Raw genomic sequence first — 144,179 nt, forward strand, 5'->3', positions numbered from 1 at the left:
ACACAGACCGGAGAGGAGCTGCCAGCTGCCGACAGAAGGACAAATTCATCCAGGAAACTTACTTGGAATCAAGTGATGGAGAACATGAAAGAGAGGGAGAGAAAGACAGGTGAACCACTACAATAAGAGGCAATCGGAGAGACAGGCGCAACGACGAAGAGGTGAGAGACAGTGTGGGCACAGAAGAGCGAGGAGTGACAATTCAGCAGAAGTTTATAAAGTAGGGCAGAGAAAAGGGAGTGGATAATTTAAGAAAGAAAGGAGAAAAAAGGGAATATCTGCAAAGTTTTTCCAAAAATAAGAGATATAAATTGTATAATGTGAAGAAGAAAGAAACACAGAAACACAGCAAGACTGAATGCAATGACTGAGAAGGACGAAAGGCCAAGATAGAGAAGAGTGGTCAAAAACAGGGATTGGTAAGAATAAAAAAATAGAATTAATAGAAGGAACAAAAGAATAAACTATATACCCTATTTTCAAAAAAGCAGAGATAGAATCAAATTATAGAAAGCAGATAGTAAGGATTTCTGTTCCAGAAGGAAAGCAGAACAGAAAATCAACTGGAGGACGTTAATACATTCTTCAGAGACCAGGGGGAGACTGTAGGACAAGATCCAAAATCTGCCACGTCACCGGTCCTTCTCAGGCTGAAGAACTTCACAGCGAAAGCGGGAATTGGTAACATATTTTCTAGGACTGAAGGAGCAAAGAAAGGCCAGCGACAAAACAATGGCCTCTTCATATTCCTGGATCCATCCCAGCCTGCTTATCCTTCCCCTCATCATCGCCTGTGCAGGTGAGTTTATGGGGGAAACGTATTATCACTAATTATCACTAATTGTTCCATAGCAATTGCCTCATATTTAATACTTGGAACCAGGAATATTTTTATACATATGGCCCAATATCGTAAACGGGGAGCATCACCCTATCATACTACATTCTACATTAAGAATAATTTATACAATTATGATTGCTATATTGGCCTAATTTTTCACGACGCATCTAATTTTCACTTTGCAGACCACCACGTACAGTTAAGTGCTATTCCCCAGTGTGCGGAACATAAAAAAATCCCCAAATACATCAATTACTTTATCAAGTTTATGCATCCCCCAAACCGCACAGATGATAGGTATTGGTCACAACATTTAAAAATCAGATGGGTCCAGGAAAAACTGTGGCATGTGACATGTTTACAACCACTTTTGATATTGATTATATATATATATATATATATATATATATATATATATATATATATATCGTTATATACGCTTCTCCTTAATTACTGGTTCTTAGTTTGCATAATGACACATTGAGGGTCTGAGACAATAGGGACAATGCAGAAGAGCAGCATTACCTTATTAAAAATATGATGATTAGATTTACATTTTAAAAAGAACATACATATAAAACTTTACATAACACCTACAAGATTTCATTGTAAAATTGTATAAATAAATATTGGGGTGTTTACAGACAAAGCAAAATATGGCACATATGTAAAAAGTAATCGAAATCTTTAATACAGGCATTATTCATTTCAAAGTACTGCGTTTGAAAATAGTCTTACATTAAAAAGGGTGACAATTATACTTTATACTAATCCCAACATCAGATCAATAATATTTGGTGCGTTATTAGAATAATAATTGAATTCACCTTGCCTTGATGATGTTGCGGTCCTTCACAACATATTGCTAAAAATTGCTATTAAATCATGATTACATGACCAACGTCTTTACCAGCTTTACGAGTTGTATAAATTAGCTTAGCGGCATATGATTGATAATATAAAGCGTTTTCACTAATAGGTATGAGCCTTAACATGATCTCTTTGGATTTCTCAATGTAGTTGTGGGTGTGCTCTGGGATAAAGGGCAGAACGACAATGGGAATAATAAATAGAAAAGAAAAAAAGGGAAAGGAAAAGAAAGACAGAGAAATGGAGGAAGAAAACAGTAACTATATCATGATTTTAGTTCTGCAGTAAGTTGCAAAGCAGTTTGTAGAACAATTTACTGATCAATAATATGTCAATTGTGGCTTCTATTAAATTCATTCTTTGAGGGTGATTAGATATCTAGCCCAAGAATTTATACATAAAACTATTAAATCCTTTTTACATTGCCCTTACTTGGTCCAGTATAAATCCATTTTAAATTTGTCTTAGAGTTGGGGGAAAACCCCTCTGAACTCTAGATTCTGCTTACACCAAATAAGTGTTTTTATCTTATATGGGTGCTTGAGCTAAAAATGCATCCATCTTTTTTTTTTGGGGGGGGGGTATTGACCGAATCTGCCAAAGCAACTCAATTTGGCTGTGGATTCCACATCTAAATGCCCTTCCTTTAGTTACATTTACTAAATTTGTGAAACAGTGACCCCAATATAGAGTTCAGAATAAAGGGTATTTATAGCACTCTTACTCCTGCTTTATTATATGTAATAATTATTAAATAATAAATAAGATATAATGTAAGATCAGATGAAAATCAGATAACAAGACGAAGCCAACCTGACTTTTAGCAGGCAGAAAAAAAAAAAAATATATATATATATGTCTTATTTTTTTATATATATATATTTGTTTTTCTATTGAACTAGACTAGTGAGTGCACAAAAATAATGCATTTTATTATCTTTAATCTTGCAGCCATTGGGGCCAGTAGTCCCAATTCCACCAAGCCAGCCCTCCTTCGCCTTTCAGACTACCTCATGGAAGAATACAAGAAGGGTGTGAGACCTGTTCTGGACTGGAGACGCACCACCACTGTATATATTGATGTCATAGTCTATGCCATTTTGGGAGTGGTAAGTTCTAAGTACGTTCGCAAGAAATAGAAAAAATTTCCACCCACAGGGGGTAACTTTAAAAAACATCCAACTGTAGTCAATGGAGTATAAAAGTACATGGCTATTCTAGAGAATGTACTAAGAGAACACTTTTCCGGCAGGGTCATGTCTTTTCAAGCTGAAATAAAACAGTTTCCCCTGACAGCCTTGGAATAGATCCCCGGACAGTGAACATGTGTTAACCCAGTGTAAACTATCGCTATTGATCATTAAATGAGTAGCTCGAGCTTTAAAGGTACTCCTCCATTTAATGAAATACCGAGGCCAGCCACCATTGACTAATGTGCGAGCTTCTACATTTCATGGATACTGGTGGGAACAACAAGAAGAGCTACACAAATAGGGAATGTCTTTTTGATTTATCAGAATGTTTTAATACATATGACTACCATAATTGTACTCTCCTCTAGCCAGTGCACTCATACCTTATGTTTAATGGTTATTTGGCCTGGCGGAATACTGTAAAATCTTAGGGTTACAATGAATAGCTGCTTACGTTTAATTAATCCAACCTGGTCAATTGGAATAGAGAATCATAGCTGAAATATGGAGTTCTAGGTTCTAAAACAGCATGAAGAATTGTCCTACACCAAAGTTCATGAGAGTTATAACATCCACACTTTCACAAATATGCCCTGGATAGACCCCTATTAGCTATAGTTGAGCTCCCCATTAAAGCTGGCAAACGATTTGCATTGACGGGAAGAATTGTCCACAACTGGACCAAATGAAGAAAAAATAACCTATGAACTGTTTTTGTGTCCAATAAATGTATTAAACTTCTTTTTTTTTTTGCAATTTCTTTCCTAGGATGAGAAAAATCAAGTGCTGACAACATACATCTGGTATAGACAGGTAATGTTCACAAAATATAAGATCTGCTTGATTATTTTATTTCTGTTTTCTTTAGAGGAATATAAGTGCATTATTATGTTATTTAAATATTTTTTTTATTATTATTTGTACATTATTAACACAGTTTAAGTGATATAGTTGTTATTAGAAGCATTAGCTATGAGATCCGAAACAAATAATTCTTTGTAACGTATGTCTAGGAATCTTCTTTCATAGTTTGGGATCTCTGCAGCTGAGTGTCAAATCAGATGATCAAACCTAATCTAATAGAATCGGCAAGATCACTATATAATAAAGGCTAAATTCCCAAGTGCATAACTTATTTCATTTATTCTTCCGTAGAGCTTACATTACTTGGATCAGCTACCTATACAGTTTAGAAGCCGTGTAATACTGACCATTTCTCCTGATAAATATCTTTATAACTTTTTTTAATGTAATTTTTACAGTTATTATTTAATGCTGCCCCTTTTCAATATGCTTTATACATTATCTACTCCATTGCTCGTCTAATATACATCTTTAATTGTTAGTGCCCATTCTTTATTAAAATAAAAACCATAAGAGAAACACGTCTGCTTCATATACTTAAGGAAAGCTTAAATTAAGTCAACACTGTCCATTAGAAACCCAATTTTGCAAAACTAACTCAAAGGATAATACTTTTCATCATAATAACCAGCACATGACTTAATTAGAAGTCTCGCTAATTTATTTCAGCACAAAAAGAAAATGATGATAAAATGACGTTTTTTGTTACTCAATTTGTGGGCTTTTGGGAAATAGTAACTTGCTAAAGGCTTTTATTTCATGTCATACCCCCCAATGATGTGATTTTTATTCTAGTTAGTGCATCCATCCAAGTGCAGAACGTAAGGGACGCTGCAGCCATCATATACACTTAAATTCATTAGATACATGTACAACTGAACACTGAGAACAGTTCAAACACTTATTTAAGAGCCGTGTAATTCATGGAAAAGCAGTAAATGAGTGAGAATAAGACAAAATAGGGGACAAAATATATGGGACATTAGAAATATAAATTGGATTCTGAGTGGTTTCCTTGGTTTCCGTGGTTTCCAAAAACAGATTGTCATGGCGTAAAACGCTTGCTTGCTGTAAATGGGACAATAATGAGAAGAAAAAACAAAAAAAAAATATTTTAATTCGGAGCTCCTTAACTGCAATTTTTGTACTGAACGCGCAGAGAAAAAGAACGTTCTGCTATATGAGGATATATTGCAAACTGACACCTCCACGTCTCGTGCTTTCACGTGTGTTTGTGCAATGGTGTGTTTGGGTTCTTCACATCACAATGGTGTTGTAACTTACTGAGACTACTTAAATGCATGGAGCCCCTACATGTGTTTGTCTTCCATGTAGTTCTGGGTGGACGAGTTTCTTACCTGGGATCCAACAAAGTTTGAAAACATTACTCAGATCTCCATCCCTACAGAAAAGGTCTGGATCCCGGACATAATGATCAATGAATTGTAAGTAGTGGCAAATGCTCATGCCTATGATCCATCACTGTGTTTCCTCGTAATGTCATTATATTGGTGGCCAGGGCCTTCTTAAGGCTGTGGGGTTTTTTTTGTAAATAAAATAACTGACTTTTCTGGATTTGTAAATACAAGGAAGTAGAACACTGTGATTCACTCTTATCCAACAAACATTCTGAGCCGGAAGTATGGTTATATGTGCAAGCACCATGACTTCAAGGAAACAAGCATCTCAGCTTCAAAATCTCTCCAGTAGAACACACTATTATTTTGTTCAACACCATTTTAAGTGCTTGAAGCTGGACAACTCTGTTGGGGGCAAGCTTAGAGGTGGGATGGGGACATGGTTAGTGGAGGAGCTGGGGCAGGACCATTCTCACACTTTATATGTCCAAGCCAACTCACAATATAGAAAAGCAAGACGCCAGGATATGATGTTGTATTGTGGTGCTCTGCTTTAATACATCGCAAGGTGACCATCTGGGAGCTGTGATTGAGGTCTGTTCTAAAGTCTTCACAAGTGTGTGGGACACTACCCTAAATCCTGTGCAAAACAAGACACACAACTGCAGTAAATGTTGAGAAATAGATCAATGTCAACAGTTAATAAAATTAGAATTGATTTTAAATTTACAAGTAACTCTGGCAGAGATGTCATTATCTCTTTCATCCTGCTAAGAAAAATGCATTTAAATATTACCTAACTACAATGTGCAACTTTGGTAGCAAATTCTATGTATCTATGCAGATATTTTGCATAACACTGACTATAACACTGATGATTCTTTAATTATAATAATAACAAACAATTTCCAACCAGGGGCATGATTAGAAACCCTGGGACCCCCAACTTCACCAAGCAACATGCCCCACAGTGCCACCTTTGCCCTCAGCTTGTGAGTGCCACTTTTGCTAGTCTGTGCCACCATTATCCTCAAAGAGTATGTCTGTGCCATCATGCACCAATCAGCTTGTTTGTGCCATCATTGCCCCCAAACAGCTTGTCTATGCCTTCTTTGCCCCTTGGAACATATATTCTGGCACACGCACATAAACATACATACAAATGTACACATGCTAACACACATACACATGTTTACACATACACTTACTCATACACGTACACACTTATTCTAACACACACATTCCCACTCACACCACGGATATATAAACATTCATGCTCACACACAAACACTTACCACACACTCCATGCCACAACACTTACACATACATGCTCACACACAAACACATACACATCTATGCTCACACACATCTACTCAAGCACTCAAACAGTTACACATTAATGCGTAGACATACAAACACTTGCTTTCACATACAGATTCATTTTAACACTCACTTATACATAGACAATCATGCTCACATACACTTATAAATAGACATTGACACATAGACACCGTGCGAGCAGCCTCGGTCCCCTTTAGGGTTACGTGATGTAACATGACCCCACTGCAAACTCTGTGTTAAAAAGCATTTAAATGAATAGTCAGTATCAGGGTTGGTAAGATGCATCTTTTTTAGGATGTGTGGCAGCATATTATACTCTGTGCAATGTTCACTGGTGCTATGTTTCCTCCAATAGTGTTGATGTTGGAAAGTCCCCAGATATTCCATATGTCTACGTCAATTATGAAGGTAGAATACAGAACTATAAGCCTATCCAAGTGGTGACCGCTTGCAGCCTTAACATATACAACTTTCCATTTGACCTTCAGAACTGTTCGCTAACATTCACCAGCTGGCTTCACACAAGTAAGTTTAGCATTCATTATTTAGGATCTGTGGATTTAGGAAATGTTTGGATCTAACATTTACCCTTTGCAAAGATCCTGCTGCACTATATAAATAAAGGGCATATGAATAACGCCACCTGTGATCTATGGGAAGATTTACTCAACTATGAAACGTTTAATAGAGTTTTTACTATAGTAAATCTGTAAACATCGCACTGAAAAGATTGTATTAATGGCTAGTAATAAAACATATCTGCTGACCTATTCATATATTCTATAATATATTCAATGGTATTGTTAGATTTACAACAAATGTATTACTGTAACAAGAGATGTAAAAAAAAATAAACAATGATATCTTCATTACTACGATTATACAATAAGGATAATCCTATAAGTAAGTCCTATAGTACATGGTATGTTTCTCTGCTTTCTAGTTCAGGATATTAATGTGTCACTATGGAGAACACCGGAGGAGGTGAAAGAAGACAAGAGTCTCTTTATGAACAAGGGCGAGTGGGAGCTGCTCTATGTATTGTCCCAATATCGAGAGTTTGTGGAGCATGAAGATAGCTTTGCAGAAATGAAATTCCATGTAAGAAAAATACGGTTGGAAGAGATACATGGATTATGTTCCCATGATTGTGTTGTATTGTGTGAATTGTCACATGATGTTGTTTATTGTTGGTGTCCATCATATTAAAAGAGGACCCAAGCCCTATTTTTATGTTAAATGGCATAATGGCAGGGCTGGTCTTAGTACCAGGCAGCAGGGTCTTTATCCGGAGTGCCCACAACTGGATTCAGCAAAGCCAACCAGAGGATAATGTAAATGAGACAAAAGTCTCATTATCTAACTCCAAATAAAAACCCACCTTCTCCACTATACATGCAGTAAAACGCATTGGAGTTGTCACGACACAGCGTACAGACGAGACTCCGTAGTCAGGTAGGACTGCAGGGAAGGTCCAGAGAGCCGAGATCAGGATACCGGAGAGCAGGATAAACGAGGAGCAAGCCGAGGTCAGGATACCGGAGAGCAGGATAAACGAGGAGCAAGCCGAGGTGAGGATACCAGAGATCAGGATAGTCAAAAACAAGCCGAGGTCAAATACAGGAATCAAGCAGGAAAACGCTATCTGGGTGCTAGCACAGGGCATAGACGACCATCAGAAGGCAAAGTCTCAGAGTTCTGAAGTCTCTTAAATAGGCACAGGAAGTTTAGGCACTAATTGGATGTTTCCCGCCAAATTTTCAAAGTGCCGTTACGTCACTTCCTGCGGCCATCTTGTGGTTGGCGATTCCGTAATCTTCCCATATAGGTTGGGGTAGTACCAGCCGGCGCCACTAGGTGGCGTGAAGAAGAACGAGTCAGGACTCCAGAGAAGGACGCGTCTCCCGGCTCCAGCTGCTGGGAGGATCTTGTGCAGGTAGGTGGTCTCCCTCTTCCTCGCGGCGGCTGCGGCTGCTGTGTAGACGAGGGAGGTCTTCCCCTTCTGCGCGGTGGCTGTGGCTGGGGCTGCCGTGCGGAAGCAGGGGGTCTCCCTCTTCCTCACGGCAGTTGCGGCTGGAGCTGCCGTGCAGAGGCGGGGGGTCTCCCCCTTCTTCGCGGCGCTTGCTGCTGCTGGTCCGAAGCGGGGGGTCTCCCCTCTCTTCGCGGTAGCAGCGACCGCCGGACCGGAGCGGGGGGTCTCCCCCTACCTCGCGGCTGCTGACACGCGGCTGGGGCCGTAACAGGAGTCCATGCAAAATGGTGATATGGAAGTTTTCATCTTACTTAATCCACTATGTTTGCAACTTTAACCTTCATGTAGGAAAAACGTCTTTGGGTTGGGGCTTTCTGATGCACAGTTATTGTGGTGAGATGATTTGCTTGCTTTTTATTTGAAGGCCAACAACAGCAAATCATGGACTAGAAGGGATATCTATAAATCGAAAAATATCATTATCTTGTTTATCTCCATGGTGCATGAATGGGGGCTAGAAGGTCATCTAATTGTAGGCCTGGCTGACAGGTATACCCATCTCATGTTATTCAAACAACAAGTAAAAGCACAAAGATTTCTGGCTGCAGGAATATTGGAAGAACTGAATTGTATAATTTAATAAAATGAAAGCAGGCACTTTTTTCAAATTCAATAATAAGTATGCATTTTCTAATCGGTTTTACCTCTGGTTTATCACATTTTATCTCATGCTATTGTAGGTAGTGATTAAAAGAAGACCCCTCTTCTATGCTGTGAATTTGCTTCTGCCCAGTATGTTTCTCATGGTCATGGATATTATAGGATTCTACCTTCCTCCAGATAGTGGCGAAAGGGTCTCTTTCAAGATCACGCTCCTTCTGGGATACTCTGTATTTCTCATCATTGTATCGGATACACTGCCTGCTACAGCCATCGGAACGCCGCTGATTGGTTAGTAGAAGTATCTATTACCCTTCTATTCTTTACATATAACATCCAAACAAGTCACCAAATAGATGACTTCTCCGTAACACATTCTTTACTTTAACTCTATTAATCAACTTGATTTTTTGTTCTTGATATTTAGTTTGACATCAGGGACTATTTAACCACACTAGAGCTATTGGTAATTTGGAAATTTGGGTCCCAAAGAGGGACAAGTTCGTACTAAAAAGAGATGCTTGGGAAGTATGCTCACTAAAAGAGATAAAGTGGGCTTGTAACATAGATATTGGCCTTTTTTAACCGGTAAACACCAATATTTACATTAAGTATACTGAAATGACACATAAGCTAAATAAACAGTAAACCAAATTAATGAACATTTTAATATACTCGTTTTTAAATTTTTTCTCGTTTCTCTTTTTTTCTTCCTTATAGTTCTGTGTTAACATGTGACCGTTGTTGACTTTATTTTAACTACCTTTCTACAGACGACAGTATTTCATTTCACCAAAATATATATCACTGCAGAACAATCAATGATTAAAATGTTGATCTAGATTTTATTGAGATGTTGTTGCGCAATACAAAATGAATGTTAAGCATAATGTATCAATGTCTTTGTGGCAATAAATGTATAATAAAGAAAGGAACAAAGGAGACCGTATTAAAGCGGGGAGAAAAATATCTGCAGGATCAGTTTCAGATCTTGTTTAGAAAGGGCATGGAATTGGAATAAGACATAAAATACATTAATATTTTTCCTTAGTTATTTGATTAACCCTTGCTTTAACAGTTCTGATGATCATGCTTATCCTAAAGAATATTAGAAAGTTGTTTTTTTATATACATACATTTACATAGCAGCTACTACAAGTATACGTCTTTTAGTGTTGTTTGGTTATAGTGATGAAATGGAAGAGTTAATGGATGGGGTCTTAGTTTAGTTAAAAATAAATCTGATCTTATTAGAACTATAAAGTCTAACGGGCACAGCAGAAAGGTATAGGTGACATAGAACTTATGGCTAGGACTTTGGTTACAAAAATGTTGTACCCTAGTGGTTTCCAGCTTAGTCCAAAGGGCCAACCAACTGTCCAGGGTTTATGAATGTTCCTATTTCAAGAGAATGTGGTAATCACTAAATCCTACCCTGTTAGTGTGACTTAAAGGTTGGGAACCATTGCTCTATACAACCCTCTGTCAAGGCGATAACTAAAAGTTATTTGGTTAGGTAATTTACGCGTTTTCTTCTTTCTTAGGTGTGTACTTTGTGGTTTGCATGGCGCTCTTGGTGATTAGTCTTACAGAAACTATACTCATAGTACGTTTAGTACATAAGCAGGACCTTCAGCCCCATGTTCCAAATTGGTTGAAGAGGCTGGTCTTGGAGAAAATAACAGTTATACTCTGCATCAGGGACAAGAAGTTTGGGACAGCTCGTACCGACAGCTTGGATATATCCCGGCAGACAGAAAACAGTAGTATTGGTGAGATTTACGGGTTGTTTCCTGCTCAGAAAATCATAGTCCATAACATGATGTTCTTTTAAAGTTTACCCTAGTACTAAAGCTTTTCTGTCCTGTAGAGAGACTGGCCCGGTACAATTCTGAGAACTCCAAGGACTATGAAAAGTCAGTTGGCGTCATTCTGCCCAGCCGAGAGAGTTCAGTGATCGTGGACAGCATTCTCCATGAAATTGCATCCATCCGACACTACCTGGAAAAACGAGATGAGTATAGAGATATAGCCAAGGAGTGGCTGCAGATCGGATATGTTCTCGATGTCCTCCTCTTCAGAGTGTATCTTTTGGCAGTTTTGGCCTATACGGTTACCATGGCAACGCTGTGGTCCTACTGGCAGCAGGCCTAAAGCTTAGAGGACCAGATGATAAGCTTCAGAAATAAATCCACTCAGTTACTTTCTAATTAAAACTAATTTGCTGCAAATTAGGTAAAAAAACCTGCTGCATTTATATTTGTACACTTTCTACAAAGATCCAGTATTTAGGGGTTAAAACAATGAGCCCAAAAGATTGTATATGTGCTCTGTAGATGTTTTATTTAGTAATGGCGATTTGCTTAGAGAAACACACCACACATTATTGTTTTTATGGACAAACCTAGCTTATCTTGTAGGAGAAAGCATAGATAGACCTTCCTGGAAATATATATACGGTATTAATTCTCAGCGTTAAATGAAAGAGAATAGTTCTTCAATATTAAAGGTTGCCCAAAAAAAGGCACTTAAGCAAAAATAATTCAAAAGTAGTGCATGACGTAGTGATGGAGAAAAAAATATAGCTAGAATATTTTTTTTACCATACATTTAAAGTTAAGGTGTTAGGTCTTAAATGTATATGATAAACTGGTTTAAAATCTGGGCTATATTCCTTGTAGAAAAATAATTCATAAAGTGTATTGTAGCTCACTAACGGTTAGTCTATATACCTCCTATATACCTTGATGACTCCTCAGAAAGGCAAAAGATCTCTAGGACATTGTGTATTATTGCTGAAATGTAAGGTGTGGGCTATAGACAAAGTAGATTCCATTTAATTAGGTTACTAGTGCACATGTTCATGATCATCAGGTATAACCAGTTTCTAAAATCACCAGAGATAATCATTAAAATTATACTGTCCACCAATATTTTAATTATGAGAAATTTGTAAAAAAATAAATAATTAAAAGACAACTTTATTAAAACTGCTATCCATTATTTATCTATCCATTATATTCTACTACTAATATAGAAGAAAATATGATACTTTCTATAACTTACATACCAAGTATTACTTCTTGAACATCTGATTTAACAAAGACAAGCTCTTTAAGGGGCAGAGGTGGCACAGGCAGGCTATTAACCCCTTCAGTCCCCTATGGACATACCAGTACATCCAAAAAACACATCCCAAGAATCCCCTATGGACATACCGGTACGTCCTGCCCTTCTTGCAGTGGCAGGGACACTCCTCCCTGACAGCTGAAGCCGGCATCGCCGGCTTTCTGCTGTCTGATCTGATGTAACAGCTTACGGCATGAAAGCCGGAAAGCTGTTACATTTTAAACTGCATTCCCTTCCGAGTTGTGTCACTGCTGACGTCACCTGGAAGTTCATCAGAGGACAGGATATCCCCTGCACAAAAACATTTATTGGGGTGCCATCTTTATCATTGCACAAGTGTTAAATTTAAACTCAACTATGTGCAGTTATGTTATGGACATTTTGTGTCACATAAATATTTTTTTATGTTAATAAAGACCCTACACAGTTGTAGGAATGAGAAATTACATAATTCATTATGAAGAGATGTCCTTAGTGCCAGCATCAGAGGATCGACATGTACACCAAGAAGCCTCAATTACATCCTTGATTTCAGAAGGCAATTAGTATTACCATCTCAGTATAATGCATCTCAGTATTAAATTTAACTCTATAATATTGGCATGTAATTTATATCAAGTCCTCTGCTGATCTCTCTACAGGATGTCAACTACTTTTGTACAATGTGTATTTTATGTTTTGTTGTTTGTGTTGTTCTCTTGTAACATGTATCGGTGTCCAAACATCCTCAATAAAACAATGCTTACAGAAAGAAGAGCCTCATTGGTTGATTTATTGCATATTACTTCTGCTGAGTTATCATGGGCATAAATAAACACATTAATCATGTTGAGTGCACAATATTGTAAATATTTAACTCATTGTTACCAATTAAATCAATAAAAGGGGGGAAATGGTGGTGAAAATATTTAGGCAAATATGATATTATGTAGAAAATGATGATCGCTGACACCATTCAGTTAAATACAATGAAAATCTAGAAGAATATACCTACTTTCAAACTTAAAAAGTACCTATATGAACATCGGTTTTAAGCTACGTTCAGTTTGTCCTACATCCTACAGCAGATCCGAGCCTTCCTTAAATCATGTGTTTTATAGAGATTATCATAAAAATGCAACTTCAGCTGATTGTATTCATATCAAACCCAAAGATTATACTTTTTCTTTGATTCAAATAGAAATCAAAACTTGATCAGAAATAATACTTTTCAGGATTGACTCGCATGACACAATTATTTAAAAGTCTAGTTGTAGTTCATCTGCAAGTCATTCTGGGAAGGCATTCAACTGCTATATCATAAATAAAACAGCTGAAAGGAGAAAGTAATTTGGATCTTTGATTCCAATGCCAATAAATAAAGATATGACTTTCTATTTCAAAGCTTAAAATTGCACATTCGTTTACCGTAAAAATGAACCACATTTACCTCAATAACAACACTTAACTCATTTGTCCCTACAGGGGCAATCTTAATTGTGTACAAGTATTTTCAAATAGGTTGTGGATTTACAGGAAAAACTTGTGGGAATAAAAACCAGCCCCGGAAATAATTGAATGCCAGCACTATATTTGACGGTGCCATTATTCTGCTTGGGGCACATATGTGGGGTGCCAGCCCCAATATATTTTTGGTTCAGCATAGAGATAAACAATGCATATTTAAAGTGTATTTGAAGAACACATTCATCTTGTTCCTGTAATATCACTGTGATCCATGAGATCACGTAATGGGTTGGGATGAACTGGGAGAGCCCCGGTTAAACCAAACAATGCAGAATACACTGTTCTAAGTATGAAATTAACCATTTGTTTATTTAATAATTTACTGAAAACAAAGTCCTTTAAGATACAGAAATCACTTTCTCATTGCATAATTAACAGGCAAGTAAACATGTAGCTCTCCTAAAATAATGTACAGCTAAAAATGAGGGCGGTTCGGAGAAATGTATGAACTGCATGGATGATCAGCGAGAGTCAGTGTATGTATGTATGTATGTATGTATGTGTAAGTGTATGGTGTTAGAATGGGTGTGTATGTATGTATGTACGAATGTATGTATAGATGTGAAAGGTGTCGGGGGGGGCTGTGTATGTTTTTATGTGTAAGGGTAGAGCTGCACCGACCATCATCATACCCACCCACATCATAATTCATTCTCACCTCCCACTACAATTAGTATTCCCCGACCATCATCATTCCTCCCCACCATCATTTATATCTGCTACCATTATCACCCCCTATGTCACACACACTTACACACACATGCTAACACACACTTATGGTAAGGTTATGGGCATTAATTACTAAAGGCTGAGTATCCTTTATCTGAAATTCTTGGGACCAGAAGTATTTTGTATAAGGAATAATTTCAGAAAACAAATCTGTATTTTTACTTGTGTCCACTCCATTGCTCAGACTTCTCCCCGCGGAAACAGAGCACTTCCAGAAGGTTGTTGAGGCTTCCCTGGACCACATCTGGTCCTGAAAAAGGGAGCAGAAGTGCTTTGGGGAAGCCTCAACAAGGGACTTTCCACGCAACCACCCCGTAAGTCCAACTCCTCAGTGTGAGGTCATGTTTCCAGAATCTGGACCGTTGCAAACATATCTATACAAACACCCATCAAAAGCTATTGGAGGAGGAAAACACAATATTAGCCTGAATATAAAGAAAGTAAAATAAAACACTTTAAAATCCAGAAAAGGCAGGCTCTGGGAGATTACATCATAATTACAACCTCCATATAGTATGTGCTTTAGTACAAATATCCATTTCTCTTCTGTTTATGATTATCTTTATGGAAGATCATCTGGTTGTATTCCAGCCCCATACACTTAAACCTCCCAAGAGACCCTGTTTCAGGTAATGCTACGTTCCTTTGTTTAGAATTATATAAATCACTGTTCATTAGCTCGTAATCATATTGTCACTCCGCAAGTTTCACAATTAATGTTTCATCAGCAAAATGCAGCCTAAAATCCAAACAGCAAATATATTAATATATTTGTCTCCCGACACAGCTCAGCATTTACATTCACTTAGGGGCGCTTGCACAGTGTGTGGGGGGGGGAATGAAAAACACTCAGACTCTTCTCTCTCTAAATGATCTCTAAAAGAAGAAAAACAAGACACAATGGCAAAGTACCCTCACAGCCCCCCCCCAAAAAAAAATAATAATTCCAGAACACTTACAGAAATGTATTGCACATAAGATAAAATGTGCAAAAACCGCAGTAGAAAGTAGAAGGTTCTTGAAAGCGAAAGTATTACCAGGAATCCGTCTAAGGTGTTTCTCATAAAGTGCTTCAATAAAGTGCTTCTCAGGAAAGTGCCATGTGCCAGAGTCCAATGGTATAGGTACATTCCCATATGATGAAGCTAAATGAATAAATACATAAAACATAAATACAAAAACAAGTAAAGGACAAGACTTATAGCGACGTGGTACACTATGTTTAGTATGTAGGTCCCTAATATTGCCCAAATTCTCCAATATTCTTTCTTTCAGTACCCTTGTGGTCCTACCCACAGTGTGTCCTGTTTTTTCTGCTTTTAGACCGTGAAAGTAAAGATTTGAATTAAGAGCCTGATTTCATTTATCTTCTTTTGAGTACCTATAATATACAGATTTACATTCAAAAGTTACACATACAGTCTATACTGTTGTGTTTTCTATCCCCCCCTTAGTGGATCTATATTGTGTTGGACAGTTGGAGAGTGTCTTTTCTTGTGTTGCAGCTGCCTATGGTTGGGAAGTATCTTTTTCATATTGTTATCACTGGGTGATCACTCGTGCTTATCAATTAGGAATACATTCTTCATTTATTGATAAAAATAAATCCTACTGATTCAAATGACACTTTTGTTTAGAATGAGTCTGTCTATATTATTTGTATAATACCAGGCCCTCGGCTTGACTTGAGGGATGCGCTGCTCTTAGATGGCACCACGTGCTGCCAGGCAGGGTAGATGCTCCAAAAACAAAACATTTGATTTTGATTATTGATTATTACGTGCAGTGTTACATAATGACTAAAACCAGCTTGGGTAGGAGTTTACCTGTAAATTATAAATGAATTTTTTTCTTTCAAGGAGCACAGCATTGTAGATTGCTTTCAAGGATGTAAGAAATATGAGTCATTGCAATATCTCCAAGGTCCTCCTTAATTTCTTCCATTTGGACCACTTATGAAAGAGGAAGTGTTAAAAGCTTAAGAAACTAATTGTAAGTGAAACAAGCTATTAGCATCAGCCATGGCAATGGTAATGGACGAGGATGAGAGAGAGAGCCTCTAAATTCTGATATAACAGAACAAGAAGCGAAACATTAAAAGGCACAGCAAAGTTACAGAGAGAGAGGAAAAAAAAGTCTGCTGGAATAACGAGGAGAGGAAACGAGGTTAACACAATTACCGAAGATGATAATGCAACAAAAAGCAGAATGGGAAGATATTTCGGAAATCAATCCATACTATAATTGACGCAAAGAAAGATTAAGTGACTTGACCAAATCTTCGAAAAAAGAAAAAAAATTGTGACTGTTGACTACCCAAGCAGCTTTGTGCTTCTGTGTAATATCCTAATCAAAACTGTTCAACACTGCAACCGGAACACAGTGGTTGTGAAGATCTGGGATGTGATAAGAATTTATCAAGCCTTTAAAAAGAAGAGTTTCAAAAAGTTAGAGAACTGGACTTAGATTAAAAAAGAAGGAGAAAAAGCTGGAATAATGAAGTCAGCACCAATCTGGGCCCTTCCGAGTTTATTGATTCTTGCCGTTCTCGTAAGATGTCCAGGTGAGTATATTTGTAAAAATATATTGATTTAATGCTGCATGATTGAACACGGTTACTCCAGAAAAACAAGAGTCTGTATTTTGAAGCACAACTGACTACTTTAGACAATAAGTCAATTTTCTGCCTTGGGGGGGGTAACATTGTGAAATATTTTCTCTCTAACTTTAATCTACATGATATGTCGTTACGAAATATGATATATTAACATTGTGTCTCATTAAGGAATATATCATATAATACTGAATGCCTAGTTTGTTTACAGATCCAAAAGACTAGTATTTGGCATCTATGAAATAATGTGTTATGTTTCAAAGTAAATGAATATATTTTATCGATAGGAATCCAAGCTTTTTTAGGTTAGCATGGACATAAGTATAATTAAATAATAGTGCAACATATCTACATTTAAGAATACAAACTTCCACCTTCCATATTATTTTATGTTATATATGCTATTCACCCATAAGTATCTTCAATATTTTGATTCTATCTACTTGAGTTTAACATCAGTTTTCAGACAAATCATGATTTGTTCACATGCATCCATGAATCCCTTTATCAACAAAATAGAGGGGGTAGTTGTGACAGAGACTGAGTAGCTCCGCCATAGAAATCCTCCTTGCCGTGAATGCTCAGTTAACCCTCTGTAATCCTTCCCAAGCATTAGTCAAGACTTAGTGTAGGGGTAAAATCGAACTCACTTTTTTGGAAACAACACAGATCTTTATATATCAAATAAGGAGTATAAATCTTGTCAATATCCAGACAGCCCGACGCCTCCATACAGTTCCCATAGCCCTCAATGCCCGTCCGGCAAAGAGTCCTTCTTTGAGGTTTTCCCAAGGGAGCGGCGGTGATCCTGGGGTATCAATGAAGTGCTCAGCGCTGGAAAGCTCCCCAAGAATAGTTTGCAGGATAGTGGGGCTCGAGCTCCAGTTCCCGGTTCTGAAGATTAAAACTAGGTTTCCCCCTTGAGCTCCCGCTCAGGAACCACCTCCCACTGTGCCCTACCACAAGCACAATATAATCAGCGACGTGGTAGGGTAATGGATGTCCACAGTGCCTTCATTCCAAAGTTCGGCGGGCATTGCCGGACTTCCTAGCCACCGCACAGTTCCATGGATGCTCGGCTAGGTCCCAGACAGGCGCCAGGCAAATGACTTCTGAATGAATGAGTTCTGTAACCACAAGGGTTAAACATAGTCTGGGAACCCCTACCACTGAGAAAAGTTAGCGATTGTACTCCTAGGCTTGAAACTGTAAAAAAATTGGAACGAAATATAATATTAACCCCTTAACGACAAAGCCCATACGTATACAGGCTCAAAATGCATTGTTTTCAATGGGTTTAGGGACCACCCATTGTCCTTAAGGGGTAAATAACAAAATAACAGAGCAGATGGGACTGTCACAATAGTCAACCCATTTTGTCTTGTATGTCTCACAAATTCCAGCAGTGTGCTAAGCCACATGGGGAAATGAGTGAATGACTTTGTTTTTATGAGTGAACCTGGAGTATATGTGTGTTTGTTTTACTGATCTCTGAGAAGAATAACATGGCTGCCCTTTAATGTATAGTAAAACAAACTGTATTTCAATATGGAATTAAATGCAAATAAAACGTATCATGGAGTAGAAACAATTATCTCTTTACTGTACTTTACTTTGCAGCCAAGGAGACCAGCAATGTTTCATCCTCTGGAACAGCCGTCCAACGCCTTGCAGAACAGCTCATGGATGGTTATAACAAAGCAGTGAGACCTGTTCGTGACTGGAGACAGGCCACCACCGTGTACATTGACATCGTCATATACGCCATCATTGGGGTGGTAAGCCAAACATGATCAGGCTTTCTGTTCTTCTTTCTGTACTTTCTGTGCATTAATCCGAGATGAAGCTCTCCAAGGCGATTGCATGTACACTTTCTACCTTAGGCCGCTATATTCCCCTGATAGGCGGCAGGTAAAAGTAGTACAGGTAAACTGTATTTACCTATAGCTTCATTATTAAACTATTAAATATTAATGGTAATTGTCATTTTACACTAAAAAGTGCTTCACTTTCTGCCATATTTGCCTGAAAACCAATAAAAAGTCCCCCGAAATCATTAAAACGTACACTCGTATTTAGTAATCTAGCACAAATTATTAGTTTGTTCTTCAATTATGCATCTTAAAAATACTTGGTGTTAAATAACAAAACATAAGCACATTACACATTTGTCTAGTATATCGGCACCAGCCGATGGGCATGATGTAGCTCCGATGACTCTGGCACACATTATCTTGTCAGCATTAGCAACAGACACTGTTAATACAAATGCTGAATAAAAACATGTAACAATTTCTGTTGGATAACATAAGATAAAGCACATACTCGACCATTACTTTTCTTTTGTCTGGTTACTGACGCCCTTTGGTGGTAGCTGATATGTACAGATAGGGTTTGTAAGTGTGGGCTGATGAATAGGAGAAATCCGGAAATCCACCCAGCACTTCCATTCTGTTTTGCCGCAAAATTCCATTTCTGCTCCATAAGTTTGCTGTTTCAAGGTCATTCCAAGGTGATGAAGAAGCTGGTGGACCTGAGCTTTACCTTCCTCCTTCTCAATGTATTTAAGGCAAGAAGGGATGGCCTAAGCGTAAAAGCCAGGTCTAGCCACACATGGGGCAGGACTACTCCCTAATACAGAGGAAACGGGGCAGGAATAAGGGAGCCAAAAGCAAACTCCCCTCACCCAGAAATCAAAGGCAGCCCCAAGACCCCCCGCTGTAGTCTTATAGGGGTAACTTAAGTAGATACATTTCATTAATCATCAACTACGTGCCCTTGTAATATAACCTTAATTTGTTAATTTTCCATTATTTCACACTTTGCTCCATATGACAAACCGGAAGCTTTCTTCTACAATTACAGGTTTGTAATAAGCGTATTCTAATGAACTAATTACCATAATTTTGATATGTTATCCATGTAAATACAGCAAAACAAAAATTAACAGTTTACTCTGTATGACTCCCAGTCTGTATGCCCTGCTGTGCTGGCGTGTGTCCCAGTTTTCAGACTGGTATTATAACCCCATACTGAGTGCACACCGCCTCCTGCGAGCCCACACAGCCTCCTGCGAGCCCACACAGCCTCCTGCGAGCCCACACCGCCTCCTGCGAGCCCACACCGCCTCCTGCGAGCCCACACCGCCTCCTGCGAGCCCACACAGTCTCCTGCAAGCCCACACTACTTGGTGTCTTATCCTACCCCCTAACATAGCAATGGGCAATATACTAAATGGTACTGGACACATCCTCGTCACTGTCTAATATGGCTTCATTAATCACGTGCTGGGCTAGATTACATCCCAGATTCAGTTAGTGTGACTTCTAAAGCAAACTAACCCAGGAAAACGGGCACGACTCTTTGAAGTCTGCATTAACAATGCGAGTAGGGTATACTACGCCGGTTACAAGCTCTCATTTTTGGCTGATAGTTGGCTTTCAATGCTGTTCTCATTGAGAGAATTAAAGGACGATTGCAAGAAAGGGTCTGGCTATGCCTTTGAAGGATGTTAGAGCCGCAGAATATAAACCTGAATAACTTGAACATGGAAGATTAAATTAAATTAGCCCAATTGCTAGGTAGTTTCAGTGTTATAGGATAACACAATAGTTAAACCTATGTATCAGTTCCCCTTTAAATGTATTTCTAAACAGCACCACGAACTATATTATTAGCATGTGCAAAGCTGTGTTAATTGTGACATATTTGGTGGTAGCTATTAAGTACTTAAGGGGCTTAATTGAATTCCTACACATTCAACTGATAAGAATAAGGTTATTGTGCATAACCATGTCAAATTGTACCATGCGCACAGGTTCTCATCTGCTTTCTTTGTTGTCGAAGTTTTTTTTATGCAGATTTAATCCGTTTCATTTTAGTCTTTAAGGTGATTCTTTTACATATACTGTTAGATTCTCTTTGGTGATGTAATAATACAAACCTACGGTTAACCCTCTAATTAGGCATAATGCCATTAATATAACAGTTTGCTATATAATAACATATAATTTCATGGGTTTTTAGTGCCAAACAACAATTTTATTAAAAAATCAATATTGAAATATGTAGTTATGGGGATAACAATTTCTGAGAGTGCTACTGTGATAACATTCATTCCTTACATGTTGGCAGTTTTTACTCTGCAGTTTTTGCTGCAAAATATTAGTGGCTGGTCCCTTTAATAATTTTATATTTTGTGTTATTTTGTGTCCTCTTTTAGATTGTAAAAATAGTATTTAGTAAGTGCGCTACATATATAGCCTATCCATTATAATGTATTTAATATATATCATGATATACGGTATTTGACACATTTTCTTTTAATGGTAACAACCAAGACCATGTGTGTCACAGGTGTTTTTCCTCAAGACATGACATCATAGCCCTGTGTTTCACATGATGGTCCTACAGCCAGATTATGACATTTTCCACTTTCAGTACAGGGAACGTCAGATCTTGCCAAATAATGTCCAACCAAGGACATCCCATAAAATAAAATAAAATAAAACGTGACAACAAAGCATCTATCGGTCCAGGCTTTCATGAGTCCCTTTAAATTCAAGAAAATTCACATTTAATGTTTACTGAATTGTTTTAGTATAATCCCTTTTTTTTCACAGGATGAAAAGAATCAAATGCTGACAACCTATATCTGGTATAACCAGGTAAATAACGTAAAATAGTTAGTATTCATCTTGCTATGTGATAGTATGGGTTTTCATTTTGTATGGAAAAATGACAAGCTTAAGAGATCACAATTTAAGGTTACTTGAATATAAATATATAAATATTTAACTTTAATATTTACTCATTTAATCATTACTAAACATTTAAATATAAAAATGATCTACAGTTAAACATGTCAGATCTCTAATTAACCTCCGCCATACCCCTGATCCACAGGGTTTGTACTGTTTATGGGTTTGATTTATCTAAAATGCTACTAATCCATATTCTTAGATGTTCCTAAATTGTGGCTTAATTTATCTCTCGCTGGCTACAAATATTTAATGTCCAGTTACATGAGTATAGCCTAAGGGAACTGTATGTAATACAAATACATCATACAGAAGAGCTTAGCAAACTGATGAGCACTCGGTTTCAGTTGAGATGTCTTCCCTGTCTCCTCCTCAGTCCTGGGTGGATGAATTCCTCACCTGGAATCCCATGGAGTTTGAGAATGTGACTCGAATTTCCTTTTCCACACAAAATATCTGGACGCCAGACATATGTGTTGTCGAGTTGTAAGTATTATAAACAAAGCTTATTGCGCCACTGGATTCAACGTAGCAAAACGTATACATAACACGACTGATACAGACATAAAGGTACAGCAAGCAGAGAATTATGCAGCCGGTACAAGGAAGCATAAGAAGGGCAACCAACTGGGGCAGTATTTTAGTTGCTATGGTGACTGCACCACTTAACTTTATTAGCAGAAATTATTTTTCAGTACATTGCAGTTAAAAGGTTATTTGCCACTTCTTTTCTTCTATTTTTTTGCATATTTGGCACTTTTCAGATCATTAAACATGTACACACAACTCCCATCCAAGTAATCTTAAAATTTTATCCTATAGAAAACCATCTGTGTGTTTTCTCAGTTTTCTTTAAACTAAAATGCCCATCATGCTTTGCTTGTCAAGCCTCATAGGTGTAGTAACCGCTCAAGAGCCATAGTCCGTGATGACCCCCCCCCCCGTAGGAAATCATTTGGGGTATTCTGCTTTAGAGACAGAGCGTAAACTACTGTCCATGGTGCTGAAACTGTCATACATCCCCATTTATACACTCACCATTCCCCTGTACAGACGCCATTGTTAGATAATTAGGCAAATTCATTCCAATCCATTTCTTAAGCCAGAGTAATACACCGGCAAACGTCTAGGACTAGAACACCAAGAGAAATCATTTCAAAAGCAATTCACACATTAGCGAAGTTGATTGAACAAACACATGTTTTTATTTTAATGCAACTTTAGTGTTAACGTGCATATCCCCATCGCGAGTTCTCATTTTTATATTGTTTAATACGCTGCATGTCAATGTTTTCATGTAAAATTCATTAGATTAAGTATATTGTTTCTCCAAAAGTCCCCGATACCAAAAATGAATATAAGGGGTGTATAATTTCACCAATTATACACTAAAAAAACAAGACGGCAGTATTTACTGATAGATAGTGGACACCAAATGTTGTAGACTTGGAGGAGGATTGTCACAGATGTCTATAACAACCAGTATGGTGAAGCCATTTAAGGAAGGGTAAAAAAAATCCAGTTTCAGAAAAAAACAACGTATTGAAACAATGCAAAAATTTTCTACAAATTAGCAGCTTGGATTACTAGATTTTTGGTATTAAACAGTTGAATGCACAACTCATATAATAAATGTAATATTGTATAGTATCGGATTGTCTTCTTCTCCTAGTGTGGCTGTCGAAAAGTCTTTGGATATCCCCTACGTATACATCAACAACGAAGGCAAAGTGTTCAACAACAAACCAATCCAAATTGTGACAGCTTGCAACCTCAACATCTATTACTTCCCCTTCGATATCCAGAACTGCAGCCTCACCTTCACCAGCTGGATTCATTCAAGTACGTTCTTCTCCCGTTACCTAGAACCACAGAAACAGGGCCTGACACATGTAAATAGAATGTATTCAAGAAGTAGATACACGGTGAACACTATGAAGTAACAGAAGTTAGGTACCGGCAGTAAAATGTTAGAAGACATAGATGTATTACCCAGCAAAATGTGTAGAAGGAATTGTTATGGGTGGAATTGACTTATAACTAAGTGTCAGAACATTGAGAAAACTTCAGTACTGGCATAGGAGACCGGGTTCTGTAAATCAGAAATAAAATCAGTAATAAAATTACCTTGAATTTCTAGAGTGATAGAATAGAGAGAAGGATCTTTTCTTTCAAGAAGGAATTAATCAGTATTTATCTGCTCCTACTAATCATATATTGTATATATTGTATGCAATAAACATGAGAACTTTCATATGGAATCAGAAATAAGGCACAACCACCAACCCCTATGCGTTACACTTGAAAAGCTATAATCCTTTGTATATCGCTCAGCCAGTGCTTTTAACTTAATAGTGAGAACTCTAGGGGTTTCTAATTGCAGCGACTACATCATTGTTGTCTAGACTGTGGACAGGATGTCTCCAAAAACTGACAACTCAAGAAAAATCCTTTATGAAAAGTGTGGAGAAACCTTAAGAATTTAAGAATTCATTTTCATTCATCCCCTTCTGCGGTATCCACCTGTGCCGGGTGTTCTCCAACTACAAATCAATAAATAGGGAAGATGGAAAAATGCATATTAACATGAATCCATGACAGCTTACTTTGTGTCTATACACATATAGGATATACTGTATATCTATTGTTAATGCTCACCTTTTTGGATTTTGTTTCATCTGCTGGGTTTAGACTGAACCGGTCATATACATTATATAAGTAAATGTAAGGTTCTTTGTTTGTCTCGAATTGGTTGTGTCCGTAGTTATTTGGGGGAATTTACCCCTCTGAATAAGTTCAAACGCTACTTATGGGCATCTATATTTCCAAAATGATTTACAAAATGATTAATAACTCTTACCCTTCTCTGCAGGTAGAACGTCAGGCATGCGCATTCAAAGCCCTTTGTCACGGTTTTAAGCTGTGTCTAACACAGCAAGGTTATGCCAATTAAGTGGATTCTATTTTGTTTGCTGTGACCATAAAAATGCTAATATCAGGTCATTACATATAACAGCTGTCGCCAGGTTTATTTGGAATATACTTCCACCTGTACAATAAATCACCACTGAAGTATCCATATATAGGGTAGATATTACATATGGATCCTGCGTGTGCAAATTTAGAATACATGGCACTTGTTACTACTTGTACTAAATATGACTTATTTTTCAGCTGTGCTTGTAGTGCAGTCTATGACCCCTCTACATGGTATTATGATGTTCTTGTTATTTTGGGGAGTGATGACATTGCTTGTAATAGTGCTTTGAGACTCATGAACTGTACATTCCCTAAGTAATGCGATATCATTTTGTGTAAAAGTTGAGTGCATGTTTTCACTCATTCACATGGTATTATAATGATTTAAGACGAGAGTGACATATATCTATTTTTTTTGTTTTCTAGTTCAGGATATCAATGTTTCCCTATGGAGAACTCCAGATGAGATAAAGACAGATGATCATATTTTCAGGAATTATGGAGAGTGGGACCTTATTTATGTGTTACCGCGTTACAGCATTTTCTACGAACAAGAAACAAACTTTGGAGAGATCACATTCAATGTGAGTTACGCTTTGCTAAAAAGTCTTGTCTAGAGCCAAACAAGCAATGGGTCTCACCGGGGGCTGCGTTAAGGCTGACATGGACTATGTCTGGTTCCTTACAGAAAGCCTCCTACTTGCAAATGATAAGCCAAGCAATACTTACATTGACCTAACAAACATATAGTCTACATCGCACCACACAGGGGCGTACCTAGAGTATTTCGCACCTGGGGCAGATCCTGTATGTGACCCCCCCCACACACACACACACACACACTTTAAAACTGCATAGCTTCTATCGTTAGGCAAACATTGACATTAACTGTCATTATATACTAAGGCAGACATTGACTGGGGTACAGCATAACTGTTTTTATATACCGAGGCAAACATTGACGGTGGTACAGCATAACTGTTATTGTTCTATACTGAGGCAAACAGCTACAGCTCCTTTACTTCCTCCTCTTGGGTCTTGCTCTTGGCTCTTCTTCTTCTTCTATCTCCTTCCAGACCTCCCACTTCCTTGTATTTAAACATACTTTAGCTTTATTTTAGCAACTGTTTGATAGTGGTGGATTCTGTGCCATATGCAAGAATGTCTTACTTTTTATCAAACTATTGGTCTTCAAATGATTATTGTTCTAGTTTCTGAGTTGAATGCTAACTGCACTATATCTATTCTGTTGCAGATAGTTATGAAAAGGAGACCCCTCTTCTATGTAGTGAATTTGCTGCTGCCCAGCATGTTTCTTGTGATTATGGATATAATTGGATACTATCTCCCACCAGAGTGCGGAGAAAGGATCTCTTTTAAGATCACACTTCTCCTGGGGTACTCAGTTTTTCTCATCATTGTGTCAGATACTTTGCCTGCTACAGCCATTGGAACGCCATTAGTAGGTATGACTGGGTATGCCTTTTCCTTTATCTATGACAGGGTTGCTCAAACTGCGGCCCTCCAGCTGCTGCAGGACTACATCTCCCATACTCCTCAGCCAGCCCCTTAGAAGGAGCATTATTGGAGATGTAGTCCTGCAGCAGCTGGAGGGCCGCAGTTTGAGCATCCCTGATCTATGACATGTCCACAACAATCAAATCATAATTTGTCCTGGTGGGAAACCAAGTCAAGCGACCCATTAACATGGAAGATCAGAAAAGATTTAGGATTCAACAATCACATTGTCTAGTCATGTCCAACATCAATTCATCAAAAAGGGGCCATGTAAAAACCCCTGCACAAGAAGATGTCTGGCAGTGATGTTCAAACTAGAGCTTGGAAATCTTTAAGCCCCCACACCTGAGATTTCATATCGAGGACAGATCATTGGCAAATGCTTGCCATGGGATTGGAATTCCATGATATACCGGGTAGAGGGGACATTATTAATTAATTATTAAGTGGGCTCTGCCCAGGATTAGCAATACCCCTTACAGAAAAATCCCCCCTTAGTTTAGTCTAAGGACTAGAAGAAAAGGTGTTTTTTTCCCCTCTTCAACATTGATATAGTTCCCAAAGTTTCTACGAAAATAAGCTTTTTTTATTTATTTTGTTTATATATTCATTGTACTTTGCAATACCAAACAGCGTTAAATTATAAAACAGAGTACTCGAGAATTATTTATGTATGTACACAGTAAAAATGAATCAAGCTAGCAAGATATGAATGTCTTTGTGATAATAAAATATGAAAAAATAATAAAGATAGCTGAAATATATGACCAGAACAATAATTCTTGGCTCAAACAAACAGAACTTTACAAAGGTATCCACCATACTCATAGCTCACAGAGGCATTTTTTTGAAAGGCAGCAATGAAAACAATATTTTACTTGATTGCGGAAAACCAAGTTAATTCAAAGATTCTTAGATTGTCTCCTTATTAATACTGAGGTGATGGATAAACCTCACCTAGTGCCCACTCCCTAAACCCACTTGTACCTCCCACCATGTAATCCCACCTTTGCAATCTGCATTCTGCTTGATCCGGGGCTCAGGGATGTGATGTACCTGGGAACTGGGTAGGTCTCCTGGAGTTCTCTCTCTGCTGAGAGTAGCTTTGTGTGGGGGCTGAGCTAGTCTTGAATTAGCTGTGGGCTCCTCAGACAGAACTCAGAGCTCTCAGGTATGATGTCCCATATTCCGCAACATGAAGTAATGCACAGACACCAAAAGACAGACCCGAGAGGTCTGCTATTGACCTTCACCTCTATTTCAGCCTTCTCTTGAGGAACCCAAAAGAGACCGTTGCCTATGGTATGCCTGGGCCTGCTGCAGCTGTCTCTTTTGCTCTGTGTTAAAGACAGATCTCCCCAATACTTTGGGTATAGTTATTAAACTACAATCTTTTGGAACAAGAACGCCTACATTCACAAGCAGTGACGTCATTAGATAATTGTGTAGAAATATCTAATCTAGTTCTGTTCAGGTGAACACTGCAGTTTGGTTGCTTCCTGACATGAAAAAACAAGTGGTTCTACCTTCATCACCCAATGTCACTTATCCGTTACCATGGAAAAGGACCCAATGCAGTCTCCACTGGACATGAATTAGTTTACTGCTACTTGAAAATCAAAAAAAGATTTTCCTTTTAATTAGATACCTTTGAAGAAACAAGTGTATGTATTTTGCAGTAATTATTTGGTAATCTCTGCTCCTTTGTCTAACTTAATACTTCTTCATTCTTCTTAGGTGTATATTTCATAGTATGCATGGCATTACTTTTGATCAGCTTGACGGAGAGTATCTTCATAGTGCGAATAGTCCATAAACAGCATCTCCAGCCTCGGGTTCCTGAGTGGGTGAAGAAACTGGTCCTGGAGAGGATGCCATGGTTACTGTGTATCAAGGAACCAAAGATGATCGGTGCATCATACTCCAGCAGATCGGATATATCCTGGAACATGGAGAACAGTGATGCTGGTGAGGGCTGACTCTATGTATAATGGCTTTATATTTTATGAAAATGATACAGTTGAGTCTAATGTTTAAGTACTTGAAGAACTCGTCAGTGAAGCATCAGTTTCAATTTAACAATTACCCCCAAACAGCTTAAATTATGCCTTTGCATATAACAAGCCATACAACTGTTCACTAATCTGATTTAAAAAATACTTGTGATGCTATATCACCTTACTCTAAAACGGAGTACAGAAAATGCCATCTTTATCCTGAGACAGTTGGACAATGCAGCAGGAGATGGGAGCAGACCCTCAAAGACTAACATCCGAACTTAGTGCTAGCTATGGTCTCAGGAGAGGAACAAAGTCACCTAATACGAATCTCAATGCAGAAGGTGGAGTGAAGGGGCAAGCCAGGTGAAAATCCAGATCTGCTAATTAAGAAAGCAGGAGACAAGGTTTTAAAAAAAAAAAACAAGCCGGGTGTAGAAAAGTCACTGGAACTGTGCAGAAATCATACACCAACAAAGGGCAAAGTGAAAGTGACGTCTTGGCGTTAATATAAGCAGCCCAGCTGGAGAACAAGGCTACCCAAGGTGCTGAAAGGTTAGCACCTTGCAAGCAAGTCTATGCAAGCAGACAATTGTTCAACTTTGTTTTCTCCTTTATAATCCCCTAACATTCACACAAAATGTAGTTAGACAAAGAATATATAACTATATAACATGTATACCACCAACATTTGGTGTGTCAATGGTCAGTCCCACGACCTGCAATTTTTTGACCAAAGGACCCATTTGAATAATTGTGATAATCTATCATTGGCAATGATGTAGATTTTACATGAAGTGTACATTAGAATGTGCAAGAATAGCTTAAATCAACCCATTATTATGGAAGAGGCTTAACTGGGTAATCAAAAGCACGATTATGGAGAGTTGGTCTAGAGAACAGAAAAACTCATTTATGAAAGTAGGTGCTTGGTTGAGGTCAATCAGCTTATTTAGTGGTAAATACAATGGAAATGTATGGCTCACGTGCTTATGTTTCTCCTCTATTGTTTTGACCAAAGGACCCAAATGGTGTCACGCCCACGAGCGATCACAAGCGATCACATTTTGCGCATTGCTGTGTAGGGCCAGATGCAGCCTACTGTACAGCCAGAGAAGAACGTCTGTTAGTGCTATGGCACCCCACTTCCTCACAGGATCCATCGGTGCCTGATGCTGGTGTTGTAGGTAGTCATTCACAAACTCCTGCAAGACGAAAGGAGCATTTCAAAGTCCAGAGGGCATGACTGTATACTCGTAGTGTCCGCATTGTGCCTTGAATGCTATCTACTATTCATCACCCTTCTGGATACATATAAGGTTGTATGCCCCTTGCAAACCTAAGCTGGTTAAGATACAGGATGCTCGCAGGATCCATTGGGAGTAGGTGGCGTGTGGGGGGGCTGATGCTGGCGGACGCTGTTCCCACTGGCGAGGAGCAGACTGACAGAGAGAATGTCGCAGGACACTCCTACTAAGTCCTTACAGTCCGCAATAAGCATCTTCTGCCACTGTAGCATTCGGCAAGATCTACAGTCTATCATAGTCCTGTGATGCTCATCCATGTCCCACAGTAACCCTATCAGGCTACAAAGTTCCTAACAACCCCTCTGACAAACGGTTTATCATGCAAAATAACATTTTGTTCTTAAAATTATAGCTGTTACCTAAACAACTCAACGCAGGTTTGTTATTGTAGATCCTTCTTGCAGCTATACAAGAATACATTTGGACAGAATACTCCATACGCACAGAATAACTCAACCGGAAGTATTCCTATTACCAATTCCCACAGTCTAACTTAGTATTACCTCTTACTTTCAAGTATTACCTCTTACTTACATCCCTTATAGCCAATTTAAAATAGGGAGATCAAAGTATTTGCTTATCCAATGGTACCCTTGTTTAATCTAGACGGACCAAAGATTAACGTTTAAACACAGTTAATATTATTTTGCATTAAAAGAGAACATTCATGGCACTGAAGCGCTTACTATATATACCAGCTGATAACAACCCTCTTTGTGTCAATGCACAGTACAGAATCCTAAATAAACAGCAAAAGGCAAATATTACATATTTTCTGCCATGCGCAAGCCTTAGCCGCATTAGGGTTTAAACAAAGACACGCAAATAGCTGATGGCAGCCTCTATAGGCAAAAGGAGATAATGTGGGTTTTAATTTATGAACAAGCTGCAGGGCTATATTTAATCACAAATGGTTTTTGGCAATTGAGAGGCGATGTGTGATTGGCTCAAATTCAGATTTCGGTAAGACCCAATCAGAGGTTTTAAGATAATTTTGTATTCTCTTCATTTTTCCAATGGTAGTCACCACCGATAAATGCAGGCCATATCTCTCATTCACACCGGCGTAGGTTTCAGGAAATAGCAGTTTAAGAAAAGGTTCGTACGGAATAACAATAGATGGGGTTTTCTTGTATGTATCACCATGAACACCCAATTCTGTTTTTGACAGCTATACTTTATACATTATAAGTGCATTACAATACACATAGTGCATAGTGCAGTATATAGTGTATGTTATATTGTATATAGTGTAATGCAATGGCAGTCTTGTTCACTCTATAAAGTACTTTCACGGTGTTGACATCATGTAAGGGGAGATGGATCCTTTACTCAAGAAAAGGAAATAGATGACATCATGGATTGATTGAGTTCGCCCGGACAAAAATGATGTATGCCCAAGTCTTCTACAGTATAGAGTGAAATGAAAGTGTTAAACACTAAGTTTAGTCTATGTAAGCGGACAATCATTCAGATATGTTTTCTTCTTTATAATCCCCTAACATTGACACAAAATGTAGTTAGACAAGGAATATATAACTATATAACATGTATACCACCAACATTTGGTGTGTCAATGGTCATTCCCATGACCTACAATTTTGTCACCAAAGGACCCATTTGAATAATTGTGATAATCTATCATTGCCAAAGATGTAGACTTTACATGAAGTGTACATTAGAATGTGCAAGAATAGCTTAAATCAACCCATTATTATGGAAGAGGCTTAACTGGGTAATCAAAAGCACGATTATGGAGAGTTGGTCTAGAGAAAAACTCATTTATGAGAATGTAGATGCTTGGTTGAGGTCAATCAGTTTATTTAGTGGTAAATACAATGGAAATGTATGGCTGAACTCATGTGCTTATGTTTCTCCTCTATTCTGCAGAAAAAATGTCTAAACACAGCATTGAAAATACAGAGGAGAACGAGATGCCGGGGGGAGAGATTCTAACGAAGGATGAAGTCCTTGGAATTTTAGATGGAATCCAGAAGGAGGTTGCTTCTATTCGAAACTACTTAGAGAAAAGCGATGAACATGAGATTACCAAGGAGTGGCTACAGGTTGGATACATACTGGACATGCTCCTCTTCCGGATTTACCTTGTAGCCCTGCTGGCATACATTTGTTCCATGGTAGTAATGTGGTCAAACTGGCAGCTGGCGTGAGATCGATGGATGGCTGTTGCATGATTTGAATACATTTTTCCAAATTATAGTTTTTATTTTGTGTATAATTTATAAGGTTTGCAATGCATCTGGCACATAAATAACCTGACTAGACCATGAAGAAAGGACACATGTCTGGCCACCATACACCATGTTTGCTTGGGCATACAATGTATTTCTCAGCTCAACAGCGGGATAAACAAATTGCTTGTTTCAACTACACACCTGCACCTTTTTTTGTTTCTGCTTGCCTATGAATCAATAAATAAATGAATGAATGAATGATAAAAAATAAAAAATCTGAGTTTCTCTCCATTTACTGCAATGGGGAATGGTAGTTCATTCCTATGTTTCAGACAAATCCATATAGGGCACTGCTCCTTAACAGCCCGTATGTTTCTGGTCCATAATAACGAGATCCAATCAAGGGTGAACAACATTATCGATTACTTCATCAGCAAAACCATCCATCTTCCTGCACCTATTTACCCGGAAAAAGAAGGAGACCAAAAAGGAGCAGTTGTCCTCCTGATCTCCAACTCCAGGTGAGGGACCACTTCCTTCAACACAAGCCCGCATACCCAAAAATAATCAACACTTTATTACGAAACTTTAGCCTACAATTTTATTTGGAGAAGAAAACGGAACGGAATGTTTAGAACCGATGAAACAAGGAAGTTAATTATATATTTATCTTCCATGTTTATACCAATTTAACAAAGCACTACAATGCCTGTAACTAACATATAGGTTCAGTAATTCCAAGCTGTTTTGCTTATTTTTAAAAAATCTGTACATGTTTGACCTGTTGTAGTAATAATTACAGCAGGTGAAACACTAAGATCTAATGTTTCGTAGTTAAGAGTTTTATCAGCATATAAAATGGCCTATTATACTCAGGATAGATGAATATGTACGCTACAGTGAGCACTTGCGCTAAACCATATTAATAGCTACATTAATTTTAGAACCTAAGATGCGTGTGATTATGAGAAGCACCAGACTTCTGAAATAAAAGGAAAAAGTCATTTGCTAACTGTTGATGTCATGCTCCTCAAAATAAAGTTAGGATAACGTGATGCTGGTATTTAAATAACGATCCATCACATAGCCTCTGGAGAAGGAGCGGCGGCATATTTACCTCCGGGGCTGTCCTAGGCTTAACAAGCTGCCCACTCTTCTCCGCCATCTTTATTGCTGGGCATCGGGATATGATGTTACATCCTGGCGTGCTCCTTTTTAAGGATGCACGGCGCAGAAGGAAACTATGGAGGGCTGTGTCAACTCATAACAGTCCTCCACGGTGTTATTGAGCTGGTTTGGGAGATCCATGGTCTCCCTTTTAACTAGCCCATTAAGTGCAATCAGACTCCCTATTATGTGGCAGACGGGCTACTGACCTAGGCCTAGTCAGTCTAGTCCAGAACACATCACCGGGAAGGTCTCTGGTCATCTAGTCTTGGGCCCTCAGGCTTGTGCAGATAGGATTGCCACTTCCTCACTGGTGCCCATGCACAGTATAATGAAGCCCATGCTGAGGAGCACACATGGGCTGAAGGTAATGAGGAGGTTCAAATGCCACCCAAGTTGCCCCTAAAATGACTGTGCTGTCCAGAACAAGAAGCATGTTACCAACTTCTAATTTGGTCTTTTGGGAATTTAACAAAATGTAACAAGTGTAAAAACACCTTCTGTGATATTGTGCCTCAATAGCTTAAAAAAGTATCCATTTTCCACAGTATTCATTTGTTTTCAGTGAAAACCTGAAAAAATATTATTTTAAAATAATTTTATAATTTCAAATAGACTTCTAATTTTAAAATTATTTATTTTACATAGCACCTTATCAGCCATGATTAAAATCTGACTCTATGCTTTTATAAGCATTTTACTGAAAACAAGTTCTTGATGGAATAACAAATTGTACCTTTATATTCTTTAATAGCAACCAGATTAAGTTTTAATTAGTGTTTTATTAAAAAAAAAAAAAAAACATATGCCCCGCTCTATTCTGACACAGAAAGGGTTCGTGTTTCTAAGCAGGTATGGAGAGGCGACGTTTAACATCTGTTCCACACTTTATGTGCCGATCGTCCCTAAGTAACCATCTATTGATGAGGTGTCCAGACCAGGAGTTAGTAAGACAGTAAATCAGCTCATTGATCCCTGTTAAATCAATTGAGTTACAGAGCTGATCAGCACAATGGGCAATTAACAACCTCTCCAATCGGTTCCGTTCATGTAACATCAAACGCCTGACTGGATAAAGCCAATATTCAGATTGATCGGCGCCGTCCTGTTCTGGAGTCGCTATATTAACGTATATAAAACATGTAACTAGGTGACATTTACCATTAGGTCTATCCACAGCAAGCGGGATTAATATCTACAGCTTTTCAATGCATGTTATTAGCTTGCTTTATTTACTGAGTAATTAGCAAAATAAAAATTATTTTGTCTTTCACCTGTGTAGTCTGTATTGAAACAGTAAAGGACGGTGGCTCTCAAGCCAGTCCTTGAATATGAGGATTTACTTAGCAGCTTGTGGAAGAGGCATGGCACTCCATTCAGAGACGCCATTCCATTTTCTGCAGTAAAAATTGTCACATACTGGCAGAGGAACCCATGACTGGCGCTGAATAATCCATAGTGGCGCACCAAAGAACAAGGAGAAGACAGGTCAGATGTAGAGCAGAAGGTCAATGGCCAGACTGCAAGCAAATAGAACCTAAAGACGGCTGAAAATCAGCACAAGCAACTCAGACGTGCAACAAGACAATCAAACAACTCGTAAGGGGGAGCTGGACCTTTAAATATTTGAAATTCATATACAAGTGCAACCTCACGTGACCCGCAGCATCACCTGAACGTATCTGTTCCTTAAAGAAGGCACCAGTCGCCGACCGTAGCATGATGGAGTGGTGTCTGGTTCTGAGAACACGCTACACGGCAGAGCCTTGGTGCTGTGTGACAAGAGGAGAGTTTATTTTATTGGATGTTCTTGCATCGACACCATGGCGATGCTTTATGAAAGTCCAAACCCAGTTGATTCCAGTGAAATCAGGAAGTTAAAATGATCAACCCCATCACCAAAATCCTCAACACAACGCAGAAATCTGAAACAAAATCACAGGGAATCGGAGAGACCATCCGATCATTCACTTCTCTTCCAGTATCCATCTTGGGTTTAATATTTTAGTAGGTACAGTATAAATTGTTACTAAAATAGGAAAAAATGGTGATTCTCCTACAACTGTCATTTCATAAATTAATCTACATGTATTTTATAATCTTACCCCGAGACTCTATCCTCCATGATCTCCAGTTGCAAATTATTACACTTACATTCCTACGTTTGAGGCGTGTAACTCTAAAATATATATATATATATATATAAAAGTTTAGTTCTCAATCTCAGGTATAAAAGTTAAGTGTTCTTCTAACACAGTCCTAAGCCTCAGTGGAGCTTCCTTCTTGAATGTTCTTTCTTTCTCCTTAAAACCATCAAAGAAAAAAAGGTAGAAAAATTAGGATGTAGGATGTAGATAAGATCTAGTTGACCCATCTAGTCTGCCTGCATTTTTTTTTCTTGCTTTTTTCCTTGAAGCAATATGAAGCAGACTTCCAACAGAAGTAATAGAGGCTACTACCATTAAAACATGCATGAGATGGGTATAAAGCTATCCTGACTCTAAGACAAGACCAAGGAGTGATTAATATCCTCACATCAGCAAGAAATGGGCAGACTAGATGGGAGGAATGGTTCTTACCTGCCATAAACCCCAAAACATTCTATTTCATTAATTATTTTAAAAATGAAGCCTATTTCATGAGTTTGTGTTTTGGGTTATTTTCTTGTTATCTGTATTAAGTTTGAAACATTAGTAATTATTAGATGTTTTTCAGGTTACAGTTTTTTATATGCACAATTTGTGGCAAAATAGTTCCCACTTGACTTTGTAAGCACAGTATTATATGTTGATATTGATTTTATACCTATACATGTGCTATAGGTGTTGTGCTGGATTAAAGCATATACAGAGGTTTTGGAGAAAATGTCTCAAAACAGTTGGTGTGTATTAAAAATAATATTGTAAAAGCATTTGTTTTAAATATATACATTATATATATATATATATATATTGTTTATAGATGGATTTATGTAATTTCCAGTTAAAAACTATATACCCAGTTACTCACCTCTCAAAAGTTTAGGCGTTCTGTATGTCTATAAGTGTCGCTTTAGATGGGGTTTTATATCTATTGATTCTATTGATAGACATGTATATAATTGACTATAGAAGAGTATATATTATTTACACAGTTTAATTTTTAAGCACATTTTCTATTGTTTCTATCAATCTCTCTGACTCCTAGACTTCTGTAGAATACTGACAGATTCACATCCGCCAAGCATTTAAACGCCCTTCCAACTAGAATTATGTCAAAACTTGCTTCCTAGAGAGAAGTATCGTTCTTTAACCATTTTAAATTTTAAGAGTTATGCTAAATAGAGCATTTACATTTTCAAAAGCAATAAAGCAAAGCAAAAAGGACTCATTTAGATGCTTCCCCGGCCAGAACCATGATTTAGAAAGAAGTGCAGTATCAGTGTTGGCCACTAGGTGTCAGGAGCACACTCCCTTTTCCCTGCAATTAAAGCTTCCCTTGGGAGGTTCAGCTCTACCAATAAAATCTTCTCCTCGCATATCACATCTCCCAGAAATCAATATGCCCAACAGGTCCTTCAACAAGTATCTGTCTGGGAGGGAGGGATGTAATGCAAGCGACGCTCCTACTGACAGCAGCCAGGACTCAATCCCCATCTGATATACATTTTCCTCTAACACACAGACATCTCTCAGGCACAAACCTCTCACCTCCGCCTAATACACAGACACAAAGCGCTCACCTCTGCCTAATACACAGACGCATACCCCTCACCTCCGCCTAATACACAGACGCATACCCCTCACCTCCACCTAATACACAGACGCATAGCCCTCACCTCCGCCTAATACACAGACGCATAGCGCTTACCTCCGCCTAATACACAGACGCATGAAATTCTGCGTCAGGTCTAAGATGTGTCACTTCCGTTGCTCTGTTCTCGTCTCCTGTAGATGCAGGCATTGCGGGTGCCATATCCCGGTACAGGCGAAGGGAACGGCAATGCTGGAATGCAAAAGAAATTGGCACAGCCACTAAACGCTCATCAGCTCTGCGATGGAACAAACGTGTCGGCAGGGCCCCAACGTATACATATTATGTGCCCGGTAGCCATCCTAGGCCTATGACAACCACAACCAAAAACATTAAAGCAGCAAATGACACGATCTGATGCACTGGATCTTTTTCCTTATATCACCAAACACAAATACCTCCCAAGTGTCGCACTTCGGTACACAAATCCCAATTCCTCCAAGCTCAGAATGCTTGCTGTGTACAAATGTATTGTGTTCTCACAAGTAAATTGTGTAACTAAGATTTATTATTCACCTAAAAGTCGTAATTACATAAATATCAATCGGCCCCAGACTTATATAAACCCCTGCACCCACACATGCCCCTTAAAACAGTGTCCCTTCTTGGCCATTTGATCCTTTAGGGTATACAACACAATCTGTGCTCCTGTATTTTGTGTCAGGGAGATAGCGTTGGTTGTAGTTTATTCTTTACATTTGTCTTATTAAAGCTAAGAATATAATAAAGGAGCAGCAGCCCAGACTTCCCCTTCAGTATCGCCCGCCGTTACCCTTTTCGTGATGGATTCATGAAAGATTTGATCTATACAGTCACTCAGTCACCATTATTCAGCAGCTCGTCATGTTTATTTTCAGGGGCTGTGGGTGAAATAAGAACCACACAGTATGATAGCAGAAGCCACTTAACTCACACGTGCCACTTTAACTGTCTCCCCCTTTGCCAACTCATGCCAGGCAGGCTACACAAGCTGAATGAACGCCAGACCTACAATTAGACAGCTTTGAGAAGAACCCAATCTGCTGACGTGGACCATCCCAAAGCAAGGATGATTCCGAATCAGACCGTAATCTGGAGGAAGCTTAATTACACTGCGCTCATCACAGTTTAATTAGTGCCACTTAATATGAAGCGTTAAACTATGTTTTAATATAACGCCATGCTCTGTGGGAGGGAACCACTGGGGTGAAAAAGGAGTGCTATGCGTATTTTTATCCATACAAAGTTGTAGTTCTTCATCCTTGTGACATGGGGTGTTCTGTTGGCAAAGCAGGAGGACTAAAATGTAGCCCTTGGGTTAAAAGGTGGGGCAAAGTGATATTTACCAAAAAATGTTCACCACGTAAACCAATGTTATTGAAGATATCTCCAATTTTATGCTTTCAATGGTTTTACATTCTGACTGATAAATGTGGCTCGTGATGCAGAATCTACTATATGGTTGGGTCTTCCTTGAAGGTGCAGGGTCAATAATGGGTCAATGGGTCATTCGGGCTAGAAAATCGAGGGCTGTCTGTGCTGTAGAAGGACAGACTGTCATTGCAGTCTGTCCACGCTTAGTTTAATGTGGTTCTTCTGATTCTGATTGTGCCAACTTCTGCCGCCACCCCTCCCCAGCTTTTGTTAACCCCTCAACACAATTTGGCGACCTAAAATATTGCGGATAAGAGCGTTCATCTCAAACACTTAAAGGAGACATGCATACTAAATGAGCCTAATAGTTCCAAGCAGCCAATAATCCAATGGCTGATCCAATAATAAAATGGTCCAATCATGGAAGTAGAGATCACTGTCAGCAAAACTAACTCCTCATGAACCCCCTGAACCAATGAATAACCATCAGCAACATAAGAATAGCGGAGATAACATGATGGGGGGGAAATAATTACTGACAACAGGAAGTTGTAATACCTCTTCCCACTGTATACATATAATGTTAATATATTGCTTATAGAAAATGTAGTATTTGAAAAAAAACGGCGTTTGAGTTTAAAAAGTTACATTTAGGACTATATTTATACCCGAGATACACTGTATTCACCACAAAACACATACATCATGGGCAGATTTATTTTGTTTGTCCTTAGTCTGTATACTGCCTCTATAAAGTGCTACAGCCGCGATATCATAAATTGGGACTCGTAGCTAAGATCAGAAACACCAGTGAGGGTCGTCTGACGTATCCGGTCCATCCATTTTCATGTAAGATCTCAAAAATTGCTTAGTCTATGGCCTGGTCCATATAATCAGGATATCTATCAAAATTCCCTCGCTGTATAGACGTCTGCTGGAAGGCCAACCCATGCAGCCGTCTCTCGGTGAGATATTATTTGCACTACATCTAAGCCACGAACGTTAAAAGCCCAATGTACTGGTGTTTCACCATCAGTGAGAACATTTTAACTAATTCAGACCATATTTATCAAAGAAAACCAGGAGCTCTGCGCTAAACATCAGAGCTAACGAGCAAGAACATCCCATCGTCTGCTACGGTGATTGTTTGAAATGTAACACAAGCGAAAAGGGAAAGGGATCTCCGTCACTGCTTACCACAAAGCCAGTTTTGCTTATCCGGCAAGCAATCAACTTCATGAATAGTGCAGAAAGGCAAAAGGATGATGAGAATTTCAGTCTATAGGCCTTGGCACGTTTGGCATTGCCTGATCTTCACAGGGGTTAAAAGTCTCTTTTTTTTACATTACACAGTGAGTGTAAGGAAAACGAGCGCAAGGGAGGCCCTCCGATTAATGTAGTCAGTAAATAAATAACGGAAGCCTTAAACTTAGTGTACTGCAATCAAGCGGAACTACAGGATAATTAACACAGCGGGGGTTCAAAGTGCTCCATACTCAGGTTTAAATGAACAAGTTCACTCCGAATGGAAGAGCCGCTTCCTCAGATTCCCTGGGGGGAGGGATGACAAGATTAAGAAATTAAAACATTCCCGGGCTCTCTCGTTCTTATATATATGAGAGCACATTGTCATAGATCAGTTGAACCACTTTAGCGATCATAAAGAAAAAAAGGAGATTGTGAGATCATTGGAATAGCAGGCACTCTAGTATTATATGTATAGCAGTGCCAGACTGGGGATTAACATCTGCCCGGGCACTTTAGCCAGCAGGCGTTTACCCAATTGGCGTCAATATCAGAAATAGACTGGGGATAAGCATGAGCCCCGGCAGCCGCATTGCCTCAATATTACATTAGTTCCAACAGTCCAGTTTTTTGTGAGACAGTACTGACTTTCAGGCACTGTCCCAGTAAACACCACCATTGTCCTCTTCTGGGGATAATGAGGATTATGGTCCAGTTGCGGAGATCCTGTGATTCCCCTTGTCCGCCTCTGTAAGCCGTAACACTGAGTTCTGTGTTTGTGCAGCACAGACCTCAATCACATCTCTTACGTGGCCACCCAGCAGTGCATTTCACCTGAGCGCAGCATGGTGGCTGGACAGATAAGGTAGGTGTGTCTGGTCCTCCCCTACCACCATCAGTCCAAGAAAGTGAAGGCATAGCTGCAGTAAAACACGATGATAAAACCAAATACATAAAAAAAACATTATTTCTAAAACAGAAAACTCAGGTCTGTTTTGGGGCGACTTGACTTCATATGTTGGTTGTTGCTAGAATTCTACATTGAGCAGTAACATCTAAAAAGGCTAGCCCAGGAATAACAACCCAATAGCAAACCAATCTCCAAGCCCCCAATAGTTGGTGAACCCATGTGCGAAGCCACCGTCTAATCCCACCAACCTACATCTCCCCATCTGGGGCATCTCCCACATATGTTGGCCAAGCCTTAAATCAAGCCATGCCAGAAGGGGATGCCCAGTGCACCCTCTCATTCATCCCTTGGCCTCTAGCTAGGTGAATTATGCCTTTTTTTTTTTTAAACACAAGCAAACTTTTCCTGTGATAAGAAAAAAAATCCTCAGATTAATCCCTGGATGACACTCTCTGTTTAACACGGAACCAAAACTCTTCTAACTGAAACAGATGCCATCTTGCGGTCTTTTTTTTAGGATAGAGCATACAACAGATCCATTCATGGTGGAAATGTTTCATAAGGAACTGCCTGACTCTTACTCAAGGCACCTCTTGTGACCACATGGGGAACTCCTGTCATTGAGAACCCCAAAATATATGTTAATTTATAGCAGCGAAGGAGGCTGTTCCCGCACAATCTATATGCTGTTAAGAAACATATTTAACATTTTACTAGCCTTTCAACTTTAAATTTGTCTACCTGGTTTCCTCACGACTCCATGTCTACCCTCTAAACTTATTGTCACATCGCCATGAGATTCCAGGTGGGCCATTTCCCACGACTTCAGCTCTTTTCCATTAGAGTTTTCTTTGCTAAAATTGTATTTTCTCTTCTCCTGTCTGAAAGAAATGGACACAAAATCCCCGCGTTAGTAAACAATACTGATTTTTCATCAGCATGGATACAAAAGAATGTAGAAACCAGTGTATCAAAAGATATTAAAGGCTTTTAAAGCAGTATTGTGGAGCAGTCACATGCTTTGCGTGCCAGATTTCTGCAGGGTGCAATGGATTTTTGGAGCAAGGAAGCCAAAGTTAAATAAATAAAGACGTACCCAGATGTTTCAACTACATACAATTAAAGGCTTTGGAAAAAAAATCCTGAAACGTATTTCCAAAATTATGGTGGTGGTAATTTTACATCCCACTGGTTACCAGGACTTTGCTCAAGTACTAGTTGAGCCTGAGGTCTGAAGAACCTCATACGGCTGGCTGTAGGGTTGTCACCTTTCAGCTAAACCTTTAAAGACAAAGGATACATGACAACATGATTAGAGATCCCCTCAGGGGTAGACTCCAGGGATTTCTTGTAACTATAGGAAATGCTCTGATGATGTCATGATGACATCACAGGGGTGCCTAGAATGCTAAGGGTCAGGATGTCATTTTTTTTGTGGAGGCGGGCTAATTGTAGTTTTACTATAGTTAGATTTATCTAACATTATGACCACTGGTAGGTGAAGTGAATAACACTGATAATCTTGTCATCATGGTCCCTGTCGGTGGCAACAAATAAACATTTCGTCCTCAAAGTTGGTGTGTGCAGGAAAAATTGTGATGGCTAGATGACTGGGTCAGAGCATCTCCAAAACTGCAGCTCTTGTCTTCGGTGGTCAGTACCTATCAAAAGTGGCCTAGAGAAAGAAAAGCGGTGGACCGGCGACAGGGTCATGAGCAGCCAAGGCTCATTGATGTACGTGGGGGACGAAATCAACAGACGAGCTGTAGATCAAATTGGTTAATGCTGGTTCTGATAGAAAGGAGTCAGAACACACAGTGCATCGCAGTTTGTTGTGTATGGGGCTGAGTAGCCGCAGACCAGTCAGGGCGCCCATGCTGACCCCTGTCCACTGCCCAAAGCGCTTACAATGGGCACATGAGCATAAGAACTGGACCACGGAGCAATGGAAGAAGGTGGCCTGGTCTGATGAATCACATTTTCTTTTACATCACGTGGATGGCTGGGTGAGAGTCGCTTACCTGGAGAACACACGGCACCAGAATGCATCCACACCTTCAGAGACCTAGCGGAGTCCATGCCTCGACGGGTCAGGGCTGTTTTGGCAGTAAAAGGGGGACCTACACAATATTCATGTATTAAAAATATATAAAACTGTTACATGTTAAAAATAACACAAACTACATTAAAATCTGCCCCTTCTTCTTAGTTAAAAAAAACCCAGCTAAAATGAAGCGGGTGTGACAGTGCTCTAAGTGGTAAACGTAACATTTATGCAGTCTAAGTTCTACGAGATAATTATCCACTTCAATCTAAGTGGATCATTTTAAAAACACTCTGGTCACTGGATGGATGAAGTAGATTTGAAACAGTGATTTTTGTTTTTTTCTATAGGCTAGCGACAGATTTGTGGAAGACCCTGAGACTTCCCTTTTTCCATTAAAAAGTGACTTTTGGAATTATTCATATTAAAATTTAAAAAAAAGAAAAGCTATCAGATAAGACTTCCTTCCCTGCAATATTGTAAACGTCAAGGGCATACAAACTTTTCACAGTAGTTTGTGAATTAATGGGGCACCACCCATAAATCTAATGCTTTGCGGCTGCCTGATTCAAATGGTTTGGACACACGACATTTGCTGCAATGTCAATTTTCAAAAGCAGATTTATATAAATGCCAGTGAAATGAATAAATATTGCTGCTTCAAACAAAACAGGAAAAAGTTTCCCAGAGTGTTGTTATTGTGTAACCTTTGGGGTAACCAAGAAAAAAAAAAAATCAAAATCAAACTTCATGCCGTGCCCAACCCCCTCGTCATCCCATGCTTTCTAAATACAGCATAATGGAGGCCACAAAAGCTTTGTTTTGCTTTGAAAACGTCTCTGTGAGGCGACCCCTTCCCATCCAGAAGATTATATCTGGGTCAGAGAGCAAGCACAGATACAAGCCCCTGGACTCCATAACAAAAGCCTTTCAAACATTACCAGGTCATCCCCCCAACTATGACCTTCCTAGACCTCCAAACTCTTTTTTGCTTTCATGCTCATCCCAGTGGCAGTATCTATCCCACTTTTTTGGTGAAAGACTCTGATCTCAGGAGCGTTCACCCTACCTGATAATGCTTATGAGTTCCGATCTAGAAGGAACGATTCTAAAGACCCTCATCTTCCATTGACGCTTGTTGGGATGAACGCTCGTCTCTGCTACAGGGCTGTCAGTGCATGTTCTTGATGAATAATAAACAATGTTCATGTTTCAAACCTATTTCTATTTTTAATCTTTCTAAATACAGTAATGTCTATATTTAACGCTTGCGCTTTTTAATATTAGTATTAATATACTATATTTCTTCTCAATTATGGGCTTATTACTCCTAATTTGGAGCATTTTTAATTAGACTTGGGCGCCAGCCAGCACTTTATGTTCGTCTTCCTGCAAGTACACTTCGTTGGTTGATGGCAGACAAGCCCCCTGCTGGTGACCAATAGAGTCGCTCGTACAGACTTTTAAAACCCTGGTGCTGCAACTTGGCTGCTCCAAGAGTTAAAGGTCCGTACGAATAACCAATAGAGTGGCTCGTACGGACCTTTAACTCTTGGAGCGGGGAGACCATGGATAGATATGACTATATTTGATTAAAAAAACATCTCTCAATTATAACCATGAATGGATATCAAATCTACATTGCTTATTGGGCTATTCATTCTTTATTCATTCTGTTGACATTAATTGTAGTCTTTATGGACAATTTAGAAAATATTGAAATATTTCCTTCAGATGTCTTTTAAGCAAGCTCTTAACAATTCTTGAGTTAAATTCTGAGCTGGACTTTAAAGCGTCTCATTTCATGGTTTAGTAATTCTCCTTCAATAGAAGACCAATATTTTATCTCGTGCAGGACAGTAGCGTTAGTTAAAAATGGTGCTCCATCCACCTTCTGCTAAACCAAACGTCGCCAGCACCCCATCTGCTGGAGCCATTCTGGGTCTTATATTTCATGCTTGAGACACGCATTTAGCATCTCCCCAAGGTATTGTCTGGATGTGACTGCGCTTTGGGATATGGCACATTAAAAAAGGAGCCGGCAATAGTGCAGAAATAGATGGATGAGCGTAAACACCATCCTTTTGTTTTTATGTACAGATTTATAGGAACAATGTCTGCTGCAACTGAAATGAAAAAATAATTGGAGACGTTTTACTGTGAGATTTTAGACAGAAAATAATGTTCTATCCTTACTTTGGATATGATGTGGTAAATAGCCTGGCCTTAAAATATAAATAATAATTGATGAAATAAACATGAGGAATTAAGCTCAACAACACTTGCATATACACAAGTGCAACGCCATTATCGTTGGCATTCTTTATGTTCTCTTTTGAGAAAGGCAGCACGTTTTCTAGCTTGGTTCGGGAATTAACATGTATTATATAGTATAAGGACCCTGCTCCGGGCTATGCTTTTGACCTAAGGACAACTAATTTCTATGTAGACAACTAGGTGTGGACATCCTCAGGGAAGTGTATTTAAACCAGCAGCCTTTTGTGTGCGGGTCCTGCACCCTGCAGACTCACTACAGGAGGACTTCTGGTATCCAGTATTCTCATGGAAGGGCTTCCTGTTGGACTACAGCCACATAGAGTCCTCACCCGTGAGTTATCTGCCATTATCTACATCAGCTCTCATTCCTAGTCCTATATACAGGGGCAATGTATGTATAAACTTGTCTTAACTATACATTCACATTAGGTATAAGTGAAACATGAGTGACAGGAACATGTGTTGTAATCACAAGACAAGACTGAAAAAGACTCTATAACTAAGCCCCTGACCAAAAAAGTACATACTACATCCAACTACAGAATAGTTTCAGAAAAATTAAATCCGCCTTTTGGGGCAGCCCAGTCACAGCCCAGACCTTAACCCGTTACAGATGCTGTGGAATGACCTCAGCAGAGCCGTTCACACCAGACATCCCAGGGATATGGCTGAGCTTAAACAGCTCTGTAAGGAAGAACGTTCTAAAATTCCTCCTGAATGTTGTGCAGGTCTGTTCCGCAGCTACCAGAAGCGCTTGTTTGAGGTTATTGCTGGCAAAGGAGGTTCGACCAGTTATGAAATCCAAGGGTTCACTTACTTTTTCTGCCAGCACTGTGAATGTTTAATGGGTGTGTTTAATAAAGACAGTAACGGTTATCATTCTTTGTGTGTTATTAGCTTAAGCACGTTGTGTTTTCCTACACTTTGTAGACCAGATTACATTTTATGAAGTTAACGCAGAAAACCAGGTCACTCCAAAGGGTTCACTTACGTTTTCTTGCCGCTGTAAGACCACTGCCCCTTCACGTTATCTTGAAAGCACATTTTTGTAGATCTGTCCAGAATGTTGTATGACATTCACACAGCTGTTACTGTTGATATATTCAAAACACCCTGCCAGTGGATCTCCATGGGGGTGACCAAGACATGGTGTCATGACCTGAGGTAGCAGGCTTACTTCTTATGCATTGTGGCCCACGGATCATTAAATGGCCACAGTAATGACCTTTTCATTTAGATTATCCAAATCGGTCAGCTCCTAGAAGCCAAGCCAGGGATGTCATCAGTTGACATTCGAGCAGTTAAATGGTGGTTAGTCTTTCTTGGCAGCCATTCCAGATAATTCCTGCATGCATCATTTATGTCTTCCAGGTTGGATCTTTAAATTGTTAGAACATTTAGGTTGGGATTTTTCCTGCCATGGCCATTAGACGTGACATTATTGGCAATTGACACCGACCAGGCAGTGTTCTGGATTAATACACTTGCCCAACCTTCAGATACTCTGCTTGTATTCTAGTTACTAAGTTCCTGGTTAATCAGCTCCTGCCCAAGGAAAATAGCCTTATAGCCTGCTATACATGGTGGCAATTCTTTTGGATCAATATAAAAGTGGAAGTTCCGTGAAGGAACATAGACTTCCCTTTGTCAGGTGTAAAGCTTAATATGCTCTATTCCAGGTTTACCAGATACTGGATCAGGTATACCCAGCTTCTAAGTGGAAAGCATGTTCCCATCCCATGTCAAAACAGTTTATTTTCTACTTGCCGAATAATTGTGGCTTTTTAATGCTATTTATGTCTCCTTGTACTTTTATACCTATAAGTTAGTGTTTGAGAAAACATTCTAGTTCTATTTATTATTCATTGCTCAATTCCTTTTGTGTTTATGAGCATATTCGCCCAGTCAAATCACTTTTCACTGTATGTTTCTAGTGCTCTACCTTGTTTTCATTATTTTGTCTATAATATATATTTGTGCTTGCTAGATCAGAGAACCCATCACTTTTTCCCCATAAGGATTGTAATTATACTGTAATTATGTATGTGTTGCTTATTTGTAATTGTTGCCTGATCAAAAATAAGTTTTCATTTTTAAAATGGGTTAGAGGTTTAATGAAGCACTATTTGTTGGAATTAATCTCTTTAAAGTGGGTCTTTCCTTAAAATATAACATTTTTCAGTCTAAACTATATAAAAACAATGTACAATCATAAAATGAAAATGAAGCTTATAGAAAACAATTTGTGTGTGTAAGGAAAACTACCATACATATATAGTATGTAACATACTGCACCCATTCATACAATCATTTAGTCCAAAAAGCTAACACGTAAAGGAAAGATATTTTATTTTAAGGAGGAATTAGGGACTATGTACTGCTACAAGTACCTTAAAAAAACTGAAAAAAGCATTAAGATATGCAGGTAAACTTGTTCACTTTAGCTGCTAAGACTTGCCATTTCACACATGGCTATTGGTCAGGGCTGGAGTTTTAATAAATATATACATATAAAAAAAATAAAACAGATCAGACTAGACACTCAAACTCATACATTCAAACATACGCATCACACTGAATTAAACACACAAACATGTTGCTTCTTTAAGACACAAATTAAAAAAAGTACAATCAAAGTGACAATGGAATTAACTTTATTCTAACTGCAGATTTAAGGTATACAACCGAACATTGCTATTTTTTGTTTTTTTATGAGACTTATAAATAAAAATACAAAAAATGTTCACTACAAAAAAATTTATTTTACCGTTAGTAGGATGTAAAAAATATTTTCTTTGCTATACAAGGCACAAACTTCACTTAGTGACAATGTAGAGAGAAAAAAAATCCTGCAGCATTTTATTCAAATTTTTTTTCTCCACCAAAAGGAAAAAAAAAAAATAACAAATCAAAAACAACAACAAGAAATAGTAAGAATGAGAAACACGGTAGTTACGAGGAAATGCTTTTCTACACAGAATGGAGAGAGAAAGTGGCACAGAGAGGGAGAGAGAGAGAGTTATAAGTGTAGCTAGGCCCTCTTGAGATTACTGCATCTGTTCCAGGACAGAAAAAAAGGGAAGCTCTATTGCAAATAGATCGGTTAATAAAAGCAAAAATATATTATTTAAAGCAGTGGCTCATCAGAGGACATATTTGATGCACAATAGAGTTTTCTCCCCAAAAGCAGGGCTCAATTACGTTTAAGTTACTTTAAAAACTATTTCTAATCATTGAATTTGCTTAGTTAGGTCTATAGGTAAAGTTAAGCATTTTGGATTTGTTATTGGAGTCAATAAAATAGTAATCGTGTTAAAACCTTATGTTTTATCTCATGTTTGAATATGGTTGTACTGCATGGATATACAGGCATATACGCAGGTCCACCTCTGTCCAGACATTTCTTTTTGTTAAGAGTAGATGCTTTCTTAAAATCAAGCATGATCCGATACAAGGTTACATTTTCAAAATGTGTGGAATCCAGGACTTTGCCTGTTAAATGAGCTTTATGTCCCTGGGAAAAAAGCCACTGCTTTAGATAAAAACAGGAGGTAAATATATAAGGAACATAGAAAGAACAAAAATGAAAAGAAAATAAAGTCATTTAGGCAATGTAACCAGTGGGCACCCTTTAAACACAGGTAGAGGGTGCTGAGGTAGACTTAACATGTAACCCCTTTCTTGCCGCAGGGTTTGGCAAAACACTGCCAGCCCACCGGCAAAGAAGAAGTTAACAACCATTCATAAAACTATAATCCTATTTTATTACGTTTACCATTATTATTAAAGGTCTTCATTTTTTTTATTTTGCCTTTTGTTTTGACATTTGTGACTGGCACTTGTGCTGTTACGACATGTAGCGTAAAAGAAACCTTGGGAGAACAAAAAGAAAGACAAAAAAAGGAATCTGGGTAAAGGAGCAAGATTGGTAAAATATACAGCAAAGTAGTTTGCTAGGTCCCTTCGGGCAGTTGGTCCATAATGCTACAATATTTGTACACTTACAAAATCGACAGAATATTATGCTGTTTAACCAGGTCTCTTACAGAGTACATGCATAACACTACATGAGAAATACAACAAGGACGATGGAACAGACTGACTGCTTTGGATTGTGCCCAAGGATGGCTCTACCGGTAAGGAGATTCGAGTCAACGAGAAGACTTCACTGGTTGAGTGCTTGGCCAACTAGGAAAGTTCCTAGAGGTATGCTGGTGTGGAACTGGTATGGGAGCTGCGAGGGTGGTGGAAATGGTTTGGAAGGACAGTTCTAGCTACAACATAGGGTGCAGCAATTTGGAATGGAATTGACAGATCCACCATTCCCTACAAGGAGACCAAACGACTGCCGCGGAGGACCACCCCAGGGAAGTTACTAAATCTGGTGATCGGTTTTATCTCCAAGCTTCAATTTAATGGGACGCTTTAAAAATGACTTAACAATTCCAAGGCCATAAATTGGTCATTGCCATTGAATGAATGCCAAATATGGTTCTTCTTTATGGATGTCCAGTTTCTGCTCTGCCTTTCAAATGGTTCAAGGGCAACAGACTAATTTAGCCAAGATTTAGAGCCACTGATGCAAAAAGGAATTTTATCGATTATATTTTTTTTTTGCCATCCAAACGGTGTCAGCAAATTTCTTAAGCTTCTCTCCAAATCCAGGCCAAGAAAATTAAAAGTTAAACTTTACATGCTAACACTGCATTCAAAATTAGTTTAATTAAGCCAAAGATCTAAAGGGATTCATTTTAAACTCCATATAAAGTGTATCCGACTTTCAATAAAGTTGCAACGCAATATTTCCCAGGTGCGATTGACACCTTTAACTCGTTGATTTCATATAGTCAAACTATCGTCTAGCGTCAGTGTGCCCTGAATACATTTAAAGGGACGGACACAGATTATTCAATACTTTTGTGGGCGAGTGCTAATTTTTTCATGTACTTACAGCACATTTATTCAATGCCCAGAGAAGATGCATCTGGAACATCTGGGTTTTATCGTAGCATGAAATGAAGTAGGGTAAGCACTAAAAATATTTTCTATAGCTACACAGCTTTTTTAGAAAGCTACATTGTTAAAAGGTGTAACAAATAAAACAAATAAAAGGTTAAAGAGCAAAATTTCGAGCTCGGATTGAAAATAAATATATTGTTTCTTCATGTTCCAGACCTCCTATATGCTACCTATTATGAGTATGTTAATGTATACATGTCCCCGGCATACTGTTGACTTTCCTGCCATGTGGTGTGGCCAGATGATGGAATATTGTAGGATCCAAGCCCCTCATCCAACCCGATTTTGGTGACTCCAGCTGGCATAGCCATCCCTGACCCTATATCCAAAGCATGCTGCTCTATTACAATCTGAACAAGTGTGAGAAACTGCAGCTGTATTTTATACATACTTTTGTAGCCGGACAGTTTTCCTGTATTTATTTATTTTTTTTTAATGGTTTTTACATTTTTTTTTTTTAATAAAAAGTCAGGCACAGAGAATCAAGAAGCCTTTTCACCCAACGATGTGGAACAGGCATGGCACAGGGGTATGACGGTTTAAATTAGGTTGGTGGCTAAGAGGGGTTTGTGTTAGAGTGCTATAGGTTTTAGCATAGAAAAATAACATGAGCTTTTATTCTTACTTACACCTTAAAAAGTCTATAGAGCTATCCGTACTTTTTACAATTTGCTCACATAATCAAAGGCCATTGTAGAATACAATGGAAAACCGAATAAAAAGAAAATATCAAAATTTCTATGGATAAAAAAAAAAATTAAACAATTGCTTAGATTTTTCAGGGCTACACCAAGCCATATTCAACGTCCTTACCCTTATGCCAGCCATTAAGCACAATACTGTATGATTTTTGTTACAAATTCACACGCAGGTTACGAGATTACCTTTCGTGTATATACACACACACACACACAGAGTCCTGTTCACATTACAAAAAAAATATATATATAGGCCAAACTGACAAAAAGACTAACAAATATTACAAAAATATCACAACTTTGTGAATATCCCCACCGCCCCCCATACCCTCCAATAGTTGATGATTTCTTATTAAACTTGAGAGAGAAGAGAAAATTCAGAGATGACCCCTTAAGGAGAGGGGTGGGCTGTTTTAAAGAAAAAATTCTTTCATTTCATGTGTTCTCGTTCATCACACATTTTTCTTTTTTGTTAAGATGGGCTTAATGCACAAGTCTGAATGGGCAAATCCCTTGGGACAAATATCTGTATTTTCAAAGAGAATTAATACTTCATCGCTTTCACATTATGAATCAAAACAAAAATCAAGGAAAAAAAAAACAAAACAAAAAAACAACCAAAACATATATATTCAGAGTTTCAAGTTTAAACCAAATATCCTTCACTCGTCCTCCGTATCCCGTCAGAGCAACAAAAAACAAAAATAGGAAAAAACCCACTAATTTTGGGAACCAATTTTATCCACATATATTTCTCAGTATCTTGTTTCTGGGGATAAAGTTGGCAACTACACAAACAGCATCTTAACCCTTTCTTTCCAACATTCTATGACCCTTAGTCATATTATAGTTTAGGTTAAGATGTTTTGTCATCCCGATCAAGGCTACCTACGAATACTTATCTCCTAAACCTCTTATATTTCAATATAAACGCAGCTTAGTTACAGAAAAGAAACAATGTAGCAAGTAAAATATGAGATGAAAATATCATTAAGCGTAACACAAAATTAACACATAACCGTGTTTTTTCAAAAAATTAAACCGAACTTAAAAAAAAACAAAAAACAAAAAAAAACAACCATTTGCATCCAAAAGGCCCTGCAAAATATCGTCGGTCCCTACGGCAGCAAATAGATTAAGAGGTAGCTTTCATGAACAAAAACAGCCCATGCATAACGCAAAAGGCCATGTCAACTCAAAACTGAATACCATGTTTGGTACAAAAAAAATATATATATACATACAAAATATAATATGTAGACACATAATGTCTAACCAAGCCCATTTTCTATTTGGCACATTCTTTCTCCAACAATGTGTCTCAAATGAAGAAAAAAAAAAAATCGGGCATCTTATTAGGCAGCGGCATACATGCTAATGAGGTTGCTCAAAAAAAAAAACAAGAAACAAAAAATTCAAGTACAAATTTGCTAAACACAACGTCAACAGAAATCATGAAAAATGTATACAAAGAAGCAGCCCCCCTATTGTGTTCTTGGACTTTGGGAAAATGTACTTTCACCATATGAGAATGCTGGGATTACTTATTATTATTATAGAGATGTAAGCAAACTAACCAAACACATCCGTGCACAAGACAGACTGAAGTTCGCCAGTGTGATCCGTGCATTAAGTTTGGCAAAATGTAAAGACCGAGACATCGTCACATACCATTATATCAGTGCTGCCATAGCCTTTAAGCAAAACTGTCATCAGCCCTAAGTTTGCCAAACCGACGGCCCCCTTAACTGGCGCATTTCGGCTTTACAATTGGAAGTGGATGCATTTTTTCAAAAATACTTTTGCAAAGTGCTCAGAGTCAAATTCTTCGTCGTCACATCGGCAGGAGCGGCTGGCTTTCCATCATGCGTCCGTAACGTCGGGCTGCAGAATCAACCAGCGTTATCTATGGAACTCAAATGTTCACCTTGAATTTTGAGGGACTCGAAAAACCTAAAATCGCAATCGTGAGGCTTCAGCCATATTCAGTGCTACAAGATCCGACTTATTGCCAGTACTGTTGTTAACAATCAAGTTCACTGGTCATCTGCTGAAATGAACGGCGTCTGAACTCGAAACCTGTAAATTTCACTACACCTCTCAATTTTTCCTTGAGACATTGTAACAAATTTGAGAAATTCAAGGATATTATTAATATGCATCAGGACCAACATCAATCCTTTAATGGATACTCATTCCTAATGTATTTTCCCAACATCCAATTTCATAACTGTTATTTACAAACCCTTTTGGAAAGATAAGTCTTGCCACATCACTTTTTTTCCCCTCTTTGTAATAAATGGACATCAGAATGGTCCCTAGCTTCTAACAATCTGGAAAACCATTAACATCGTAGGATGTAAATAAATGAATTTGGCAAAAGATGTAGCTATTATTTTCCTGACAGTGATTTTAGTGATAAAATGACATGTTTAAGAAGCAAGTGGTCCTATAGCCTGTCTTGAGGTCTCATTTGAAGACCAACAAAAAGGCTAGAAACTCTTCAAAACCCATGCTCCACTGGCCACCATTATGTCAGATATTTCCATACTATTGACCGAACACAGTGGATGTGTTTGATTTTTTGCTTGTCAGTGGGTCTTTAGACTCTCTGTATTGCTTGCCCTTGCAAAACATAACCTTTGACTTAACCCCCTCCGCTATTTTGGTTTATCCAAAGAGAAACCATTACACATAACACAAGTATAGGTAGGTCTTCTCAATTCTCCAATCAGCAGGGATGTCTTCTGGCTTGTGACTTTTCATGTGCTTCTGCATGGCAGATAGGCTGGGGCAGTACTCCAGGCAGATGGTACATTGATACGGGGAGGCCCCATTGTGGGTCCGGAGATGCTTAATCATGGCAGAATAATCTCGGGAGCGCTGATGGCAAAGCTTGCACTCAAAAGGCTTTTCACCTGAAAAACACAAGTATCACAATGTAAAAGGCCACTGAAGAAAAACGGGGCTGTTCTTGGAAGTCACCAAGTTTTTATAACCATTGTGTCACAATATTAGTGTAATACATACATACATACATTATATATTTAGTGGCCATGGATGTCCAGTCATATGAGATGAGAAATGTATGTAACCACGCTTAATAATGCTGAGTCAATGTTAAGTATGTTGATACTCAACATCTGGCTCTGGAAAGTTTTGGAGATCTGCGATCTAATAACAGAGCAAGATGACCAGGTTTATGTAAAATCCATGGACATTTTTAATGTAAGAACTCAATGAACCTAGATATGGCTGCCAACCTTTGCTAGTCTAAGCTGAATGGATACATTGGTGACGCAGAATCGTTTGTAAGCTCAGTCACCCCTGAACTAGAAGTTATAGAAATAGGTAATAAAATATTCTTCACTGAGAATCTGCTGGATATGTGAAGTAACCTTTGGGATGTACTGGTCAAGATTAATACAATAATATGTAAGGAATAGGTAAAATATTATGCCTAACATAAGACAATTCCAAGGACCGTTAAAGTCTGAAGTTGCACAATATAAAGAATAATAGGTAGGTTGGATGGGTGTAATAGTTATTTGATGATGCTAAATCCTATGATTTTATCTTGATTTGTCTTTTACATATTATATTTCTATGTCTATGCAAATTCAGCTCACATACTCTAAGAATAAATAGTAAAAACAATAGTGAAAAAATATAAATAAAAGTAGTGATTCTAATCTAAATTATGTTGGCAAAGGCAAATAACTTTAATTTGCAAGGAGGCACAGAAGCTTTCCATAGAAAATCTGGTTACAAGCAGATGACCGGCATCATCCATCATGATTATGTGCTAATTTTTTCTTAAACAAAGGTTCTTGGAAGACTTTATTATAATTACCTGTGTGAACTCTATAATGCGTTTCCAGCTGGTGTTTGAGACTGAATTTTTTCCCACAGCCGTTACACTCATAGGGCTTCTCTCCTGTATGGATGCGCTTATGGCCCTTCAGTGTACTCTCGTCCCGGAAACAGCTGCCACAGAACTCACACTCGTACGGGTGGTCACCTGTAAGAAGCGTATCCAGACAGACATAAGTAAAGTACAGCCATAGTTGTCCAAGAGACAATTTCAGTGGAACTCGATACCTTTTACTGTGCCAACATAGAAAAAGATGTAAAATTATTGACAAGGGTTTTGGGGGGTGTATATACACACATATACTTTGGGGGGCTCAGATGTCCCTCTGTTTTCCATCTGAATAGGAAAGGCCTCTGCGGACTTAAAAACGTTGGCAATGATAATTTAGAGGCATCAACTTCCAATGAAGCCAACGTGCACTAAATGTCAGTCTAAACCATTGTGATGTTTATAACAATTCACAGTGTATTACGCAGTGATGCATTAATTCAACTTTGATTGAAAACTTTTCTTAAATTTGAGCTAGAAGTTTGGACTGAGTTAGGCAATCTTAAAATAAAAAAAAATAAATAAAAAAAAAAGTGTGCTTTTCAATGTAAATTTCTATAGAAAAACAAAACAAATAAAAAATTCCTACATTTAATACACTATCAAAAAAAATTGGTCAATACTTATGCTAGAAATCGAGTAACTATGTGCCACTCGGCAATTAGATCCACCTACAAGCAACAGCACAATGTCCAATTATCCATGGCAAAGTAAACGACATTAGACGGTTTAACTGCTAAATTATCATCCGCACAAGTTAAGGAGAGCACACAAAGTTCCGTGGCCGGTAATTTAAGAAGAGAAAATAAACATCCATTATACCCAATTTAAAGCATCCGTGGAATAGCTGTACACCAGTGAGAAAAAAATAGCGTGAGAAAAAGAATTATTTCTTACTATTATTTTTTTTTTATTTTTTTTTTTTTTTTAATACACAAAAGTTTTTACTGTCACACAAAATATAAACATGTCATCTGTTCATTTGCTGCCACGGAAAACCATTTATTACTTTACATAAAAATGTGCAGCTACATCAGCTAAAAAAAAAAAATTCTAATAATTCTCTGGATCAACCGTGGGATAGTTTGTATATTTTCCCTTTTCTAAAGAGCAAAAAAATTAACAACCCCCCCCCCCCAAAAAAAAAAACACCTGGCACAGGAACAAATACATTTGTATACAAACATGTCTAACCTGCATTTAGGTAAATATATATGCACACGCACACGTATGATATATCTTACACACCCAATTTAAGTGGCATAGTCAGCCAAGTCTGAAGACAGAAAATATAATAAAGAGAGTGACGGGCCCGTGGCTCCTTATTTATGTCAGAAGGCAGCGCAAGGACAATAAAACCAGATTGATCACCGCAGCCCTAGCTCATGAATATTTAAAATATTACTGATTCCACTTGTCACTGTAATTGCAATTTTCTGCGGGCTGCAGATCGGAGGCTCTTACGTTTACGGCCGGGGAACGGGGCCGCCTGTATTTTTTCCTCGGCCGGCCTGCCAAGCGTGTAATGTTCTCTCCGCTTCATACATTTTCCCCGACTCCTGGAGACTTTAAGTCATCCGCAATGACCTACGTTTTTTCATTATCCTGATGTCAGGCCGCGACTGTGCCTCTGCATAAATTGTCCTTCTGGTTGCATGTGTGCACGGCCTGCTTGTATTCTTTTATTAGGCTCTTTATTTCCAGCTTCTAACTATAAACATTTTATTTAAAAAAAATGCTCGAGACACCAAAGATAGGCCGGGGAAGGCTGAAATTATCTACCCAACTTTTTCAAAAACATGCAAGGTTAAGGTTAACAAATTTAGCTAATTTATCCTCTGCCCCTTAAACGAAACGGTTAATGAAAGATTTATCCGCAAATGTGTGCCTCACGAGCTGCGCCATTAACTCTTTGTTACTATACTTTAAATAAAACCGAAGCAAAGTTATGGCGGTGATCAAAGTATACGAATATATTTGGTTCACTCATACATGGCAAGGTTTTGTTCACCGACTCTAAGGGGAGCAATTTGGTTAGCCCCTAAATGGAACATATATGAAAAATCTGGCTGGGAATAAAATTGGTGTAGTCCAGTATAAAAAGTGCCATCTGGGGATTCCTGCCAGGGCACATCAGACTCAACCAGTCAAACCTTTAATTTTATCGCTAAGATTTATATAAAAACTGGCTTTGATAATTATTTGCTTAATACACATAAAGAATTATTGTACAGAATGGTAGGAGACGATAAGAGCAATCACCCTTACAAGCTCATTCACAAAGTCCACAACATATACATAAACACACACACACACACACACACACACACAGACGATCACAAATGTGGACTGATGAGCTGCTGTGGGGAGAATGATAATCAGAATGCCAATCTTATTTTCTTTGGTACATTAAAGGGTAAAATGACACATAGTTTAACTAGGAAATAATAGATGGAAAGAGGAGGTTACTCACACTAAGGATCCATCTAATCCAAAAGCTAATGCTATAGGCAACAAATGTAGGAAGTAGAAAGTGATTCTACCTGCCATTTTTTGTGTGTGAAATGAACTAAAGATTTTCTAGGGAATAGCAGCCTTTTTACCAGTGGGTTTTATGAATCATGATCTGTAATGAAGCCGGTGCCGATACAGTTCACGGTTACCAAAGTGATCTGGCATTTTTTAGGATACAAACGCAAACTGAACGCGACCCCATAGTGGAATCCGAGTCCTGTATCAATCTGCCTCCCTGTCTGGTCTCGGCTGCACTGCTGAGCGAGTGGTACGTGAAGAGTCCCTCTAAATCAATGCCAGGAGGCCGACTGTGGCTTTGCTATCAAACACAGCTGCTGATGTTAAGCACACAGACTGGGCACGCATGCTGAAGACACCTCCTGCATTATTAATGCGAGCACGCGCCGTTCTGCAGCACAAGACAAGGAGGGGACAGCGGTGCCATCAATTGTCTATCTATTACACCTTCTTAGGATCATCACACAATGTGTCAGGTACTGGTCAGTGAGATAGTAAGCACTACTGTCTGTGGATAACTTCTAGCTCTGTTAGGTCTCCGTTTTATGCATGTATTTTTTATTAAAACAAAAATTATAGTATTACAGCTTTTCTTAAAAAAAAAAAAAAAAAAAAAAAAAAAAAGCCCCGGTGGATAAGACTTTGAATACATTTTATCTACAGTAGGAACTACTGTGTGTGATTTAACAGAAAGAAGTGAAAATGACTTACAGAAGTTCTAAAATGAAAACATATGCCTCTCGTCAGTTAAGATAGGATGGGCTCTGGGTCATGGGGATTTAACTATAGTAGGAACTTTAAGCTCAGTGACTTTTCATATTAGACAACCCATCTTAAGTATATACACTCCTTCCCACATTTAAATTGTCTCTTTAAAATCCCCACCTGCCTTCGGCAGTCTACACGCTGTGCTCGAGCTAAATCTCCAAGTATTCTAATCTAATAAGAGACAGCTTGATCATGGTGAGAGGTGTAGGCAAAGAAAAGCTGGGGAGTCCAGAGTCCCATCCTCTACACATAGATCACCTCATCTACTTTTGTAAATCTGCTAGCTCAGACAGAAGGCCCCAAAACAGACGTAATTCTGTCCAATGGATGTGAAGCTCCTCCGAGTTACATAACCCCTTTCACATTGGGCTATAGGAATTTACAGCCATCTTTAAAGTTGATGGGGCCCTTGACAGGACTATCTGCTTGTGTCCCCACAGTTAACAACAAGCCTTGGGTTTGGGTTTCCTGCTCTTAACCACCTTAGTACCCCTCGATCATATCATACCTTCTTTTTCTCCTCTCTATCTAAACCTTTGCTTCCCCTACTAACTGCTTTGATAAATACGAGAGTCCATTTGGGTGGACCTCCAAAATGGTTGAGTCTTGGGCAGCTGCTACCTTTTTGCCCAACATTAAACACAACTCTGCCTGCATTGATGATCTCTGTCGCACCCTTTCGATATAAGCTTCCAAAGAGAACTTGCAACATAAAAATTATCTACAAATGTTCTAAACTGCATATTTTAGTTGCACATAATATACCACAGTATGCAACTAGATCAAATATTTTAAAGCAACTTTTTTTTTAATGTTTGCAAAGAAATGACAATAATCATAAGAACATGTTATAAAAACTTAGGGTAAGCTTGCTTTGAGGCACATTCTAGAATTAGCTTAGAACGTTATAGCCCCTGTCCGTGGTACTGAAATAGCTTGGTGTTTACCTGTATGTGAGCGAAGGTGGCGTTTGAGCGCTGTGTGGCTGGGAAAGGTCCTGTTGCACTCGCTGCAGATGTAGCTCCTCACACCTGCGTGGACCTCCATGTGTTGTTGGAGAGCGGTCTGCGTCTGGAAGCGCTTCCCACACAGAAGGCAGAACACAGCCATATCAGAGCCTGTAAAAAAGCATACGAAAATGAAGTAAATTCCACTGCGAAGCAGAAATCTTGTCTGAAAACAAATATTTTATTTATTTTGAGAAACTTTGTACAACCTTGGAATACGGTTAAGAAGTCCAAGTGCTGGTGATGACATTTGCCTTACCAACCAAAAATCCTTTTAAAAAATAAACACAATTCAGTGATTCGGGGAAAGTATTCTAAAGGTGCTAAAGGTAGTTACATTTATAACTTTTGTGCAGCTAATATAAATTAGTAGTATTTATCTACCATTTCTCGCCGCTTTCTTTTTTTTTCTGACTTACCCCTATTTACTCCAAAACACATTACAAAAACATTGATTTTTTTGGCTTGAAGCATTTTAAATCCGAATAAAGAATATGCCTTCATTAAATTAGATGAAAGGAGAATAAAGCATGAAATTCAGTATGTACCTAAGCATAAAAGAATTTATTATGGAAAAACACAATACATGTCATTAAAATCTGTTAAATAGCCAAGGCAGTCAAGGTATTAACACTACATAAATAGCATTTTGAATTCTCAGACGATCCCAGGGAAAATAAAGCAATTATTAAACCAAACACATTTTCAGAGAAATGGCTAAAGTTGAAGTGTTGTGTTTCAGATAGGAAGAAATAAATACTCAGGCCCAGGCCTATACATAATCACTACGAAGGTTCAATGTCTCGAGCTCTATCGGGTACAAAGCAAAGATCAGGGAAAGAAAACAAGAAACGTGGAAAATATAAAATGAACCACGGAGCTTTTGTTTGAAAAAGGTGGCGAGCGCTAGTGTTAGTCGAGAAATAGTCGAGAAATAGTCGAGAATCGAGCAAAAGAAAAAATAAATAAACTTGAGGTGTCAAGACATAAACGAGACATACAGTATATGCTTAACTCTTACATGCTTGTGTTTTGGCCAATAAGGACATTGGTCAATAATAAAAATATGGCAATTTCTGAGATATCACATATCTTTATTTCTGTATTATATATTTCTAAAGGCCTATGGCATCGGCGCCGACTGAGACCTTCCGTGCCAAATATCTACATCTCATTTCAAACATGCAGGCGCTGTCACATAATTCACATATTCTGAGATAACAATAGCCAAAAAAATATGTTAAACAGCTTATGGACCAGGTCATAGTTGCAATAAAGGTCCGTCTAATTTCAGGACCAGTGGTCTGACTCAGAAATTACAGACGATTAAAAGGCATCCACACTTAGAAAAACAATGACAAAGTTCCCAAGTAGAACAATGTCTTGTAGCTTCTTGCGTTTCATGGGGGAAATAAGGCATGGGTTTGTTCCAGGGATAAGTGCAGGTCATTTTGCTTAAGTGATCCCCCATCTTCCAGGAAAGAGAGAGAAAAAAGAAAAAAGGAGCAGAAGACACAGCTTGTAGTTTATAGACACTTTGGCTAGTGGCCACATTTAGGATTGGGTCCAGTAAAGATCTGTATGTGCCACCTGGTGCTGAAAGTATAACAACCTACAGAGAAAGAACAGCGATGTTTCACATAGAAACACTCTGCAAAACACAGAGAGGCTTAGGGGACCTCAAATTAAATATTTATTTTAAAAACTTAGTGTAAAAGACAGTGGCCATAAAACACACATTCATTTAACTTTCCTCAAGGGGACCTTCAAAAACAACACAATAAGATTAATGTGGGAGGCCAATTCAAAATTTAAAATGAAAAACAAAACATTTCTTTTCCTTCCAACAGTTACTTTATTCCACATTGTGAAGGAAACATAATTGCGCTAGTTGTATGCTAAATATACTATTTTCTGATGCAATTAATTGCTGCTCTCAAAACGATTTACAAGATAAAAATTACATTATCAGAGGGGGGTTCATGTTGACAATTAATGTTCGTCTTGAACTATTCACGGAGAAATTATCCAGAATTGCCTCTTTTTAGAATTGGCTTTTCAGCTGGTGTGTTTTTTGTTTTTTTCCCTTTTGCCGCTTTTTAGATAGACAAAAAAAAATCCTTAAAAATTAGGATTCAATAAATTAAAATAAACACACACACACACACACACACACAGGGCTTATTCATGGTACTGACATTTTAATGGCTTTTTCTCTCTTTCAGAAGAAGATTACAAATTAAGAAGCATTAAAGGACATTTTACGGAGGATGCAAGAAGGAACGACTCGGAGTTACTGACTGCTATTCATTTCCACGGTAACCAAAACAGTGCGTGTGCGCGAGGGCTGTACTGTACGCCGAACAATAGGCCGCACGGCCACACGAAAGGGTGACAGGGAAAGCAGAAATGTATACCGTTCAATAGGACGGCAAAACCTTAATTAGAATATCAAAGGACCTGCGAACAATGAGAATAGGAAGAACTCTAGAAATTATATACACTTATGGTAAAAAAAAAGTGGCCCACTACACAACGTGTGGTACGCATATCATAGCGTCTTACTAACAGGGTAAGTCATTGGCTGCTGTTGTGTGGTTTTGGCTAGCAATTGTAAGCTTGCTTACCGGGTACCCCAACAGGCCCCTTAGCACATTACCAATGCAGGCAGTCCAGCATCCGGGCTGAAGGGTAACTGGCCTACCTGCATATGGAGATATGTGCTTAGGCAGGACAGCCTCTGTTGCCCTTCTGAGGTGGGGTGCTGGGACACAATGCCATGTCCTGCTCCTCAGCAAGTATCTTCTCAAGATAGGGAGCAACCTAAACAATATACCACTGGGGGGTCCTTTAGAACTCAGTTCATTCTGAGAGATGCCATTTTTCATCTGTCTATTAGTAAATAAATGCCATTGTGGAAGAGGCTGCAGTTCTGTAAACCATGTGAAACTTCTCATTTTTACCCAGCTCTTACACCCAACACTATAAGGTGCCCATTTTTAATCCTCCCTACCAAACTGGCACAACCAGTCAAAAAAAGAATTAGGACAAGTCATGGTTCTCATTAGTGTAACTGTTTGAGTAAATTGTTGACTTTTATTGTGTTTATGCCCTAGTTAAGTAGCCCATAACTCTCAGTGCCAGTACGTTCTTAGAAAGCTAAACTGGGGTCTCCTTTCATGAGATGATTCAGATCTGTACTTTTTTGTAAATAAGTGTCTACATTGAAAGGTATGGTTTCCACAAGGATTGGCATTAGCTACCATTTACACCAAGCCCCAATGGCGAGTAAGAATCTGGGAAAGGGACAAGCAATGGACAGAAACTGTACCAGATGAAAGGACAAGGCTGAAGGACAGAAGAAAAGGATAATAGAGCAAATGTAAATATAAAAAAGAGCAAGAAATAAACAGGACAGTCTAGATTTGTTAAAACACTACCCTTTATAGAAATAACATCTAAATATGTTACATTTAACAATCTTTTCGCTCACATCTTATAAGGTGACAGAATGGGCCTGCAGATGATTTATTGATAAGTATGTCAATGTATCCCAAAACAACAATAATAACGCACGTTACACAGAAGTCTTTAAGGCGTCTCCAAAGGGTATGAGGAAATGAAGCTTATGCGCGACTCTTATTTTCCTAGCCGCTCCAGTGAGATGTAGTTGGGATGTGCTAGCCGGCGAGAAGTCTGTGGTGTGAAGTCAGAACAGGTAATTAGTAAACATAGCGTTCCTCTGCTAGCTCATTGGCATGCGAGCCGGACGGACGGAGCCTCGTTTAAAATGCAGCCTGACGGAGCTGTGCGGGCTGCAAACCATTTGTTAGCTCCTATTGAAGAGGCTTCAGGGCCAGTGGCAATTAAACTGGAATTAGTGTTTGGAATGAGATACAGCAGATTCATACCAAAGAGGGAAGAGGGGTGGGAGTGTTTGGGAGGGGGAAGATTGACTTCTGTAGAGAGCCTTCTTTTTCTTTTTTTTTTTTTTTTTTTTAAAAAGACGCCCTCCTCCTCCTCTATCAAAACTATACGTACCGAATGGAACAAAGAAAACGTATGTCAGCAGACATATGGAAGGGCATTATCTTGCATGTTGCTTTAACAGACGTGGGATAAACAGATCATGCTTAAATGTATGTATAATCTAGATGTCAGAATTAATGTTAGTCAAAAAAACTAAATAGCCAGATAGTATTAAGAGCCACTTTCGCTCTAAATACAACCTTCAGAACTCAGATTAAAACTGATTGTTATCCATCGATACTTTAGTATTCGGTAACACTTGAGTATAATGTTTTGTGAAATCACTACCTGCTAAGTACAGGTAAAGCTTATCTCTACGTAGCTAAATTTCCAGTTGAATCATTCAGCGCTACTAAAGAACATCTGGCACGTAATATTATTCAACTTCATTTATTTTACCAGCAGATCCCGTAGCAATATTACAAGGAAGGAGACAAATGGACATGGAGAGTAAGCTGTAAAAACTTTGGATTGTGGAAATTATGGAGAATCAACACAACTGAACGTCTCCTGGAAGACTGGAGTCAGTCAAAGATTACGCTGCAACCTGAAGCCATCCTATGATCCACTGTGTGTCAGGAGAGCTTTCCAGCATTTCATTGCAAAAGTATTGAAAATCAATGGCAAATATTTAGCAGCGCTGTGGTGGCCGTGAACTAGCTTCTTACGGGAATAGAATATTTAACTAAAAGAGGCTACTTGTACATTATTAAATGTTGGTATGCAATGCCAGTACGGGTGATCTTTTCAATGTATGATAAAGGTTGTAATAAAATACACTTGGTTAAGTGGAGGAAGCAAGAAGCAGAAGCCAGCTGATTTGGAACTGAGAAAAACTAAAAGAAGAAAAAAAGAAGATAAATAAAGAAGAAAAAAAAAGATATGCAAATTAAAATGGGATTTAGGGAACTATTGCCAAGTGAGGCAGCACATTTTAGGCATGAGGAGAACTTTGTCTTTCATGTGCTGTTACCCCACACAATACTTGACCACTATTGGCTAGTTGAGCACGCTTAGCCAGGCTGACTAATATTGCACCACTTATGCAAAAAGGGCCAGACTTCCAAACTACATATATTGTTAAACCCGGGTTGCTGGACCAACCTATGTCATTGTAAACCCTCTACCACAAGTTCTTTCAGGGACGTTGGGTGACCTAAAGAAGGGGCAAATCATTGTCGTCAGCCTAGAGGCGCCTAGTTATGATGTCATACTTTTCCGCCCTGTCTTTGCGCTGGAAGAGAAGCAGGAAGGCACAGAACAAAAATTGTTCTCTGCTGCCTCCAGCAAATAGGTTATATGATACTGGAACGATTTAACAACAATACTATTAATCAGTGATCATTTCATAGGGAAACATTAATGAAGTGGGCATGTGACATAATTACTGAAAATTATATTATTATAGTTAGTAGAAAAGGCCTAGACTATCCATCATTCACTAACCACCAGTGTAAGCTACTGTTACTCTATGGTAGCGACTTCTATCCCCCCAACTTATCAGCCTTTATTAGATTGTTAGGAATTCTCTATATTGTATTCATTGCTTGCAGACGCCTCATCATTCTTCACAAAACCTCTGTTAATGCCGTGTGCATAAATTGTGGCTCTAGCGATTACACAGAGACGTGCAATACAAATTTTACTCTAGCAACCTAAATTAGGACCTGTTCCTCTAATGTTTGTCCACTTTCACCCTCGCTCTTTCTCAAAGTACATTGATTGTTAAATTGGGAGAACAAAGATGCAGCTCCCTGTTGGCATTGGTGTAGCTGTGATTTCATAATAGAGAGATAAATAACCGGGAGAAGGACGGCTCCCCATACTTCCTTAGAAAGATGTAATAACACTTGTTTGGAACCCACCCCCCATCTTCTAGTGTTAGACTAGGCTAAATTTATTCCAGAGGCCATCTGGCCAGCGTGAGCACAAAGAAATGTCCTCTGTGAATAAGAGGCCATATTTGTCACACCCCCTTCACCCTGACCTCTCCGTCCCAAGTCTTTTCAAGCAGGGACATGGCAAGGTTCATTCTGGTTTTTTTCTCATGTCCATTGTCTGCATCCCCAATGGATAGCGACAATAGGGGCCGCCACTAACAATCACACTTGGGGCGTCCCCACGGACATCTGAATGAAGCAAGTGACAGCGAAACGTTAAAGCCTTTGGCGGCAGAAGACCCTGCAACTAACTGTACCAAACAAGGTTAACACCTTCCCTGCTGCTTCCTAGGTTAAAAGGGACAGTGTCCCTTGGGGTACTGGTCCTTTTGAATGGGGGAAATAAAAAAAAATAAAAAAAAAATAAAAAAAACTTTTGGTACAGATGAAATAGGCCTGAGATACAAAGTTCTGAAAGACTAGAGTTAAATTGCAACTTCATAGAACAACCAGTTCAACTGGACTGGACCAACCGGTCTAATTTTGGGAAACATTTTGTGACGTTACATTAAAATTAATGAATGTCTTTCATTTTTCATATTGACTTTAAGATTCCCATGGGATGCCAGTTTGTTACCCAGGATTTTAGCTTTATCTTTCTTAATAAAGTTAATACTGAGGTAAGAGAACATAACACAAAACACGAGGTTTGCATTTCTGGAAACATAAAAACATTATGCAGAAAAACTAAAATTGACATTATTCAGAAATAAAAACATGTCTCCAATTGAAGCCTACACTTTAAGGACAATAAAATACATACCTTTTGAATTTGCAGTCTTTCTGATCTAAAGTTATATTCCACAAAGTTTTTTCCAAAAAAGCATGTTTCCTGTAATTCCATTGTTTGTTGGTCATATTACAAAAGCAACCAATGGAATGGAGTGATAAGACAGAACTTTCCTTTGATTGAGACATGCCTAATTTCAGAGATTGCTCCAGAATCACTATTCATACATAATCTACTCGGTCTCTGTTGCACAGTTGGCCTTCTAATTTATACAAAGACAAATATTGAGTTAGTTGTGGTCCAGCTCACCACACGGTCACTTGCTCAGCCATAATAATGAAAATGTATACATGCCAGAACATTAAAAAGGACGATTTAGTGTCCCATACAGACTCAACAGACTCTTTGTTAGAACCCCTGGAACTCTTGAGCAAGCCACCTCTGGAGCTGGCTGGTGGGGAGTATAGCATGTATGAGAAATGTAGAAAAATAATATTGTTCCTCTTTAACCATGCATATAATAAAACATCTTTGTACATAAAAATGTGCAGCACTTTATTTTTGGCTGGATGATGCACCCAATGTAGTATTTTACTTTTGAAGATGTGTACATTGTTACATTTGGCTATTATATATCCTTTTACTAATAAAATAGGAGGGTAAGGAGACGAAGGGACGTTTGTGTTGGCTGCTGATCAAGCCCTCGATGTACAAAGAAAAAGGTCCTTAGGTCAGACCATGAGCCAACCCTGTGACTGGACAAAGATTTTATAAATCGGTCCTCAAGCTAAAATCGGTCTCTTTTGTAATCCTGTGCAAAAAAGGCACACTGCCACCTAGGATCGTTTTTTCAAAGTAGAATAGCTTTGTTAGATATTTTTGTACCTAATTTGCAATAATGTCCAGTGGGCTTACATATTCATAACATAAGATATCCTTAAAGACAAGTCCTTAAAGTTCTTGTGTCCAATGTATTTAATTATAGGACATATTGCACGTATGTACAGCGTGTCAGAGGAACATCTCGTTGGCAGGGAAGGTGATAATCAATTCACACTGTAATCTACTGTGCTGAATTATAAAACGCAAGACACTTTCATCTTCCTTTGGAGGAAGGGGGCTAACAAAGCTTTTCCAAGCGGACACAGTACAAAGGCTGCTGACTCCATAATCATAAGGCTTTTGTTGGCAAGAGTTTAAAGGTCAAATCTGCCCTCTTGCTAATCCCTAACCAACAGCATTGTCACGGTAAGAATGTCTAGGTTAGTGGTTGGGAGCATTGCGGAAACATCACAAAGTGGTATTTAAACTACAGTCTACCACCGTCACCTATTTTACCCAATCAATATGGTATACTCTACCACAATGGATAACACTCTTTATTACCGTCTCTGGTACACAAAAGGACAGGGGTTAATCCTCGGAAGGCCTTGCGCTTTCATTTAAATGACATTGTGTTACAGGTTATTTTGGATGGAGCTCCTTCTCTGCCAATCTTTTTGCCTAGTCTCGCTGATGAGCTCTTGGGTGCTTAGACACTAGCTGCATAAACAAAGTAACTTGGATGCACTAAAAAAAGTATTACATCATCATTTTTATTTGTGCACAGGGCACACACGGCCTACACTCAAGGCATGGACTGTCACACGAAGAGAGATCTGGTGTTTGCTTCTTATAAATTAGTTGAAATAATTTCAATGTATGCAATACAAGTTTTACGTGCTTTCCGGACAAAAATTTGAACTGTATTCCATCTTTATACTAAAATTTCTAACTTTTGGGCTACTGATGCCCGCCAAATAATACAAGGCAGGTTGATGTTTAAGGTAACATTTGTCCAAATAATCTACGAGTGATTACGTATCACATAACTACATTACCTGTAGAGGTTTGACATAACTTGCAATAAATGAAATATGTAACATCATAATATGTTTTAACATGTCATTTATTGATTTAAATGGGGCCATCACATTCTGCAACGCTGTACATTGGTTAAATAAGACATAACCAGTAGCTCATCACATAATTTAGAGTTACGGAGCAAAAAGGGGAGGAGGATCCTGCTTAAAAAGCTCGAAATTTACATATGATATCATTGTCATCAAGTTAGTATAGAGATTAAAGGACTGCCAGGTACAACGCAATTATTTTTTTTATGTATGATCTGCACAGAAGAAGAATAGCAATATGCAACCCTTGACGGTTTAATGAACTGAGCAGTACAAGTCCCATGATGTTTAGCCAACCTACAGGTTATAGTCCAATCTATCTGGACTGCTAGACTTCTGGTTAGATGCACCACTAGGAAAATCATAACTGTGTTTACTACAGTGTCCGTGATAAAAATTATATAAAAAAAAATATAAAAAAAATATAGCACAAGGACAGTTGTGTAGAATGTAACAAACAAAAGAAGCCACGTAATCCAGTGACCAAAATAAATAGTGTGTTTACATAAAGGTGAGTATCCAATACAGTGGATGGAGTCTTGTCACTGTGACCCGTTGTGACCTATTTTGGGCTGTCTAGGAGGTGTCTTTGGCAGGCAGCTGGCTCCTAGTGAAACCACAAGCTTCTAAAATCAGACAGTTGTATGCCAAGGTCAAGGGCAGAGACTCTCGAAGGACGGGAAATTTGTGGACATCTCTTTTATAGTTCCACAAAACTCTGCAGCCAAATAACACATCTAATTTTTATTCGGTATACTGTATATTGTCAAAATATTACAGGGGCAAAAATAAGGTCAATCAGTCATCACTTAAGTTTTACCATATACTCTCACTCAAATACATTGAGAGCAAATTGACAGGGCCACGGCCAAATCACTCAAATGTATAGCATCTAGACAACTGCTTATTTTAGATTATCTTAATGCCCATCTTAAATTAGATTTTTTTTAACCCATGGATTGCTGTTCATTGACGGAAATGCCTTTGTACAGAGTGGGAACATCAGCTTTGTATTTCATGTCATCCAATTAGGATCTGGGTTATGCAGGATGTTTCACTTTGACCTTTGATTTCCTTTGATCACCCAAAGCAGATGCAGGTACTCCGCGCCACTGATCTGTGCCCCAAACTCTTTAAACAAGTGTAAGCCGGTGGACAACCAGCAAAGGGTTGTATGTTCCAGGGGATGACTAGGGATGCACATGTATATGAGAGCCATGTTTAGTGAAGGAAAGTTTGTACACACCTGTATGCGTCCTCCGATGAGCTTCATAGGCATCTTCTTTAGAAAACTGAGATCCACACTGCTCACATGTATACGCCTTGGATCCGGCTAGGAGGGAAATAAACGAGAATGTGAAAATTTATTAAACAAAAAAGACAATTAAAGGCAAAGGATTATGGTTTGGTGAAGAGACTAATAAACCTCCAGCGTGTCAAAGGAATTTTACCTGCAGCCTAAAAATACTTTGTTCTAAAAAAAGATTTTGCTTTATCTCACTAATCACTGAAACGACCACATACTGGCCAACGCAAAGGGTGGTACTTGCCAAGAGGTCATGGCGAGAAAAGTAGAGGTTAGTCAAGAACAAAACGCGTGTCCCAAAAATCAATTCCCATAAAACTTAACTTTAGTAAATAGTAAAAAATCACATTAGCAAAAATAAATATCAAATTCCAGACCCTTAACTAATAGAATGCTGACACAGGAACTATTTTTTTTATTTAGGGTTACCCCTTAAGCGTTTCCTTTACAGGGATAGAGATTTTTCTTTTGGTATAAGACGACGTAAAAAAATAAGGCTTTGCATAACAGAACTTGGGAGACATTAGCAGTAAATAATAAAAGCCAAAATTACCTACTTTGTCAATTTAAAGATTTAGTCCCATAAATAACATTTTAATCTGGTAGAAACTTACAAGTTTAACTTATTGCAATGCCAAAGTTTGAGAGCGTGATGAGTCTTAGAACAGAGTCTCAAAAATTGTCTACACAATGAAGAAGCTGCACAAGGTCCATCAGCCCTCTACCCCTGCTCATGACGTCTAGCATCCCTAACACATTAAGACCCTGCGGGGCAATTCATGAACCTACAACATATTTAACATTTGGAGGAAACACTACCGACTACGGCTTAATGTATATGCCTGACCTATTGGTCCAAAAAGATATTCCAAAAAACCTTTTAATGACCAAGGACCATAGGAGGTTATGTTTGAGGCATCACAGTCGCAGATCTATCAAAAAGTCATGGTATTTGGCACTGTGAATTTCTTTGCAAGAGATCTGTCTTGTTTGGGACATGTGTCCAAAAATTAGGTCTGCCAATGAAAAGTTCTCATCAAAATGAGATCTTAAAAATGTAGTACATATTATCTACAAAAATACATTTTTAATAAAATAACTAAATTATCACATCCCACAGAATGAAGTTGAAGAGTCTCCAAAACCTTCCAAAAATCGTAACAATTGTAATATGCTATTTAGATAAGTTTTAACCAAGTTATTTAGTTAATTTAAGTAAGAGTTTATATTTAATAATGTACCATGATTCCTTTATATTAGGAATTTGACACGATCGCAGTGTAATATCTGGAGAACATATCGTGTAGGGATAGGATTACACATCATACATAAAACGGAGAGCCAGAAGGGACTGTTCCTTGAAATCCAGGACACCAAGCATGTATGTTTTGTTACATTTATATATTCTTTTCATTCTTATACTATGTCATCATATTAATATATTAGACACTAAGTGGAAAAAAAATATCAGCTTGTTTAATTTAACTTCTTCAGTGTTTTTTTTTTTTTTTTAAAGCCACGGTCATTTTGCTAACAAGATCCGCATGATCGCTCTGAAGAGGAAGAACATCATGTTCCAAAACACTTCTTCTGAAATAATAAAAAATAAATAAAAACATGAAAAAAAAAACCTCCAGCGCTGGGAGGACAATGAGTACAGACATAGCTTGCTTTATGGCAGGCTCTTTGTACAGTCTTATTTACAGTACTCCTTATCAGTACAGGAACAGCCCCTGCTTGCCAAATTCAAATAGCTAGAGTACTTTGTGTTCCCTGCGCCTTTTTTTTTTTGTTTTATATCATTGTCAACAACACAAGCAGGGGAGGAGATCTCCACTAGAAGAGAGAGAGTGTCTATACAGCCGCGATCTGTAGGCTACAGCCTTTAATTCATTGTTGGCAGCAGCTAAAAAACAGTTAACCTATTGGCTCGGGATGATTGGAGATTTAATCCTGCCTCATTTTAAAAGCCACAGATTACCTCTTTTCTAAGCAAAAAGGGTTTTATTCTACGGTAATTAGCAAGGGTATTATTTTATTTGAAAAGAACATATAGTAGCAGACAAGTGTCCGATTTCTTCTCGACGCAAAAAATTGGGCTATCGTTGTTTCAAACAGATGCATGAGTTGACCTGGTAGAAAACATTTGTGCATCCATGTTTAGGAGGGACACCCATGTTTAGGAGGGACATCCATGTTTAAGAGGGACATCCATGTTTAAGAGGGACACCCATGTTTAAGAGGGACACCCATGTTTAAGAGGGACACCCATGTTTAGGAGGGACACCCATGTTTAGGAGGGACACCCATGTTTAGGAGGGACATGTTCTCACCCCCACCGATGTTCCTCTTTTTCTAGGTATGTATCTATCAGTGTTCCACAGAATGTACCACAATATATGAAATCCTGTGCAGCTACACCTTTATCCACATCCCTAAAATGTTCTTCTTTGGCCATTTGGTGTTTTGGAGGTATGGTAAATTCTAAATGAGAAGCAATTAGCAGATATAGTCTACTAGTTTACTTTGATCATTCGATAAAACAAATGTATATTGACATATTAGTCCGAGAGAAATTAAAGTTTTTTGCCAAAGTTGAAATCTCTTATAGAGTCAACACTGAAAAAGATGCAAACGCTACACAAGCTTTTAGGACCCAAGAAGACACTTCTTCAGATCGAGACTGTGCAGGCCCAATAAAAGGTATCCGTTTTGACTAAAGACTCAGTAGATGTAGTTTTTTTGTTGTTTATTTCTTGTTTGGCTTTTGGAAGGTTAGGATGAAAGATGGTGTACTTTATGATTAAAGACCATTTCTTGGTTGGTCGGTTAGCCCAAGGAAATATGGACAAGCTAAAATAAGGAAGCCTCAAGAAAAAGATATCAAACATATAGACATCCAAATAACGTTTATATAAAATGAAAAAATGTAAATCAAGACTGGCATTTAAAACCTACAACAACACTTGCCAGATGTGCATTACGATTCTGCGCACTCTTATACAACGGGTCACCAGGAGGAGATATTTCAAGGGATATCGAATCATTAAACCGATAGAAAACGGGCATTAAGAAGCAAAATGTACTTTCTCTGTACACATGCAACATTAATATTTTACAACCTGTCGGGCTCATCAGAAAACAGTTTATGTCTCTTAAATTTCAAGGAAATGGCAGCTGCATGAGGATGTTTGATACAGAACCGGCAGTCACGCGGTTAAAACGTTGGACGTGTTTATTTCGGACAGTGCGGCAGACTGAGGTGTCCTGCCAAGCGCTGGCTATTTATGAGTGAACCTTATGATGCACTGTCACACACGTCCCTAAATATATTAACAGAGAGATTTACTGCTGGGACAGGAGCCAAAGACCAGGTACAAATTGTCCCAAGCTGCCACGCCATGCCAGCCCGTTAGCAGCTGTGGGAGGTCGTAACGGGTATAACTGGGAAAGGGATGCATTTTCTTTTTCGTGAAGAGGGTGTCAATCAGGTGACATAAGTTATTGGCAGCTCCAATGCCTGGTGACATCAGAAAACATCCTAAAATACTTACCCTGATCCCTCCATATGAGTTTGGAGATGACAGTTACAGGAACAACGTAGGACTTTTAGTGTAGAGTATTTTAATATAAAAATATTTTTCATGGTACTGCTCCATCTCTTAGCTGTAAGTCTGCCTTAAATAACTTTTTGCAAATGTCCAACAGCTACCATAATGAATACAGTCTCCACCTGAAGCTGCCCACCAGAGCCTGTTCATCTAACCTGCCCCCCCGCAGCTTGTTCCTTTAACCTGCACCTGAAGCTACCCCCATTGCCTGTTAATGTAACCTGCCCCTGATGCTAGCTGACCCCCCGAGAGCCGGTTCCTTTAACCTGCACATGTAGCCCCCAAAGCCTGTCACCTCTAACCTGCCCCTAAAGCTGCTCCAACCCCTCCTCAAACGGCAGTAACACGTGTGGCCAGTAGGCCGCGCCGCAGAATCCATACATAGACTTCACCCACAGTCATGTTTATTGTTGGTTTAATTAGAGTAGTGGGTGGACGAGTACCATTGTGTGTCTCTTTTATCATGTAAAACATTGCATGTATGTGTTCTATACATTGAGTAGCGTGTATATATTTCACAAACATATAACACGCAAAAACTAAGGTATTTGAATATTTATATAAACTGTATGAATATGTACATGGTGAATACATTTAAAGTACATATGCTAAAAAAAACAAAAAAAACCCAATTGATTTAAAGTCCCTGATCCCAATGCATTCCTTTAATTTGGTATAATAATATTCTATTTTGATCCATTAATTTCAAGTCTTAAAAAAAAGCAAAACAAAAACCAAAACCCACAAGCACAATGATTGCACAACTGCATCGTACGCAGAGACAGATACACACAGAAATCCATAATGGCCCCCGGCTTCATTCCAATCTATTTTCTGCTCAGCTGGCTTTAAATGAAGTTATTATGACTCATTAAAAGAGCCGCAAGCCTGTGGAAGTCAGCCAATTACAATTTTAAATTTATCTTGTTCTTTGGGGTTTGCAACGCAGCTTCCACACCTCTAGATTTCTACTACACACCCCAAATAAATCGACACCTGTGTGAATCTCACCCTCGGCTCACCTAAGGACCCACTACTTAACCCCAGCAGAGCGGAAATGACAATCCACAATGCAACAGATCATTACATTTGTCCATATGTTGTGCTAACATTTATACTGTAATTATTCAACAGCAGTTATTTTAATAACATTTTATTAGTCACTAGTATTATTATTATCTTTTATCTGTATAGTGCCAACAATTTACGCAGCGCTTTAGACAACACCTAAATTCAGGGTGTATGACAAGTCTGGAATTGACAGACTAAGACAAACCGATACATTAGGTAGAGAGGGTAGTAGGGTAACTATATGGATCATGGGAATGCAGATCCAAATACATACAAAAAAAGGTCCAGTCAATGCTGCACCCACTGTGACCTCTTCGCCACGTGACCCAGCTGTTGATCTGAATCACTCTGAATCCCAACGATGCCCATGGCCAGCATGCAAACCTAGAACAAGACGTCCATGAGTGAAAGACACCCCGGATCCTCTCGGATGAGGGGGTACGGGCTGGCTGTGGTTCCACAACTGCTTAGGACTCCGGGACTTTGTTATACCCCTGGCATGCATCAACCTACTCTTCTATATGTCGAGAAATACCCTTTAATTCTCTGCTCAGGGGTCTACCCCACGCCACCTACCCTTCTAGGCAACAAAATAAAGCATTATTTCTGTTAAAATGGATAATGCCAGTAACTATAGCTGTATAACTACACTGTAAAAGTCACATTGAAGAGTATTTAATACACAGGCCAGACTAAGTTTGTGGATGATACGGAGATCTGTACGATGGTATAGCAAGCACTTAGTCTGCTAAGGCAAGTCAGCACATGTTTGAGTAGGGCTTACAGCTCAATCATTCCCTCCGGCCTTTTGGACATGGCACAAACCTTTCTCAGTTCATACTACAGTGTGTCCAGCCTGCCCACTGCTATTAAACTGTCTTCCAGCCTCGGAGTACTTTGGGTCCTGGAGATACGCGGCAGACAACTTTCTTCTTCAATAGAGACTTTAGAAAATACACTCCCTGTTGGTTAGGGATTCCAGATGAATCCTTCAAATGGGGAGCAAGCTACAAAAAAACATGTTACAGGGCTTGGATGACTTTAATAAGCCAATGCCAGGTAGATACTCAATAAATTTAAGGAGAACATCGGGGTTGCCGTCTTGATGGTGAAGAATAAATGGTGCAACCAGGATAACCTTTAGCTTTTATTCAGCCCATGAGTGACTGAAAGGTAAACATTGTGCTTCCCCCTGAACGTCTGCCATTACAGTCTATGTCCGGTCAATCACCATCATCGTTATTTAAAAATATATATTTTTAAATGTTCAACTGAAATATTTAGACATTTGCTATCATTTGTATCTTATCTATATTCTGTTTTGCTGCCTGCATGATACAAAACAATGAGCAAGAGCGAGCAAAACTCTAGGGCAAAAATGGACCAAAAAACGCTAAATTGGAGCAACCAATTCTGCTTACCGGTCTACATCTAGCATTATTTAACCCCATGAACTCCTGTTCATTAAGCTATTTTGTTACAGCTTCCGTATAAAAGCCTATTAGCAGTTTTGTCCAGTAGCGTTTCATATTTCGACTAATAAAGCAATTTTGTGTTTTAATATTTAAACCGCAATTTAGAGATGTTCAATTTGGAGATATTAGACGGCACGGTGTAAAACGCGAGCGTGCCTCGTGGAACGGTGCTGTACGATTTGAGCGTAGAAGCCGCTCTAACCGCTGGATGTTCTCCGTGTAGAGAGACAGAACAATGCAGGATTGAACAGTCTGTGTTCTGCTCTGAAAGCACAGTGTGTACTGTACATCGCAGAAAAACTCCAAACAGCCTCTAGACACAGGCTGCTTCCATCCGCCATCAAAACACTTTGTCTTGCATACAAAAATAAGACCCAGAGCTGTATGGAATACAAAATAAGCCCATTACAGTACGGGAGGGAGGAGGAGGGGGACACGGAGAGGCGCTACTTAGCAACAACGCAGAGATTTAAAGCGAGCTGCCTGTTGGGCATGCGATAAACATTAGTAGCGGGAAAGCTTTTGCAGTACCTGGGACAACTGATGAGTTAACCTCTTAGCTGCCAGGAGCGGGAGATTGTCACGCATCGAAAAACATCTACTCCAAAGCGGATATATCTGTTTATTGCGCAATCAGGCGTACCGAAGCACACACTTCCAACGACTCGGCTTAAATTCTTAATTTCTTTATAAGAAGTCACAGACCAGGAACGATTGGACTCTATATAAGAGTACGGAAACATGTCGGGATACACACGAGTTAAGCAATTGGGTGACTGTCACTTAACTTCACGAAACTTGTTTTTACAAATCAACAAATAGTCACTCCAAAACAGAACTCACTTTTTAGCGCCATATTAACAAGAATGGATTACAGGAAAATGAAATTCAAGCTATACATACATACACACATATTCATATATATTATTGTCAATTTTGGGGGGGTGGTGTGAGAACACTAAAGACCACCAGTTTTCCGTTTATAATCGACTGTGCCAATAAATTCTTGATTTTCGTAGAAAGGCAAGGTTAACGGCCAAAAGTAGCGGGCATTGCAATGTATTTAAATGAACGGGAACAAACACCCTCTACAGTACCAAGCAGTACCCAGTACAAGGTTAATAGAGAGATGAACAGTCAAGGCGTAAACAGAGCTACAGAGAACAAGAGTATGAAAGAGGGTTTAAATAAATGATAACACCACAGCAACAGACATAAAAAGAGACGTAATAAAAGCAGGGACCCCGACCCACCCTCTCCGCAGGTTCCGCCAACCCTCTGCCATATTACTTTGTGAAATATGTCTTGCAAGATCCGTGCCAGAACAGGAGCTCAAACCACACCGAGCCTCGTTTGGGCTGTCAGGGCACGAAATAAAATAATACAGGGCAAGGAGGAGGAAGGGAAGGGGGGGGGGGTAATGTATTTTTCATCAGACTGTGTATAATTTATAAACAGCATTAAATAGTTTGCGCTGTCACCCCCTCCTCCCTGTGTGTGTCCCTCCTCTGTATCAGGGTTGGACGGCACTCAAGCCTGCATTAATTTCGGCTCTGGGTACAGTGTGTTCTTGGATTCACATCTGCGAGTGATCATAAACGCTGTGGAATGCTGGCAGAACATCCAGACCTGCCAGCGCGCCCATGACATCACTCTGGGAAAAGGCTGGGGGTGCCGGCCCAAGGCCAGGATTTGGCCTGGAGCTGTGTACGAATGGCGAGCACCCCCACTGACATGTTATTATAGAAACACACGTTCAGTACGTTTGCAGAGAATCTTCATAAAAATTACACCGAGCAATAACGTAATGTATTGTATAGGGTAACAAAATGTGTTCCTAAAGGAGCACCATCTACACTAAATACTTTGAGTAATAGCTATACTGAAGAGCTTACAATTAAGCTGGCAACAAGAAGAGGGTAAGCGTTGCCAAACCCGTTTCACACACCAACCACTACCACGGTGCAGAGTTTAAGTTCGTCTCGTAGCACAGAAGTTTTATATATATCTATTATGACCTCCATATTGACTCACAGGTGTATAAAGCAGTCGTCGTCCCTTCTCTTTGCTGGCAGGTAATGGAAGTCTCTCCTATATTAAGCCAAACAGGAGCAGAAGGGTTAAAGCCGGGTAGGACAGTGTGCGTAGGGGGGGTTATTTAGTTCGGAAAACACAACACTCGCAGTGTCTGTGCACCCAACATGAGCAAATACAATGTACCCAGCACTGTGGTGCAACGACACCGGACAATCGGGACATTATGCCTGCGGCAGACGGGTGCCAAGGAAGAGTAACACAGTGTACTCAGTGTAAGGGCTGGTGAGGGAAGCGGCGATAGAGCTTCCTTCAATTTGTTTACTTCTTAATAGTAATGTGGCTTTTAAAAGTAGAGACGGCTGTCATCCCTGCGCATGGATTGGCTTTTTCACGCGATAAAGTAGATCTAGATAACAACTGGACAAGAACTCCGTAACTTAGAGTGGATGCTAATGGTCTAGTTAACTATGTCTTTTAAAACCATCCAAACAAGAGATGAAATGGGCATAATCACGCTCAGACTACTCCCTTTGCTTGATTGTAAATAACTTGAAGCACCTTGCCTGGGGACTTGCCCAATGCCCTTCTATGCTCATTTGTATCTGTGTGTTGATTCCAAACAGCAAAGCATTCTATGGAGAGACTTCGTTCTGATGGACGGGGTTATTTTATCTCCATAATCAAACCTAAACCATATGCAGATATCCCCTATAGAAAAATAAAAACTACATTGTCTTGAGTTATTTAAGATCTATAATAATACACAGACTCCACTACTCATACACACACACCTCGCATAGTGATTATTTGAATGGACACTTTAAAAACATTGCTCCAGATGAGTTGTTTCTTTACTCCAACTCCGGGTTACATTAGAGCGAGGAGGAAAATAGAAAAAGCATGTATCTGTAATTGTGCATGATGATACACTTGGCTCGCAGCACTGTACATACTGTACCAGAGTTCTGGCAGGATCCCAGGGAGGGCACCGTGCCAGCAGCACAATAACAAACCCAAACCACCAACTAAAAAAATAAATAGATTAGGGAGGAGAAAGACAGGGCAGGCTTATAGAGAGATGAGACAGACGAGAGACAGCGGGAGAGAGACGAGAGACGCACACAGACAAGACAAAGAGACGGCAGTAAAGAGACTAGTACACAGAGAAACGAGAGGACCAAGATATAGAGATGGACGGAAGACAGAGGAACACAGCAAAAGGACAAACACAGGGAGAGGGAGACAAGCGGTGGAAACACACACTAAAGGGTCAGGGTGTGAGAGACTATATACAATACAGGGTAACAAAGACATAAAAAAAATGATGAGAGAACGAGTATGAAAAAAGACGTCTGCTGTAGGAAGTGAATTTTAACTTTAAACCTGTCAGTGCCTGGAGAGCCTCCCTTTACAAGAGAAGACCCATAGACCGGTTTTACACGGTTTGGGCGATCTAATATCTAAAGCCTGCTTGTTAGGGTTAGGCAACGACAGGCTTTGCCGTAACCATTCCTGTAAAAAAAAAAAAAAAAACCTGTAGGTAATCGGCATAAGTGATGACTTCCACAAGTCTTGTAATAGACACCTGTGTCCTTGCACAGAATGTTTCCCTATCCCTGCCTCGCTTTTCAAACAAACAAAAAAACGTAGAGATCGGCATCATGTACCCTACCAGCTGTTACAGGACTACAATACCCATGATGCCCAGTTAGAAAAATATAAAACACTTAAGGGGCAGGGGGTCTTAGAACCTGTTGGTCAACAATAGATGGCGAGTAACAAAATTCTACAAAGTAACTCTAACACTGCCACTACCAGAAAGAAAGAAACAAAAAAACTGACTACGATTTAATCTATGATACATGCAATGTGGCAAGTAATATTTGGAGGTTTTTGGGGGTTTTTTTGTCTAATACTTAAACATTTTAAGTCTCTTTTTGTTGAGTCAGAAGGAACTCTTCTTTGGTACATACAAGGCAGTGTTTTTATCACTGGCCACATGATGCAAAGCTACCTCCAGTTACCAAGACCCTAGGAGAAAATAACATGTGATGAAATGGCATATTGTCTATTTTCTCACAGAGAAGAGAAATTAATAAAAACAAAGTTTTAAAGTGCTCTAGGAAAGGTTATCAAGAGATACGCTGACTCATATTTGTCCACAGTTCCGTTTGAGTTTCATGTAGGTTTATTTATTATTACCCTGTTTTCTTTACCCTCATAGCTTAGATTTGGGGCAACTTTCAGAGACTTGTGTTTACTGTGAAACCTAAAACTTGTATTATTAACCTTTCACTAAGCAAATCAAATCTGAATTGAGTCCAAAATCCGTTCGACTAGGACTACAAGGAGACCTGTGGGACTGACTTTTCTTCAAGAAAAACTATGTGAGCATTAAACGGACGGAGATCCAAAGGGTGCGAGGATGGTTGGATTTACCTTTTAGGATATTTAACCTTGAGGCTCATCTTGGGTCAACTCTATCCTTTGTGAATAGACACCCAGTAGAGACCGGTCTGGTAGTTTAGGCAAACAGATGGACATATATTGACAAAGTGCAACCGTGGACAGGTTGCAGATATTGATACATAGTTATGGAGACACAGAGTCTCAGTCAAACACGCATAACACTGTGTGCTCAGCATCTGCTCTGTAGTTACATCAAACTTACCTGAATGAGCCAGCAAGTGCATTCTAAGTCTCAAACTGTCAAGGAACCTCTTTCCGCAGAGTTCGCAGCCATACGTCTTCATTCCACTGTGCAGCTTCCTGCGGGATCAACAGAAGAGACACCACGGCATTAGCCTTACGTTACATTTGACGCCTTCCCCAAATTTCCCCTATTTCACATATGAGATCCGATGTCTACATTTTATCACTCAAAATCATTTTGACCGATTCCAAAATCCCGAGTTCTAAAAGAAACCGCTTGGTAGAAAGTAGGTCACGGTTGTACTATGAACCAGATAAAAAGATAATGAATTAGATCTTTGTAAATACACACACTGCTGAGAAAGTAACCAGATTGTTGGTGGTATAATCAAAAGCGAAAACATAATGACAATAAAAGATATTTGACTACAAGAACGATCCTTTTAAAGCCGTAACATTTTTAAGTTATAAAGTAATAAAAACGGCTCCCAGTGTTTCAAAACATCATGTACTTTACTTCAAGGGAAAATACTGGCAACTGGTGATATAAATTCCTGCATCACTGCCAGACATTGCTAAAACTTCCGAAGGTTTAGAAAAAAAAGGAAATAAAAAATAAATCTGTCCTTCAACACAACTTTCAGCAGATGTTATTGTTAAAGCTTGTAAGAGAGAAATCGATTCACGTATACCACCAACATCCTAATAATTAATACATTCTTTCTTCCCTCTAATATTGCTCCTTTTCTTTAAATCCTTAAATAATCAGGCTATTAATAGGTCTTGGCAAAAACAAGATGCCTGAAGCCAAAATATTTTTTTCAGGGTCAAATACCTTGTGGATAAAAAAAAAATGGGTTAAAGCATTACAAGTATAACAACATTGTTTGAGGCCTTGTTTGCGAGTTGCAACTTCCTGAAAGATCAGCCATTTCACTTTCTGAAAGGCGATAAAGTTCTTCTGTAGGAAATACATCGCTGGTCCTTTATCACCGAAGGTGTCAACCCAGAAACTTGGGTTCCTATCCAAGAACATGAATAATTGAAAGTCTACAAGCTGTACAGTGTCTTCTAGGTTTGAAAGGTGTCTTATGGTAGAAGAGCGGTTTAATAGAAACTGTCCCGAACAGCCAAAATACCTCATTATCCTTAGCGTTTATAATACATACTGGGAGGAACATTCAATTAAACATTGCTGAACCCTAAACTTGCCTTTATACAGGATAAATATAAAGGGTATTTCCAGAGGACAAAGAACTTTATCTATTAAGTATACAGAAACAAACATCAGGACAGTGAGACCAACTTGTCTCAATTAACTGATAAGACTCGCAGATTACAGTGACTGATTTGACCGATTTATCTAGAAAGGCAGCGAGGCCGTGAATAATAAGCAAGGATTAAGATCTTGGACGTTTCAGTGGGGGGCAGAAATAAATAAAAGTTCTCTAAAATATATTAATCACCTTAGAAATTCAAGCAGAGTGAGAAACAATAAGGGAGAGAGCATTAAAGAAAGCGAGAGAAGAGAGAGCTATGGGATCTGAGCGCTTAAAACATAAAAGGTTATATTAAACGCCACACCAGTCACCTGTAGGGTGGCAAAAGGGCATCTTCGAAGTTTGTGCCTCCTACTCTTTCTATAGTCACTATAAAGGCCCTTTTACATCATTTCTCCATTGTTATTAATTGATGTCTTAGGATCGCTGGGCAGTATAGAAAAGTAGATTTGAAATGTATATATCAAGAGAAACGGATTTTTAATTGTTAGAAAATAAAGATTGCTCTCTCCCCAATTTAACACATTACTACATGCAAAATGGCGAAGAGCTACACATTTGTTTGACGTTCTGCTACGGCAACGTAAAGTACCTCCTATATGCTCTATGCTCTCAGAGTTCCTTTAAAGCCTTTTACATTAGAGAAAAAAGAAATCATAAGTATTGTTGGGTCTAGAATGAGACTTTGAATATAATCAGATGTAGGCATCCTAATGGCCCCACCACAGAGTGTATTCAGAAATGTTCTGCAGGATGACAATCACAACAGCTCAAAATTACATCAAATATTAGTTTATTGTGACATATTGAGGTTAAAAAGGCTTGATAAAGACTGATGTTGGTCTTTATCCCCACTATGTGACAGTGAATGAATGATTTGGAGGGGTTGTGACTATCCTCCTGTTTCTTGGGAATTAAAAGTCATGGGTTAGGTCATGATGCCTACAAGAGACCCAGGCACAGTAGACCACCAAGCATTTATTCTATAAATCCTATGGTCAGTCATATTATCCCTTTGGATTAGTAAGGCAAAGGCTTACAGGAACTGCTCTGATCAAGCTTAGGTGTTTACTTGCTGTCAATTAAAATTTCAATGGTACAATTATAATAAGAACAGATTATTAACTTAACAAACAAAACAAGTTTCCAGTCATCTGAAAAGATAGCATGGTGTTTTGATATCGGTTAATAATAGATAAATGTTGCTGTCTCTGTTGGTTTTATTAGTCACATAAAAAAAGGTCAACACACTTTGCTCAGGTGCAGAGACATGCAAATAAAGGGGCACGCTGGTCCATTAGGTCAACAAATGCCTGTAAACACAGAAATTACCCAATCCATACAACCTGGACTTTAAATGGTCCACACATTTAGGTCGCAGACTTGTCACAGGTCCCCAGCATTACATGGCATCAATCCAAATCATGGTTTGGAGTTATAGGTCTCCGGTGTGACTAGAGTCACAGACTTTCAACAGGTAAGTTTTCTCAGATATAATGAATACATCAACAAAAAGGGAGCTGAGGTTTTGACTGTATTGTTGTTCTACAGTAGAATTCTACTGGCTCATTAAAAAGGTTTCATAACCTTATGGTTCTGTGGACAAAAGAATGCATATCCCTCAGACAGTATAAAAACAGGCAACCTATTCACGATGGGCAGGGGGTGAATCTAGCGTAACAATGTCAAGGAACAGCTTGTTATCGTCTTGCTTTTGGCTCCATGAGAAACAGACCCCAAGCTCTCAGGGATTTACAATGCTTAAAAACTACCAGGCCAGGCAACCCAGAAACACAACATGACAGGGGGGGGGGTTATCAACCCTCAGCAGACTAATCACAGGTCAAGCAGCATTTGTACCAGTTCTCAACCTTAAAACAATACCTTTTTATCCCATAAAATGTGGCAAGAGACTTTTCGTTGCAAAATACCCTGAACACCTACTAGGCCGTTGCCAAGTCCCATAGGCCAGTGAAATATATTTAAGTCCCTGTTATATACGCCTTTTTAAGATTATTATAATTGGTTGAAATAATCAAATATGAAAACTTAAAGCATATTTATAACTGGAAAGAAAATGGTTCTTAAATCTTTTTAAGCTCCACGTGGCAATGAATCTACATCATGAGTGACCTGATGCGTATCTTGATAAGTTGTGAACGGGTCCCCGACAGCCCCGTGTTCTCTGTTCAGATTAGCTGGTATATGAAGGTGATCATGTCAGATGCAAAGTGAGATGCTGCCGCTCTAGACAGGAGGTCAGGAGGTAATGCGCTGATCAATACCTTGTTACACGCTCACCTGCCAAGCATGGAGCGAGCGTACATTTACAGATTTATGAAATAACATTATGGGCAAAAGTGTTTTTGTAAGCCAATAGGGTGTGTTTTTTTATGGTTTTAACCCTTACTAACTTTAAAGAAGGGTGCGACGATAGTATTTAATCAAGCAGTTCATGTCATTTTTCTTGCTATTTGTCCTGTAAAGTGTTCTTATGTGAAACACTCCGCAGGGCACCTGAACCCCACGTGGATGTTGGCATACCCGTGCATGTAAACGCATCCTTAATTAGGTTCTCTGAACCAACTTGGCAGGATAAACTAACGCTGCTCACCAGAAAGGACACTGGTGCTTTCAGCCGCGAACGCCAACTGATCCACCGAGAGGCTTATGACCACTCCGTGATGCGGCAGTTATTGTCTTTTAAAAACCTACAAAATAAGCTAAAAACAGGAACTATTTCAAAAATGTTATATTTTCAAATGATAGATTTTCCGAATTTCACTTTTTTGGGGTACCCACTTTTTCCATATACCACAAAATGTTTACTGGCATGGAGTGCCATTTTGTAGGGTCTAGGGCCCGGGTTTTGGTTCATTTTGAGGTTTTACCAGGTAAATTTGTCATGTGGCACAAAAGCACCAAACAGAAACATTTTGGAATAACAGAAGAAATATTAAAGCGACACCCAGGCTTTAGTGACACAAATTATGGTTTAAAAACCCCAAACTATTCACAACTTAACTACCAGATCCTTTTCACTTAGATTGCCAAATCTCAAAATCAATGTTATTGAATTTAAATGAATCCAACGTGTTTTATATAATACGGTATATAAGCGTTCTAGAGGGTCGCTTGTCTCATCTGGGAACTCAAAGGGTTAAAAAAAAGTATTAACAACAAGAATTAAGCCCCCAAAAGTCTATAGAAGGGGGGATTTTCTTGGCCAAAGCGACGTATGCGTTAGATCCATCTGAACTAGTACTAAGTGGAATTTTCTGTGTGCAGCACACAGCCAGCGCAGTGCTTAGGAAGTCTGACAGAAACCTATTTAAGGTCATTTATTGCCTTAATAAGCACCTTTGTCCAACAGGCAGTTTTTGACAACAGTGATAAATTCCAAATTTATGTCAAACATAGCATATGTTTAACAGCTCATTTCTAAGCAGAAGCAGCAGGCTACCCTATAAATCACAGCTCGGTTTGAAATGAAAGCAGATTATAGGGCCGGGGCTATTGAGAGAAATATAAATCAGGACAGTTTAACTCTTAACGCAGCACAAATTAACTAGATGGAGGGGAGTCTGCAGGCGGTCACAGTGCCAAAAAGCAAGCTAGGAGTTTAACCTGTTCATTGCAGGTCTGCAAGACTTACTAGTCAGTCTAGTTTTACACTGAACTAACATGTGATTGTGCACCTGATGGGGTCAGAATACATCATTTTTTCAAATTGTAGTTTAAAAAAAAAAAAAGGTTATTTTCCATCCAAGTACCACTGATAACAGTGGGAATTTTATTCACACGACAAATATCTGCTATTCATCGTATGACCACATTACATTTCAGGACACCTTCCAAATGCCCCTCTTTAGGAACGAGAGTCAATCTTTGAGACCTAAAAGATTTAACTGCCCCTCTTTCCTCCCCTGATGTCCTTCTTTTCGAAGAGTTTCGGATGTTTGCTGGTCTGAGTATCACGGCGTTCTATAGCCCTAAGAGTCACGATAATGTATATAAAAAAAGCACACTTAAAAATGTCAGAAATTATATAAAAAGCCTTCCTTTCACATATACAATTTTGTTAAAGCCCACCTCTGTCCGCACTGCCTAACATAAAAGTGTCCCTTTTTGGCCTTTTCAAGCGCAGCTTGGTATGATCCAGGATCACCAGGGCATAAAGAAAACCACCGGCGCCTCTCCTAGGAATATATAACCGCTTTTCACAAACAATTTAGACTTTTTAAAGTGATACTGGGGAGAAATTACTCCAGCCTAAAAAACAAACAAAAAACCCAATACATAATCAATTGAATGGAGTCCAACGCTAGGTATGGGGGCTTCAACCCTACAAGAAGTAGAGCGGCACTACTTCGAACAATAAGAACGTAATAACTATACTTAAAGCCCATGCCATTGCCAGCACTATGGTTGGTACATCCGAGAGCCGAGTAGTATCTACGATCACTCCTTTGATCCACGTTCTAGATGCTGGATTTTCATCATGTCATCTCTCCCATCCACTGCTGGAAGGTTAGCCGTGTTATGAGAGGCCAGACTATAAAAAGGCTCACAGTGTAAGTATTTCCTTTCCTATAAAATATTCATTACCCAGTGTGTGAGCCAAGTAACTGAGACCTCAAACATTTCTAACTTTGTACTGAAGCAATAACCGCATTTTATAGAATCCTTCTCCTTTTATTTATATCTGCCTATAAATATAAGGTTATACTGACAGCCGTTCGCAGACACACACATACAAAAAAAAACAAAAAAAAAACACAACATGTAGGATACATAAACCATTCTGTGTTGGTTTAAAAACAGATGGAAAAGGTTCACTGATTATTTCGAACCTTGTGATTCTATAGGTTATAAAGTTATTGACCGATGACGTCTATATCAAACCAGCATTTACAGTTTTACTGTTTGGCCAAAATAGAAAATAAAATAAAAATATATTATAATAATATATATAGTCTTTTTTTGGAACCAGTACAAAATTATGTTAGTTCTGATTAAATTTTTTTAAAAAGGAAAAAAAAAAATATATATATATATATATATATAATAATAATAATAATAATAATAATAATATAGTTATTTTAATGGTAGTTAATATATGGTTATTTTAATGGTAGTTAAAGCTTATTAATTAAAATTATGTACAGAAAAAAAAATTGAATGTGCCACAAAATATTTTTGGGACAGGTAACTAACCGATTATACAGATGCTTTGTTGGAAAGTGTACTACTCGACTCTGAGAAGAGACTAAATAAGAAGTCACAAAATACAGCCCTGGATGTCTACAGTCGAGGAGGGGCATTTTCACGCACCCAAGCATGCTGCCACAAATCAATAAGAAAAATCAATTCCTCGGGGAGTAGGGATTTTATCAGAATTTACACATCCATAGTCCATAGTTTATTTACTGCACAACAAGGTCACCTTGGCAGAAACGCGCCCGAACATCACACAGTAAAATAACTAAAATAAACACTGCATTACCCCGCAAATAGCAGAGTGAATGGAAAACATAGGGGTGAGAGAGTAAGAGATACGAGCTGGAAGGGAAAGCAATTATAGGGTAGGGAGCTGGCAGCTGGATTCCCACAGCTTGCCAAGTTGACTTAAACGTGATATAATGTACCTGTCAGATGCCACCTAAGACCAAAGCACAACTAAAGGGATCGGTTTAACGGATTAAAGTGGAAAAATAACCGAACACAGACATTGTGCACAGACATCGTATCTAAAAAGTTCTGTGCTTCTTTTACGATAAAAGAAACTTCAGAGATCGGAAATAAATATGGGAGGAATCTAAAAGTAAATAAATAAATGGATAATTGTAAAGTTAAATGGAGGAGAAAATTGTATAAAATAAAAAGGCATTAAAAGTAGGGGTAATCAAAGTGATGGCTTTATCTTGGCTTGTAAGGAATCCCAAGTATATATAGTTAGGTATGGCCACTTATGAAATGTGTCATGCAGGTAATAAAGTATTCCATCTACTACACACACACACACACACACACACACACACATATCTATATCACCACATTTACTTTGTAGGATGACCCCTAGCAGGTATTCCTGCAAGAAGACATTAGGTGGGTCTTCAGTCTTCATAATGCATTGAAAGGACCATGATTATTGGGGGGGGGGGTGAGGATATTTAACTATCCACTATACACGGCTAGCATAGTCTTTCTGCAGAATAATGTCAGCAACTTGTAATGCACTACAGAATTCCCACTACAACTTAAAAGGATTTCAGACCCGGGTGGCACTGAGGTCCTTTGAGGTGGCGCACACACTTCTTCCTTCTTCTACGTGTCAAACGTGCTGAAGCATTGGAGAATACATTGTTCTTTTTCATAAAGAGAAACCAATATCGCTCATTTTCGGTTTTAAGGAAATCTACCTAATAAAACGTTATATGCCATTTATTTAAAATAATAATAATAATAATAAATAGTGGTACTTTTGTGAGCTCCGCAGCACTCCAGGCACATTAAGGGCAGTTGTACGTGCGGCACACAGCATGCATTCTAATTATTAGCGCACTGTAATCATTTGTATTCTTTTTCTGCCTGGATGGGGAGATCTGTAAAGCTCGGATACATTTCCCCCTTCCAGAAAACTCATCTCTTGCACCCAGCGGCCATTCTTCCGTCTATAATTAATCCTTTAGTGTGTGGGATGGTTAGAATTGTGATTCTGTCAAGCAGTACCCGTTAGACACAACTGAAAACAAAAATCCTTTTTCACCTCCTCCAGTCTGGGCGATATTCTGCTCATAACACATTAGAATTTTCATCAATGCCATCAATTGGTTCATTAGCATCTCGAATGGCTGAGTGGCTGTTTTAGGAAAATGTCAATTGATGAGGCGCGTATTAGTCAAAAATTACGAAAAAAAAAGGTACGTTGCAGAGAAGAACAAAAACAAAACTGAAAAATCTGACACACATCTGTGTGACGTGACTATACATGTCTGAATATCACTCATTCGCTCATTTCATGCATTAGGGGTAAAAAAAAAACCTATAACCCGAAAAACCCTTAAACAAAAACAACAAAAAGACCAGCAAGAAATAAATGCAACGCACATCTTTAAATATAACGTATAACTTCTACAGTCCACAACGTCAGTCTTAAGAACGCAGAAACATTTTCTTATTTTTATAGAACTTTTCAGTGCTAGACCATTTAATTTAACCCCTTGTGGGATATGTAGGCGGAGGAGAAGAATACAGTAAAGTCACAGGTTTCTTATGGGGCCAGGAACTCTTGGGCCGGCACCAATGTAGGTTACCTGTGCAAAAATGATTTTTTTTATCCAAGTCAGCGGCTTTCTGTTCCAATTGACACATCTTAATATAAAAAGCTGCGTTATAAGTAAACGATTAAAATTGCATAGAAACACTTCTATAAAGACAGAGCAGTCATGGACTAAACCATTTAAACGTCAGTATCATTTCTTCTCTTTAACACCTAGGGACATGAATTACTTTTTAGGTTATAATATGTACCGTACTGCATTAAAATGAAGGCATAGTAATGACCCCTTGTACGAATACGGGTTTATTTTTTCATAATAAAATTGTAATTCAGAGTACAATTACGGTTATGTAAAAATCATGTTATTATATTCTTCTTAGCCCCGTCTCAGATCTGTAACAGTTAACAAGACCGCAATTAAATCTCATTGAGGCATCTTAACGGTTATTGGTTTAAGCCAGTTCCTTTCGCTTACGCACCAGCAGAGAAAAACAATTTTATCAGCAACATCCCCCTAATTACATGTGCTGGATTACAGCTGAAAAGTGAGGTTTTACACTGAAGCGCAACATCATGCGAGCTAATTTTCAACATCTGCATGGTGTCCCAGCCTTCCTTTTGAGCCAGGACCCCCTCTAAAACAAACAGAGGAAGCCATTGCCTATGCACAAGTACTACATATGTCGGCACCAATTCGTCCTAAACAAAATCACAAGCTGAAATTAGTGATCCGGAACATTTTCTGCCAATTTACATGAAACTTGTATTTTTTAGCCCCAATCAGATAGGAGTTTCACGCCAACAGATATTAAAAATCGTAGTAACAAAATCCTACCAAGAGCTCATTATGACAAATACATTCTAAAATCAATAAAAAAAAAATATTCAGGTTTTACCAGTTGTCTAAATGACACATTAAGTCATGATGGGCTGGCAATGTAAAGACACCAACAGGTAGCACTCTACAACTTGTAGAATCCTAACTGGCCTTACGCTCAGCTGCACCATTGGACGGGTTCCACCTAATCTGCGGTTGGGTTTATAAAAGCCTAGTTCTTAAGCCGCATTCCCGGCAGAACCAGTGCTTAAGTACCTGAAGAAAATACCGTCCATTTAGAAATGGCACAACCTTCGTTTTGTCTACTGAATATATGGCGACCGATTGGAAGAGTTTTGTAGGACAATGGAGCCTTCTTTCAATCATTTTCCTGAAGAAGTTACCAAGTTTGCCATGGCACAAAACAGGCCTTACCTTTGAAGATGCAACCAGTGTCGCACAATAAACAAAAAAGTGCGTCCAGCTCCTTGGAAACTTTTCATCCACAGAAGGAAGTAATCTCAGAGAAAAATAATTGACTTAGTATCCAAGTACATGCACAGGCCTTCAACATTTTGGCTTCGGTACTACACTATCTTTAACCGTAGGCATAAGTTATGAATTTCCCCGCATCTCAAAAATAGACGTATTCAAAATTGTGAAGGTAGCATTCCTCTGGGATATAATGATTATCTAGCATGGCCAGCTCTGAAGAAACTCATTAATGCATATCAGGCGTAACCTAAAACTTCTAACCTAAAGTTTCAGTACCTGAAAAATATCGTTTCCGGACATTTTGGTCTGCGGCAGATAAACATAAAAAAAGGAAATGACTACCTTGCTGACTTGACTTACTAGAATTTGGCTCTGAGAAAAAGAAAGCAAGAAAAAATAAAAAAAAACTAGTCTATGCAACAGATCCTACCCAGGTGTCACTGGTTTCACTTGCGAAACAAACACTTTTGACAGGAGGGACAAAAATATAATAGCCACGTAGGAAGGATCATCCAAGATGGGTATACATCAATATCCGCATTGCTATTAAAAGCCAGGGCTACTGGAGATGTGGACGTTACTGCGTTCTGCACGTTTCCCAGGCATCGCCGTCCCTACGTTTAGTCCTTCGCAGAGATTTGGGTGGATACGATGTCTTTCCATGTCGATGACCAATTAAAGAGATCTTGTTTTGCCTACAGTTCAGGCAGATAGTATATGTTGGTTTATGTTTAATTCCCAGGCTTCCTTATAAGATAATTTACATAGTAAAGGCTGCGTGAGTAGAAAACAGACCTCTCTTTAAGCATCAGTATGAAATTTAGATTAGTAATTTAGATTAGTTTCAGTGGTTCCTAAATCTTCACGTCATTAGGGTCTCTTTATCCTATTCTCCTGCACATGCATTTGGAGGGGCACTTGGCCACATCAGGTGGGCTCTTCTATTTTAACTAAAGGTAAGAGCCCTCTGCAAGACAGCTGGGGTGCTCTACATTCTCTTGTCGAGCGGCTAAAACATCAGTGGACTCATAGTCCGCAATGGATAACGTACCAAATATTTCTTTGGGCCTTTCCTGAAAGGCCAAGAGGTTCACCCACACTGACTTGGGGCATGAGAAGACGGGGCATTTTGAAGGAAACTTAAGAAGCCCACTCTTAAAGTCAAGAAGATAAACTAAACACGAACTAACCAAGTGTGGCCCCCAGGGGCCGACATTTATGAAATTATAGAGTTAGAGATTTCAAATTCGGCAGCAAGTATCGCATCCTATATGGAGTGCGCCTCGTCCCTTATACAAGCACATAGTTAACAGCGCCACGTTGAACATTGTAGCAGACAAGGGTCCCAGGGATCTGCAAATGAGTATGTCTCTCGCCCCAGGAAAGTCAAGAGTTGCCTTGCAAATTAGCGAGCTATTAAATTATACTCTTAATGAACGCAAATAAACACAGTTAAAAGCCAATTTGCTCTATTGGAGGTAAATCTTTAAACACAGTAGGCCCAAAACCCCCAAGAACTTGGTTATTTAAAAAAAAGTAGCCCCAAAACAAGTTTACAAACACATTTGTATGTAATAAATTTACGGAAGATTTTGAAGGCCTTTTGGCATATGAAATAAGGGTTATTAAGACATTGGCGCATCTTTTTGAACGCAGACGAAGCTTTTCGTTTTGTTGGTCCCCTGTATGTCAGGGAGGTTAACAAACACACGTCCGCGCTAAAGCCCGATGTGCGATTTTAAGAACCACTTTTATTTTAAAAGCTATCATGTGTAAACGCATTAGTGTTTTGAAATTGCATTCTAGAGTTAATTAAATGGACAGTCTTTTATCCATAAAAAGAGAAAGAATGCAATTAAAAGCTAAATGAAGAAAAACTGCCATTGCGTGCTGCCTAGCTGGGCCCGTGAAGATTTGTATTAGCGGAGAGGACAGACAGGAATATCAATGCAGTCTGTGTCCAAATCTCGCTTTATGACACCCTGGGTAACAGTAGCGGAAGAAATTTGCCGTCCTTCTGAGACAGAGAAAGCACCGATCACCGGAACAAACATCTCACCAGGGCCCAGTTTGTAAGCAAACAAGGAAGAGGACAAGAAATAATAAGCGGTATTAGATGTTGCAAGGATGAAGATGTAAAACAGGCGAAAAAGGGGGTGGAAATAGTCAAGACGCCAACGGGTAGACTAGACGGGCCGAAGGGTTCTAATCTGCCGCCATCTTCTACGTTTCTATGTATGATTTACTGGGGGAAGCTGCTCCTTTACCAGTTATTTTGTAAGTCTTCATTTCTTTCAGGACCGTTTCTTGTGGAATAAGAAGAGCGCCCCCTGCAGCTGGAGCATAAACCACCGGGTGAAATGTCGGTCCTTTTATCCTGCGGAAGGATTTTCCGAATGGCATCATGGTACGGAACGTCGAATTTGATGGTAGATAAGAACCGTTCGGCCCATCTAGCCTGCCTGTCCTTCTTTGAGTAAATACTCAGACCTCACCGAGTCCTTGGTCCTGTTTTAGATTCAAAATAAAATTTTGCCCAAAACATGCACATTTAAAATTTCCACACTGTATCAGCCTCTACCAGTTGCAACGGGAGGCCGGTCCACGTAGCTACCACCCTCTCAGTAAAGTAAAAGCTTCCTTACATTACATCCAAACCTTTGATCCTCCAGTTTTAATTTCTAACTTTTAGATTTACGAGACAGAAGCTAAGGTGCCTGTGGCCGCCTACTTCCGGTTAGTTTCAAAAACAGCGGATTACCACACATTTACTCCAAATTTAACCCATTCTTACCCAACTTGAATTCTAAATGTATAATGCTTTCAGCTACAAAAGGTAAAATTGGGTTTAAAGAAAACACATTAAAATTGTAGTTAGTGGGGGGGGGGGAGTGATAAGTTTAATCCTTGTAACATTCAGTTTATCATTAATATCTTTAAATGTTTCTTGTTCCGATTTGCTTAAGAGTTCCATATCAGAAAACGTGTTCTGAACGATATTTCTTATATTTAGCCCAATTTTTCCCTTTATGTAAATAAAAGGAAACAGAAAAAGGAAACAGATCTTCTTACTAAAATAAAAAGTGGAATCCCTGTAAGGGTCCGTCTCGAAGCGCTGCGATACTCATTTGTTCTGTTACATATACAAATATTTCACGGATACGCAGCGAGCGAGTAGCAGGGAATTCCCGCAGCCTTGTTTGACCTTTTGCTGCTATTAAAATGCAGGTTTCCCCCAGCTCGCCTGAATTGGTACAAAACACTAATGCAACAAAGGTCTTCGTGCTTGGCAAACCTCCAAACATCACATCATTATATAAAAGGGGAAGGAAGAACAACGTTCAGCGAGCGCACTATATTCACAGTATATTTATAGATCCTACGAGCGGATCCATCGCAGGCGTAATAAACTTCATGCACACGTACAGTACGGACACTCCACATGCGCGGTGCTAGCCATGTGCTCGAGCACAACGTCTCACTCCTACAGAGACAGATGTCTATTAGATACACAGTGAATATAACAAACATGTTACAGGGCAGCAGCAACATAAAAAACACAAAACAACTAAATAAAAAAAAATAAAGTATCATACATCAGTGTTTTCTGATCACAGCACAGTGGCTAATATTCCTCCAGATTTATACCGTGACATTGCTATGTACACCAGAGAAGGGGGGCGGGGGGGTCCCATGTATTATAATATGCTATAGAGGTCAATGGTCATGCTAGATTCACATTAGTTATCATTGACCTGTAATTCTATTGCAATCACATGCAGTGTCGTTTGCCACACGGAAGCGAGAGCATGAACGTTATCGCTACATCCCACCGAACGACTAAATACTTCAAATCTGCAACAGCGAGAGAAGGCATCTGAGCAGGAACATCGGAGGACACGCCGAAAACATGGCATTACGAGCAAGTTCTGCGAACACATCAACTACCGGGTATATTTTAAACTTCAATTACTGGCATTATATATAAAAATCCTGCAAAGATTCTATACAATTATAATTATCTGAACCCGATTACTTTAAACATACTCCATTTGGCCGTCAAAACAGAACAAAAATGAATGCCTATTCACAAAGAGGTTACCTTGGCCACTTTTATTAAGAGAGGAAGAACATTTGGAGATGGAATGGAAAGGAATTTGGCCAGAGGTGGAAGGTCAGCGTTACCTCTCATCATGTTCCTTAAAATGAGCTGATAAGCAGTGAAAACATCCTGTGTGCGGTTTAAATGGCTCTAGGGCTCATGTCAACAGGACCCCCTCTCCCCACCGCCTTTATTGTAAGGCTTATCCTTGGCTGGAAGAATGCACAAACAGGCCAAGGATACCTATTTACAACCTGACAAGTGTGGATTGTTAAAAGGGGTATTAAAATTGGAGAAGGGGGGTGAGAACAAGATAAGGCTTTATTACCAGATCCATTGGACTTTATTCTTCTGTACACATGGCCATGAGAAAGATTTAAGAAAAGAGGTTTTTTGTTTGTTTTGTTTTTTTTTTTTAAAGCAGGGAGCCATTTAAAAAAAAATAAAAAACACAAAAAAAGAAAATTAAATCACAAAATTGAATGACTTTAAAATGATATATTCTGTATTTTATATAAGTTTCTCTTATTTAAAGTTATCCAGCAAGCTATGAATGATTTTCTTCTCCTTCTGTTCAAAAAATTGCACATAACCCAAGATAACTTAACTCGTAACTCCAGGTTTGAACTGTGCCCCCCCTCTTACCTTATATTAAATCCTCCCCCCACAACTAATTTTTTAAAAGCTTTCTGAATGGAGTTTGAGAAATGTTAGTGGCGAGTTATGTGACCTCACGCTACCTGGGGTTAAGCTTTCCGTTCCTAAGCTCTTTGTATTTTATTAAATGCAGTGCCATCTTATAGAGGCACCCAATATTATATATATATATATATATATATATATATATATATATATATATATATATATATATATATATATATATATATATATATATTCATATCACACACACTGATGGTTTCTTTAGTACATGTTTTTCAATTAGGGTCTCAAAAAATCCATAATGTGTTTTGAGTTTCTGTTGCAGCAAAAAGAGTTAACTACAAAGCCCTCGGACATCCATCTCTTGGTCAGCGAGCTGGGTGAGAGGAAATGGGTCTTCCTAGGGAGGCTGGCCCCGGCACGTGCCAATATCCTTGTAACACGCAGCAAGAGGTAGTCCAGCTGCCAGGGGTCCCACTGAGACAACGCTGGCACCATGCCCAGAAAGTCGCGTTAACCCCCGCCGCAGCTGCAGCCACCAAGCATGGAGACTAAAAGCCATTCACCAACCACATGCGATCTGCTCATCTCCAAGAAATCTTTACTCATTTCTCTTCCAGAAGACCCGTTACACATCCCTTATACACTACAGAAAGTTTATAAAACCCTACAATCACTCTACATGTGTTAAATTAATATTTTTTTTTTTTATTACATTACAAAAATATTTTTGTTGTGCGTAATATTGAGTGCGTATATTATATTTTTACGCTGGCAGTTTTAGGGATGTTCTCCCAAGTCAACATGTAGATACCCAACACCACCTTATTTCCAGGCCAAAAGAAACCCGATTCCCCAATTAACATGCCACCATCACAGCGATGATTGCTCTCTTTTCAAGACACTAGGTAACTGATGGCTTCTTTTGTTAGTAAATACAAAGCTTGCTACGTTTTTTTAGACCTATTGTTCTAATCAGTTTGGCTTTTTACATTCAACAACCGGTTACTTTGCATTAAGAACGACTACCGATGTAAGTTGAGTGTTACGGTAGTAGACTGTGTGTGTGTATATTATAATATATATATATATATATATATATATATATATATATGTGATAATGATGCTCATACAGTATTTAGAAATGTGTTATCTCTAGAGCCATCCATCTCTACAATGTTGTCACAAAGGCTGCCTAATGGGAGGTCTGTTAAAACCTTTTTTTGTCTAAAAATGCACTATAAAATCCTTAATAAGGCTTTTCTATTTTCTATCAGCAGCATCGTTATTCTGTACTTTCTGCAGATTTCTGAAAAATATTGGCTAACCGCTGCAGACTAACTGGGGATTGTGGGCATTGTAGTCCACAACAGCTGGAGACAGAATAAACGGCAATAGTAAAAATAAGAATATTTTGTGTGAACATCAGGCTCAGCAATAATCACCATTAACAAACATAGTAACAATAAACCTTTACATTTACCCAGGAAAGTACAAACAAACAGTTGCCATTTCTATCATTTATTAAATAATGGCCATCTTTGCGTTTACGTTACTAGCCTCATTGTGCTAAAACGATTGATTACCTTGAAATGCGTGGTCTGCAGTAGCTTAAGGGGAAAGATGCTAAAAGAGTGTTTCTTGGTTTAAGTAGCCCGGTGGCACAGTGCCACCCCATTGTGGCATTTTTTATTTATTTATTTATTTTTAGCTGGGACAACCTTATTACCCCCTACTTAATGTTTCTTATAGCATACGGAGCGCAGGAGCCGAGCGCGGCTTTAATTCATTTTATTCACTTTAATTGGTGTATGACATTTATTTTAATAAATGTTCCTTTTGTACAAAGGGGGATAGCCCGATTATTTTAAGCCATTGCACCACTGCTTAAAATGCAAGCGGAAAGTCATTTAGAGCGGCAAAGAGAAGTATTTATTGCCGAGTCCCTGCAGACAGTCAGAAGGCTCATTTCCCTAGCGAGGGTTAATGTTCTATCGCCAAGTTACAGTAACACTCTTTATAAATCGCTGTCTGTCCTCTCCTCACTTCAGAAATGTTATTGCCTCAATAAACGGAGCGGCCAGGAAAGACGATTCAAATCAAAGGCAAAACCCCCATATAAAAAGCGGAAGGGCTGTAAGTTTACACACCTCCCTAGATGCCCCCTGTTCCAGGATTCTACTACCCGTTCTTATTCGCTCATCCACGTCCCTCGCGAAAGGTGGGCTTTCATCTAAAGAAGGTGAATGTTTCGCAAGAACCGGAATATGTATAATCAGCAAAATAAATTAAAACCGCTCATATCCTCTACAGAAATAACTTATTTATGGCATCTTTTAATCCTTAATCACTCCTCCGTCTCGTCTTAGATCGAGGACGGCCATAGATATATGCCCACCCTGTCCATGTTTAAGTTTCTCCACAGTATTCGCATCTACCACTTCTGCTGGGAGGCTGTTCCAATACTCCCCCCACTTACACAATCATTTTCCGACTCTCGGCACTTCATTTTCAAACCAAAGAGTAAATATTTCCAATGTTTGCGGTGATGTTTTGCATCCAAGAACTTTTAGGTCTCTTTGGTGAGAATACAACCACCAACAAAAAAATAAATAAATAAAATCTTTTCCGGTTGTGTACTATTCAGAGACACTTTAGATAAGAGATCTAATCGGTTCCAGAGTGTAAATAATGCAGGGTACGAAGAGGCGTCAGTTGGGTTGATAACTTTTTATTTTTGCGGCAGCGGTGGGAGCGGGCTGTGGGGTCTTTCAGAGAGGATGCATTATGAGCCCAGGCAAATTTAAAGGCCATCAAAGAAAACCATGACTAACGGCTTTCATTGAGGGTCACTTGTCATTGGCTAGTGACAACTTCTAAACTCACAATACCTATCTCACGCTTCCCCCTTCTTTCACCACTAACCCCTTCCTCAACAGGCACCGTCACGTGCGGGGGAGGGGAGGCAGAGTCAGTGCAAAAATATCAAAGTTTAACCATTTCATTATCGCGCTTATATGTTTACGCTGAACAAACACTCCGGAGGACGGGGATACTCCGTAATAACAATAATAATAAACAGAATACAGACTTTTCAGTTTATATCATTTGATGCAAGCCTTTTATTATTACGACAATAACATTTTTTTTTTTACAAAATTTAAACACTTCTGCTACGTAATTAAATTTCTACTTTTCTGCTCAAAACACTGGACCCCCATGGTAAACCGTTATTGATTTATATAGCACCATCGTGTTCTGAAGCACAGTACAACGGGCAGACAGGGACCTTACAATTTGTGCATCGCATCATTTGGAGAAACAAAAAACAAAAAAAGAGGGGAAGGAGGATCCAATTCAAACGCGTTTACAATCTACTAATCTAGAAGCCTTCCGGTGGGAATGGTGGCCATCTTTGGAATGCCTCAACTTTTAGCCACACACATAAGTCGGATATACTAGCCAGTTCAATAGGAAGGTTAGCAGCCCAAGTTACCGTTCAGAATATGTTATACCAAAATAAAAAAAGGAACAAAGAGTTACAGGTGAGACACAGGTGAGACACGATTTCAGGAATATAATCATCGTCCCTCAAACATTACACACACACATATACATATATATATATATATATATATATATATATAGCGCCACCATATTCCGCAGCGCTGTAAAAGTAGTGCATGACATAAGAATATTTAGGATTTTTGTCAATCTGAGGACACTTCCAAGTCCTTTAAAAAGTTGTACCTTTTTTATGCATTTTTGACACCTTCCTTTCCTATATACTTCACATGGTGGGGACAGCATAACCCTATTGTATTGTATGAGTAGCGCATATTTACCATTTGTATGTTTCGAGTCATGTTTCACCCGATCACTGCTAGCAGAGCTTATAGACATATATACCGCTAATCAAACCACTACTCGCTTGGCTAAAGAATAATCGTACAGCGATTAGAATGTCCCATTGATCCGAAAACCATGACAAACTATCACAGCTAGACAGAACCTTTATTTCTTAAGTTACAGTACTGTGGAATATGTTTACATGTTTAATAATAATAATAATAATAATAATAATAATAAACACCAACAAGTCAACAATCACTGATGATGGCGAAAGTGAAAGCATAGCATTAAAAAAAAAATAAAAACAAGGTATCCAACAAGCGGGGGATGATTTTAATTTTAACAAGATCATGGCAGGTCGCCCGCCTAGTCTAAGCATGGCAAGGTAAGCATCTGGGGGGCCCTGACCCTGGATGATGTGCCCACGAGTATAGAATAAGGAATTGGCTGCATTCAGAAAATGTTGGCATATGAGACGTAAGTGATGTCATACACCAGCGAGCGCAAATTCCCCGAGAAGCCTTTCTACATGTGGCTTTAAGACATCAGCAGAGAATGAGTTAATTAACTCTGAGAAATAGCTAAGAGCCCAGATAAACAACCCCAGCCCCCACGTCAGTCTATTCTCACAAACCCTTTACTAGCCCCTTTCCAGCCTCAGTCAAGCCTGACAAAGTTACAATAAGCTCCTTTGGTCCGGTGCGAAGCCCCCTCCCCTGCATTGTACATGGTCCGGCCTACGATGGCCTGAATGAGCAAACACAGTGTCCTTTGCACAAGACCCTTCTCATCAGCTTCTCTTTTCACCGGGGCCAATGAAAGAACTACAGTAAATAATAGATCTGGGGTGTTTAGGGCTTTGCTTGCCCTATAGCCATTGTTTAGGAAATACTATCCTCCTAAAATACTGTAGCAAGCAGGTTTACCACCCCCAACCTATTCATAACAATACTGGCGACACTTAGAAGCAATGTAAGGAAATTGAACTTAAGGGGGCTTTAAAGGGATCCTTGACATTTTCTTCATTTCTCGCTAGCAAATGCACGAGGATTCTGCAGAATACCCCCCATAAGCATTTGCCCCTCTGCCCAACCCTCAGATATTTTCAGAGCAAGAGATAAGTTTGGCCAAACACATGTTCTTGTGCGTGACATACTTTGCGCCGACTCTGCAAAAGTCATGGGGGGGGCTAATGAACAGGGGCACCGATTGGCTGCTTTAATCACCTGACCACAGATGCTCAGATCCCTTGCTTCCTAACTCCTAATTTTTTTTTTATTTCAGTGTCCCAAATTGAACATGTAATTCTGTTATAATATATATTTATGTAACACACACTTAGCATATAAGAGCCGCTTAAACTGTAGTTAGCAGAAGCCTAGCTTTAAACCCAGAGTCATTACAGGGATTGACAAATAAGCTATATGTCGTCTATATAGAATAGATTAATTTCTTAAATTGAAACAGACGCATGCCAACAGTGCACACATCAGCGTAGAGTAAGGTGTCGCTAACACAATCATAGCTTCTAAGAAAACGGAAAGAAACATCTAGTATTTCTGAGAACATAGAAAGAAGAAAATCCCATCACCTTAGAATATAAGCCAAACGTCAAGACGTTCAGCCGCTAAAGAAATCTATATAAAAATAGTCCACGACACCAAGCCCAGTCCCACTGAGTTTACTATTTCCTACAGCGCTCTTTGTAAACGCGCTCGCAAGTTTCCTTTTCTGGCCACAACTATACATAGAAAGAGGGGAGGTCTGGAGGCCGACGTCTAATGCGGAGGTTAAGCGTTTCGAGAAGAGACGAGTACGTTGGCTGCAGATAAGTAAAATAACGCTGCGTTGCCTTCTCTACACCACACAATGCCACAAAAACTCAAATTGGACAAACCAAGCAAAACCGTTGTTGGCGAACGCTGACCGGCGGTTAGTGGCAGTTATGGGTACTAGTAATAAATGGTTATGCTAAGACAGGATAAAAGAAATCTAAAGTTAACCAGCAAAGCAGTAGTCTCTTGGGTCACATCACCCGAAATATAATAAGACCTACCAATGATGGAAGTTCTAAATGGTCTACGGATCATTGTAAAGTAATGATTATTTTGGAGTATTTTGGAGTAATCTAATACACGGTATGAAAATGCAAGAGGAATCTTCTTGTACTTTTGTTATTTTGGTTAAACCCGTCACAGTTCAAAGCGGGGAGAAACTTCCTTGTTCTCGGCAAATTTCCATAAAGTATTACAAAAAATATTGTTCTACTCAGCAATGTGATGATTGGCCATAGGAGAAAGAAGTCATAGAATTGGCAACCAAACACTTGAACTGCAATCAATTCTCAATAAAAAAAAACTTTAATTTTAATAATTGTTATATTAGTTCTTCAAAACTGCCGTGCAAAAGTTGGTTTTAACCATCAACCGTAGGTGAATTGACTGTAGATAAGAACCATTCAGTGCACCAGGTCTGCCCTAAAAAAATGGACAATATATCTCGCCATTGATCCCCATCATGAATGCCAATAGTGACATCTCCTCTTACTACATGAACTATGTATAATGCAAAACCAACTTGGTCTGTCCTTCTGGAGAAACTCAACGTGGTTGGGCTTTTGTAATGCTTGGTCAATGAAAGCAGTTGAGATTTTGTATCTCCTCAGTGTCAAAAGACTTCACCTGCTCCACCCAGCCAGGCAGGAATGTAGAGGAGAACCTAACCAGGATGGGTTCATAATAAAGGAGCCACAGGTACAAAAACCGAGAACAAAATGTGACGTCATATCCAAGAGTCGATCTATAAATGAGTGACATCTCGTTACCCACAACTATTAGCTTGGGTTTTGTACAAGTAAAACCAGAAATAAACAGCTCCATCCTAAGAGAGGCATCATATCAGCAAAAAGATGGCGGGGTATAGAGTTTGTTGCGATTGGACATTGTCATTTATGGCAAATTCTTATTTTTTAGCCGGCTTAAACTACTAGTTAAATTTCAAGTCACCCTAACTTACAGGTTAGCAACAGCACTTTCCGACTCGCAATCTGCAAAGTCTCTTACAAATCATACATTATTTATAATGAACCGGATTAGAATGCACGTGCTAATTAATCATCCTCCTCTCATTAAGAACAAAAAGCCTGCAACATTAATACAGCCGAGCTATTTTGATGTGTTACACATGTAAAGATAGAGCGTGCTATATCGAGAAGCGTTAGACTGTGGGGGAACTTGTAAAGCACAGGTATGAATCAATTCCGTATAATGAGCTTTGTGACTGCGTGTATTGTAGTGTTGTGGCGTTCGAGAATTTAATAGAATCTGCAAGAGTATTTTTGTTTATAGGACTATACTATAAACACACACACACACAAACAATACTATATGGGCATGGCAAGGTCCGTACTTGTCGTTGATAAAGTTCACATGCTGCTTGAGTTGAAAAAGCATAGGCGGCCGATAGAGTTATAGAGTTGAGTTGAGTATAGAATAGAGTTGAGTGGGGCCACAAGTAACAGACAACTGCATGCCTGTCATTTATTGTCCACTGACCTTAAAACGGACGGTTCCACACATCCCGATCAATAGTTGACAAATATTAAAGTGTCTGGTAAGTAGTTTAATATACATTATGTCGATGTTGGGGTGAATAAATAAAATCGCTTACTTTTAGGAGAAGCAGCAGAACAGACGCTTCCATATTCCTGCTTTCGCACCATTATTGGCTGCTTGACTCAGCCAATCATTGCCAGGAAAGCACCTGCATTGAAATTAAATGGTATCGCTCTGGAAATCGCTACTATTAATTTCAATGCAGGTGCTTTCCTGGCAACAATTGGGTCTAAGTTAGATGCCACCGCTGGCGAGTACAACGGACATGCGCTTTGGAAAGCAGAAGCTCTAATGGTGCAGCACCAATGCGCTATAAGTGTTCTAGGAGGAGACCTGCATATAAGGACATTATACTGTATATGCCTCCAAAAGGTACAGTTATAGGTCATTTTTAATGGCTAGGGTGGATAGAGCACGAACATCACGATACAAACGCACACACGTATACCAAAACACAAAAAGGTTTTCCAATAAACAGAAACTAATATGCTGCTGGAGCATGCACGTTAATCTAGACTGCCTTATGTTCTTTAGGTATTTTCACACAGATTGGCAGCTTTACGGTCAATCACAAAAAAAAAAGTTTCTATGACCTACATATCATGACAGAAGCATTTAAATAATTCCTGTCTTGTAAACCCCCTCACAGAAGGTATAGCATTAAAATGACAAAGGGGAGTATGATACTAAACAATATATGACATCATAGAAAAGTGATTAGGTTGGGAGTTATGTATAAATAGTAAACTTAGTGCAATTGCCATAGCAACCAATGGAACGTTCTCGGCACTTTGCACCAGTGTTGCTTCTTACAGAACGTTTCCATTTTCTGACACTATAAATTGCTTGTTGAGTCAAAGGCTTAAATTAGTACATGGCAACATCGCAAAAATGAAACCCACACGTTTTCTGTATCCGTTAAACGCGCCACTTAACAAGTAGGCATATTACATTTATTAATAGGAAAATATTGTCACACGTAACGCTGTTTTGGTGCATTAACCTACATATTTTGGCGGGGTTTGCCGAATATTACATCTTGAGAAACAAAACTAAAATTTATTGGCCAAAACGATTAAGTACAGCGGAAATTAGACAGGTAACGGTAAACCATTTTTCTGCACAGATGGTTCAGGATGAGAACACCTGCCCTGACATATTAACGTAGGTGATTTATACGTTAACCTTTACTGCAATGTGGCAACTGAATTCTTTTATTGGCATTAGGAATCCAGAGATCCTTGGAGAATCGTCAATTTACATGAAGTCATTCATATAAAAAAAAAAAAAAAAAATCTTCCTATGTACCTGTATTTAAGGGGGACTTCATCCCTGGGGGGGGATAAAAAAAAAAAAATAAAAAAAACCACACATGCAAACATAAATTTGTAAATTTCTTTTAACTACTAAATGTATATATATATATATATATATTACACACACACACACATTATATATACACACACACATACATATAATAGATTATATAGATATATCTATATTAATAGATTATGTGCTGAAAGATACAAGTTTGCCTCACAAAACCATAATTAGGTCAATTAGGTTCAAATTTCAATTAAAAAATAAGTCACTTGCGATATATATAATTTTTTAGATAGTACAATGCAGTAGCTCATTTAGTAATTTGAATGCATGTTTTCTTGCATTGGAGCAGAAAACAAAATAAAAAATAAAATAAAAATGGATGTAGTCATTCAAGGATAAGTGAACACGCACGCACACACACACACACACACACGCGATCTTGTTCCAAAATGTCACATCTATGTATAAGCTATAGCAGTGTGCAATCTGTTGGTGGTATATCAATAAAAGATAATAGAATAAGCCATAATAAATGCAGCCGTATACCTTGTATGTTACCTCGTTAACGAGTATGTTGGTTGCTTGCTAAATGTTACATTAGATAATAAGAAACGACACTAAAAATTTAAAAAGTCGCATAAATATTAATCATCATATTGCTACAGCGTCTGAAGGGACAGCGATAACCGTATTAACAGAAAATGATAGAATTGTATTAAAGAATGCTAAAAGCCAGCTTGCTATCTGTCTTTAAGTGTCAGTAAACATGTCACATAATTAAGGCTTGTATATCACTCACAGGAAGTTTTTGCAGAGGCTAAGATATACAAGGGGTGATGACAAAGTGGCCTGCTAATTAGCTGCATACCCTGCTTAGTACCTTAAAAGGTTAACCTTTTCTTTACTGGAAAACAAACTATAAAAGTCATTTAAAAAAAAATACAAATACATCTGTAGATTAAATTTAATATTATAGTTAAAATGCAGCAGCATTTTTTTTTTTCGCTTTATGAAAATGCATTGAGGAGCCATAAAAAAATACCAAAAAAAAAAAACAAAAAAAACAGAAATGTGTAATTCTTTTGGAGAAAAATAAATAGTTAAGAAGCAAAAACCTCAAACATTCTTTTCAGTTACCGTTTTTTTTTTTTTTATTAACATGAAAATAAAATGCTTCCTCTATCCATCGCGCCTTCCCCTCCCTCCATAAGCCACTGTTATCTTTGTTTAATGGAGAAACAGTCGTTTGAACCACCTACACGAAGTAGATTGACAGATAAAACAGACCACAAGCTTATCAGCTGAACTGATTAGAACCTGATTTCAGAAATAAGCCTAGCAAGCAGCTATACGCAAGCAGCACTGAAGTGTAGGGGCTAAAAGGGGGTCATTGTTCTTGCCATGTTTTTCTCTGGTCTTTCTGCACTTTAAGTAAAGGATCAAGATATAAAATGGAATTTCATTTATGAGTAACTTAATCATAAGACCTTTCGTCACAAGAGTAAGCATTTTCAGGCGTTGTGGTGGACCTCGGAGTAAACCCCCATAAGAAGCAAAGGCTTCCACAGCCCTCATCAGTTTATGGACTTATTGTCTAACTCTGGTTAGCCAGAACCACCTGACTTGTCTTTTGAGCCATAGGCAGAACATATGCCTCAAAAATTAAACTTAAGGTTAAAATATAGAGCCTCATACCAATCATACAGGTACTCTATAACATCTCATCAACAGAACTCACTAACATGAGCCATGCAGAAGGTAGGATGTGATCAGGTGACGAGACCCACAGCAGAGGTCCGTCTCTCCACTTTCAGTGGTGCCTTATGTTGAATAGAGGCCTTCATTAGGAGTTTTCAGTTTGGTAGACTTCCTACCATGTCAAATCTGTGACCCAAAAACCTAAAACCCAGGAAAACCATCACCCAAAGCCACCAATTTTATTTTTCTGGTAAAATTATATTCCAGTTATCTACTGTATAAACCTACTGTCCTGTCTCTGTTATCCCACTTAGAAAGTCAACTTGGAATATTTCCCATTGCAAAACAAAAAATAAGGTATGTTTAGAAGCAAAAATATACATCAAACAGTAAGTAGCTAGAAACTTACTGACTTTATGGAATGAATTGCTCGGGTTATTAATTATTATTTATTGGGGGTTATTAATCCCCCCCCAAAAAAAATAGACACATTGCATATTGGCATGTACTGAATGACAGAATCCAGGAACAGAGGAATGAATGAATAAACTACGGAGCGTGTAGGAAGAGGTTCGCTGGTACTTTAATCCACACACACACACACACACACACACACAAGCAGACCCCTCCAACCCTTCTGTCAGATCTGGAAGCAATTACAGACAGTTAAAGTAATCTACTTGCCACTAAATGTAACCCCAAACACCAACACTTACCCCTGTGGTTAGAAGAAGCTGAAATTGCTTTGTCCTCGCACCCCCTACCTCCCCTCCGGCACACCTCTATGCGAAAGCATGAACTAATTATACTTTAGGGAACCCATCTAGGACTTTAATTAAATAAATAGGTAAAAATTGAAGAATGCCAGATAAACCAATTAAAATATAGTTACCAAACCCCCCCCATCCCAAAAAAGAAAGAGCAGTTAAATCGACATTCATAATGAATTCTGTTTACCATACGCACACAATAAATAAATTCACACACACAATAAATAAGTTCATACACACACACAAGCAATTTTGCTTTACACACACTGCAAAGATGTAAATCGATTGCAAAATTTGGGAATACGCTGTATTGTAAGCTCAGGAGCGGGGCCCTCAAAGCCAGGAACTTTGCATAAAAGTACCATAAGGCTAGATGGCAGCTCGCGGGCAGCGCCCTCAACACCCCACGTGTCTGTGTGTATTAATGTATATTTGTTATGCGTGTTTACTGACCCAGTACAGAGCTGCGTAATTTGTTGGTGATTGCCAAATAAAGGATAATAATAATAAGCTAATTATCTATAGCTATATTTTACTGTACGGGCTTGCAAGGAAAGCGCAGAATTTGAGGTCAGATAAGAACCATTTGGCCCATCCAGTCTGCTCATTCATAAACACGCGCTCGCATCCATAATTCTAAACATGCAGCCCGTGTTATTATTAAACACACACAAATAGACCTACGGGATGCAACCAGTTAACCCCCAACCCCACAGTCCCCTTCTAACAGCCCATAAATAAGTCACCTCTGCCTATTAGTCCTCCAGCTTCATTCCAGTACAGAAGGCTCAGCCCCACACCCCAGGAGCCTCTGACAGGGCACAGGCAAAGGTTACCCAGCACAGGTCAGCTGGGAGGGGAACCTTCATTTCCTGAGCCAGGCCAAGGGCCGAGGAAAAAAGCTTAGAACTAATCAGGACATTTCTCTCAAAGCGAGTTCAGGCCAGGGGGCTGGCTTCCATTACCGAGAGACTGTGATACCAGGTGCCACTAATAAAACCTGGCCATTCCTGGCATTAATCAGCATTTCCCGCTTAAACAAACCCCTTCGCACCACCCCAGTAGGGGTTAACGTGTATACGGACACACAAGTGATGTTATAGGTTGTGTAAATGTAACACAATATATGCTTAAGGGGACACTCCAAGCAAAAGGTTGAAGTGCCCTTTGGTTGTATGTAAAACGTGTATTTGCAACTTTTTAATTAATTATTTTGTTTCACAGGAAGAGCTACTTACCCATGAGTCTTTGTGTCAAAAAAAGCAGCAAAAATATAAACGTTATAAAAAACAATGGCTGAATTTTTTAGAAATCAGAGATAAATCCGGTAAGTAATTTTAGCCTTTTTTTTTTAACCTTATCTGCCATAACAAGTAAAATGTTTACAAAGTCCCACTCCCAAACTAACACCTTGCAACATTTGAAATGGCCAAAAATGATGACCACTTCATTTGTATTAAGGAGAATATATTTACTTAAGTTTATTTAAGTTAGCCAATCACACCATATAAAAAAACGAGGCCGAGTGAGATTCTGGATAGCCGAGCCTAATCTGTAATGACTAGGAGACACGTTTTTAAATTGGTAATAGGCTTCCACAAGTCATCAGGGACCCTGGGCTAGGCAGAATAGTCCTCTGATCTATATATCAGACCGTGAATATGCCTCAAAAATGAGTGTTAAAATGTTTTATATATTATATATATAGTACCCACAGTCAGTTTAAAAACAATGCTAATTTGAAGAAAATAGTCATTGTGTTACATCCTGTGCCCAACACACTCATGTCGTCTTTGTGCACAAGTTCATATCGCACAGTATTTAGGTAACTGGTAAGACTGCTGGTCTTGAATTTTCCCAGTAAGACCATTTCACATTTGAAAGCCATTTGGGAAATGACTTAGAGTCTCCAGAAAGTATTTGCTTAGAACATCATAGCTTTTCTGGGATCACAAATAGCTCAGCACAGGTAGGTTTCATACCAGGATTGGGAATTACAGATACCCACCCTACAAGGTGCCAATTTTAGCTTAGGACAGAGGTAACCAAGTTCTGACACAAACAAATGTTTCTCAAATGATACAACGACACCGGTCTATGCTACACGTTTCTCAGAGGTCAACCCCGTTCAACGGGATCGAGTCTTTTGTTCATCGTTACGCAACCCAACTGTTTTGGGAACATTAAGTACCAGCATATCTAAAATGCAAATATTTGGATGGATTTGAAATATACTAATTATGAAATAGGAAGCATTACAGTTTCTAGTGTTCAGAATTTGCGTATCAAACTTAATTTACGCATTTCCAGTATATAAATAAATCAAATTAGGTATGGTGGGGGAAAAAAGTGTGATGATACCCCTTCACTAAGAATTAGGTAATAGCAGGAATACAGCGCTACGGAATTCGATGGTGCTATATAAAATAATAATAATAATAATAATAATTAAACCCTCATCTACGTCCACCAGACAAGCCAGAAAACTAGCTTTTCCTACAGAAATTTCTTAGTTCTGTGGGTAGGCAAACAAGGTCAACAATGATCACCTTTTTTGCCTCTATTTCCAATTTATACATACGCACACACACAATGAAAATAAAATAAGACAGTGTATAAATGTTTGATGAGATCAGCACCAAGGCAAGGCCATGGCTGAAACATCACTAGATTCATATGGACCCCCAAAATTGGAAAATGCAATCTGTGATTGCGCATGCTTGAGCGGAGGCGCTCGGTACTCCGTGGTATAAGGAAGCACAAGCTGCTACGTGAACAAGCAGTGTTTTCCACTAATACACCTTGGATTGAAACCGGGTTAGGGAAGCAATCTTAGTAAAAATGAGCACAAGAATAAATGAAAAGCATGAAGTCAACAGGTATCAGATTTAACCAATTCCCGATGTTTTCTACAGTCAAGCTTCTCTTTACTCTTTACAATTGCAATGAAATCAAATATATATTTTTATTCCTGAAAACCTGAAACTTAATGGCCGTATGTCCTTGAACATTTACATTAAAAGCAAAGTTTAAAGAAAAAAAAAAATAGATGACATAATGCCCATGCGAGGATAAGTGAACCCTTCTAATATCAAAGAGGGAATATACTTTTGCTGCAGCCTTGTGGCCAGAAATCCATAAGCGTTATATAGGATGGGTAGTGAACGGTGTTATGTGCCTTCCTATCGTACGCTTTCTCTTAACCTTCTGCTGCTTGCATCGGAAAAAGCAAGTAAGCAAAAAGCTAGACGAAGCTTCATCTGAAAAACCAACCACAAGTATAAGAACAGAACAGATTTAAGCAAGAGAACATAAAAGAAATGTTCTAGGTGGAAATAACACCATTATTCACCCCCCTGCACGTTAACTGCTGTTAAAACCACAACTGTTGATTAAACAGAAGAGTAGGAAAGGTGGGCGGAAGAAAGAGATAGAAGATACTTTTAATTTGCACCAAATCTCTCGAAGACCCAACCAAAAGTAGCAAAGGAAGGGAAATATATCCTACATGGACGGCTCTCTATATAGCGAGCATTTTAATATACAAAACACATACATGATCTGACATTGATATGGGATGCTGTGGGCAGAACTTACACTTTGGTCAATTTACCTTCTAGCACATATAACATGAGCGTTATATATAACCCATGACAATCAGCCAAGCTTCCCAGAACCATCTAGGACAAAGTTAACCAACAAGTAGTTTCCCCATGTATCGTAGCCTTGTGAATTGGTGCTGCAAGGTGCGGAATAACTGAAAAATATCTGACCTATTTATATAATGGATGTATAATTAACTGCAAACTAAATAAAGCCCTTACATCGTTGAAGTAAACTTTTCTACTGTACATGTCAGTAAACTTATTCCACATGAAGAATACTGAAACCGTAGGATATGAGTAATGAGCAAAGAGAGTTACATGAAATCACGCGGGCTTGAAGATGAGCAGTAGGAATTTCTGGTTCCTCTGCAATACAGACAACTCATCATCTCTGCCAAAAGAACAAGATGTGAACTATGTAAAACTGAATCAATTCCACCTCATCATTCAAACACAAATTATAAATTACTCCCCCCCCCCGTAAAAATACCAGTAGTTTGTGTCTTCATGTAGACAGCATGAAGGTTTCTAGCATGCAAAGGGTTAACGGGCTCCTGTCAACCAAAGTTGGGGCACATTATACGTGGCGTTAGCTAGACTGCCACCAAACGCATAGATCCAAAATGTTATTGATTTGTATCGACATCTTTTGATCTGCATCTCATGTCAGCTACTAGACTGCTGCACAGAACGTCACGCCGCAGTCATCCTTACTGTTGGTCATACTCTGGAAGCCAGGGTTCGATGCCCACTGTGAGGCATTTAGTTACAAATGCGACACCGTCATACTTTCTACAGGGTGAATTTTATTCGTGCCTGCCAGCTTGTGCTCTTATTTGCACTTTGGCGCGAGACCGAAATCGAGTGACCGTAAGGGGTTAAAATGTTTCAAAGGTTCTTAGTGACTGCTGATTTACAAAGTGTTCAGGTATGGACAGATGCCTTACACTTCCTCGTTCTGGAAATGACATTGCATGAAAGCATGGTACATTGTACCGGCGATCGGACATTCATCACGCTAACCCTATTAGTTTCCCGAACTGCATTTTTTGGAAGACGTAGTAAGAGGGAGGAGTTTGCAGAGAGCACAAAATGTTACACACAGGTACACACCACGCCTCAAGCGTGTGTGGCAAGACTACTATTGCAAGGCACACCTAATTTCACCTCTCCGTACCCTTCTGCCGCCTCTAGACCTGCGATGATTAACCATTCATAAAAATAAATAAATAATGGGTACATTGTGTCCTCACTTCTCTCCGCCTGTTGTTGAAACGATGAGCAAGCTGGATCAAAGCTCTCTGACATTAGGATACAGTTTGTACTATGCTGAAGTAGCATGACCAGCCTTTAATTACACATACAATACACGCTCGTGGAAAAACACATTCTGAAATGTACCGATTCAGTGCTATAAAAGCTACTCACCTGTAACCAACCATAAAATTCAGAGGAGTTACATTTTTTTTTTAATTTACCCAAGAACATAGCAATGGGTGGATAAGTAACTTTTTGCTGACTGGTACAGCGCATTGATAGTAACATTTAAGAATAGAAAATTCTTACCTGTGATGTTCCACAGAATCATTGTCCGGAAGATGTGCTCCACAAACACTGCAGTGCTCATTGAGATTTCTGGCATCGTTTTTCATGCCAGCTGCAATCTCACCAAGTTTGTTGAACAACTCCCTCTGAATAAAGCCTTGTGGGAGAAGTCCTCCATATGCACTAAAGTCCATGGACACAGCTAGGGTTGGTTGCATGTGAAGAGCGGATGCCATAGAAGTTGGCACAGTGATCATAGGTTCACCCTTGTGATTTGGGAGGACGGAGTAGACGCTTAGTTGCTTGTCAGCATTGGCGACTGCATGCTCAAGTCCAACATGGAAACCTTGACCCAACTCAGGTGGCTGGTCAGGAGCATTCTCATCACGGCCTAAGTTAAGATCTCGAGCACTGGTTATGACGCTGCCACGTGTTGGCGTTCCTGGGCTTTCCTTGCTCTTATCTTCAGACTTTTCCCCACCTGAGGTACTGGACTCTGCCGTTGGGCTGTCTTGATTTGTGACCTCATCAACTTGCATGACCTCTGTCTTCACCTCTGAAAGACTCTGGTGCCTAGTGGTGGAGTGCAAGTCTAGTGCATTTTGTTGCAGTGCTCCTTGAAGTAATGATTGCCCAATAGTCATCAAGCTATCAACAGCAGTCTTGGTTGGGCTCATGCTTGAAAGTCCATACGATGTGGACACTGATGGACTCTGATCCACCATGTTCTGGTTTCCCATGCTGGCATAGCCACTCTCTTCACTGGAATGCTTTGTGTTTAACATGTTTTTGATAAACCTTGCCTTTCTATCATCGTCATCTTCCAAGGCTTTGTCACCTGAGCAAAGCTCTCCATCATTCTCTTCCGAACTTTGGATGGTCTCCAATATCTTCAGGCACTGCTCTTCTAAATACTCTATTTCTAGTATTTCTGCAGCATACAAGAGGTCATCCAAGTCTTCAACCTTCGCTTGTAGCGTAGCTGTGTAAGCATACTCTAAAATCTGCTGAAAGGTCTTTGGCGACAGAAAGTCCAAAGTGTAATGCTGGCTACTTCGGTGGAAAAGGATCTCAAACATTTTGCTAGTACAAGCCAATATTGTCCTGTGGGCATGAAATTCTTGAGTATCTACCATTATGACCACATCACAAAGGGTCCCCGCCAGCCGCATTTGATTGGCTTTGAGCAGAAGGCCCGTGGGGTGGTTGGGGTTCTGTAATTGTATCATACCCATATTAGTAAAATCCATAATGCTCCTGGGGTGTAGTCATTAGGCTGTCTGGGTCTCCTTAGGGTTGGCCAAGCTTGGGAGCTAGTCAACCTGTGGACACAGAAGAGGGAAAAAAACCAAAACGTTAACAATAGCATGGAAGAACTTTTGATGGGAATAATGTAATATTTTATACTGGTTGTGAAGCATTCTTTTGGAGTCTTTTAGTGTGCATGGACTTTAGCCAGCATTAAAAAAAAATATGACATGAGATGGTAGGATGAAATAGTCATTAATGTTCATGATGCTTTTTTGTGACTTGTTGGCCGGTCTAATTATCTAATCAGTTCCTGTCCTGAGGTTCTCTCCTACCCCCTACACCATTACTAGCATAATGTGGTTAATAATGCAGATACTGAGAGAAAAAAAAGTTAAGGTACTATACCCACTGTGTATACACATCTAAAGCGGGTTTTAACTCATAAATATTACTTATTTTAATCAGTAAACACAGTTTCATTGATTTAACGTAAACTGTAGGATCAAGACATAAAAGCAACAGATCCGCTTATAATCCATATCTGGCAATCAATGAAACTTCCGATTTGTTGAATTTTGTGACAAATATAAGAGCCCTACAGATAACAGAACTCGCAGACTCTAGACGTGGGGGCACACAATTTTTGGCACAAGAATAAAAAAAAAAAAAAAAAAAAAACAACACACAAGGCAGTAAGGTCAATTGTTTAGATATGCAAATTTCAAGTGACTGCCAATTAAGATTTGTGATTAAATCTAAAGCAAGTAATGACTTTGAGATCAGAACTTTCCCTTTTCAAAGCTTCTAATCTCTTACTTGCAAATTTTATCTGTCAATTGCATAGAACATTTTCAAGTCTACAGGCACCCAGGAGTCCATACAGGAGGTCCTGTGCATGTATACCGAGAGATAATATATATATATATATATATATATATATATATATATATATATATATATATACATACATACATATATACACATACATACATTATATATATATATATATATATATATACACACACACACACACACATATACACTGCCCAATGACATTGATATACACAAACCCTTCAAACATACTAAGGTGTCCCTTTAAATAGAGCTGCTAATTAAACACGGCTAAGTATGGCCATAAAGTCAGTGCCACGGGGTAGGCTTGTAATTGAACAGAAACAGAATCTGTTTAACCCTCTGACAGCGACAGGGCTGAACGCGGATGTCAGGAGTAGATATACAGCGCTAGATTCTATAGATTCTCAGCGAATTGTCACCGGTTTGGGTTTTAGTTAAATGTGACATGGTTGCGTTTATTATTAGAAAAAAAATGTAACCAATGGGGGCAAGTGGCAGCATACCATAATCTACCGCTACTGTCAACGTATAGGAGGGTAATGTATAAAAGCCAATTCTGGTGCAGTTACCATAACAACCAAAACAGCCACACAGACTTTGACAGCACATTCAGTCTTACATTCACTGTATTAGCCTCTACCACTTCTGCTAAGAGACTGTTCCATGTATCCACCACCTTCTCGGGAAGGTAAAACCTACTTATATTCCATAAACAACATCTCTACAGCAGAACGGTCCAAGCTTCTTGTTAAATTAGCAGCTTACTTTAGTAAACATACATCAGTGGGTACATATAGGACCGTATAATTAATACTAACCCCTGGGCTATCCACGGGCTGCTAGTATAACCTAAACAGATAGTTTCAAACCAGAAATACACGGCCAGGATCTTATATATTGGAGACGCCATCTTTACTCAGACAGATAGTAAAGCCTGACCAGGAATTTAGTGCTTAAACCTGTATGCAATTTCTGTTTAGTGTATTAATTACACCAAAGCGACATTACAATGACTAATATGATGATGACTTCCGTTACCAATATAGGACATTCACCATAAACTGATCTCCACTTGAGATCCTTCTGTTTTGTTTTTAGGCAAAATACATGGAACAGCCTCCAAGCAGAGGTGGCAGATTAAGCAAGTAAGGGAAGTTACAATAAATATTGTTTCTTCAGATGATGACGTACTTTTAAAACTGATCTTTTGCCACATAAAAGTTATGAATGAAAGAGATTATATATTTTATAGATGGATCAGCTTTAATTGTGTTATATAGCACAGCAAACAAATTCCCGCTTAATAACAAACATATCGCAGGAACATTATTTGGTTACAAATTGTGCGTTGTCAGGCAAATCTATGTATTACTCATCTGCACGTTCTCCCGTACATTAACCCTAAATTATCCAAAACGGATGGAAAAGGGTTCCAGCATCTGACATGTAAATGCTGAGAGATATATATATATATATATATTTGGGGGGGGAGGACCAATGCCCTGCAAAACTGAAAGTGTTGCACAGTATGATTTATTAAAGTCACAGAATTTATGTTATGCTTTGTAGCAATACTTAATATTGCAATCTTTAATGAAGACAGCGTTGGTATTAGAAGGTATTATATTTCGTTTAATATTTTTATGAGGTTAAATTAAAGACTGGAATAAGAATCGGCACTCGGATGTAGAAAACCCATGATTTGCACTATAAGCGAACTAGAAGAATTTAGGTGCAACACTACAATGTAACTTACAGTTTATATATATATTATATCTTTGGGTTCGGGAACGACTTACTGTAATGGATCTTGTGAGCCATTTAATTGCTAGGTATTATATATTACATATACACTATATATACATACATACATGTATACACATAGTGAATAATGTGATCCCCCGGTGAACTGATGTTTAAGAACAAACATTTCTCTTTATAGCGCAGCATTCATTGATGCCTTATTGCATTTGTAAGGCACCGACGCATAACGCTATACTGTAACTGCAGTCTGTCTCACTATATGGGGTTAGCTGCCTATTGCCTTCAAAGACTATATCCCTTACAATACAAACAGGGGGAGAAGGGACTGTTACTCTTATGTCATGCAAAAAAGTATTTACACCACCACTTAAAATAAAAATAAACAATTCAGAAGCCATAATAACTCTGCTCCAAAAGTTAACACTCCAAGCAAGAGATATATATATATATATATTTTTAGGTCAAATTAAGTCAATTACATATTGAATGACCAAGTAAAAGAAGGTTTTATGGTAACACCGGCACAAGGTGATGCCAATTGTGCACAATTAGTGCATGCAAAGTTTATTTTCAATACATGGGATGGAATAATTAACCGAAACTTTAAATTACTAAACTATAGACACGGATGCAGTCGCTATCAGCTTGTAGATTATTAAATAATACTAAATTATTAATTATGGCAAATTACAGAGTGTTAAGAATATTTAATTTCCCCTTTACATTTTTTGGATGCATTAAGAAATATTTTGCGTTGCCCAAAGGTCATGTCTACTTTACCAAGTGTCTGAGTAATCCGTTCAAGCAGCAGCATCCCAGCCGCCGGCCCGTTCAGAACAAGAATGCTCTTGGAGTAAAATTCAATGTTACATTAGAGGACAAGACGCCACAGCCTGTCTTAATTATAAATTAAAGGGAGAATGTTATCAGGGGTACATAATATACATGTATTTATATAATCGATTGGATCGGCTCTGGTTATTACACAGCATACGAAAGAATGAGTCAATGCATAAAATAACGATAAGTATGGGCAACTTTGAGATAAATAAGTTGCACAGAAACCTGCTTGGGTTAATCATAATAGACCATGACTCTTTGTTTCCCAAGCTGACCAACATTCCTACAGGTCAATCTTCATGAAGACCACTAGGAAATATCAGCCACAAGATTAATGAATGAAAAAAAAAAAGATAAGGACCAAGAATAAGAGCCCATCATTAATATATATATTTATAAGTAATTAAATGGTTAACATTAAAATGATGTTTAAGACATGGAGCCCAGCACAGACAAAAAAAAAGTTAATAAATCAAGATAAAAGGGTTAAGAAAACAGACCCCACAATAGCAGCTAGTCCCATTGTGTGGGCAATAGCAGGAATGTTTTTGTCTGTTGTAAAGTAGAAAGCAGTTATACATTGTGAGGGTCAGGGGGATAAAAACAGATCAGTTAAAGAAAGAAAGAAAAAAAAAGTCCCAAATAAACTTTAGCTCTTAGCTATGATGTCACCCAAGAAAAAACCAAAAAGCAAATATTTCCTCTAGCACTTTAAAATACCTTGACATAACTTCAGCAAACACCTGCATTGCTTATCAATCAGTATAGAAGATAATACAAGGTAATTGATCACTGATTGTAAAACAAAAACAAGAGAGCTGTCTGCAATAAGAGCTTAAGACACAAAAGAAGGGGGGGAAAGAAGTGTTACACGTAATTTATGATGCGTTAAAATATGGGTCTACGGTTTAAGTTTATCCCAAAAAAACAAAAAAACTAAATTCTGCTGAGTTTTATAGAGGAGGAAACCTGTTAAGATCTTGTTAAGCAAAAAACACACGTTGTGAATAACTGTAAAAAAAAAAAAAAAAAATATAGAATTTAAAGCTATTAAGATACCGTCTTAAGTTTCTGGAATAGATATTAATTAGAATCTGTAAAATGTACAAGCTGCCACGGGACGCATCTCTTCATTATGGAAAGCAGCTCATCTTTTCATTTGAAATTCTGTTTGTTTTTCTTTGGCCAAAAAAAACGGGGGGGTTGTAAAGACACCCATTGACAGAACAAAGCTGCTTTTGATGAGATGGAAGGGTTAATTAGTCAACTATTAAAAGCCCCTTATCGGTGCGTATTGCAAAGAATTCTGCTCTTTTTTTCCCCCCCTTTTCGAAATCCCAGGCAGATCTAGCGTTTTGAAAAAAAAATAATGATCTATGTTGAATTATGAAAAATCCATAAATAACGCAAGGATTAGATCGCAGAAAGATTAACCCTTAGATGACCAGTTAAGTGGAGTGGAGGGGGGGGGAGACCTAGAAGCTTTAAAAGAACTAAAACAAAAAAAACATAAACTGACATACAAAAATTAATCAATGACACAACAGAATCCGAAATCCAACTACATACAGCACCACTTTATGGCCAGAAGTGTATGCTGCACCAAAACTAAAGATGATATTCCGAGGGATAGAACCTGGAGAGGCGTTCAGAACGGGCTCTTGTCGGAGCTGTCTGGCTATCATAGGAAATGAGAATTTGCATAGTGAGTGAATTCAGAAGGACACAATGATAAATCTATGTGGCTTTTGGTGCTGGACTTGTACAGATACAGCCAACGGGAAAAAATAAGTGGAAAAAAAGGATTTTTATGATAATTTATACATCTGATATTATACTTTCTTAAGAAAATGAGATGAGAAAAAGCAATAATAATAATAAGTCACTTTAAAATGTAACCACAAATGCACCGATAAACCTGGCGAATTCCTTGCATGTAATATATATGCATATACCATAAGAACATTGTTAATACATTAAAATAGATATATAATATTATTAAAAGGAAAAGGAGTCCTCAGCTGTTTAACAAACCAGCAGATAGGGTGAATGTAATAAATGCTCTAATGACATACAGTACAGGCTTCATTTTCTAATAATCAAGACAATCTTAGAAGTGCAATAAAGCACATTTTCCTTAACTACCCCCCCTCTTCGTTTAATGCCCCACATATTTCCAATACCCCCAGTTCTGTATTTAACAGACATAAACAAGTCATGATTACGCCTGCCACATTTCACTGCCCCCCACACTACTAATACCGCCACCCAACAGCTCGCAGAAAGCCCGATATGCGGAGCATAACCGGACAGAAGTGACATGGATGTAGAATGTATGAGATGATGGAATGTGGCGGACAGCGAGCTAAACCGATTTCAGTAAATATGCCATTCACCTGCTCGGTTATTATAACCGGGGCTTTCTGATCAGCGAGCGATAAGTCAGCCCCACTCCCATTATGTGTCTGCGCTGGGGGTCCTGAGCCCTTTAAATCCTCCGCGATACGTACAGTCAGGGGGCAATGTTAAGTTTTCTTGGGCTTAAGACAATAAGGGACGGGCTGATCGGTGCCACAAACCCATTCAAAGCATTCAGCCCTGGCATCACCAGTAGCGATACCGGGGAGATGACCGTATGATTGGCAGCGTTACACCCGGTCCGCACAGATGGATGCAACACGTACATCAACTTTCTTCGGGTCTTTTAAATGCCTTCTTCGGGTCCCTCGCACTGTTTGTACAAAGTGCTCCCGCATGTAATTCTAGGTGTGATGCCCCGTGGATACAGCGCCGAGTACACGGGCAGTTACAGAATTAGAGATTGCGAGCTCTGTATCCATCCTTGTGCATTTGCACCCAAAAAAGCTAATCGCATGTCATCAATAAGAGATCTCAGACTGGGGGGTCCGGCAGCGATCCCCCCAGGTAGGGGACTTTTTTAAAGGGCCAGCTCCGTGCATGCACTCACCTCTGCCGGGGCTCTCTCCGCAGGCATGTATGTGCTGTTAAAGCAGCAGGCTGATCCGGCAGTTCGCAGTGCCCGCTCTCATGCTCACTAACTCCTCTCTCCTTTAAGGTTAGCAAATCAACACAGCGGTGACGTCAGCCCAGCGCCTGGAACACATGCCTCTCTCCCCCCCTCCCATCCAATGCTGGGGCTGCTCCGCCGCCATGTCTAGTGCTGGCAAGAATCGAGTCCTTTTAAATTGGGGCACCGGGTGAGGTTTCTTACGGGGATCGGGGGGGAGAAATCGGTGAATGGTCTCATAAGGACATGGGACGGGGGCTGTAATGTTCGTAGCTGGATGGACCAGACGGATGTTCTTCACCAACTTGGGAGATCAGCTGAGTCTTCTACCTGCTATCCTGGATGGGGCTAGTGATGGAATGAATTGGATATCAGAGGCAGATAAAGTCTCTGGAATTTTTTAGTGGCATTCAGTGCAGTTTTGGGTCAGAGAATAGAAATATATATTTGTTTCTGGTTGGGCTTTATCAGAAGAGTGCACACTAGGACACGATGTCACAGTTAAGAGAGCAGATCAGCAAATGATTTGGTTATAGAGGCAGGACATGCTGTTGGTGAGGCTCATTTTCCTGTTATAACAATAGAATAATATAACAATAGAATAATTCAACTTGTTTGTTCCCAGTGTCTCTTTCTTATTGTTTCTGCACAGGTTGCGTGGATCAGAGCAGATCGTCCACGCATTCCTATCACTAGAGAGGTCTTCTTCAGACCCTGGATAAGCCAATGATCTCTGCTTTATGAATATAGGACCATTGTCCTGCAAAATAGTAGATGAAGGGCGCATGGGAACAATGTTTCGTTGGCTTCCAAGGTAACCCCTTCACATTTAGAACTTTGCCCCAGAATAGCTCTGTGTAGACATGGTCCTTACTCTTGACAATTCAATGGAGACATTAATCAGCTTGTTGGGTTCGGTGGAGCCCCGTGTTGAATTTGGAAGGCAGCGTGTTTTCCGTTCCCTCGGTCCATGCTTGAGACCTAAAGTTATTGGGTTTGAGTTCTTGGAGAAATAAAAGAGTTTCATTTAGTCAATCCAGACCTTTGGATACTTTCCCATTCTGTAAGATGGTCCTATAGACATAGATATATATAACTTCACATCCACCTTTCATACATATGCATAGATCATTCCATGACGCTAGTGACTGATGTACACGTCTGCTGTTGCGTTCACTAGACACCATTAAATCTATACATCAGTTGCTAGCAGCATTAACTACATCTGTGCGCCTTGACCATAGTTCAGCTTTTGTGTGACTATTCACTCTATTTCCTCCATAAACAAAGCACCATAAATCACATATATGCTTACGACTGTAGGGTCGCTCATAGATGGTCACACAACGCATAGAGACACCAACAAGTCATTTCTATAAGGAAATCAAAGTCCATTTTACTAGTGACTTATTTTAAAAAAATCACCAATACCAGTATTAATACTTGTTGAACAATCTATATTTAGTTATAGTGGAATTCTGATTATATTCCATGATTAAGGCCATAAACGCTGCCAGTACCGATGTCATTGTGCTGAATGCCTCTGGAGAAAATGAATTACGGCATAGGGGTTACTACAGATTCCATAGGCTGCATGATATATAGATTCGTGATCTGATCTTGCAGCTTCTTCTCACTAATTTACCATTCAAATAGATGTTATTGTTTGGATTTCTTGTTTGTAATTATTACTTTTTAACAGTATCTTTGCCGAATATGATTGTCTTCTATACACAAGTTACACTGTGCTTGGTGTTTTAATGTTTAAATAGCGTAACAGCAAAATGCGGGTAACCAAAGTGCCTGAACACAACCCTATTTCAGAGGGTTTTAATGTATTTTATAATAATAATAATTATGAATGCTTTCCAAAAAAATAGATATATATCATGGCAAAGTAAATGACAGATCTGCTTTGAATATATGCGATTTTTTTTGTTTTAAATATATGAATCACATTTAGATTGTAAGCTCTTGTGAGCAGGGTACTCTTTACATTTCTGTCTGTTGTATACCACACCTGAATAGTAAATAATAAAGCCCAGTGATCATATATAATTATCTACCTTATGTATATTGCTGTTTAATAAATAAATGGACGATGGCACTCGCCAGGACCAAAGCGTTTATTAACGATAGCAACATGTCTATGTGGTAATCCCCCTTAGGATCAGTGTTTAGCGGTGGGATCTTGGGGCAAATAAATGAAGGGTGCAAGATGAAGAAAGAAGCTTTGTGGCGCGTGTCACTTGCCCTTTTGTGAGATGTTATAGAAGGATAAGTGACCACACGCTATAGATTAATGTAGGTAAGCAGAGCAGTTCAGTGACTCTCAAAAAAAGGTGAAGATCTCCACCAAATAATAGCAGATAACAGCGTACCCCTTAGTGTCTTTACCCATTTACCCAAACAGCCGGTGTAATAGAATTATATCCCTAGTCTGACGGACGCAGATGGTTTTTCACATCCTCAGAGGTAAAGGTTGCAGGGAGAATTGCTGAAGGGTGAAAGGTTAACATTTTTAACTCATTTAAAGTGAATGATGCCATTTAGCAACGTCAGACATCTGTAAGTATTTTCAACATTTTTTTTATTTTTCAATCTGACGAGCCTTAATTTCCTAATCTTCACAGTTTTTGACAAGGATCCCCTTCTCGTATCTGTTCTCTACTGAAAACTATCTTGCATCCCAACGGTCCAAGATTATGTATCTATGTCTCCATAGCCTGACTTTCTAGCTCATAGAGTTGAGTATTTAAGGCCAGCCTCCCAACATTTCCAATGGCCAAAAAGTTGTGCTTTGTGTTAGGCGGTGTAGTTGAAGTCAGGGATTAACCAAGGTTATTTCGTAACTGAATGAGACATTTAGGGGAATAATATGTTAAAATATTTCTGCTGTTTTATTGTGACTTTTAGGGCATTAGAGCGCTGTGATAGTCTCATATCCACCAAAGATTTTGAAAGCCAAGAGAAGACAGACATCAGAGGATGGGGAGAGCTATGTGGGTTCCAAAGAGGGACTGTCCCCTAAAAAGGGACCCTTGGGGGTATGGAAAGGTACACTTTCCGTACTTCCAAGGGTACATATAGGGCATCACTTTACACTGGGCAGTTGGAAAAAGCATGATTTAGTCTTCTCAGCATACATATGGCATTATATTTTGGTTAAATCCATTCAATGGGACAAATAGTAGGTCCCGCCATTAATAAATTATCTCTTCTTTATGGAGTTACTTGAGTTTAAAATGAAATTAGAACGATAGTGGCAGATAGGGTACCTCTAATAAAATGACCCTATTGCTGCCTCACCATGAAGTCTGAATGAGTAATCATTAATAACCCAGGCATCGCTCTGCCAACGCGACTACAGCAAGAGCTTTCAACAGGGTCATTTGCAAAAGGACATCTAAAAAAAAATATTCAGTCAATTCTTTTATTTGTCTAATTTGCAAATCCAGATTGATAATCACCTGCAAATGTGTCACAGTCTCATTAAAATAATATTTTACGCTTCAAATCAGGACTGTGAAATACTTGTTTACCCTGCTGGCTATTGTTCTAGAGTTAATTCCAAGCGTTCTTATAATGTGGAAATCTGCTACATGATTTGAAATGCTGATCAGCGTCTAGATAAAGGACTGATGTGAAGCGCTAATGGCTACTGCTTTCCCATCTCGTTATGGAATTTAAAGAGAAATTATACCTAAAAATTGAGTGCCGTTTAATTACCCCTAAAAGTGTTGTGTTTCCTTTTAGTATTGGTTTGTTTTCAGCGTTGTGATAAATTTGCATACATAAATAGGCGAGACTAGCTCAGCCGAGGATGGACAGCACTTAAGTAGTCCGCCCTTTGGTGAATCCTGACTCAGGCGAGTCTCAAATTGTAGCTCAAGTTTGTCATTCCAGAGGATCAGCATCAGACTTGAGCCACCTAGATGAGCAGTCTAGACCCAAAACGTCAGGCAAAGTTCCTCTGCATAAGGAAACCAACAACCTCAGATGTGCAAGACATCATGGCAGAGTGCGACACAGCGCAGAATACAAAACTAGCGCCTAATGTGTTATGTTAAGGAGGATTTGTGGTTTGCTGCAAACCATCTGATCCTGGGTAGGTCACTTGCCTATTCTGTCATTAGCAGTCTTAAGGCGGAGGATTAAGCCCCATTCCTCACTTGTGTGTGCGTTGCTCTGAATATGCCTTTCGTTGATGTCTAAGCTGAAAAATATAACACTGAATAATGTAAAACTGATGATAAACAAAAGTAATGATCAAGTTCTATATGATTTCCAGTGCTGGTTTAAATTCAGGCTTTTTGATGAATGTTACAGTTCTACCATAGTCCGGTCACTACAGACAATGTTGGTCATCATGTATCATTTGAGTATTTCTTCCCCAACCTTGTAGACTGGCTTGATTTACATCACCTTCTTTAAGTTAAGATATGTAATGGGCTAATGGGTTGTCCCAGTAACAGATATCTGATTATATGTGAACATGGCTAACGGCGAATGGTTGGCGATACAAAAAAGCAACCCACCCTTGAGCAATGGTGTTACATTTAATGGTTAGTGATCCCATGATCTACTGTATTTTCCAGGATAACTGGTGGTGTGTATCTGATACTGATCTGTAGATCTTAGTATGCAAGTGGCCTTTAAATTTACTTTCTTGTTTAATAAAATGGCTGCTTAGTACGGCGACATCTACCCAACAAATTATTGTTAAATATCTGCCTAACCATTACGCTCACTGACATCATTAGAATGTTTGGTACCCATCTAGGCTCTGCCTAATGTCGTAAATACATTTCTTTATTTCCAGAAACCACAAGCTCATCCAAAGCTACTAATAGCCACAGAAAAATCTCACAATTCTGGGCTACCATATATCTTCATGGTTATTCTTGACATATGCTTTCTACTGTTTCCATAAAATAAGGTCAGTTAACAGCGATCTGGCAGTTTACTGTCCATAACATCCCCACTAAAGAAGAATGTATAGTAAGCTATTCCAAGATTTCTTTAAAAAGAATTGTTAAAAAAACACACACTTACTTAATATAGAAGCTGCAGCACTGCAATTGCCCTCCTCCTCTGTGGTCCAACAATTGTTGGCACTGATTGGCTGCTTGAATCAGCAACAGGAAAGCTCTCCCATTGAACTCTGTAGAATTTGCCAAGCCAGCTGACTGGAAGTAAATATATATCAGACTGGGGCTGACTGGATGTAAATATATATATAGACTTGGCATTTGGATTCGTACAAATTTAATTTTAGTGAAATCTGACATGTTAATTCATACGGACATCTGAAAACGATAACGTAATAAAAAAATGTAACCGAAGCAGAAAGCTTTGAATTTAATTTTTATTTTTTAGTCACTGTGTTACCCTCTGTCACGTTCTCGCTTTATCTCAATGTCTCCCTACCTTTCTCTTCTTTTTCTTGTTGTTGTCCGCTTCTTCTCCTTCTTCTTCGTGTTCTCTGCCTCTTCATTCTTCTCCGTGATCAGCTTCTACCAGTGATTCTCTGTGTGAACCTGGCCTCCTGGAGCACTTCCACATAAGGGTGGAGCCCGATTGGATGTTGTCTGCATGGCCAAAGCTCCTGCATTATGCGGAAGTGCTTGAGGAGCCCAGAATAATACAGTTGGATCTGCAGAGAACGAGAAGTGCAGAATCTCTAGAGCCTAGGCCCGCACCACGGGGACAACTTTCTCCAACTGGGGAAAAGGTTGCCGCTGTGGTGTATGCCTAGGCACTATCCTGATGCCAAAGTGCTCCAGGAGGCCAGGGTAACTTAGTGGATCATCAGAATAGAAAGTAGAATGAAGAAGCGGAACACAAAAGCGTTTGACAAACAAAGCAGGGAGACATTGAGAGAGAGAGAGAGAGAGAGAGAGTGTGAGCTTGACAGAGAGTGAATGAATGAAATGAATTTAGTTTCCCAATGGAAAAAGCACTCTGAATTTCGTCCAAATCAAAAGGGCAGGGAACAAAATTTGTTGTATGAAAACGAATGGACCAAAAACGAAATTAAAAATGTATCCGAGCTGTTTTTGGTCTATATGCACAAGTCTAGTATATATGAGATTTGTCTGGCTGTACACATCACATGTACAGCAAATATCATATGCATTATAGTTGTGTCTAAAAGAAAGTACACCCTTTTTGAATTAGATTCAAGATATGGAATCATAAGGTGTACTTCACATATGGATTCTCCATTTTGGCTTTATTTTTGTTGAATAAATCATGACACGTTGTAATTTATCATGTGTTGTTGTTCATCTGAGGTTGTGTTTACCTAATTTTTAGACCTGCTATGACCTGATATGTAAAACCATAGAATTCAGAGTGTAATTTATTTTTCACACAACTGTAAGTGCATTAAAGGCTGGATTGTCTCTTTAAAAGTATTATTAGGTAGTATTTTAAAATACCATCACATTAAATATATTTTTTTCTGAACCATATTTACACTTTCCTTTCCTGAGAAGTAGTTTTCAGCAGAATGTTTGTTTCACCTGCTCTGACAAACAGCCGTTGTAAGATGCCTCCTATGTTTTCCTGCCATTGGAGAAACAATTAAGAAATATATAAATCCAGACACAGCCCAATAACTTGATGCTTATCTACTCCATAGTCGATGAAGGTTCTGCTTAGGTCTACAGAGGGAGCTTACAATTTGACATCAGTAATAAAATTTAATCTTATCCTTGAGCACAACCGAAGCCAACATTAACGTGTTACAAAAATCCACAACAATTTTACATTAATCAGTTGAACCTAAAACAATATTTTTTTTTTCTCAAACAGTTCAGCAGTTTTCAAAAATTGGTTTAATAGATTTCTACCTACCTCTTATAGGACTAAGTGGCAATGTGCTCTATGCCTCTGTCCCTAGACCCACTGTGCAGCGCTACGGAATATGATGGCGCTATATAAAACAACAAATAATAATAATAACATAACTTTTTTGACCGTTAATGACAGAAAAGCTGGTAATTACTCTAAACGATTGTACTGAGATCGCACAATGCTGCATTGCCAGCAGGAAGGAGTGAGGGGAGAGGTTAAGTTGAAAATAACCAAGATTTAAGTCTGAAAATTCTGGAAGAATGAGACAAAGAGCAAGGAGATGAGAGACTGAAGAGCAGATGACAGGAAATTAATGAAAAGGGCAAGAAAGAACAGGGATCCTTGGACAGATTATGTCTAAAGCTTCCCAAAAATGCACCTTTACAAACTATAGGAATACTAATGGAAGTGTCTGTGTCAGGAGCCTGTCAGTCTCGGTTTGCATTCTACAGGTATCTTCACACCATTCTTAAGGAGCAAAAAGATAAAACACCTAACAATTGTCAAATAAGCCTGTACTGGGAATCTACTCCACTACACAGGGACAAGTAAAACAAGGATGTACTGGATTCAAACGTTAGTGATTCCTACAGCATGTCTATGTATGTAAGTATGTATATATGTATGTAAGTATGTATATATGTATGTATATATGTATGTATATGTATGTAAGTATATATGTATGTATATATGTACATCTATGTGTGTGTGTGTATATATATATATATATATATATATATATATAAATATAATAAGCACCTTCTTCAGTTGAGCTGGTTAATTTAAAGCTGTAGTGACTATATCAACTCCCTGGCCTCATTATGCATTATAAATATAAGGCACCGCAGTTAGGGCCATGCTAGCTGCACAATATATTATCCGGGGCAAATTCTGCCCTTTTACACAGTCCCTTATTGGGGTTCACATACTACCTCCATAGAAGCCCCATAGAAAGCCAGGAAACCTTTCAATATTTTCCATATATCTTTAGAGCAATTACACTGATTTGGAAACAAATCGCGTAGTTTTAAAGGTCATTCAAAAAATTAGCTATGCTAAATGTTGTGAAAGTGGCACTTCCCCTAAAATAGAATAGAGTCCGTATACATCCGTAGTTTGATGCGGCTGTTTAAACCGAAGTGAACACGAGGCAGCATTAACTTAAACTTAAAAAACCAAATGCTGTCTGTTTGATGTAAGTAAAAATCTGCCTTGATGTAAGTTGTGATCAGGTGTGAAATGATGTGAATAACAAAGTGTATTTTCCATAGCATGTGTATTGTGTGCATAACAATCCGGTCCTTCTTCCGACATTAAACAGGTGGGCCATTCAACAAGTATGGTGTGACTACGTTAGTATGCTTTCTTCCAAAGCAAACAAGAATAAACAAAAACACTTACTTAAGGTAGAAGCTGCAGCGCAGCAGCAACCCCCTTCCTCTTTGCTCTGACAATTATTACAGCTTTTGCTGAGGCAGAGAGAGAGGAGAAAATGCATATAGAGGGACTCTAGAATCCCCCTTGCAGCTGCAAACGGGGCACAACGGAAATTTAAAGGAACCTCTCAGCTATTATATACGTTAAAGGGCATGTGATGGCTGGCGTGTTCCTTCGAATACAAAGCGGCATGTCCTTGTTTTGGCTGCTGCTCTAAACATATAATATGTAATATGTAATGTTAAAGAAAACATTTAAACTGTTAAAGAACTTCTTTCTATTCATGTTCGTGTATTTTTAACTTAAAGAATGGACTTATCACTTTTGATATTGTCATGGCTCCTCCATTTTTACTTTACTTCCTAAAAAATAAAAAGGGCCATATTAGTCCATATATTACCCGTCGCCGGTGGGCACACAGGCTCAGGTCTGTGTGTTTGGAATCATGTAGCCAGCAGCTGCCTATAATTCCTCCCATCAGATATATAGCATTAGATTATTTTGTTGGTGTTCAAAGCGCCGAACTGTTTTCTGAACAAATAAATAGAGCAGAAGAAGCTCTAAAAACACATTTTTATTTGCATTCCTGTGGACATTAAGGTGTTTGAGGAAGACCGCAGGTGTCTCCATGACAAAGCAACCCCCTTTACAATACAGGTGGACGTGTCTGCTTAGCGCTTCAGCATGCTGGACTTTCTGCCACAGCTCCCTAAGTGCTGGACAGCTCAAGGATACTGCTCCCTGCCAACAACAAACATGGAGGAAAAGGCTTTTCACAATCAATGAAGCAGAACCAATGCATTCAGTTAAGGCTTAAAGCTGTATCCACTGTGCTCGCCCATCCCCCTTCTCTCCCACCCTACTACTGCCTATACACTTTCTAGGGATTTAAAGAAAAGCCCCCCCCTTCTCTATAGTGGATTCCACTTGGAGAGGAATTCCACACATTTCCAAGGCTGATCTTTCAAGTTGGTGCATTGATGTAGAGCTCAAAAGTGCTCCCCCACAGCACCTTTTAATACCGATCACATCTTCGCTGCGTACAGCACAATAGGGGCAGCGCTGCGTTTGGGACAGGATTCTATTCAGGGATTGTATTGACAGGGATTTAACCCCTCGGCTTTGCAATGTGTTCAACGCTTTTGTGCCGGAAAATAAATTATGATGAACGGGGCTACTGTTTTTGTGTTTTGAATCATTCAGTTTTGTTTTGGCTGTACAATTTTGTTTATATATATAATATTTATATAAACATTTTATCTATATGGCACAAAACAACTTACGTAAGCACTTGCTGTACGTACATTCAAAGGGTGCGACAAAACTAGAATTAAGAGACTAAGTGGAGTGGATACATTAGGTAACGATAGCTCTGCTATACGTAAATATAAACTGATAAAGTGTAGTTTGGGCGAACATTTGCAAATCCTCAAAAAATGTTAAATACATTCTAAAACATACTAAATATTTTCTTTTTTTAGATGTCTTAGAACCAAATTTTTTGAATATTTTAAGCGTAAAAAGTAGTGCCATCTCATTTGTCATTTAAAGGGTTAAAGTACTTAAGCTAAGTCTGAAACACTCTGCTAAGCTAACTCTGAAACAAGATTAAAACAAATCTTACACCAAGGTTTCAACAATTCATGATAATATATATATATATATAATTATATTATGACATTATAATATATATTATATATATATATATATTATTATTATTTTTTAAGCCTTACGCCAACATTTTAAAAACAAATTGAAGTATTTCAGTGTATGAGGTGCACCATGTGAATGTTACACAAGATCTAAGCAAAGAATCTTCATTGACACTCAAAAAGTAAATACATGTCTTGTATAAAAAATGGCAACCTCATTAATCTCGGATTATCTTCAGTCTGGCTAAGTGTAATGGGAGTTAAAGTCCACCTCCCACTGAGATGCAGAATAAACAGGTTGTGTCTAACAATTGTAGATCTGAATCATGTCTACCTTATTGTGTTAGAAATTGTATGTATGTGTGTGTGTGTGTATGTATGTAGATGTATGTATGTATGTGTGTGTATGTATGTAGGTGTGTGTATGTATGTATGTTTGTATGTATGTAGGTGTGTGTGTGTGTGTGTGTGTGTGTATGTATGTATGTTTGTATGTATGTAGGTGTGTGTGTGTGTGTGTGTGTATGTGTGTATGTGTGTGTATGTATGTATGTATATATCTTAAGTGGGAGAATGTCCCAAAGCATTGAGCCTTTGTAAATACATGCACAGCTATTTGTGTTACACACAGCCACACAAAGACAAGTTGTACCTGTGTACATTTAAAAGATGATTTGTTTACACATTATACACATGGTTTAAATTTAATGTCAATAGGTTTCGTAGAAATAAGGTCCAGATGAATTGTGCAGATTTTAATGGGGGTCCCTAACGCAGGGAATTAGACCCGGTCTGACATCTCTAATTACTAAGTTGTAAGGGAATATGTCAAACGTAAACAGATTGGATGCTCTTATTGTATATGAGCACCAAAATAGCATTTTTTCTGTGTTATTTTCCCTCATTTGGATAATTAAATGAAGACAAAGAGTTTATTAACAGTGAAAAGAAAATGTCCAATAATGTTTTAAACAGTAGCAGCATTGTGACCATGTTTCACGGCCTAAACCGTCAACAAATTGTTTCCTGTGTGAAATCGGAAGAGGTGATGTGGGTAGAAAACAAAATTATTAGTGGTTTCAATGAGCATTTATGGAAAAAAAATAGCATCGCCACAGACTGACACCAAATGCTACTAGAAATAGGATATTATTATTATTATTATCATTATTTTTATCTTTTATTTATATAGCGCCAACAACTGACGTGGCGCTTCTTTCAGTCCATATATTCAAAGGGTCTGACAATACTAGAACTGACAGAATAAGACAAACTCATACTTATTACAAGCTTATTATAAAGACATATCTGTACGTATCTAATGAGTTAGACCTTAATTTATATATGTTACATTTACAGGACCCATTGTACAGCGCTAGGGAATATGATGGCGCTATATAAAAACTATAATAAAAATGGGTTATTTGAAAGGATGTTAATCTGTATTTAATCTTATTAAATATATGTAATGATGGTCGCATAATGTACAGTTAATATACAGTAAGTAATATTAAAAATATTATATTTTTTATAACAATAATAATTATAATAATATAATTATAAGACATATGCGAGAAACAGTGATTCTTAGAAATTATAGATTTAATCTCCATGACGCTAAAGGTAGATTCGCGTTTTAGGGACGTAGCAGCTGAGCAATGTGTCTCGTAATAAATACACCAAAGAAGTCGTTATTAAGGGGCTTTGTGAAAATAAGTCCCATCAGTCAGTCTATGAATTGTTTTAGCAAAATAACTAGGAAGTGCAAATGCCATTACACAAAACAACAATATTTGCAGGTCCGTACCGGTATGTATTGAGATCTTACAAATAACATTGTGACCTGATTAAGATGGGTATTTAAAATGTTTACTTGAGGGGTCCCTTTAAATGTTGTGTTGATCCTACATCGTCGGATAACAACTCAGTTTCGTCCTGTTAAGACAAGTCAGTAACAGTAAAAACAGTGAAGCTTATAGGCGAGTTATCAGTGCCTGTTCTAGGCAACACTGAGTACGTATATATTGGGCAAGATTAAGGTAACTGGACAAACTTGTATTAGCCTAAAATAAAATGGAGCCTCTAGTTGAAGCCCCCCCAAAAAGGGATTCCTTCTTGTTTTTCATTAAAGGGAAAAAAAGTTCTTACTAGTATCAGAATAAAGTTACATTTTCCAAAATATTGTTTTCTTTTTTTAAAACATCTCCAGTGTTTGCATAATTATTATACTGCTAGTGGTAAAAAAAACAGAATGGCTTAGTCTTAACCACCCACACGGGCACCTTAACTAATGAAAGTCTATGGAGGAATGGACTTCGTTAGCATTGCCATAAAGAATGAGCTCAGTGTGGTGACTGAGCATGAAAGTCACCAGAAAATCACAACAATGGCGTCTCCAGATCTTCAGCAGTGCATCGGAGAAAAATGAGATTAAAAAACTGTTTTTTGCCAACACTAACTTCATTTCTGAACAGAGCACTGTATTGCATGCTCACAAAGAAAGATCGTTTGGACTTTTGTTTTAGGGGTGTGGTTAAAGGCGTGGCCAGGAGGCGTGGTTTTGTCAACACTTTTTATGGGACTTTGTAAACAAGCGATAACTAATACATCACTTGAGTAAGGGTTTTACTAGAAGGATAATATATTTTATGAATATCATTTATAAACACATTTTCTGGTGTTTTTATGCAAATTATTGTGACTTTTAGAATTGCAGAGCACGCTCATACGCAGCAAACATTCCAAGCTCCTAGAAAGGTATACGTAGGCCCTGAACCGGCACTTCTGATTTATTTATCACCAGACACTTACAAAGTGATTGCATCATATTGCTTGTTTATTTTTTGCTTCTCACAATTCTGAAGGAGTGTTTTGTGATGGGCAGGGCAATGCACGAGAGGGTGTGGTTAGTCATGGGGCGGGACTAACCACAGACAAGGGTGGGGCTAGCTCTAGGTGTAGGAGGAGAAATGGGCAGGAGTGGGCAGGAGTAACAGCTCTGCCAGAGAAAGAGGAGAGTTACGTGGAGACCCAGGTGAAAGCAGCACTTCACTTGGAGACTCCGGGTGAAACCCAGAGAGTTCCTATGTATGATTATAATGACACGTGTGTGCAATGCAGTAACATGTTCACACACCACATGGCTCCAAAACCACGCAAAAGGATTTCCTATCAGTCCCTGGTAGCTTAGCACAAGGTGAACAGAGAAACCTGCGCCTCTCAATGCACACTTCATTATCCCATCAGCCCATCAATGGCTTCATATTAACGGTGACCGGAGGTTGCTGATTACATGTAACATCTTCTTATCTACTGGGGGCCGATTTTACCTTCTGCCTCCCACTAAAACCGATAAGAGAGGGAATTTGAGTCATTAAACCTCTTGGTACAATGTTACTGAGTAGCGGAAAAGCGAGTATGATAATGTGCAACAGCTTTACATGCTGCTTTTCACTATCGATCATCATTAAAAGAAGCCTGCTCAGTTTGTTGGTATGAGAGTGAACAAACCTGCATGTCTTCTGATTAAAACTGGAAATATTTAGAACGTTAACACACATCCATCTATGGCTGTCTAGAACTATGTGCATATATATATGTGCATATATATAGATAGATATATATATATATATATATCTATATATATGTTCTACAGGACATTGCTTTTATTTTGTTATATTGTTTAAAAATAATTACGAGTTTATTTATAAAATCCAGAGTATCCAAGGAAAAGACGACACAAATACATGTTTTAATCCTGTAATTTGTAATTCAAGAATTTACTGCTGGGCTCACACAGTGGAATTAACTGGCACATCCCAAATTTGCCACTCGGCATATTGTGTTTTTCACTCGCAGCCTGACAGGCCTCTTTCACATTCAAATGAACTGCTTTTTTTTTTTTTTCCTTTAGCGTTTACAAAGGAGAAATAAACATTTATCATTGCGAGCAGTAAAAGCAGGATGCTCCAGGCCGACGCTGAAATTGATGAGTGAGTTAATGAAAGCAGATATTAAAAAAAAAAAAAAAGCCAGCACCCAATTCGACTGTATATTGTATGATACAGAACAGGCATTTTGGAATTTGTTGCAAATCGTTGTCATTGTATAATTGTGGTATATGAAACATCACAATTATGCTCTTTGTTACTACAGAGCAATTCCACTCATGTCCCAAGTTTATATATATATATGTATAGATACATATATATTGTATATACACATTCTACTTACGTGTCGATGTGTATTAATCACTATTCATTAGTAGAAGCCTAGCTCTTAAGTTTTAAACATACAAGTGTGCGACAGATATTGTCGGTGCATCCAGTACTCCAGGGTTAAACGTGATGTGTACATTCTATGCGGTATTTAAAGGGCCCCTAAACCATGAACCATGAAAACAAGTCATTTGCATTTGAATCTTCTACATCCCACCCATTCAGGGATTCAGAGAGGCTGTAATTTAGACTATGCGTCTATTTCATCATCATTGGAACACAAGTGAAGATGATAGTAGAAAACTAAAGTACACGCTGACCTATTTTGGCAACATGCCAGGGTTTTGGTGCCCGCTGAGGAGCACTGGTTTAATAATACAGTGCCCAGTGAAAATCAGCCATGGCAATGACTTGGTTCTGTCTTATGTATTTTAATTATGCTTCAATCAAGACATCATTTCTCCAAACAGGCTTTCATACATGAACGCGGCAATACAAAAAAAAATACAATGTGTGTACAGCAAGCGTACTGTACAGTGAATTCATAAAACGTATCTTATGAACGCGAAAGACACTGACCAGGTTTTCCTGCAAGACCTAAAGAGCTTATGTTTCTTTGCTTTAACCATGCAGTATGACATTACAACTCCCTGACACTTCATAAATTCTCCCCCAAAGCAAATGGTATCTCATGTGATGTAACCTGCACTGATAAACATGTTTTATTAATTATGGATGATGGAAATAAAGTTCTACATCATGCCTTAATAAATTGCCAAGACTAAATGCCACCAGAGCCATCGTGGAACCCCAACGTTCTCCAAATCCACCACTGCCATCTTCTCCATATCTCAGCATACTTCCCCATCTCTATTCATCACCAGTTATGTCTCTCATCTTCAGTCCCCCATCTAAGCACGTTTTCTGTAACCCTTTTCCATCTCAACCTCAAGTTTCTCCCTAGAAGAGTAAAGGAGCAATGCAATGACTGCTGTCCGGCAACTTTATCCCTGTTGGCATGCAAAGCCTGTATTAAAGTCAGCGCTTATGAATAGAATTCTTTTACATCTGTCTGTAACTATAATGCAAACCTGTAACGGCACTGAATATGTTAATGCTCATAGAAAAAAACCCACAAACAATAATGTAAAGCTGGAAAAGGGGAAGTTTGTTATGAAAATAAAAATAACAGTGAAGATGACATGAGGGTTAAACCATGAAAACACATTGAAATCAAAAATCAATGACCGTTAGTACACCTTGACTGTTACACGGGTTTATTTAGAAAACCAGTATTAAAAATAGCCGATGGTACCTGAAATCAGATCGGTTGTTTTGTCGCTTTACCAAGTTATCATTGGCTGCATTACCTACTTTACATGGTTTTATTTTGTGGATATTATGTATCTTTGCTCCCTTTTCTTGTGTTTTATTCTTGTAACCACTATTAAGCTTTTAAGGCTTTTCTGACTGCTCTCATTTGAACATTACTTTAACAAAAGTGTCAAGATTAACAAGAATTTCATGTAGATTTTAAGCCATTTCATAGCATATCTGGATCCTTAGTGTGCTTTTATTATGGGACCTCCTATTCTATGCAGCCCCCTTTTAATGTGTTAATGGGCCACGTAGCTCGTTTTGACCCTAACCCAGGTTATACAAGCCCTGGCTTTGTCCCGTTTTGCTGATATATACTCTTAGCGCAATATTTACATGGGTTTTATGAAGAGTGGGCTGTAGTGGCCGCGCTCCGGTGTTCCCGTGGAACACATCTATCCTTCTTCAATCAACCCTGCCCATATTCATAAGGCAAAAGTTTTTTTAAAAAAAACCATTATCAATATTAAGTTATTACTGCGGTGTATTAAAAAGCACATATATACTTATTAGATGTGCCAAGTGCTGTCTATAATCTCCGATACTCATACTCTATTTTGCCTTCCTAATTTGTTGGCCCTCTGTGACTGCCAAGTAGGTATTAGATGTAAGCTGGCACACACCTTTAAACAGCCAGTGCTATGTCAATGTTACTGTTATTAAAAAAGGGTCCTGCTTCCTCATTAGGAAATAATCGGAGCTCAGATACGGTGTGTAACAACAAGTGCCAGGGGATAAAGAACACTTTGCTTTTTACTGTTTTGCACAATGTCCTGGAACCAAAATGATCTGTTTTTTTTTAGGGTAACAGTATTTACAAACTGTTAGTAAACTCCAATAAACTCCAATGTCTACTAACATCAGTATACTATATAAAGTGTAATATATAAAGTAAACATGTAGAGATAAACAAATCGAGATATGAGTGAATACAATCTGAGTTTACTAAGAACCAGGGATGTGTTTTACCTCGATTATATTTTGGTGCACTTGTTTTGGGCAAGACATGAGTGATGGATAGATGAAGATGTCGAAATGTACTGAGACATCCACAGCTGGTGTCAAGCCCCCGATGACTGAAAATCTATGAGTTGTCGGTCTAATAAAGACCCCACACAAGGTTCTTGCATAGTGCTCAAGAGCAGAAAAGCCTGTGATTTTAACTGAATACTTTACCCTCTTCTACACAAGGGTTAATATCATTAGGACAGATCCATAATTGCAACGAGAAGGTTTGCATAGTCTGGGAAATATGGAATGTGGTAGACCAACTTTTATCTTGGTAAAGCTGTTGGGAAGTGAAATTGTAACAAACATTATAAAGATTTCTTACCCTGCAAGATGCATTTTTTATCATTACTAGTAAAAGGGGAAGGGCAGGTTTTATAGCAGAGCAAAACATGTACCGATGTCCAAGAACGTTCCTGTGTCTGGGTTTCAGCTGATGTATACACCACGAGCCTTGACGTAGATGTCATGTGGTCTCAGGAAACATCATGTGTGGCTTGGTATCAGTGGGCAAAAACAGACATTTTACCTCAAATCTTGTGAGAGCTAAAGTAGAAATATGGGGTTTCTACACCAATATATTCGCGAATAAGGTGCCTGTTAAAAAAGACAGCCAGCTCTATCTGGTTACTCGTGACAGTATTCATCTTTCTGCTGTCACCAGAGACTTTTTGTTGCCCAACCTCTATCCATCTATCTATTTATCTATCTATCCATCTATCTATCTATCTATCTATCTATCTATCTATTTATCTATCTATCCATCTATCTATCTATCTATCTATCTATCTATCTATCTATCTATCTATCCATCTATCTATCCATCCATCTATCTATCTATCTATCCATCTATCTATCCATCCATCTATCTATCTATCTATCTATCTATCTATCTATCTATCTATCTATCTATTTATCTATCTATCCATCTATCTATCTATCTATCTATCTATCTATCTATCTATCTATCTATCTATCCATCTATCTATCTATCCATCTATCTATCCATCCATCTATCTATCTATCTATCTATCTATCCATCTATCTATCTATCCATCCATCTATCTATCTATCTATCTATCTATCTATCTATCTATCCATCTATCAATCTATCTATCTATCCATCATCTATCTATCTATCTATCTATCTATCTATCTATCTACCTATCCATCTATCCATCTATCTATCTATCCATCTATCTATCTATCTATCTATCTATCTATCTATCTATCTATCTATCCATCTATCCATCTATCTATCCATCTATCTATCTATATATCTATCCATCCATCTATCTATCTATCTATCTATCTATCTATCTATCTATCTATCGCGTATCGTTCTTCAGATCTCTTGCTCCTAGAATAATGTTTTTGAGAGTCTATGGGCCCATAGAGCGGGCTCTGTAGAGCGGTGATGAAACAGTTACTTTATAACAGCTATTTTTTTCCCAGCAAACTGCACGCTTCTCAGCTCCTGTCCTTTAGGAAACGTTCTGTTCTCTGCTGCTATCAAGTTTTATTTTTTTTGGCTGCTATTTCTGTACATGTTACGCAATTTTCTTGGAAAGAAAGGACTGGACGAGACTTTGTAAACAACGGCCCTTACTGTTTTTTTTTTTTTTTATTTTTTTGCTTACAAGTTGGTCTCGGCTCAGTTACTTTTTGGTGGACTAATGGTACCCTGGTACATTTGCATCCCTCCCATCGCTTGTTTCTATTTTTTCCTTTTTTTCCCCCCTTTATTCTATTTTTTAATGTTGTGGGATGGATGATTTCCATTTCATAGTACAGTTTCATGTAGATTTATGATTCTGATGACAGTGGATCGGCCCTTCTACAGATGTATGTCCAATATAAAAAGAAATTAGACCATCCATTAATCTGTCGGGTCTTTTAACTACCAATCCACTCTTTTATGTTTATTCTGTGCTATCTAGTAACATAACTCTTTTTTTCTTACTTCTTTTATACTGTCTACTGGCCTAGTGCTTTCTCTGGATTCTCTGTGCTTTTCTGCTAATTTTCATGGTTGCCTTTTCTCTTTATTCTCTGCCTATATACCAACTTTTTGTTCGTTTGATATACTTTGCAGGTTATATTTTTTATTTTACTTTATCTGAGATAATCAGTCACATTTAAAAGTGATGGCAAAGCAATCTAATTAGCTTCTTACTGTACTTACATTGTCTAATTAAAAGCGCAGCACATGTGTTATGTACGTTCCTATGCTACAAATAACTTAAGAGCAGTTTGACATTTGGATTGTGCTATTGCTTGTAGTTAATTACTCCTTAGAAATGTATTAGGATGGTCCAAGGCATTTAAATGGTAATTAGGGTCATTTAAAATATGGTTAGGAGGATAAACCATGCTACTGAAATGTCCCTCAGTGAGCAATTCCACGTGGCAATCTAAAATAGAAATTAGATCATTTAGAATCCTAACTACTTCAGATGAAAGGGGAATGATTCCTGCAATATAAGTTAATAAAAAGTGGAGTGACACGTTTACAGTTCCATGTCTTATGAGTTTATGTAAAGACTACTTGGAGTGCAGTTTGCTTTATGTATGATGTCGCCCAATTATACCAAAAATAAAATAAAAAGTAATGCGTTGCCATGTGCCAGGAGGCATTCTCTTGGCATGCTAAACTTTAGTTTTATATATTTAAATGTAAAGGCCTTTTGGCCTGGTTACAGATTATTTTCATATTATTACGAAATAGCTGATTTTCAAAACAATTACTGATGATCAATTAATCAAGGGCATTTGATTTGCTGCAACTGTCTGCTACTTAGCATCTTAATTCCTATGGAATCAGTAAGGGTGTACTTAGTTTTTCACACATGGCTTCTCCGTTTCGGCTTTATTTATGTTAAATAAATCATGACGCCATGTAATATGTCATGTGTTGTTGTTGTTTATCTTAAATTGTATGTACCTAATTTTTGGACCTGCTAAGGAACAGATAACTGTTGTTATGTCCTGATATGTAAAACCATAGAATTTAAAGAGGGTGTACTTTTTTTCCTTACAACTGTATATAATGATAGGAGTGATGTTGTACAACCATCTGTGTCTGGCTCGCTATATAATAATAGGAGTGATGCTGTACCACCGTCAATATCTGGCTCAGTAAACAGCAATGGGAGTGATGCCGTACCACTGTCAACATCTGGTTCGGTAAACAGTGATGGAAGTGATGCTGTACAACCATCAATGTCTGGGTCAGTATGTAGTGATAGGAGTTATGCTGTACCACCGTCAATGTCTGGCTCAGTATTTGTACATAGCTGCCAGTCTATTCAGTATATTGATTATATTTAGCAAATAGATACATTTTGACAATTTTTACACTTGAATCCGTATATCAAAACTTTATTTTTATATAAATTAAATGTAAAGGTTTTTCAGCCTGGTTACAGATTAACATTAAGTGATTCTTTAATTTCTTTGGCATATTATTATGATATAGCTGATATATTTTTAAAAGTATCTTCTGATACTTTATAATAAACACAAGCCAATGTATCTAAGTATTTTAATGTTTAAATAATCATGATTGTTGTACTATTCTGTATTTCTGGCTTACCAAATAATAGTGGAGAAGGGCTCCCCTTTTTTTCCTTTTTTTTACATTAACACTTTTTCTTTTTGTGCATGTTATATTTAAGGGTCTCTGGCCTAGGCACAGATGAAGATTAAAACAATGAAGGGGACATACCAAGACCCTTTTCTATTCCAGCATGACTGTGCCGCAATGCACAATGCAAGGTCCATGAAGACATGGTTGGATGAGTGGGCACACATTTCCACAGAAACACTCCAAAATCTTGTGGAAAGCCTTCCCAAAAGAGTGGAAGTGGTTATAGCTGCAAAGGGGGGACCAACTTCATATTAATATATATTTATTTAGAATGCAACGTCAGCAAAATCCCTGTTGATGTAATGGTCAGGTGTCATAGTATGTGTGTGTATGTATATATATATATATATTCTGATAGATTAATCTGACTCCATTAAGTATTTTGTCATATTCCCACTATTTTATTCGTATTATACAAATTTGTTATCTTTAGGGTTTCATTTTAATAATAATAATTAATAATTATACATGTCTTAATCCCTGTATGTAAGTGTCTTAATTGTACCTGAAAAGAACAGTAAAAGCAAAGTGGAAAAAAAAAAACAATTCCTAATACCAAAGTACCAAATACCTTGGATGTCCACTGTTAACTTCCTTTTCTCCAAATGAACTTTTTCTTCCCTGGTCCCTTGGGTGTTCTGCAGAAGTCTTCCGGTATAGGATGTATACTGTAAAACAATATAGCTAATTAGCGGCTTATAGCCTTAAGCTATCCCACACTCTAAGAGGCCATTGTGACTCAGGTCTCAGAAGGGTCTACCTAACATTCCAGCTCTAAATCCCACACACAAAAGGGAGTTTATCTCCCGTGACTTAGAGAGAGAAGGTACAATATTAGTCATATCCCATGTCCCTGTAGTCTTTGAACTAAGCTGTTTGTATTTCTTGACCAGTGGAATTGCCCTGATATTCACATGTTTACCAAATACACAGCATTTTGCAGCCTTAAAACCAATTGAAAAGACTTGTCGATTTGTGTTTTTTTTAAGATAATGTACTTTTGGGGGATGCATTATTTAAGTAGCATTAAATTTAAGGCAGAATTCTAAAACAAAACATTAGTATTTAAGTATGTTGTTGCATTTTGAGTGGTTATTCAAGTAGTGTATAGTGGTTTAAAATAGTATACGTATCCCATGAAGATGATTTGAGCAGATGTGATCATCCTATCATGTATGTATCATAAACATGTTTATATAAAGTATGGTGTTCAAAGGAACTTGTTAATTATGGACATTGGATAGATTCCTTGTTAACAATAAGCCATGCAGTATATGGTTTTGTTAGTTGTTCCATTGGCCCCCTTATGGGAACTTTGGTCATGCTACTAGATCAAAGCCAAAATAACTCACTTTGGGATTATTACAAAATTTACCAACAATCTCTGACCCATTCTCTACACCGTTTTATAATTCCCACTTATTTACAAAAACCAAGGTAATGCCATTCACTTCATAAATGAAAACTACACCACCTTTGGGTCCTATACTTATAGCAAAACTAAATGTGTTCTAAACATACAAATGAAATGATAAATCAGGTGTTCTTTATCCAACAGTTGCTTCCCTAGACCTTATGAATAAAATAGGTGTCATCCTTCCTATATGTCCACCTTAGTATAGCTAGATATTATCTCCTGCGCTCTCAGCCAGGTTATTAAACACTAGATCTTTAAGTTGAAAGACTACTGAGATCTATCATTAAAAGGTGGAATCATGCACGGTTTATCTTCCATCATGAGCTCTTGTTGTTTGGTCCTCTTTGTTTATTCATTCGAGGAGGTCAGAGTTCATTTACCAAACCAGAGTGCTTGGGCTGAACTGTATAATCCTACTCTTTCATAGCAAGCAGGGGATATTTAACTCATTGGAGCTTGGAAGACAGTGTATAGTATGGGAGCTTGGCCAGCAATTCAATTTCTTCCTCCCCCCAAAAAAAAGAAATAAGATAGATTTGTTAATGAAGAAAGCCCTGAGCATGTCACGTAAACAAAATGTTAATTATGGGCTATGTACCTACTTGTAGTCTTAATTTATCCTTGAATACATTCTACTAAAATACTATTTTGCTCAAATGCTATCTTGAGTGCAATAACAGCAAATGGTTGGAAATAACAGCACTTGAAATGCTAACATCATTCAAGACAGCGTACAGCATTGTGATTTCTTTCATTGTCTTGCAGTCAGAGGTGGCATTACAATATAAGAAGATTAAGCAGCTGCTTAGGGCCCCCACTGATCGAAGGGCCCCCTTTGAAGATAAACGGCCAAAATCAATACAAATTGAGACAGCTATCCCTTTATTATATATTATATATATATATATATATATATATATATATATATATAGGTTATATTACTCTGATGTAATATAATATTGTGCACCTTATTTTTTGCATAAATATTTTTTTATTACTGTGTTAAATATGGGGCCGTAATAAAACTTTTTCTTAGAGCTTTTTTTTGTTGCATTTTTTCCCTCACTTATCTTGGAAGATATTAGAAGCAATATGGGCAAATATAGCCTATCGACTCCTTCATAATTGTACATCTTTCTCTTTGAGATCCAAATTCGCTTGTCTCCATTTTTTCCCCCTGTTCCCCTACTTTTTCAAGGAGATTACATTTTTTATGGATATGATCATATTACAGTGTTATACAGTAATAAATGGTGCAGTAATGTGTATATAACTGTATAAATTAATGTATTAATTAAATTGTGTAAATAAAATCCATTTTTCCATTACTCAGTAACATAAGTAGGTATCAATGGACCACAACCTAACATAAAAATACTCAGTGAAGGCCTGGCCCTAGCTACTAACCATACCCACTAACATAAGAACATAGGTGATGGCAATGGTGACATTGAGTTGGGTGTTGGTCCTATAAACCAAAGGAGATGTTCAAAGAGATCTCAGATTGTTCCCAGTTGTAGGTATGTGTATTCAGATCCCCAGCACAAACTTGGTTTATTCAATGTAATGGAAGCTGCCAGGGGTAGGTCAGAGAGGAATTGGGAGAATTTAGCAGTTATCTTTTAACGGGACTCACGAAAACAAAAATGTGACTGATAAAGTGACCAATGCCCGTCACACTCCTGGTAAAAACATCTCATTTTATGGCTTGGTTTCCTATGATGTTTGGGGCAAAAGTCCTGCAGCAGCTCACATATGCTCCACTAACCTAGGAATTATTTATTTACAATATAGGATAACAAACTGGTGATAGCGTCCCTTTAATATGCACTTAGAAGTGCCCGTTTAATATGGGTATGGACGTTTTCATCCTTACAGTTGCGATGTAGAGCATCTTGTGAATCTTACTATTATCTTCCTTTAATATTGCTCAAAACAAACAGTTATAAGACTGTAAAAACATAGTATCACACCTCTCTTACTTCGGAGACACTTCACAAGGTATGAAGGAAGGTCGGTACTTCCTATTTCTTTGAAACATTTAAAAAAAAAAAGGAAGGTGTTCTACAATCATAGAAGGGGCAGCCATAGAGGTGTGTAAAGTTACAGCCGTCGAGGAGTCTCCTTTTATAATGGCTTCTGCTTTTGCTTTGATTTGTTTGGCCAGTGGGAGTGGAAATGCATTGTGCCCCGGCAAAGGGTATTTAACAATGGGTTACTAATTACAATCATTGTGAAAGCATGCACCTATGTGGTGTTATTTGCGGGTCTATGAAAAACAAATCCTTTAATAGCTTACAGCAGGCATGGTGAAATGTGTCCATTTACCTACACAAATGTTATATTTAACATGTGTCTACTATGTCAGTAAATACACTGAGGGGTATTGGCTTGGATTACTAACTAGTAGGTACCTCCCAAGCGTCCCGCTTTAGGAACCAAATTCTTCTGTCCTTCTTTCTTTCCTGATGTCCTTCTTTTTTCAAGGAGCTCATACTTTTTGGTGAATATAAATGAATGACAGCGTTCTTCAGCCCTTGAAGCCATACTAATGTATGTATGTAAATGAAATGTTCAAATAAAATAATTGCCTTTCATTTAAATGGCTTAACCAATTATAGACATTACATCAAAAGGTCATGAAGTAACTTGGCATCACCCCAAGTCACATTTATAACTAGATCAATTTTAATTATAAATGTCCTCGGTTAATCCCAAGAATAACTGCTTCTGAAACCAAAACTAGTGGGTCCAGTTGGCTTCTTTAACCCGTAGATACTTATAAAAAGACGCACAAATGAATGATTTTAAGGGAGCCATGCACTATAAACGTATTGTTACTGTCTGCAGAAAAGGGAAAATACTTGGTTTATAGCATTAGAATGTTTTCTCCTGTACTGTTGAAGCAGACTTGTGTCGTGTAAGGTAACCACAAAAAACATTTTTTACAGGACAAATATACATTTCACTTGTTGCTTACAGCACGTTACCTGTTACTCTCTAGTATGTGGAATGTAAAACCTCACAGAAGCATTTGATTAGACATACAATATCCCACACGCTGCAGGGAAGCATTTTACAACACATGAAACGTATCGGTGTCCTGGATAAAATGAATGATGTGGGCACTCAATGGCAATGGTAGCGTAGGGTACCAAATACCACAACTACAGAATAAAGCGGTCTCTGAGGGCCTGGTATCCAGCTGTAATATCTATAGCCTACCACAATATCTAGATTGTATCACTAATTTGAATGCAATTTGCGTCAATAAAATCTTCCCAGACCAGAAACCTGACTTTCAATGGGAGTTGCAGTCCATCTCATAGAAACACATTATAGGTCACATTAAAGGTGGAAAAAGACATGATTTATCTTTGTCTCATTCTTTAAAATCACAAGAACCTGGCATTTTAACAGGGGTGTGTAGACTTTTTATATCCACTGTAGATGGTGGAGGACAATGTTTTTGGCCAACAAGTTGAGGCCTACATTTTAGTCATTTCAGGATTAACATGACAAGAGGCAGCAGCGTTAACAAGAATAGCAACTGGGCATTGTAACGTCTAGGGCCGTAGCCACATGTGGCTCATCTGTCTGATGATAGATTGTGACGTATTTACTAAAATAGGACATTGCAAGTAAATTCCAAGACAGTTGCCATGTCGATCGACCGATATCAGTTACATTATGAAGGACTCACCTCAGTGAGTTTATCCTGCAAGGGGATAAAACAGATTTAAATCAGTGAGATTTCTGGAAAGTCAATGATGAGTTTCTTGTGTTCATTCTAGCAGTGAAAGGGTTTTCTTTCCTACTGACAAAGAACCCTCCCATTGACAGTGTTGTGAATAAGTGCTGTTAATGAGTTAACACACTGCTAATGAGTTACTAATGCACTGCCAATGCTATGCAAATCAGCCTGCAAATAAATAAAACAAACTGTACAGTGAATCTGATTCTGGCTGGATGCAAGAGGGCAAACATTTCTAATGGTGACATGATAAGGACACACAGTGACAAAAATGGTCCAATGGAGAGTAGACTGCACTTACATCGGTGATGGGCTGATATTATTTTCAGCCTTCAATAACAAAAATAACCCAAAATAAGGAATATCGGATATAGCATAAAACCAAATTCTTTCATCAAGAATTCTTTCCTCTGAATTCAGGAGCTGATGAGTAAGGAAGCCTCTTGCGTAATGCGTGAGACATCTGTTATGTTTCCCCAGTATGTTATAATGATATTTAGGATCTCTTTTAATCTGTTGTAAAGTTTTAGTGCTACTACTAGAAGCCCTGTTGTGTTTTTTTTACTTGCAATACCACATATGGCCACTAGGATATATCGAGTAATTAGAACCTTACAAACACAAAGGGGTGAACTTAGCTCAGCCAAGAATGC

At 38.5% G+C, this 144,179-nt stretch overlaps 3 protein-coding genes across 3 annotated transcripts; 2 read left to right on the forward strand and 1 right to left on the reverse strand.

Annotated features, from left to right (window-relative positions):
* Positions 1-732: 732 nt before the first annotated feature.
* Positions 733-11,324, forward strand: LOC128470561 (5-hydroxytryptamine receptor 3A-like). The gene is made up of 9 exons (XM_053452449.1): positions 733-799; positions 2,663-2,820; positions 3,673-3,717; positions 5,104-5,213; positions 6,823-6,992; positions 7,411-7,568; positions 9,180-9,390; positions 10,644-10,871; positions 10,970-11,324. The coding sequence occupies exons 1-9, from the start codon at positions 733-735 to the stop codon at positions 11,251-11,253; spliced, it is 1,431 nt and encodes a 476-aa protein (XP_053308424.1). The 3' UTR covers positions 11,254-11,324.
* A 5,249-nt stretch (positions 11,325-16,573) lies between these two features.
* On the forward strand, positions 16,574-32,113 carry LOC128470207 (5-hydroxytryptamine receptor 3A-like). The gene is made up of 9 exons (XM_053452054.1): positions 16,574-17,026; positions 18,698-18,855; positions 21,700-21,744; positions 22,214-22,323; positions 23,510-23,679; positions 25,243-25,400; positions 26,072-26,282; positions 28,072-28,302; positions 31,529-32,113. The coding sequence occupies exons 1-9, from the start codon at positions 16,960-16,962 to the stop codon at positions 31,807-31,809; spliced, it is 1,431 nt and encodes a 476-aa protein (XP_053308029.1). The 5' UTR covers positions 16,574-16,959; the 3' UTR covers positions 31,810-32,113.
* Positions 32,114-52,486: 20,373 nt separating this feature from the next.
* Positions 52,487-111,687, reverse strand: ZBTB16 (zinc finger and BTB domain containing 16). Its single transcript, XM_053451457.1, has 6 exons — positions 110,438-111,687; positions 79,390-79,487; positions 68,465-68,551; positions 58,508-58,678; positions 54,192-54,359; positions 52,487-53,256 (listed from the first exon to the last, which is right to left on the reverse strand). Exons 1-6 carry the CDS (start codon positions 111,664-111,666, stop codon positions 53,027-53,029), a joined length of 1,983 nt encoding a protein of 660 aa, XP_053307432.1. The 5' UTR covers positions 111,667-111,687; the 3' UTR covers positions 52,487-53,026.
* Positions 111,688-144,179: the final 32,492 nt, after the last annotated feature.

The sequence above is a fragment of the Spea bombifrons genome, chromosome 12 (genome assembly GCF_027358695.1).
Source record: "Spea bombifrons isolate aSpeBom1 chromosome 12, aSpeBom1.2.pri, whole genome shotgun sequence".
In the NCBI taxonomy this organism is placed as follows: Eukaryota; Metazoa; Chordata; class Amphibia; order Anura; family Pelobatidae; genus Spea; species Spea bombifrons.

Excerpts from the sequence above, each read along its gene's own strand:
- LOC128470561 (XM_053452449.1), top strand. The coding sequence starts at position 733 with ATGGCCTCTTCATATTCCTGGATCCATCCCAGCCTGCTTATCCTTCCC. Across the intron at positions 800-2,662 it reads CCTCATCATCGCCTGTGCAG|CCATTGGGGCCAGTAGTCCC; the intron begins GTGAGTTTATGG and ends TTAATCTTGCAG. Across the intron at positions 6,993-7,410 it reads CACCAGCTGGCTTCACACAA|TTCAGGATATTAATGTGTCA; the intron begins GTAAGTTTAGCA and ends TCTGCTTTCTAG.
- LOC128470207 (XM_053452054.1), top strand. The coding sequence starts at position 16,960 with ATGAAGTCAGCACCAATCTGGGCCCTTCCGAGTTTATTGATTCTTGCC. Across the intron at positions 17,027-18,697 it reads CGTTCTCGTAAGATGTCCAG|CCAAGGAGACCAGCAATGTT; the intron begins GTGAGTATATTT and ends TTTACTTTGCAG. Across the intron at positions 28,303-31,528 it reads CATGGAGAACAGTGATGCTG|AAAAAATGTCTAAACACAGC; the intron begins GTGAGGGCTGAC and ends TCTATTCTGCAG.
- ZBTB16 (XM_053451457.1), bottom strand. The coding sequence starts at position 111,666 with ATGGATTTTACTAATATGGGTATGATACAATTACAGAACCCCAACCAC. Across the intron at positions 68,552-79,389 it reads GCACTTGCTGGCTCATTCAG|CCGGATCCAAGGCGTATACA; the intron begins GTAAGTTTGATG and ends TTTCCCTCCTAG. Across the intron at positions 53,257-54,191 it reads GCATTATAGAGTTCACACAG|GTGAAAAGCCTTTTGAGTGC; the intron begins GTAATTATAATA and ends TGTGTTTTTCAG.